The following is a 144179-nucleotide window of genomic DNA, read 5'->3' as shown; positions in this document are numbered from 1 at the left end:
CATGTAATTAACTAAATAATAAAACTAATCTAAAAATATTTATAGATAATGCAATGATAGTAACTGCTTGCTTTTGAGCCTGAAGACCTGAGCTTAAATCCACAATACCCTATAAATGCTGGATGTGATGGCTTGTGGCTGTAATCTCTGAACCATGAAGGCAGAGACACAAGGCTCTCTCAAGCTCGGGGGCTGGCTCACCTCGCTGAATTGGTCAGCTCCAGGTTCAGGAAGATACCTTGCCTCAAAAATTAAAAACCACGTCATCATGGATATTGCCAGCAAATGAATGGAACTTCAGAAATCCTGAGATAATCCAGTCTCAAAAAGACATGCATGTAATGTACTCACTTATAAGTGGATATTTGCCCTAAAATACAGATACCATATTATACTCCACAGACTCAAAGAATCTAAACAAGAAGGAAAGCTCAATTGAGGAACTTGAATCTGACTTAGAAGGGGAACTAAGTAATCGTAGGAGGCATTTGGAAGGAGGGAATCTGGAGGGAGGAGGCATGGGGAGGGAAAAAAGACACCTATGTGCACACTTACACAAACATCTAACAAGCAGAAACACTTTCCAAAAATACAATGTAATTGTCTGACTCAAACAATTTGTTCCACATATATGCTACCTATAAACTAAAACTTATTAACATAAACTACACGTCATTTAGTTTTCTGAACATACTATTAATTTTGTGTATACAGACATATATTGAAAGAAATGGTATGTTCACAAGGTCAATATACCAGCTCTAGTAAGCCCAGAAAATTCAAGGAATACACACACACACACACACACACACACACATATATATATATATATATAGATATAGATAGATAGATATAGATATAGATATAGATATAGATATAGATATAGATATAGATATAGATATAGATATAGATATAGATATAGATATAGATATATACACATATATATATTCTTTCTTTCTATCTTAGGAACATGGACCTCCATATTTGGTGTGTACGTGTGTGTGTGTGTGTGTGTGTGTGTGTGTGTGTGTGTATTAGTTAAATGCTTTTGTGAGATTTCTGATTGTGCAAACAAGTGGGTCTTTGTGTTTGTTTTTGTTTTGTGTGCCTTTTTATGATCTCTTCCTTCTATTTGTTTGCTTTGTCCTATTCTGATGTTTACTGTTTATTCTAACTTATGTTTTATTTTACTCTTGTCCCTTAGAAATCTGTTTGTTTCTAGTGAGAGAAGGAAAAGGAATGGATCCAGACGAGAAAGTAGGTAGAGAACTGGGAGGAGTGAAGAAAGAAAAATGCCAATCACTATATATTATAGAATAAAAGAGTTTATTTTCAATAAAATCAGAACATTTTCTTGTATTATATAAAAGATTTTTCTGGTGGAACAAGAATACTTTCCCCTGGATCAATAAATGAATATATGTGTAAGATTTATATACCTGTGTAGCATGTCTGCCTTCCCACTAGAAAAACAGGAATACTGAGAAACTTCTGCAGATGCTTACCCCAAAATAAATTGGAAAACCACAACCTGTATATTTAAATGTTACTGTGAAAAGATGAGCAGGGATTTCATGTCCAGTAAATAGTCTTCTAAACACCAAGAGCCTGTATGTGAGGAAAAATTACTTCCTAGCATATACATTCCTAATTGTAAAACTAATTTCACTAGCTATAATGACTGTCCAAAATTGTCAAGACAATAAAATGAGATGCCATAGTGGAAATAGGCTGTGACTTGCAGATCCCTACCTGCTTCTAGTGCTTACTCGTGTGCTTAAAACAGAATCCCTTTGGAGCACAGATTTATAGTTTTGTATCTGTTTAGCTCAGCTTTGTGCCTAGACATGTGGCATGTGATAGAGGATCTAGTCCACAGACTATGATATGGGGAAAATGGGATAATGAATTAATAAAATGATAGAGCATGTGAAATATAAATGGCCTTATATCAATCGAAGTCACCACAGGGGCTTCCCAGAAACAGCTGATCTTTAAAACTTCTCCACTAATGTAAGGGATTATAAATTTGTATCATGACAATAAATGTGATTCAGCAGACACTTGAAGGCAGAAGGTTGTATGCCTTATGTATTTAGAACTACATAGGTATATAGGTAAGTACATGGAACAACAATCAAAAGAAAAGAGGCCATGAATTTGAAAGAAGGCAATGGTGGTATGCATACGAGAGAGTTTACAGCAAGAACAGTAAGGGGGAAATGGTGCCATTGTATTATAATCTCAAAATAATAAAAATATAACTAATTAAAATGAGAAAGAAAGACTAGCAGGCTGCAGCACCGTGTGACTGGGCTGTCACCCAAAGAGGTCAAATGTGCCTGGTCAATTACCGAGTGCAGTAGTTCCTTAACAAGCTAAATGTGTTGAGCTTTTCATATTTTCAAATGCAGAATTGCTAGGAGAGTTATGGGATAATTTGCTTAACCGTTTGTTATGCACATGGAACAGCTGAAGCAAAGCATTTTCTCTGCATTTGCAAGCTGAGTGGATAAACTGATGCTTGCAAACTGATCATCAAAATGTCCTTCTCTAAGCTCTATTCATCAGCAGCAGGCACTTCTAAATGAGTCATAAACCTTACTACTCAGGCAAGAGCAGAGTGGCATATACTGAACTTGGGGGGGTGAGGGGTGGGAGAGGCATAACATCTGAATCCTTTACTTTCAAAAAAAAATGATTGTGGGTGTAAGTCATGCTCTTTTTAAAGTATCTGTAAACTCAGGTAACCCCTAGTATTCACTTGGACCCAGAACATGTCTAAATCTCACGTCTTCACACTGGAGGCAGAAAACAGAGAACCACACAGAGAGAGATTATATCACCATGAGTTAAGCAGCAGGATCTTTAGTCATAGAATTCTGACAAGGACTGAATAATGAGATATGACCTTGATTTGAAAACTTTGCGGAGGGCCCGGGAGCGGCAGGACCCCTGCGCCTGAGACACTGCCGGAACCTGAAGGAAACAGACCGGATAAACAGTTCTCTGCACCCAAATCCCGTGGGAGGGAGAGCTGGACCTTCAGAGAGGCGAACACGCCTGGGAAACCAGAAGAGTCTGCACTGGGTGCACATCCAGGCGCCAGAGGAAAACACCAAACGCCATCTGGAACCCTGGTGCACGGAGGCTCCTGGAAAGAGTGGCGCAGATCTTCCCGGTTGCTGCCACAGCGGAGAGGACTTAGGCAGTACCCCACGAGCAAACTTGAGCCTTGGAACTGCAGGTAGGACCAACTTTTCCCCTGCAAGAAACCTGCCTGGTGAACTCAGGACACACAGAGGCAAAATTCCTCTAAGGCCGGGCACTTCCTGTGTTTACCGGAAGTCCCACACCGGCGGATCCTGGACCGCAGTAGCTCTCTGCTCCCAAACCCCGTGGGAGAGAGACCTCACCGCCTGATCAGGTGGGCACTCCTGAGGCTGCAGAGCGGAGGAGACCACCAACACTGCCCACCCCTGCCCACATCCCTGGCCCAAGAGGCAACTGTATAAGGCCTCTGGGTTCCCGTAGGGGAGGGCCCGGGAGCGGCAGGACCCCTGCGCCTGAGACACTGCCGGAACCTGAAGGAAACAGACCGGATAAACAGTTCTCTGCACCCAAATCCCGTGGGAGGGAGAGCTGAACCTTCAGAGAGGCAAACACGCCTGGGAAACCAGAAGAGACTGCACTCTGTGCACATCCAGGCGCCAGAGGAAAACACCAAACGCCATCTGGAACCCTGGTGCACAGAGGCTCCTGGAAAGAGCGGCGCAGATCTTCCCGGTTGCTGCCACAGCGGAGAGGACTTAGGCAGTACCCCACGAGCAAACTTGAGCCTTGGAACCACAGGTAGGACCAATTTTTCCCCTGCAAGAAACCTGCCTGGTGAACTCAAGACACAGGCCCACAGGAACAGCTGAAGACCTGTAGACAGGAAAAACTACACGCCCGAAAGCAGAACACTCTGTCCCCATAACTGGCTGAAAGAAAACAGGAAAACAGGTCTACAGCACTCCTGACACACAGGTTATAGGACAGTCTAGCCACTGTCAGAAATAGCAGAACAAAGTAACACTAGAGATAATCTGATGGCGAGAGGCAAGCACAGGAACCCAAGCAACAGAAACCAAGACTACATGACATCATCGGAGCCCAATTCTCCCACCAAAGCAAACACGAAATATCCAAACACACCAGAAAAGCAAGATCTAGTTTCAAAATCATATTTGATCATGATGCTGGAGGACTTAAAGAAAGACATAAAGAACTCCCTTAGAGAACAAGTAGAAGCCTACAGAGAGGAATCGCAAAAATCCCTGAAAGAATTCCAGGAAAACACAATCAAACAGTTGAAGGAATTAAAAATGGAAATAGAAGCAATCAAGAAAGAACACATGGAAACAACCCTGGACATAGAAAATCAAAAGAAAAGACAAGGAGCTGTAGATACAAGCTTCACCAACAGAATTCAAGAGATGGAAGAGAGAATCTCAGGAGCAGAAGATTCCATAGAAATCATTGACTCAACTGTCAAAGATAATGTAAAGCGGAAAAAGCTACTGGTCCAAAACATACAGGAAATCCAGGACTCAATGAGAAGATCAAACCTAAGGATAATAGGTATAGAAGAGAGTGAAGACTCCCAGCTCAAAGGACCAGTAAATATCTTCAACAAAATCATAGAAGAAAACTTCCCTAACCTAAAAAAAGAGATACCCATAGGCATACAAGAAGCCTACAGAACTCCAAATAGATTGGACCAGAAAAGAAATACCTCCCGTCACATAATTGTCAAAACACCAAACGCACAAAATAAAGAAAGAATATTAAAAGCAGTAAGGGAAAAAGGTCAAGTAACATATAAAGGCAGACCTATCAGAATCACACCAGACTTTTCGCCAGAAACTATGAAGGCCAGAAGATCCTGGACAGATGTCATACAGACCCTAAGAGAACACAAATGCCAGCCCAGGTTACTGTATCCTGCAAAACTCTCAATTAACATAGATGGAGAAACCAAGATATTCTATAACAAAACCAAATTTACACAATATCTTTCTACAAGTCCAGCACTACAAAGGATAATAAAGGGTAAAGCCCAACATAAGGAGGCAAGCTATACCCTAGAAGCAAGAAACTAATCATCTAGGCAACAAAACAAAGAGAATGAAAGCACACAAACATAACCTCACTTCCAAATATGAATGTAATGGGAAGCAATAATCACTATTCCTTAATATCTCTCAATATCAATGGCCTCAACTCCCCAATAAAAAGACATAGATTAACAAACTGGATACGCAACGAGGACCCTGCATTCTGCTGCCTACAGGAAACACACCTCAGAGACAAAGACAGACATTACCTCAGAGTGAAAGGCTGGAAAACAATTTTCCAAGCAAATGGTCAGAAGAAGCAAGCTGGAGTAGCCATTCTAATATCAAATAAAATCAATTTTCAACTAAAAGTCATCAAAAAAGATAAGGAAGGACACTTCATATTCATCAAAGGAAAAATCCACCAAGATGAAGTCTCAATCCTAAATATCTATGCCCCAAATACAAGGGCACCTACATATGTAAAAGAAACCTTACTAAAGCTCAAAACACACATTGCACCTCACACAATAATAGTGGGAGATTTCAACACCCCACTCTCATCAATGGACAGATCATGGAAACAGAAATTAAACAGAGATGTAGACAGACTAAGAGAAGTCATGAGCCAAATGGACTTAACGGATATTTATAGAACATTCTATCCTAAAGCAAAAGGATATAACTTCTTCTCAGCTCCTCATGGTACTTTCTCCAAAATTGACCATATAATTGGTCAAAAAACGGGCCTCAACAGGTACAGAAAGATAGAAATAATCCCATGCGTGCTATCGGACCACCATGGCCTAAAACTGGTCTTCAATAACAATAAGGGAAGAATGCCCACATATACGTGGAAATTGAACAATGCTCTACTCAATGATAACCTGGTCAAGGAAGAAATAAAGAAAGAAATTAAAAACTTTTTAGAATTTAATGAAAATGAAGGTACAACATACCCAAACTTATGGGACACAATGAAAGCTGTGCTAAGAGGAAAACCCATAGCGCTGAGTGCCTGCAGAAAGAAACAGGAAAGAGCATATGTCAGCAGCTTGACAGCACACCTAAAAGCTCTAGAACAAAAAGAAGCAAATACACCCAGGAGGAGTAGAAGGCAGGAAATAATCAAACTCAGAGCTGAAATCATCCAAGTAGAAACAAAAAGGACCATAGAAAGAATCAACAGAACCAAAAGTTGGTTCTTTGAGAAAATCAACAAGATAGATAAACCCTTAGCCAGACTAACGAGAGGACACAGAGAGTGCGTCCAAATTAACAAAATCAGAAATGAAAAGGGAGACATAACTACAGATTCAGAGGAAATTCAAAAAATCATCAGATCTTACTATAAAAACCTATATTCAACAAAATTTGAAAATCTTCAGGAAATGGACAATTTCCTAGACAGATACCAGGTATCGAAGTTAAATCAGGAACAGATAAACCAGTTAAACAACCCCATAACTCCTAAGGAAATAGAAGCAGTCATTAAAGGTCTCCCAACCAAAAAGAGCGCAGGTACAGACGGGTTTAGTGCAGAATTCTATCAAACCTTCATAGAAGACCTTATACCAATATTATCCAAACTATTCCACAAAATTGAAACAGATGGAGCCCTACCGAATTCCTTCTATGAAGCCACAATTACTCTTATACCTAAACCACACAAAGACCCAACAAAGAAAGAGAACTTCAGACCAATTTCCCTTATGAATATCGACGCAAAAATACTCAATAAAATTCTGGCAAACCGAATTCAAGAGCACATCAAAACAATCATCCACCATGATCAAGTAGGCTTCATCCCAGGCATGCAGGGATGTTTTAATATAAGGAAAACCATCAACGTGATCCATCATATAAACAAACTGAAAGAACAGAACCACATGATCATTTCATTAGATGCTGAGAAAGCATTTGACAAAATTCAACACCCCTTCATGATAAAAGTCCTGGAAAGAATAGGTATTCAAGGCCCATACCTAAACATAGTAAAAGCCATATACAGCAAACCAGTTGCTAACATTAAACTAAATGGAGAGAAACTTGAAGCAATCCCACTAAAATCAGGGACTAGACAAGGCTGCCCACTCTCTCCCTACTTATTCAATATAGTTCTTGAAGTTCTAGCCAGAGCAATCAGACAACAAAAAGAGATCAAGGGGATACAGATCGGAAAAGAAGAGGTCAAAATATCACTATTTGCAGACGACATGATAGTATATTTAAGTGATCCCAAAAGTTCCACTAGAGAACTACTAAAGCTGATTAACAACTTCAGCAAAGTGGCTGGGTATAAAATTAACTCAAATAAATCAGTTGCCTTCCTCTATACAAAAGAGAAACAAGCCGAGAAAGAAATTAGGGAAACGACACCCTTCATAATAGACCCAAATAATATAAAGTACCTCGGTGTGACTTTAACCAAGCAAGTAAAAGATCTGTACAATAAGAACTTCAAGACACTGAGGAAAGAAATTGAAGAAGACCTCAGAAGATGGAAAGATCTCCCATGCTCATGGATTGGCAGGATTAATATAGTAAAAATGGCCATTTTACCAAAAGCAATCTACAGATTCAATGCAATCCCCATCAAAATACCAATCCAATTCTTCAAAGAGTTAGACAGAACAATTTGCAAATTCATCTGGAATAACAAAAAACCCAGGATAGCTAAAGCTATCCTCAACAATAAGAGGACTTCAGGGGGAATCACTATCCCTGAACTCAAGCAGTATTACAGAGCAATAGTGATAAAAACTGCATGGTATTGGTACAGAGACAGACAGATAGACCAATGGAATAGAATTGAAGACCCAGAAATGAACCCACACACCTATGGTCACTTGATTTTTGACAAAGGAGCCAAAACCATCCAATGGAAAAAAGATAGCATTTTCAGCAAATGGTGCTGGTTCAACTGGAGGTCAACATGTAGAAGAATGCAGATCGATCCATGCTTATTACTCTGTACAAAGCTTAAGTCCAAGTGGATCAAGGACCTCCACATCAAACCAGACACACTCAAACTAATAGAAGAAAAACTAGGGAAGCATCTGGAACACATGGGCACTGGAAAAAATTTCCTGAACAAAACACCAATGGCTTATGCTCTAAGATCAAGAATCGACAAATGGGATCTCATAAAACTGCAAAGCTTCTGTAAGGCAAAGGACACTGGTTAGGACAAAACGGCAACCAACAGATTGGGAAAAGATCTTTACCAATCCTATAACAGATAGAGGCCTTATATCCAAAATATACAAAGAACTCAAGAAGTTAGACCGCAGGGAAACAAATAACCCTATTAAAAAATGGGGTTCAGAGCTAAACAAAGAATTCACAGCTGAGGAATGCCGAATGGCTGAGAAACACCTAAAGAAATGTTCAACATCTTTAGTCATAAGGGAAATGCAAATCAAAACAACCCTGAGATTTCACCTCACACCAGTGAGAATGGCTAAGATCAAAATCTCAGGTGACAGCAGATGCTGGCGAGGATGTGGAGAAAGAGGAACACTCCTCCATTGTTGGTGGGATTGCAGACTGGTAAAACCATTCTGGAAATCAGTCTGGAGGTTCCTCAGAAAATTGGACATTGAACTGTCTGAGGATCCAGCCATACCTCTCTTGGGCATATACCCAAAAGATGCCTCAACATATAAAAGAGACACGTGCTCCACTATGTTCATCGCAGCCTTATTTATAATAGCCAGAAACTGGAAAGAACCCAGATGCCCTTCAACAGAGGAATGGATACAGAAAATGTGGTACATCTACACAATGGAATATTACTCAGCTATCAAAAACAACGAGTTTATGAAATTCGTAGGCAAATGGTTGGAACTGGAAAATATCATCCTGAGTGAGCTAACCCACTCACAGAAAGACATACATGGTATGCACTCATTGATAAGTGGCTATTAGCCCAAATGCTTGAATTACCCTAGATCCCTAGAACAAAGGAAACTCAAGACGGATGATCAAAATGTGAATGCTTCACTCCTTCTTTAAATGAGGAAAAAGAATACCCTTGGCAGGGAAGGGAGAGGCAAAGATTAAAACAGAGACTGAAGGAACACCCATTCAGAGCCTGCCCCACAGGTGGCCCATACATATACAGCCACCCAATTAGACAAGATGGATGAAGCAAAGAAGTGCAGACCGACAGGAGCCGGATGTAGATCGCTCCTGAGAGACACAGCCAGAATACAGCAAATACAGAGGCGAATGCCAGCAGCAAACCACTGAACTGAGAATAGGTCCCCCGTTGAAGGAATCAGAGAAAGAACTGGAAGAGCTTGAAGGTGCTCGAGACCCCAAAAGTACAACAATGTCAAGCAACCAGAGCTTCCAGGGACTAAGCCACTACCTAAAGACTATACATGGACTGACCCTGGACTCTGTCCCCATAGGTAGCAATGAATATCCTAGTAAGAGCACCAGTGGAAGGGGAAGCCCTGGGTCCTGCTAAGACTGAACCCCCAGTGAACTAGACTATGCGGGGAGGGTGGCAATGGGGGGAGGTTTGGGAGGGGAACACCCATAAGGAAGGGGAGGGGGGAGGGTGATGTTTGTCCGGAAACCGGGAAAGGGAATAACACTTGAAATGTATATAAGAAATACTCAAGTTAATAAAAAGAAAAAAAAAAAAGTTCAATCAAAAAAAAAAAAAAAAAAAGAAAACTTTGCATGTAAGCATGCATGTACGTGTGTGTGTGTGTGTGTGTGTGTGTGTGTGTGTGTGTGTGTGTGTGTGTTCTTGCAAATATGTACACATACACCGTGGGTCTCTTAACTTCTTCATGATACAAGGTTTGGTTTCCAGTCCTCTAGATTGTAACAAAGGGACTAACCTTGGGGCAATTTGGCAGCAGCTTTGCTGCATGATAATGAGAAGTTGAGAAGCACATACAAAACCTAATATTTATTTAAATAGCATCATGAATAAAAAAAACCTAGATAGATTGCAATATTCATCTCATGACAACAGAGTAGTTGAAATTGCTGTAAAACTGAAAAATAATGCATTTTAATTTTCATAACAGCTTGAAGCAAAATTGGATGTTTTAAAATTAAAACCATACAGGGCATTGCTGAGTAGGTCTTAATTCATATAGTGAGGCATTATTTGATCTAGTATTTTGTATTAAATCAAAGACATTAGCCCAAATATTTTATGTCATGGAAAAAAATCATGACAAGTTTTATAGCATTACCCCAGTTGTTATCAAACTCTATACTGTAGCAGGTATCATATCTTACATGGATGAGTTGTGCTCTATGGCTGATGGCCTGGAGATTTTTTGAGTCTATTTGTAGCAGAAATACAATACTGGTCTGCCTAAAGTGACTGCACCTGGGTGCTTGAGCTGGCCCCGATCAGGTAGTGACTTTAGGCTACTGAGCCTAAAATATAGCTGGAACAAAACGATGGGGCTACCTTGTCTCAAGAATACATTTTAATTGTACCATCCTACATTTTTTATGAAAGAATTTCAGAAATAGAAATATATTTTACTAGATAGATTTTATCTTTGTAAACCAAATATTGTGAGTTGACAGAAGGCCAATAAAGTTTTCCCAGGACTCGGTGATACCACATAGCATTTGACTTAAACTCCTTATAGACAACAAGTACCCAGTGGGTAATTAGCACAAATCATTCTATTGAAGTGATATTCTCTGTGTAAGTACGAAACAGTGTAAGTTAACAAAGGAAAACCTTCTTCACGAACAAAGAACTTTCAGGCCACCTAGGGATGCACGAGGCTGCTGCCATGCCTGTCGCTCATCTTTAGATCATGTTTGCCTGAGAAGCAAGATATTTTACCTTATTTCTGCATCTTCAGTCATTGGAATTTAAGTTTTAACTCTGGCACTCAGTAGATTACTAATTTTTAGTTATATTCAGCTTTTCTTGTTATAAGTTTCCATAACTTCATTAAAGAAATAATATTATTTGCCTTTTGGGGATTACCATGAGTTCTGTAAGTACAAGTCTTCACATGACAGTACAAGTCAAATCACACTGTACAAAACCTCATTCAAAAAGTAATCACGAGGTGAGCACTCCTGAGACTGCTGAGCCGAGGAGTCCACCAACACTGCCCACCCCTGCCCACATCCCTGGCCCAAGAGGAAACTGTATACGGCCTCTGGGTTCCCACAGAGGAGGGCCCAGTGGCAGGAGGACCACTGCGCCTGAGACACCGCCATAATCTGAAGGAACAGACCGGATAAACAGGTCTCTGTACCCAAATCCCGTGGGAGGGAGAGCTAAACCTTCAGAGAGGCAGACACGCCTGGGAAACCAGAAGAGACTGCACTCTGCACACATCCAGAGGCCAGAGGAAAACACAAAACGCCATCTGGAACCCTGGTGCACAGAAGCTCCCGGAAAGGCCCGCACAGATCTTCCTGGTTGCTCCCTCCTCAGAGAGCTCATAAGCAACACCCCACGAGCAAACCTAAGCCTCAGGACCACAGACATAAGACCAACTTTTCTGCTGCAAGTGACCTGCCTGGTGAACGCAAGACACAGGCCCACAGGAACAGCTAAAGACCTGTAGATAGGAAAAACTACACGCCCGAAAGCAGAACACTCTGTCCCCATAACTGGCTGAAAGAAAACAGGAAAACAGGTCTACAGCACTCCTAACACACAGGCTTATAGGACAGTCTAGCCACTGTCAGAAATAGCAGAACAAAGTAAAACTAGAGATAATCTGATGGTGAGAGGCAAGCTCAGGAACCCAAGCAACAGAAACCAAGACTATATGGCAACATCGGAGCCCAATTCTCCCACCAAAACAAACATGGAATATCCAAACACAACAGAAAAGCAAGATCTAGTTTCAAAACCATATTTGATCATGATGCTGGAGGACTTCAAGAAGGACGTGAAGAACTCACTTAGAGAACAAGTAGAAGTCTACAGAGAGGAATCACAAAAATCCCTGAAAGAATTCCAGGAAAACACAATCAAACAGTTGAAGGAATTAAAAATGGAAATAGAAGCAATCAAGAAAGAACACATGGAAACAACCCTGGATATAGAAAACCAAAAGAAGATACAAGGAGCTGTAGATACAAGCTTTCCCAACAGAATACAAGAGATGGAAGAGAGAATCTCAGGAGCAGAAGATTCCATAGAAATCACTGACTCAACTGTCAAAGATAATGTAAAGCAGAAAAAGCTACTGGTCCAAAACATACAGGAAATCCAGGACTCAATGAGAAGATCAAACCTAAGGATAATAGGTATAGAAGAGAGTGAAGACTCCCAGCTCAAAGGACCAGTAAATATCTTCAACAAAATCATAGAAGAAAACTTCCCTAACCTAAAAAAAGAGATACCCATAGGCATAAAAGAAGCCTACAGAACTCCAAATAGATTGGACCAGAAAAGAAACACCTCCCGTCACATAATAGTCAAAACACCAAACGCACAAAATAAAGAAAGAATATTAAAAGCAGTAAGGGAAAAAGGTCAAGTAACATATAAAGGCAGAACTATCAGAATCACACCAGACTTTTCGCCAGAAACTATGAAGGCCAGAAGATCCTGGACTGATGTCATACAGACCCTAAGAGAACACAAATGCCAGCCCAGGTTACTGTATCCTGCAAAACTCTCAATTAACATAGATGGAGAAACCAAGATATTCCATGATAAAACCAAATTTACACAATATCTTTCTACAAATCCAGCACTATAAAGGATAATAAATGGTAAAGCCCAACATAAGGAGGCAAGCTATACCCTAGAAGAAGCAAGAAACTAATCATCTTGGCAACAAAACAAAGAGAAGAAAAGCACACCAACATAAACTCACACCCAAATAGAAATATAACAGGAAGCAATAATCACTATTCCTTAATATCTCTCAACATCAATGGCCTCAACTCCCCAATAAAGAGACATAGATTAACAAACTGGATACGCAACGAGGACCCTGCATTCTGCTGCCTACAGGAAACACACCTCAGAGACAAAGACAGACACTACCTCAGAGTGAAAGGCTGGAAAACAACTTTCCAAGCAAATGGTCGGAAGAAGCAAGCTGGAGTAGCCATACTAATATCAAATAAAATCAATTTTCAACTAAAAGTCATCAAAAAAGATATGAAGGACACTTCATATTCATCAAAGGAAAAATCCACCAAGATGAACTCTCAATCCTAAATATCTATGCCCCAAATACAAGGGCACCTACATACATAAAAGAAACTTTATTAAAGCTCAAAACACACATTGCACCTCACACAATAATAGTAGGAGATTTCAACACCCCATTCTCATCAATGGACAGATCATGGAAACAGAAATTAAACAGAGACGTAGACAGAGTAAGAGAAGTCATGAGCCAAATGGACTTAATAGATATTTATAGAACATTCTATCCTAGAGCAAAAGGATATACCTTCTTCTCAGCTCCTCGTGGTACTTTCTCCAAAATTGACCATATAATTGGTCAAAAAACGGGCCTCAACATGTACAGAAAGATAGAAATAATCCCATGCGTGCTATCGGACCACCACGGCCTAAAACTGGTCTTCAATACCAATAAGGGACGAATGCCCACATATACGTGGAAATTGAACAATGCTCTACTGAATGATAACCTGGTCAAGGAAGAAATAAAGAAATAAATTAAAGACTTTTTAGAATTTAATGAAAATGAAGGTACAGCATACCCAAACTTATGGGACACGATGAAAGCTGTGCTAAGAGGAAAACTCATAGCGCTGAGTGCCTGGAGAAAGAAACAGGAAAGAGCATATGTCACCAGCTTGACAGCACACCCAAAAGCTCTAGAACAAAAAGAAGCAAATACACCCAGGAGGAGTAGAAGGCAGGAAATAATCAAACTCAGAGCTGAAATCAACCAAGTAGAAACAAAAAGGACCATAGAAAGAATCAACAGAGCCAAAAGTTGCTTCTTTGAGAAAATCAACAAGATAGATAAACCCTTAGCCAGACTAACGAGAGGACACAGAGAGTGTGTCCAAATTAACTAAATCAGAAATGAAAAGGGAGACATAACGACAGATTCAGAGGAAATTCAAAAAATAATCTGATCTTACTATAATAGCCTATATTCAACAAAACTTGAAAATCTGCAGGAAATGGACAATTTCCTAGACAGATACCAGGTACCGAAGTTAAATCAGGAACAGATAAACCAGTTAAACAACCCCATAACTCCTAAGGAAATAGAAGCAGTCATTAAAGGTCTCCCAACCAAAAAGAGCCCAGGTCCAGACAGGTTTAGTGCAGAATTCTATCAGACCTTCATAGAAGACCTCATACCAATATTATCCAAACTATTCCACAAAATTGAAACAGATGGAGCACTACCAAATTCCTTCTATGAAGCCACAATTACTCTTATACCTAAACCACACAAAGACCCAACAAAGAAAGAGAACTTCAGACCAATTTCCCTTATGGATATCGATGCAATAATACTCAATAAAATTCTGGCAAACCGAATCCAAGAGCACATCAAAACAATCATCCACCATGATCAAGTAGGCTTCATCCCAGGCATGCAGGGATGGTTTAATATAAAGAAAACCATCAATGTGATCCATTATATAAACAAACTGAAAGAACAAAACCACATGATCATTTCATTAGATGCTGAGAAAGCAATTGACAAAATTCAACACCCCTTCATGATAAAAGTGCTGGAAAGAATAGGAATTCAAGGCCCATACCAAAACATAATAAAAGCCATATACAGCAAACCAGTTGCTAACATTAAACTAAATGCAGAGAAACTTGAAGCAATCCCACTAAAATCAGGGAATAGACAAGGCTGCCCACTCTCTCCCTACTTATTCAATATAGTACTTGAAGTTCTAGCCAGAGCAATCAGACAACAAAAGGAGGTCAAGGGGATACAGATCGGGAAAAGAAGAAGTCAAAATATCACTATTTGCAGATGATATGACAGTATATTTAAGTGATTTCAAAAGTTCCACCAGAGAACTACTAAAGCTGATAAACAACTTCAGCAAAGTGGCTGAGTATAAAATTAACTCAAATAAATCAGTAGCCTTCCTCTACACAAAAGAGAAACAAGCCGAGAAAGAAATTAGGGAACGACACCCTTCATAATAGACCCAAATAATATAAAGTACCTCGGTGTGACTTTAACCAAGCAAGTAAAAGATTTGTACAATAAGAACTTCAAGACACTGAAGAAAGAAATTGAAGAAGACCTCAGAAGATGGAAAGATCTCCCATGCTCATGGATTGGCAGGATTAATATAGTAAAAATGGCCATTTTACCAAAAGCGATCTACAGATTCAATGCAATCCCCATCAAAATACCAATCCGATTCTTCAAGGAGTTAGACAGAACAATTTGCAAATTCATCTGGAATAACAAAAAACCCAGGATAGCTAAAACTATCCTCAACAATAAAAGGACTTCAGGGGGAATCACTATCCCTGAACTCAAGCAGTATTACAGAGCAATAATGATAAAAACTGCATGGTATTGGTACAGCGACAGACAGATAGACCAATGGAATAGAATTGAAGACCCAGAACTGAACCCACACACCTATGGTCACCTGATTTTTGACAAAGGAGCCAAAACCATCAAATGGAAAAAAGATAGCATTTTCAGCAAATGGTGCTGGTTCAACTGGAGGTCAACATGTAGAAGAATGCAGATCGATCCATGCTTATCACCCTGTACAAAGCTTAAGTCCAAGTGGATCAAGGACCTCCACATCAAACCAGACACACTCAAACTAATAGAAGAAAAACTAGGGAAGCATCTGGAACACATGGGCACTGGAAAAAAATTCCTGAACAAAACACCAATGGCTTATGCTCTAAGATCAAGAATCGACAAATGGGATCTCATAAAACTGCAAAGCTTCTGTAAGGCAAAGGACACTGTGGTTAGGACAAAACGGCAACCAACAGATTGGGAAAAGATCTTTACCAATCCTACAACAGATAGAGGCCTTATATCCAAAATATACAAAGAATTCAAGAATTTAGACCGCAGGGAGACAAATAACCCTATTAAAAAATGGGGTTCAGAGATAAACAAACAATTCACAGCTGAGGAATGCCGAATGGCAGAGAAACACCTAAAGAAATGTTCAACATCTTTAGTCATAAGGGAAATGCAAATCAAAACAACCCTGAGATTTCACCTCACACCAGTGAGAATGGCTAAGATCAAAAACTCAGGTGACAGCAGATGCTGGCGAGGATGCAGAGAAAGAGGAATACTCCTCCATTGTTGGTGGGGTTGCAGACTGGTACAACCATTCTGGAAATCAGTCTGGAGGTTCCTCAGAAAATTGGACATTGAACTGCCTGAGGATCCAGCTATACCTCTCTTGGGCCTATACCCAAAAGATGCCCCAACATATCAAAAAGACACGTGCTCCACTATGTTCATTGCAGCCTTATTTATTATAGCCAGAAGCTGGAAAGAACCCAGATGCCCTTCAACAGAGGAATGGATACAGAACATGTGGTACATCTACACAATGGAATATTACACAGCTATCAAAAACAATGACCTTATGAAATTCATAGGCAAATGGTCGGAACTGGAAAATATCATCCTGAGTGAGGTAACCCAATCACAGAAAAACACACATGGTATGCACTCATTGATAAGTGGCTATTAGCCCAAATGCTTGAATTACCCTAGATGCCTAGAACAAATGAAACTCAAGACAGATGATCAAAATGTGAATGCTTCACTCCTTCTTTAAAAGTCGAACAAGAATACCCTTGGCAGGGAATAGAGAGGCAATGATTGAAACAGACACAGAAGGAACACCCATTCAGAGCCTGCCCCACATGTGGCCCATACATATACAGCCACCCAATTAGAGAAGATGGATGAAGCAAACAAGTGCAGGCCGACAGGAGCCGGATGTAGATCGCTCCTGAGAGACACAGCCAGAATACTGCGAATGCCAGCAGCAAACCACTGAACTGAGAATAGGACCCCTATTGAAGGAATCAGAGAAAGAACTGGAAGAGCTTGAAGGGGCTCGAGACCCTATATGTACAACAATGCCAAGCAACCAGAGCTTCCAGGGACTAAGCCACTACCTAAAGACTATCCATGGACTGACCTTGGACTCTGACCTCATAGGTAGCAATGAATGTCCTAGTAAGAGCACCAGTGGAAGTGGAAGCCCTGGGTCCTGCTAAGACTGAACCCCCAGTGAACTAGACTGTTGGGGGGAGGGCGGCAATGGGGGGAGGGTGGGGAGGGGAACACCCATAAGGAAGGGGAGGGGGGAGGGGAATGTTTGCCCAGAAACAGGGAATGGGAATAACACTCGAAATGTATATAAGAAATACTCAAGTTAATAAAAAAAAAAAAAGTAATCACTAGTTTTTAAATTGTTGGTTACCCTTCACAAGAGACTTACTAATTTATTTCCTAAGCTGATGAATATAAACACCGATTGGCTTCCACAGAGTGGCTGTTGCCTGATCCGTTAGAGCACCTTTTCTGGATACTTAATCTTTAGGCACAGAAGTAGGAAAGCGTTAAGGTCTTTAGATCCACACACACTAGCGAGGTACGGCAAAGAGTTTGTCTCTATTTCTGGTTAATCAAATTGAAAGCAAAGAAAAGGAAATGCCAATGTTCAGAGAAGAAACATTTTAAAAGTGGCTAAAACTGCACAGAATTAACAGTCTGTAAATGGCAATTAATTTTTCTTCATTTTTGAGCAGTAACTTTGTTGAGTTGTTTCAAACAGGATCCACTGAAATTTTCCTTTCTCCATATGAAAATTTAAAAAAATGTGGTGAATATGTTAGCATTTCTGACTGGAAGGTGCTTTGTTAGCAATAACAGGTCTTCCTTTTAAAGATCTTGTGGTCTTTAAGATATAATGCACCAGTTCATTATTATCATTTTACTACATCATAGAGAGATGTTCAAAAGACACATTCACTTCAGATGATGTTTTGAAACACATTTAACTTCAGGTCAATAAATTTTTAGATTAAAGGGGATTATTTTATTCAAAAAGTAAAATAGAAGCAAAATTAACTTAGGCAAACTAAATTTGAATACAAATAAAAACAAAATATTTATAATATGCATCAAATAGGTTATATAAGCACAAGAAAATAATTCAAATACATTGTGAGATTTGACTATATAATTTCTAATGACAAATAGAATTTCAGAGAAATCTATTTAAATTACCAGATCTGTCATGATAGTATAAGAGTCTACATGATTCTAATTTATTTATTGTACATGCTTGAGTTGATTGAGCAAAACAATAAGATATATTGTGCCCAAACATACTATGAGAGAATGGGAAATAATTTGAGACCATATAAAGGAAAGATTAAATGATATGTTTAGAAATGATATAGAAAGTTTCCATGTGATCTCATGAAATCTTAAGGTAATAATGCTATTACAGCTTTTTCCCGTTTCTATCTGCATAGAAACAGTGACAATACACCATGCTCATCATTAAGAAGCACGCATGGGTCCAGTGCATAGCTTCTAGATGTCCATTCCTGTTTCAGGATCTGAGCACTGAGTAACACACTGGGCCAGAGAAAATACAAATAGATTTGTGCAGTCCTGCCTTTCCAAATTAGACTGTCTGTCATTTTCCACTTAGATTATAAGCTAGTGTTCTGCTTGTTTCTCTCCTTGCATTTTTCCTGTCTTGTTTCTACTCAGCAAAGTAAATTTATTAAGAGCAAGTACAATCCTGAATCACTATATCCCCCTCTTTCTGCTGGAGGAGTTAAAGTCAGAATCCTCTAAGTCTATGCAGAATCACTCTTCAGGGCTGGGGATTTAGCTCAGTGGTAGAGCGCTTACCTAGGAAGCGCAAGGCCCTGGGTTCGGTCCCCAGCTCCGAAAAAAAGAACCAAAAAAAAAAAAAAAAAAAGAATCACTCTTCAACCTTTCTCCTCTTGTTAAAATATCTGAAGCCACCTTGACCATCCAGGTTCTTCCTGAACTCAGCGTGAGCTTTGTCAACTCAGGTTCCTTTGTACATGCTGATCCCATCAACTCACAATAATTCAAATACATGGTGAGATGATTGTTTTGATTAAATATTTTCTAATGACAAATAGAATTTCAGAGAAATCTATTTAAATTTCCAGATCTGTCATAGTAGTATAATAGCTGAAATGGTTCTAAATTATTTACTGTATATGGTAGAGGTGATTGAGCAAAATCATGGATGCTTTTGTCTTTGGTCTATGTATCCATGTGGCTCCTTCCCTTCCTCCCTCACTTAACTCTCCTTACCTTGGTGAGTTCCTTTTCAGTTCCTCTCTACTTGACCCTTCACCCTGTCGTTATTTGGGGTTCTGTTGTTTTCTACTTCATTGTTTGTTTTCTCATATATTTAAGTTTATGTTCTCTCTGACACACTTGAATGCATATTCCATGATACAATTTGCTCATTGCTGAAGCTGAAGAGTTTAAATAAGGTTGGTACATTAATGATATTCATGAACTGTATCCTTGGGTAATGAAGACACACACACACACACACACATATATAATCATATAAATATATACATATATATATGATTGTAACTGAAAACATTGCTCAGAGCTTGACAAACAAGAATAGAACAAAAAAGAGACATAGTTGCAAATGAAGAAGCTGCATGCTCTCTGTGTACTGTTTTCACAGTGAAAATATTAATTTAAAATTGCTATCTTTTAAAGGCATGTTATCTCAAGTAGGTTAAAGTATTCCTCCTAACACCTTTTCTCACACTTACATCATCCTAAACCTCTTTGTTACATCCTAAATTCTTAAATGGCTTACAAATAGAAAATGTAAAGTTAACAGACCAATGACGTTGAATTGTTACAGGGAGTATCCAACCCAGAAGACAGGAAATAAAAGAAGCCTAACCCTACAAGCATGTCTGCATAGTTGAAGAAAGTCATCACACCAGAAGTAATGGTTTCTTATCTCATTGCTATTTTCTCTCTTTTCATGTGTCCAATAATAAATGTAACATTTTGAATAAAAAATTTGTGAGACTCTTGGTGAAATATTTTTAAAGAATATGAGAACATTTGCATTTACTGTTCAACTAATTATTTTTCCTTTCTTTAAGAAAAATTAAATGAAGTATGACTAATCTATTCTAAAGAGAGTTTCTACATCTGACTTCATTTCGTTGTGTGTGTGTGTGTGTGTGTGTGTGTGTGTGTGTGTGTGTGTGTGTTTGTGTCTGTATACATCTTCCTTTTTTGAGGACACAATCTGAAATAGACTAACAAAATCTCCCTGAATCCAGAAATGCACTGTTTAGTGTTTAATAAACAGAGATGAAATGCCTGGTTATAGCTCACTCAGAAGCTGTTGTGATGAGCCATCATTATGGTTTATTATTTACGTCCCAGAGAGCATCAAAGCCTGCCTGCTTCTCCAGAAGCCATCGGTCATGCACACAGAGCTTGGCTGTGTTGTGAGCAAACACCTGTGAGTCACCTCTCCACCTGTGAACTCTGCCAGCAAGAAATCCGGAGCTGCTCTTAAACATACACAAAGCCTCCCCTCTGGCAAAAGGCTGAAGACAAGTAGGTTGCAACGGCAGTTGTCTTAGATACATATGCACTTCACAGTACACTAACAACATTTTAATTGATGTCCTTCTCATATTATCCCCAAACTACTAATTAGTTATTTTCTCGGGGAATCAGAGAAGGAACTTGTAAAAAGAAGGCTGTAGGCCCTAGTTTTTGTTGCTGTGTAAAAATCTAAACCTTCATTATCGATGTCAACTACATCACAAGACCAATTCATAGAATAAATGTATGCTGCAAGTCTTCATATTGTGCTTGACATAGTATTGAGTTCATAGGTGATGCATGTCTTTAAAGAATGTTCAAAAATAAGTAGCTGGGATTTTGGTTCTGTGGTGCACTTGTGATCCAGCATGCATAATTCTCAGAATCCTTCCTCAGCAAGACAAAAGTAAAGGAATAAGACAAACTAATATTTAAAACCAAAGAATATGTAAAAATAAACTCATTTGGGCCTGTGAGATGTCTTAGTGTGTAAGTATGTATGTTAGCATACCCAGTGATCAGAATTTGCTCCCAGGACCTCCAGGGTGGAGACAGTTAACATCACAAGTGTCTAAACTGGTGAGCCATACTCGTGGGCACACAGCATTATAAATCAAGTTTACAAAAGTCTAATTTACATTGTAGAAAACTTTTCTAGATGGCTGGACTTGATTTTTCTCAAATTCTGTATTTGTATTCTTAAAAGGGATGCAGCCGTAATCAAGTTTGTGTTTTGTAATTCTAGCATCACAAAATAAATTTAGAGTGATCCTTTTTACTTTCAGCATTTCATGAGTTTGTGAGCGATGACTATTATTTCTGCCTAAACCTTGTCTTGAATTCACAAGCAACACTATCTTGGATTACATTTTTCTTCACAAGGAAGTTTTAATTACGAAAATTAAGTAAACATGACTCTCCATTTATTTAGATATTTAATTTAGATATTTAATTTCTCTTAGCAAATTTATGCCATTTTTTTCTGTGCAACTCTTGTACATATTTAATTAAGCCCATTTCTAAATAGTTTCATATGTCAGTTTTGAGACAGCACATTTATGTAGCATTTAAAGTCTTCTTTTCAATTGTTCTTTGTTGATATGGAGAAATGCAACTGATTTTTCCATGTCCAGTTTATATCCAGTGATATCTTAATACTTTGTTCATGGACTCGCAACCTTCACTGTACATTGTAATGTCATCTGTAAATAAAACATTCACTTACCTCAGTCTTTCCAAGTGCACTTACTGTTAGAGCTTATATTTTCCTTTTCCATTATGAAAATGTGGTCTCCAGCATGGGAACAAAGAGCAGTACTGGTGTGGTGAGCAAGCAAATTTGTGTTATTGACATGGTCACAGCCATCTCCAGGACCATAATGACTCAGGCCCATGGGATCGGCAAAGCCTTCCCAGGGTAAGGCTCAGAGGCTTGGCAAAGATTTCCTTCAGTCCAAGTATGAATGTTGACGCAGAAAATAATCTCTCCCATCCCCCAAATATGTGGCCTCAAGAAGGCTCTCCTACAGAAACATGCTTCACATTAGTTAACATGGCTTCCTTGTTCATCTGTGTATAATAACCCTTCCTGTTAGTGCTGCTGTATGCATTAAATGTGCCTCCCCGTTAACCTGTATATAATAAATGTTCTTAAGTTTCTGGGTACTCTGGCTTTTCCATGCAATAGCTCGGTTTACCAGAGCACAGCTTTTCTAGGCTCAAGAGTCTGTCATTTCTTTTTTTTTTTTTTTGTCTGTTCTTTCTTCGATTCAATATCACCTCTAGTCATGTTTCCAAAGCATGCAAACATAGGAGTGGGAATGAAAGTCTTCAACCTTTCAACCACTCTTAGAGTCATGGTATGTGATGTTAGATGAATGGGCTTGTAGGTTTCCTTGCCTATTTTGAAGGTACTCCTGACTATTTCTAGTCTCCTTGGAACTTTTATAAATTTTTATTGAGATTTTGCTAGATTACTTTTCTTTATCTACAGAGATTATTTTATGAATGTTTTCTCCTAATGTGATCAAATATTCTGATCACTTTTTCATGCTGTAACACAACTTTGCCTTTATTTTGTATCATATTTTTTTTCCTACACTGCTGGACTTGACTTTTCTGATAATTCATTCTTTAAGGATTTTGTTGTTGTTGTGTTAAGAAATGGTATGAATCTCTAATATTAAATTTTGTCATTTTCACACAACAAAACAATTTAGGAGCATCTTTCCTTAAGCATTACACAAGTTTGTGAGTGATGACTGCTAGTGTGTTTTAAACAGGCCTATAATTCACAAGCACAGCTATCTTGGATGGATGTGTCCTCATGAGGAAGGTGTGATTATAATATTAACTTCTTGGATAGTTATGCTACTACTAAAGTGTTTTCTCTCTACTTATGTTTTAAATATTGTAGCCCTCATGAAATCTATCCATTGCATCTTTTCCAACTTTGTTGGTCTAGTAGAATCTGCAGCAATATCTCCATGTTTGTGACTGAAATCAGTTATTCTTTTTCTATTTAGCTTGATGCTTTCTGCGTTATTATAAGAAGAAACACTTGATGTAACTAATTTCCTCCTCTGTTTTTCTCCTTCGATCATGGTCTGCTCTGTTATTACCTCATTCTCAGGTGTTACTGATTAGTTATCATTATTGCTATATTTACCTTTACTCTCTCCACTATTGCCTTTTGATTTGTTTTACTTAATTTGTTTCACATTTATTAATTTCCGTTGAAGTTTAGATGATCTTGCTTAGATTGCTTTCCTTTTCTTCTAAGGTAATCTGTTTAGTGGTATAATTTTCCAATGTGTACCAATGAAGTCGCATCATTACATTTTGTCATTCTCTTTCGTCAGCTTTGTAATATTTTCTAAATCTCATGTAATCTGTTGTCTTGTCAGTTCTCTTTGGTTGATATCTGCGGAGTTGAGTGTTTGTTCTATTCATTACTTGAGAAAAGAGTGTGGAATTTATACAGTTTATTTCTTAGGTAGGTTTTAAAGTTTCTCATTGTTTCTGCCCCTTTGTGTTGTTGTTAGCGATGGGATCTCCATTTGTACTACAAGTTAATCTTGACTTGAGATCACTTGCCTCAAACCCTTGTGCTGATATCCCAAGTAGGTGCCATTATGCCCAGCTTCTCTTCAGTTGTACTAGATTCCCTTTGTTTATATCAGACCACTTGGTGTCATTCATTCTACCTCAGCTTGTTGCCCTACTTGCATTTTAATTAGATCTTCAGAATCACTGGTCTTTTTCTCTGCAGTCCTTAAACTCTGCTACTCCTCCTTCTTCACATGCTCACTTAATGAGTTGTGTTTTGAACTCTTTAATTAAATTCAGGTAGAGTTTTCTTTCATAGTTAACTCTGCCTTCTTAGTGTTTTTTTCCACTGTGACTCTTTTAACATACTTATCATCGTTGTTTTAAAATCATTCTCTAATAATTTTAACATCTGTTATTTCCAGATCTCCATCCATTAACTAATTTTGTTCCTTGTAATGAGTCATACTTTCTAGTTATCTCATGATTTTTAATTGAATTCTGAAAGTTTAAAATTTACATTGGTGATTTTTTTTTAAAAAAAGAGCTTTTCTATTAATGATTTTAAATTCTACTTGGGTTGATAATTGAAATGCACTCAAGATGGATAAATGTTTCAAAGTAATATCTGAAAACTTAGAACTCCTAGAAAAAAAGATAAAGGTTCCTAGGGAATTATCTTGGCACCAAATTTTTGAGTATGACGCCATGAGGACAGCAACAATTCAAATATAAGCAGCTTGGACTTTGTCAGACTAAGAAGATTTTATTCTCAATGGAAAAAAATAATGAAATGAAATGAAATAGTGGTCCACAGAATGTAGAAAATATTTGCAAAGCATATGGATAAAGAGTTGACATCAACCCAACAGTTCTATAAATGTAAAAAAGAAAAAGAAAAAAGAAAACTTCTTAAAACATGAACGAATAACCTGGACAAACATGTTTCCAAGGACAAATAAATAGCCAGTGGTATTTGAAAGGTGCTTAACATCAGAAAAATACAAATTAAACAAAAATGATCTCACCTCACATCCCTTATTATTGCTATTATCAAAAAAATAAAGGATGAATATTGGTATAGAGAAAGGTAATGAGCTGTTTAAGGTACTGCGTCTAGTAAAGACACAACAGTGGACAAATGTTTCTCAAAACTTAAAAACAGCTCCTAAGTAAAATCTAAGGTTCAGCCTCTAAGCCATGGGCCATACAACAGGGAAAGTATTGATGTATCACACATCTCGCTATAGACCAGTGTTGTGTGACTTTTCCTGAAGAAAAATGGGCAAGCATCTATTTACCCTAGATAAGGTATCAATAAGAGACCAAATAAAGGAGCCCACCTAATGGTCCCTGAGTGAGTTTATCACGTTGGTTCCAGAAGTGTATGTAGTCAAAGATAGTTGAGCACCGAAAGATCCATCCCTCATGGGTGATGATTCTTAAAAGCTGCATGCAACTTACAGGCTGCCCTGTAAGTCAACTCTCCTCTTCCCAGCAAATCGAACTTTTAAATCTTGAACATTTCAACTACCCTTGACCTCCTCACTTTGTGGACATTCTGGGGGGAATGTTTCAATTTAGGGGAAATTGCTACAGAGCACTCCATAAGGTGATATGGCCCATGCTGGTGTAGCTATCTTAGTTTGTGTAACAGTATTGTAATGCTTGCACAATGATGTTACCAAACGGCTTATTCCTCAAAATGTCTTTGCTAAATCAACACGTTACTTACATTCCTCATCCTTTAGTGTGTTCCTTAAAGAAACAATGAGAAGAAAATTGGAAAAAATGCAGAACTATGATCATTTATTATACTTCTCTGCGAAATCACACCCTTCACATAGATGCTTAATGTCTGCAAAGAAGTTTTGATAAGTCTGGTCTACTCTACCCAGGTAATTCTGCTAAGACAGGTCATATGGCATTATCTGGAGCCTGGAATCTACCATAATTCTAATTGCTCATATGTGCGTCAGAGATCTCTATTTCAATACAGAGATGAACTAGAGATATGTTTAATGCACTGGTTTCCTTGTTGTCAATATAACAAAATGCAATAAATTTACTAATTCAAAATAGCAGATACTTATCATTTTATATTTTTAAAAATGAAATCAAGATGTTAAGAAGAATTTCCACTAGGAAGCACAAGGTCCCGGGTTCGATCCCCAGCCCCGAAAAAAAAAAAAGAATTTCCATTCTAGATGTTCTAGAATAAATTCACTCATTTCTTCCAGGTTCTAAACTACTGCTCCCTCTGTGGCCTCATAGATATTGTCTCTGCATCCTGTCTCTCTCATCATATGGCATTTTCTGTCATCCCTCTAGCTTCCTCTTATTAGGATAAGGTGTTTTATGGTGGGCTTACTCATAAAAACTAGAATAAATTTTCTATCACTGGAAGTTTAATCTCATGGGGGAAAGTTTTGGAATTTGTGAGTGAGTTTACGTAAATCATTAAGTATGACACTGGACTTGCATGGTTTTGCTTCAGCCTTCCAAGCTCCAGGATCACAGGTGTGCACTACAACATGTGGCTTGCAAAACCCTTGGGCTATATAAAAATTATGTATTTCAACAGTCTGAAGCTCAGCAACACAGGTATATTCAAAGATGCTATCATAACATCTAGTGATCTGTTTAATTAGTTGGCAAAAATCTACATACATGAATACGTTGTATTTCAAAGCAAACATAGTGAGATTTTATAAATTGGTCATGTAGACATTCTGACCAAAAACATAGTCTATAACTAATGGTTATCCACAGAAACAAATAACACAGAAAAAGAAAAGAATGATGCTTTCATTTGCAAAAGAAACATAGTAGAAATCTATGATAGTGAATTATGTCACATGGTGGTAAGTGTTGACAAGTCTGAACTTAGCAAGACAGCCAGCAGGTTGAAAACTTCAACACTAATCAGTATAGGTTTGAATCAAAAAAATATGGAAAAAGTTGTAACATGAAGAGTGTAACCAGCTATAAAATCATTTTAACATCTCAATTATTTAGAATCCTTGATAACATAACAACATTACTCTCAGTGTGGACTCTGCATTTTTACAAGGACAGCCTCTACTAAAATAAGTAGTAATAGAAGGATATGAACAATATACAATTTATAAGCATATGAAACTTTCAAAGACTAAAATAATTATTTAACAATATAGTTCATCTGAGTCAAGAGCTGAGTCAAGTTGGTAGGAGTCTTTCTTTAAAATGCAGTATACAATGGAACCGTAAATTTGGAATGACCAATATTTATTGATGATTTTTAGTGTTATAGACAGGTTTATATTATTTTATATGTCCAGAGGTGCTTACAAATACACACACATGGAGAGAGAGAGAGAGAGAGAGAGAGAGAGGTACTATTGTTAACATCATTTCTTAGATGTAGGAAATGAACTTTAGAAAGACAAAATGGCTTTGAAAATTTCAGAACTGATGTCAATATTAAAATTTATGACAAATATTATGACTCTAGATCTTACTTTATGCATATCATTCCATCTTTAAAGGTACATGCCCCTGACACTGTCCTTCCCTTTCCCCTAACCCACTGCACTCTGATTTAGAAAGGCTACTCATCATGGTGTCTGGATAATATCACATGGAACCCTAAAAAAACTATAAATTAATTATCATGTGTCTTAGTTAGAATGACCATGTTTTCTTTGTCTATACTCTATGCCAAAGAGAAGTATAGATCTTGAAGTGGAGCATGGTTGAGGATATATTAATAATTGCAATTACCACAACACATAGTTTCACCTGATTGGACTGAGCACGCCAATGTTCTACAAATTCTAAGGCTAATTATATGACATGCTTTAAGTGAAAATTAAAGTTGATTAAAGTGACAGCATCACTGCCTCAGAGAGAAGCTTTTAGGAGCTAAAGCCCTGTGTTAGGAATCTAGACCATGAGAATACTAGGACTCCTGTATCTTTGGCTCCTACTTGAATTTTGAAACCACAAATTTTAACCACATCTTAAATTCAAAACTGAAGCTTAATTTAGGTAAACATCACCAACACAGAGATAGACATACCAATACAAGATAACTAAGTGTGAATCATGGGTGTCAAGGTTATGTGTAGGAACAGGATTCTAACAAACCTGAATAATTCAAGTTTTATTTGAGATGCATATAAAATAAAGTATACTGAACTACAATGACTAAGAGAATGTGAAAAGATGGATAGTTATGGGGTTTTGAAGGAGTAGTAATTTTTAATTATAGCTTGACATAAATTGCAAAGAAGAATGAAAACATACGTTGAAAGTGAAGAAATTGGGAAGGAATTTATTGAACCAGATGCAGTAACTCTATGTTGTAATTCTAACATTTCTTCCTAGATATGAAGTCTGCTGCTAAGAGTGTTCCTAGAACAAAGCTGGTTCTTTGTGTGTGTGTGTAGATCACAGTTGAAGGTGGACGGGATGGTTTCCAGTGTTCTCTGCAGCTTGTTATTAATTTTATATTTTCTTTACTTTTAAATGCTCTTTTAGATTTATTTATTTTGTGAGTATTTTGCTGCATGTATGCATGTGCACTATGCATATACTATAAATAATTTGTATAAACTGACAAGACAAATACTCTCTCGGGAAAAATAAAGTACATAGTAATAGGAAAATAATGGCTATAAGTATAAGAGAATTCTACTTTTCGAGATTATAATACTATTACATCATTTCTCCCTTTCCTTTTCTCCCTACACTCACCTGCAGACCACTTACCTACCCCCTTACTTTTAAGTGAATGGCCTCTCTTTTCACTGCTTCATGCAATCAAATTTTCTTTTTGAAACAATTTTAATTGCTTGTGTTCATTGTATATTCTAAAATGATAATAAGGATATGTTCATATCAATGTATATGGTATATTGAGTTCCCTCTCTTCATATACCCTGCTTGCTCTGGTTTCTCCTCATCTAATAACCCTAAATATAGCTTTGCTTCCATTGACATATCATAACCACACATGACTGTAGAGATGTATATTAAAACTAGGACCTCTCAAATAGTAGAAAACATACACATGCCTCTCTGATGCTTATTTACTGCATTTAATAAGACTATCTTCATTTTCCTGAAACATTATACCTTCTCTATGGCAAAATTAACCACACCATTTAATAATAACAACAAAAAACCACTCTGTGTATAGACACATGACATATTTTCTTTATTTTTCTGCTGTTGAATTGCTGGATTGGGTATTTGTGATAGTTCCATTGACAATGGCCCCATGGACTCATAGCCAGTGGTGTTATTTGAAAGGATTAGGACATATGAGATTTCAGAACAATAAGCCAGGCCCGTTGTCTCACTCTCTCTTCCTGCTGCCTGCTGATCCAGATGGAGAACTCTTGGTTTCTTCTCCAGCACCATCTGCCTGCGTGATGTCACAGCATTGCCCCACTATTCTCCTTTCCTCCATTTTGGAATAGTAATATATTCTGTGCCATTGTAGTTTAAGTATGTGATCTGATGTTTTATTTTGATTTTACAGGTGGTTAAAGATACAAGATTTTTACGTGTATCAGAGACATGAACTGTGATCCTTTAAAAAGTGCTGCAACTTTTTATGGAACATGGGAATTGGGATTATGGGAACCTCTGAAGTTGTACTAAATGCAATTTGCATTCTCTTATGGTTACATTTGCCATAAATTTCCATTATGATATGATATATATGATATGTTATGATATGTTATATATAATATGATATGATATGTGATGTGATTTGAGAGCCAGAGAGTGGAATGTGGTGGCTTGGATGAAAATGACCCCCGTTATCTCATAAGGAGATAATTCTATCTCAAATGCATTATTTAAAAGAATTAGACATCTGGCCTTGTTGAAGTGGACATGGCCTTACCAGAGTAAATGTGTCACTGTCTTTGAGGTCTCTGAAGCTCAAGCCAGTCCCAGTGGCTCACTCTCTCCTCCTGCTACTTGCTGCTCCAGATAGAAAACTCTTGGCTCCTTCTCCAGCACCATGTCTGGCTGCATGCTGCCATGCTTCCTGCCATGATAATGGACGAAACCTCTGAACTTTAAGCTAGCCCAAAATAAGTGCTTTCTTTTATAAGAGTTTCCATGATATCCTCTTTACAGAAGCAGGAACTCTGACTAAAACCATCTCTGTCTATAACTTAGCTGTTTTGAATAGGGGCTGCTATATACACTAAGTTCAAGTATCTCTTGTATATGGATTCCTCAGAGAAAATATTCAGAAGTGGTAAAGCTCACTCACAGGAGGAGTCTGTCTAGTTCTTTTAGAGACTTCCACTCCGGTTTCTAAAATGTCTAGAATAATTTCCATTGCAGTATGCAAGTGCTCTTGTAGGTCTACATACCCAACAGCATTTGTTCTTATCTGCTTGCTTAATGAGTATTATTATGACTGGGGATTCAATTTCAACATGTTTTAACCTGCATTTCCATGTTGACTAATTAGAAGCACTAATTAGAAGTCCATGTTTACTTGCTGTATATATTTCATTTTTAAAAAAGTCTGTTCATTTAATCAGCCCACTTTAATTTCATTTTCTTGTTTTTATTTTGAGTTCTTTTTATAATCTAGATACTAATTCTTTGTTACAGGTAATATTAACAAAGACTTTCTTCCATTTTGTAGGTTGTCCCTTTTCAGAACTCTCTGCTGTTCAGAAGCTTTTTAATTTCATGAAATTCGGTTTGATAGAAGTTGAAATTATTTCATGAACAAAGACAGTTCTATTCAGAAAGTCCATGTCTATGGCTATGTAGTGAACTGCTTTTCCTCTAACAATATCAGATGTACAGGTCTTACGTTAAATGCATTCGGGAATGTGGAGTTTATTTGAGGTAAGGGCAAGAAGGAGATAATCACTCATTAGAGTACATATAGATATCCAGTTTTGTCAGCTCCATTCATTGAAAAGACCCCAATGTATGTTTTTGATGCATTTGTCAAAAATCAGGTAGCTTTGGCTACAAGGGCAGTCTGGGTACTCCATTCTGTTCTTCTGACCTACTTGTCTATTTTCTTCCAATAACATGATGCCAGTGTTGCTGTGGTTCTAGAATATAACTTAGAATCCAGGCATGGTGATACCCCAGCATAATTCTTACGCTCGTGATTTCCAACTACTGGGCATTCATGTGTGCAAGTAGCTTGTGCTTATTTGTATGCAGAGGCCAGAGATTGCTTCTGAGGGGCTTCTGGCTTGCTTCTACCTTACATATTGAGGACTTCAGATTCCTCTGACGTGGCTCGTCTAGGTAGTCAGCTTGCTCCCTTATCTCTGCCTTTAGAGTAAATAACCGGGCAGGCCACCACAGCCTCCTGCCATACACGTTGTTTTCTTTCTGTTGTTGTTAGTGTTGTTGCTCTGTCGTCATTTGACTTAACTTGAAGGTAATACTGACTTTGTCTTTGTACAGACAGTTTGGTAACCTTCTCTTCTATTTATGCAACAGTTTGAGAAATACCCATTCTTTAAAAGGTTTGTTAGGTTTCAGGAGTGGTCTGTCCGAGATCATGATTTTAAATGGCAGGTACTTTTTAATTATAATTACTGCTTTAGTAGTATTGCTTGCCTGACATAAATAAGCTTCAATGGGTTAAAGTTTGAATGTGGCTTACATTTAGAATTTTATCCTTTTAAAAAGATTATTCTGTATAGGGGGTGTATTATTTGAGGTGTGACTTAATGATTTCTCTGAATTTCAATGGTATCTAATGTAATAGTTCTCTATCTTTACCACAAATTGTATTAATCGTTTCTTCCCTCTATTAAATCTACTTTGTCTAAGGGATTTTCAATTCTATTTATCAAAGAAACAAATCTGTTTTGTTAAGTAGTTCCTCTCTCTCTCTCTCTCTCTCTCTCTCTCTCTCTCTCTCTCTCTCTGTGTGTGTGTGTGTGTGTGTGTGTGTACATGTGCATGTGTGTGTGTGTGTCTCTGTGTGAGTATGTTTTAGAGTGCCTATGTGTGTTTGTATGCATGCATCTATGTTTGTCTGTGTGTTGGTGTGTTATGGCATGTCATTAATGTTTACTTGAACTCAATTCTTTTTTCCAGCTATTGATTTAAGATTTAGTTTGTTTTTATATTTGTGAGGCATGAGTTACACCATAATTTACATGAGAATTCTCCTATCTCTTTAATATAGGTATTTTTAACTATAAAATTTCCTCCTAGGAAAATTTTTGTTATATTCCATAGATTTCAGTATCTGGTGCCTCATTTTTATTCGATTCTATAATATTTAAATTTTCCTTCTTGGTATCTTTGTTATCTCATTCAGCGTCCAATATTGAATTGTTTCATCTCCATGAGTTTATGCATTTTCTGTAGTTTCTCTTGCTGTGGATTTCTAGTTTTAGTTATTGTTATTTAGTTATTTAGTTCATTGGATCTACAATTTTACTTTACTGGGATGTTTTTCTGCTTCAAGAGTGGGAAATGGAAAACTGAACATTCTTACTACTACCATTCCTTTACATCTATTAGTATGTTTAATGAAGTTGGGAAAATCTGTTTTAAAGACATACGCTTAAAGTTACAAAGTCCTATTGGTGGATTGTTCCTGTGAATTATGTGAAATGACTTTCATGTCTTCTGATTATTTTTAGTTTGAAGTCTATTATTTGTGAGGACAGTAACATCTAACTGAATGAAATAATTGTGAAAATATGGTAGAAGCAGAATGATACACCTTTTAAGAACAGATCAATAGGACTATGTAATATTCATGATTCTGCTGTACATGTTGCAAGTTCTGGGCTCATTAAAAAGAAAGAGTAATCTATGTATCAACACATTTTAGTAGATAACCATTGTGCAGTTAACTTGTTATTTCCATCTTACTACCATAAGTTAAAATAAATTAGCCAAAGCTTGCAAACTTTCAGAAATTCTCTGTTTCATTGGCCAGAAGTAAAAGAGAATGGATATAAAATGCTAAAAAGTAAAATACGAAGAGTTTAAAATTCATTAAGGAAAATGCAAAGGATTCTATGATAATTTAAATAAAAAAGAGTTTTTGAGAAATGAGAGACATTATTAAAATCTTTTGGGAGTACATCATTAGTGAACTGAAATATGAAGAGATAGAAGGGTATATAAACAAAAATGAAGTTTGAAACTGATACAGAGAGCAAATTTAAAGTAGTCTTTGAGTTGAGAGTACTAAAAGTTAATGGAGTCATAAAAAGTTATAGTTATGAAGAAAAATATAGTATACAGGATGAAAGCCTGCATTTTATCACAGAATATATCAATCACTAATGTGCAAGAATATAATAATAAAACAACAAACTGTAAAACAAGAACGAGTACAACTCAAATCAAAAAAGATATAGAAACTTGTGTTTTCAACATATAATTTCTCACCATTAGAATAGGGCAGATCTAAAGGGCATAACCTGTTGAAGGAGAACAAGTAAATTTGGACAGTTGAGAGGAGCAAATGTTCACAACTGACCAGAGAACTACAACGATTAAAACTAAAAAACTCTGGTGATAACAGATGCTGGTAAGGATGTGGAGAAAGAGAAACACGCCTCCATTGTTGGTGGGATAGCAAGCTGGTACAACCATTCTGGAAATCAGTCTGGAGTTTCCTCAGAAAACTGGACATTGTACTACCTGACATTGTATACCTCTCCTGGGCATATAACCAAAAGAATGGCCAACATTCAACAAAGACACGTGCTCCACTATGTTCATAGCAGCCTTATTTATAATAGCCAGAAGCTGGAAACAACCCAGATGTCCCTCAACAAAGGAATGGATACAGAAAATATGGTACATTTACACAATGGAATATTACTCAGCTATCAAAAACAATGACTTCATGAAATTCATAGGCAAATGGATGGAAGTAGAAAAATATCATCCTGAGTCCTGAGTGAGGTAACCCAATCACAGAAAAAAAGAAAAACCACCACTCACCCACACATGGTAATGCACTCACTGATAAGTGGATATTAGACCAAAAGCTTGGATTAAAATTACTAAGATACAATACACAGACCTCATAAAACTCAAGAAAAAGAATGACCAAAGTGTGGATGCCCGGGCCATCTGGCCTGCTTATGCCTTTCTTTGCCTGAGCTAGGTGCTTTCCATTTCATGGGCCCTTGTTTCCAAATATCATAAGTGGGGGGTTTCCACCAGCCAAGAATACTGGAGACTTCCTGGTACCTTGCTTCTGAACAAGAATGAGTTTTACTCTATTGTTAGTTAGAAACTTCAAGAAATTGAAACTTATTTTAGGTAGGAAGTTTTTGGGAAATCAAAACTTATGCCATTGGTTTCTGATGTGATGTATGTTTATCATTACCCTTACTACCAGTTTGTGTTGTGTGATTTTTCTGCTTAAAAGCAAGTGCTTTTTGCTTGATTAAATGAGACTTGATCAGAATAATGTATGGTCTCCATTTCTCTTGCCTCTTGTCCCATCCATCCCACTCTCCTCTCCAGGGTCTCTGTTGATGTTCCCATGGGCTGGGACAAAGGGGAAACAAAAAAATATTCATAGGAAGAAATACAGAGACAAAGTTTAGAGCATAGACTGAAGGAATTGCCATCCAGAGCCTGCCCCACCTGGGGATCCAGCTCACATACAGCCACCAAACCCAGACAGTATTGCTGATGCCAAGAAGTGCATGCTGACAGGAGCGTGATATAACTGTCTCCTGAGAGGCTCTGCCAGAGCATGAAAATACAGAGGTGGATGCTCACAGCCAACCATTGAACTGAGAACAGGGTTCCCAATGGAGGAGTTAGAAGAAGGATTGGAGGAGCTGAACGCGTTTGCAACGCCATAAGAACAACACCACCAACTAAGCAGAGCTCCCAGGGACTCAACCACCCACAAAAGAATATACATGGACAGACCCATGGCTCCATGCATGAGATGGGTCCATGTAGAGGATGAGTTGTTGGGCATCAATGGAATGAGAAATTCTTGGTCCTGCCAAGACCCCACCCCAAGTGTAGGGGAATGTCAGGGCAGGGAGGCAGGAGAGGATGAGTGGTTGGGGGAACATCCTCATAGAATCAGCAGCAAAGCAGATGGGATAGGGTTTTTATGGATGGGAAACTGGGAAAGAGGATAACATTTGAAATAAAAATAAAAAATTCAATAAAATACCCAAAAACAAAACATTTTAAAAAAAACAGACAAAAATAGACTGCGACAGAAGCAAAAAAATGATGAGTTGATCCATAGTGCAGAAGAAATGATCCAAAATCTAATTCACATAAAAATAATCCATTAATATTTAACAAGTGAAATATAATAAATAAAAGAAGCTTTCAGCAAATGAGGATGAAGCAACTAGGCATCCTCATGTTAAAAAAACAAACAAAACAAAACAAAAACCAAAACAGGATATTATCTAGTCACAGAACTTCTATTTTCATAAAATTAGGTTCAATATATTTTAAAGTAAAATACAGAACTCTACAATTTTGAGGCAACAATACAGAAAGAATATTGAGACAATCTGAATCTTGTTTATGCTTTATCTTAACCATTTACTTATTTATTTGGAAAGAGAATATGAGGGAGGGTTGAGAGAGAGAGAGAGAGAGAGAGAGAGAGAGAGAGAGAGAGAGAATCCCTCTACGTGTTTCCAGGCATTCACATGCCACAGCACATATGTGCAGGTTAAAGGACAAATGTTTGGGAGTTGATTCTCTCCCCTCTGCTTTGTTGGGAAGCTGGCTTTCTCTTGTTCCTGTCCCCTTAGTTTTTACTCCACACTAACTTGACAGCCTCTGGACAAATCTCTTATCTCTAACTCCAGTCTTACTGCAGAGATGCTGGCAATTACAGATGTGTAATTGAGCCCACATCCAACTTTTCATGTGGGTTCTGGAATCAAATTCAAGTCATCAAACTTGTAAGAGAAGTTACTTGACTGTCTGAAACATTTTCCTAGTAATGCTTTCTCAGATAAAATATCCAAAGCTTACTCCAAAAGGGAAAGATTTAATATCTAGAACCTTATTAAAATGAACAATAGTATATACTCTAAAACATTGTCAAAGGAAAGCTAGACTGTGAAAAGAGAACAGAGTCCTCAAAAGATACATCACCAAAATAATAGATATGCATCAAGGGGCTTCTAGACAAATTAGCAGATGTGAATTAAAATATAATAAAAATGATAAGATACCACTACATATCCTCTAAAATGGCCAAAGTCTAGAACATTACATCTGCCAATAATGGAGAGGATGAGAAACACAGACTAGTGTCCACTGGTTATGGGAATGCAGCTGATACAGCTGCTTGGAAAAAAGTTAGTCATTTCTTAGAAAACCAGCCACATTCCTGTCAGGTAGCCCAACCATCGCACTGCCTGACCTGTGCTCAAACAACTTGAAAACATATGCCTATATCTAAACCTATCCTGATAAGTTCACAGAGGCTTTTAAATATATTTTCTCAACCTTGTAAGTTTGCCAGAATGCTCTTTCTTATGGTAAATAGATACGTGAGCCATTGTACACGTACAGAATGGAGTATTGTTACACACATGTATACTGGAGCTAAATATCCATGAAAGGACTTGATGAAAACTTTAAGCAAATCCAGTAAGCTAAAGAAAGAGAGATGGAAAGACTGAATGTTATGTAATTCTAACTTCACAGCAATCTGACAAACGCAAAGACCAGGGAAAGTAAACGCATTGAGCAGCAGGGTAGCTGTGGAAAGAGTAACAGGGAGATTTTCTGAGAGTGAAACTCTTCCATATACTACAGTAGTGGTGACAAGCTTATCACTGCACAGCATCAACGCTGCATTGCAATGTGACCCACAGAGGTTACAGGATTATTTGTTGATGGAGTGAGTGACTGTAACAAATGTGAAACTCTAGAGACAGACACTGGTACCAGAAGAAAGAACATGTGTGAGAGAGCAGATATATGGAACCTATCTTTGACTGCTGCTCAATTTTACTATGAATTAAAACTATTTAAAAACAAAATGTATTAACTACAATTCTAGAATGTGCTTTAAAGACTTTGTGTGTATATACATACACACAAAATCTTTAAAGAGACTTGCTGTCAATGCCTAGGAGACGGTATGCAGGAAATAGTTGATAAGGTTTGTGCTACTGAACAGGTCTCTCTGGCTATAGTGTGAAGACCCATTGGGAGAAGGTGACACATTGAGAGAAAGGAGTGCACAGATGGACAGAACGTTGCAGTTTTTTCAGTATAGTGGTGGCTGTGTCTTAGGGAAAATTGCCTTAGTGAAAGGAGTTAATACTTTGGTATTTAGATGTAGAGGTGGCAAGCTTTTGAGAAATTGAGCATCCTTATGCGGCACTCATTTGATGGGGCAGGCAAATTGATGATTGCTGCATCTGTAAGTACAGATACTGTGGCCCCATTTACATGTTAACAAAGTTCTGCCTACCAAGTACAGCATGAATTGCCTCTGTCATTAAGCAGAGATTGAATATCCACAATGAGGAAAATTTCTTCTGACTTTGTAAATGGCTACGGGTGTTATTTGAATTTGACAAAAGGATTCACAGATCATGTGGTTTGCTCTCTTTGTCATTGAGTCTGCAAGCTATTGAGCAATGTGGCCATTTATTCTGGAAGAAATAAGCACCCGACCAAATCAGAAGGCTGAGTAATGGCTCTCAGTAATATTCTCATCAGAACGCATTCTGGCATCAAGCTAAGTTCCCCAGACAAATTACCGAGTTTCACACATAAATTTTTCTTTTCCATATTCCTCCTAGCCAAAGCTTTATCCTAACTTACTTTAAATTTCTCTCCTGTTTTTCTTTTCTCCCATAAAATAAATGCCATTGCCTTCACCTCAGAGTGCCTTCTCCATTTTATTTTCTCATAACAAATTCCACTCAAGTCTCCAACAATGTATCTTGAACTGCAAATGAAGTTGGAAAAAATCACTTAGATGTTAAACTCTTTCAGAGAATTATCTCTCTTTTTCTTTCCACGTGGTTTTAAAACCTGCCATTATGCCTGGGCCATGACAGTATTTAGTAAATATTTGTTAAATAAATACATGAATGGATGAAAGAAACTTAGGTATAATTTGTCACACCTGTCCCCTCCAATTCATGATCATATGTGCTTTTTCCTGTCAATCATTTATTCATGCTCCCAGGCTTCTCTTCCCAGACATGACTCATGGTAATAATTAAATGATAAATTAGATAATGGCCTGATAAATTTTCTTATAATGTTTAAGGTCCCTAACTGCAAGGCTTATTGTGTCTCATCCACCACTAATCACTTGTAGTTAGTACATGACTGCAACACAAAAGTAAATTTTTGCAAATTAATAATGACATATAAAATACTTAGGTCAAATAAAGACTGCTTGATAAATGTTGGCTTGGCTGTGTCAGACTTACTCTGATATGATAGCTAAGGAAATGACAGTCCAGAGAATTCCAGGGACCTCTTTTTATAGCTGGGAAGAAGGCAGGGTCATGTTTCCATCTATGTCTCCTGATCCTGTGGCCTGTGCTTTGAAATGGAAACCATGCTACGCAGCACAATTTAAGACGTGATGTATTCATTTAAAGCACCAAAGATCACATTTTAGTAAGAGAAAGGGTCTGTAGTGGGAGATGAATCAATTCAGCCATATGGGAGAAAAAGAAAAAATATGGTTGAAACACTTCCTTTCACTTTGTGCAATACGGATTGTCACAGGAATCAAATTTGGCACCTACTATAAAGCAAAGAAAAAATGCTCACAATGGATGGAAAATACGACTTGCATGTTGTCTGTGCTGTTAAAATTCTGAAGAGGGTACCCGATGACTCAGAGACTGAGGGCATGATGTTTGATGATAAGCTTTTTATACATTTATCCCTAGGCAGCTAAGAGGAGGACCTGAAAAATTAAAGCCGACCTCAGACATAATGAATGCATTAAACACTGAAGTGCCAGGCAGAGGTCAGGCAGCTTCCTTGAAGGAAGTGGATATGTCTCAGGACACCCAGTCTCCAGACAGAGTCAGGGCAAGGAACTAGCCTGCTGGGCATAAAGCATTTTACATCTGTGCAGCTCTGTTGCTTCTCTTTGAGGTTCACTCCCAACTTGCCTTCAGCAGCATCCTAAATTCAGAACCAAAGCCTTAATGCGGCTAATCAGACCCATGGTCTAAGGGCAGCCGTTAGACTCTGCCTCTGACTGGTACCAGCATCTAACAATAACAAATGAGTAATGGAACTTATGGATGTGTAATTATGAGCTCTGACCCACTGTTCACATTCAAGACTAACTAGTTGTCACTTTCCCCGTGGCCCTGCAAAACAAGCTTCCACATAAACACTTTGCCTTCAGTTAGGTCCTTAGCACATACTTTCAGATCTCTGGGGAAATGTTAAAAAGATTGTAAAAAAGACAATGGGTCACACAGTACTCTTCTTGAAACCTCACTTTCTGGGGTTCATTTTACCTATGTATGCAGTTGATGAGGGACAACCATCTCAGGAGGCAGCCTTGATCCAGTGTTCAATACTAACAACAGTTGAAAACACTTGCAAGTAGAAACTGACGTCCCTGTAAATTCTGCCATGCTGGCTTCTGTGGCCATACAGAACTGCACGAATCCTTGACCTACCTTTATGCCACACTGAAGAAAATCTTGCATACTCCAAAAAGCACCAGCCTGGGAAGATGGTTCAATAGGTAGGTAGGAGCAGACAGGCAATGTGACACTGCAAATTCAACAGACCCTCCTCCATTTCTTTGCCTCCTCAGAATCAGAGGCAACCTAACTCTAGCAGTAGGATTGGCTAGTTGTTAATTGTTATAGCCTGTGACTTCTTTACCTAGCTAAAAGGAGGAAACCCCACTTTGCCTTATGAGATTAAATTTTCCTCTTAGCCCCTGAGAAGTAGTCTACAGTGCTAACATTTCTAATAAACTTCATATTCAGAGAATAATTCTTCCCAGCATTGTTCCCTTGAACCACCAAAACCTTTCCTAGAGTCATTTACATTCGACTACCAATGAAGACATCTTCATTACATGCTTTTCTGGCTAATACTATTGTTATGTCAGTCAGTCAATGGCAACAATTAGAATGCTTACAATTCATACAGTACTTAAAACTTGAAGAAGATTCACACTTTTCTGGGTTAAGCATTCTTATTTTTTAGTAATCCTCATAAGTTGAGACTCTGACCTTTTATTTATTCTTAAAGTACACAAAGACACTTTCAGTCTGGATCCTAAGCAATGAGAAAAATATAGTTTTTGTTTATATACATATATATATATGTATGGATATATTCGTAAGCATCCCATCCACGCTCTGATCTCTCTCTCTCTCTCTCTCTCTCTCTCTCTCTCTCTCTCTCTCTCTCTCTCTCTCTCTCTCCTCTCTCCTATGTTCCTATGTCCTTCATGGATATGTATCTATGGCAAACCAGGATATTTTGAATATTGTGTTTGACAGATATAAGCATAGCTCTTCTGCACTATTAGAATGTAATAAAACAAACAATGTTGCTCTTAGATTTAAGAGAGTTTATGTAAAGCACTTTGAATAATAAATTTGAAATGGAAAAAAATGAAAGGATGGAGTATAGAATGTTTAACTTTCAAAGGGGTGGCACCATTCTCTGGTCATGGGTCCAGAACTGTCTAAAGGGCAGAAAGCTAGGTGAGCACAGAACTGATCACTGCTCTCTGCTTTCTGACTCTGGATGCATGGTGACCAGCTGCTTTTAGCCCTGCTGGTTCAACTCCCCTTCTATAATGGACTGTATCCTTGAATTATGAGAGAAAATAAACCACTATCATTGAGTTGCTTTTGTCACAGAAACATGAAAAGAAATTAAGGCACCAGCAATATAAATTTTCTTAATATCCACAAACTACACTAAAATATAGTGAAAAAGACAGTGTGGGTAACCAAAGTTCAGACTAGTATTCTCAGGAGACTGATTCAATACCAGTATGAGCTACATATTAAAGGTCTAATCACAAAAAAAAATGATTAGAAGTTGAGTTGACATTAGACGTTCAATTAAAGTGAAAAACAAAAGAAGTAAAATAGCTCATCAGTGGATAAATTGTCAAGTAGACGACCTAAGTGTGATTTCCAGAACCTCCAAAATAAAAGGGAACTGACTGTACCAGTTGTCCTCACTGACAAGTTCTGTGTAGTTGGTAGCTGCTGGGAAAGGGAGACCAAGGTTTTCTCCAGTGAAGTAGCAGCAGACATATCAGGCCCTATGCCCAGTTAGTTGGCCAATACAAAGTGGATTGCATGAGTTTTTTTGTTCACTTTTAATTTTGTGTTTGTGTATTTTATCTTCATGGTTTTATTTCTGTTTCTTTGTCTGTTTCAATTTTCATTTTGGGATCCTTGTTGTCTTTCTTGATGACGTTTGCTGAGAGACGTATCATGAAGTTAGGAGAAGATGGAGATAGAGAGGATCTGGGAGAAGTTGAAAGACAGAAAAGAATATGAACAGAACATTTTGAATAAACAACAATTTTAAAATTTTTTTATAAGTTCAAATAGCATTTTCTCAAAACTTCATCCCTAAACACACTCTCTGCTCTGAGATGTTCCTTATTTTATTCCCAGTGTGAATTTTAAAAAGTTCTTATACATTTTCATTTATCCAACTTAGAATTAATGTGGGAACCATTCTCTGTTTTGTGTACAGCCCTGAGTACTGGAATATGCCTGAGTACGAAGAATGTGTACAGTAACGTAAGTCATGCGTGACTGGCAGGGTGAATTGGTGAATGAGAGAAAACCTTGCACCCACATTTGCCTGCACACTACATGCATAACCTGCTACTTCTTAGATTTGCCTTGGGCAGACATTATTCCTTTCAAAAGGAGAGAGCACAGTGCCACTCTTCCACATTATCTGGTATCACTGCTCGCATCTCGAATGTCTCATTGCTGCAAAAGACCTCATTTAATCCTCATAATACCTGTGGCTGTCATGTTGTTCCCCATCGTGGAGATGAGCAAAGTCACATACAGGGCATGCACTGAGATTTTTCTGCCCAAATCCCTTGCTCTTTCGTCCAAATGAGACTCTGAGCCTCTCAGTATCTGTGGTGCTGAAATGGAAGAAGTATAAACGTTAGAGGAACTCTAAACTCTTTTGACTTTATGTTTTTCTTTTCCTGCATTTTATTTCTATATGATTTCTGAGAGAAGAAGAGGGGCAAAGAGGCAGGTGTGTGTGTGTGTGTGTGTCTGTGTGTGTGTGTGTCTGTGTGTGTGTGTGTGTTTGTATCTGTGCCTGTGTGTGTGTCTCTGTGTCTGTGTGTGTAGAGAGAGAAAAAGAGACAGAGATGGACACAGAAAGGCAAAGGAAAGGACACAGACATACAAAATAAAGAGATTAGATTTTGTTTTCTAATGTTTTTTACCTTTGCTGTTAATCAACTAAACGTATGACAACTTCTCATATAATACTCAGTTTATAATCCTAACATTGAGTTTTGTACTTTCAGAAACTCTACAATCATATGGTGACATCTCCTTTATTTAGGTTGTGATTTTCCTTTTCATACATACATACACACACACACACATACACACATACGCATATACACATACACACACAAACAAACACACACGATGAACACATATGACTGGATTGTTTATTCTGTAGCAATCATTATTTATATAAGCAATCAGTATATTTGTATGTTGCTAAATTATATTTGCTTATAAGATATATAAAGCCATATATGTAGATAGATAGATGTAGATAGATAGATAGATAGATAGATAGATAGATAGATAGATAGATAGATAGATAGACAGATATACGTACACACACACAAATACATATATTTGCTTTAATTCACTTGTCCTGATGATCTACAATGTGAAAGTAGATGTCATTTGTTACTGTGAAAATTTTCTAGTTATAAATCTAACTTAACTTAGTAAGAATTATAGAACCTTAAAATTTGGAAAGAGCCTTAGAGGTCATTACATTGAAAAGCCAGCTGAATAAAACTTGCCCCAAGAGCTTGGTAAAAATATAGATATTACAACCCAGCCCATCAATTTAGATTTAGTAGATATGGAAAGAAACCAGAAATTAGTACTTTTATGAATGTCTCCAAGGTATTCTGATGCACAGCCAAACCCAAGAAGTCATGAAATATTGACTAGCAGTTTCCAAATGTTATTAAATCAGTAGGAGACTTTTTTATACTTTTCACTTAGAACAAGAATATATGAAACTAACAACAAACCTGTCCTAACTGATGGGAGGATGAAGGGGCTGTCAGAGACTCCTCCCTGGACCACCATGAGCACTGAGAAGTAGCATTTAAAAAGAACTCACACACAAGGCAAGTCCTCCCCAGTGCTAATAAAAGATGTTTGTTCTATTTATTAGTGACATTAAGGCCTCTCATTTATAAACAGGTTCACTTTTCAGATGGCTGATTATTCATTAGGTAGTAATATTTCATTCCCTGAGTTACTCTGGTAAGTTTCCCAACAAAATTGAAAAGTTCAATTGTATAAAACCAAAATTCTGTCTGATAAAAACACAACATTTGGGCTTTTATTTCAGTTTTGGTTTGTCCTATTCTAATTACCACCATTTTATACTTTCCTAAGACTACATTCTTCCCTGATAGACATAAAAGAAGTAATATTTAGAATGTGTAATGTTTTTCAAGAAATCCTGTAGTACAACCAACTTAAGCTTATCCCAAACTAGCTTACAAATATATGAGACTCAGACTATGGTTATTTTGTTCAGCTTTGGCAATATCTGTGTGTGGGGGGTAACCCTAATCTACTCTTCTAACTGCTAGCCTGGCTACCTACCAAGCACAATACCCCAGATACTTGCTGTTTCTCCTGGTCGTATGCTTATGATCCATCTCTCCTCGTGATGGCTTCCTGCTCTCTCTCTCTCTCTCTCTCTCTCTCTCTCTCTCTCTCTCTCTCTCTCTCTCTCCTATTCTTTTTCTATCCTCTTTCTCCTCCAACATGGTCACTCCAAATCCACCTACCTCTATTCCCTTAAGTAATTGACTGTGGCCAGTTTTATTTAACCAATATTTTTTATTAGATATATTTCTTTACTTACATTTCAAATGTTATTCCCTTTCCCAGTTTCCTGTCCATAAGCTCCCACCTCTCACCCTCCTCCATATGGGTGTTCCCACCATCATCCCCCTTACTGCCCCCACATTCCCCTGCACTGAAGGTCCAACCTTGGCAGGACCAAGGGCTTCCCCTTCTACTGGTGTCCCAACAAGGCTATTCTATACTACATATGCAGTTAGAGCCCTGGGTCAGTCCATTTACAGTTTTTCAGTAGTGGGTTAGTCCCTGGAAGCTCTGGTTGGTTGGCATTGTTGTTCTTATGGGGTTGCAAGCTCCTTCAAATCTTCCAATCCTTCCTCTAATTTCCCCCCACAAGGGGCTCTGTTCTCAGTTCAGTGGTTTGCTGCTAGCGTTGAACTCTGTATTGGACATAATCTAGATGTGTCTCTCAGGAAAGAACTATATCCAGTCACTTTCAGCATGCATATTTTAGCTTACTTAAACTTATCTAGTACTGGTGTATATATATGCCAATGTGGGGCAGACTCTGAATGACAATTCCTTCAGTCTCTGCTCTAAACTTTGCTTCCATATCCCCTCCTATGGATATTTTTCCCCTTTAAGAAGGAGTGGGAGCATCTGCATTTTGGTCATCCTTCTTCTTGAGCTTCCTGTAGTTTGTGGATTGCATCTTGGGTAATTAGAAGTTTGGGCTAATATCGACTTATCAATGAGTACATACCAAGTATGTTTTACTGTGATTGGGTTACCTCACTCAGGATGATATTTTCCAGTTCATTTCATTTGCCTATGATTTCCATTAAGTCATTGTTTTTTGATAGCTGAGTAGTACACCATTGTGTAGATGTACCACATATTTTGAATCCATTCATCTATTGAAGAGCATCTGGGTTCTATCCAGCTTCTGGCTATTACAAATAAGGCTGCTATGAAGACAGTGGAGCACGTGTCTTTGTAGTATGTTGGAACATCCTTTGGGTATATGCCCAGGAGAGGTATAGCTGGGTCCTCAGGTAATGGAATGTCGAATTTTCTGAGGAACCTCCAGACTGATTTCCAGAATGGTTGTACCAGTCTGCAATCCCACCAAAAATGGAGGAGTGTTCCTCTTTCTCCACATCCTCACCAGCATCTGCTGTCACCTGAGTTTTTATCTTAGCCATTCTGATTAGTGTGAGGTGGAATCTCAGGGTTGTTTTGATTTGAATTTCCCTGATGACCAAGGATGTTGGACATTTCTTTAGGTGCTTTTTGGCCTTTCAATAATCCTCAGCTGAGAATGTTTTGTTTAGCTCTGTACCCATATTTTTAATAGGGTTATTTGGCTTGCTGGAGTCTTCATGAGTTCTTTGGATGTTTTGGATATTTTCCCTCTACCAGACATAGGATTGGCAAATATCTTTTCCCAATCTGTTGGCTGTCGTTTTGTCCTAATGACAGTATCCTTTGCTGAAGCTTTGCAGTTTTGAGATCCCATTTGTCAATTAATGATCTTAGAGCATAAGCCATTAGTGTTTTGTTAAGGAAATTTTCCCCAATGCCCATGTGTTCGAGACTCTTTCCCAGTTTTTCTTCTGTTTGAGTGTATCTGGTTTGATGTGAAGGTCCTTGATCCACTTGGACTTAAGCTTTGTACATGGTGATAAGAATGAATCAATTTGCATTCTTCTACATGCTGACCTCCAGTTGAACCAGCAACATTTGTTGAAAATACTATCGATGGTTTTAGCTCAAGTGACCCTAGGTGTGTGGGTTCATTTCTGGGTCTTCAGTTCTGTTCCACTAATCTATCTGCCTGTCTCTGGGCCAATACCATACAGTTTTTATCCCCCCAGAAATTCTTTTATTGTTGAGTATAGTTTTAGCTATCCTGAGTTTTTTGTTATTCCAAATGAATTTGCAAGTTGCTCTTTCTATCTGTATAAAGAACTGAGTAGGAATTTTGATGGGGATTGCATTGAATCTGTAGATTGCTTTGGGCAAAATGGCCATCTTTACTATATTAATCCTACCAATCCATGAGCATGGGATATCTTTCCATCTTCTGAGATCTTCCTCAATTTCTTTCTTCAGAGACTTGAAGTTCTTGTCATATAGATCTTTCACTTGCTTGGTTAAAGTCACACCAAAATATTTTATATTTTTTAGGATATTTTACATTATTCAGGACTATTGTGAAGGGTGTCATTCCCTTAATTTCCTTCTCAGCCTGTTTATCCTTTGAGTAGAGGAAGGCTACTGATATGTTTGAATTAATTTTATACACTGACACTTTGCTTAAGTTGTTTATTAGGTTAAGTAGTTCTCTGGTGGAACTTTTGGGGTCACTTAAGTACACTATCATATCATCTGCAAATAGTGATATTTTTATTTCTTCCCCTCCAATTTATATCCCTTTGACCTCCTTTCACTCTCTGATTGCTCTGGCTAGGACTTCTGGTTTGATGTGGAGGTCCTTGATCCACTTGGACTTAAGCTTTATACATGGTGATAAGAATGAATCAATTTGCATGATCATGATACTTGATCATGATGGATGCTCATTTTGATGTGTTTTTAATTCTATTTACAAGAATTTCATTGAGTATTTTTGTGTCAATATTCATAAAGGAAATTGGTCTGAAATTTTCTTTCTTGGTTGGGTCTTTGTGTGGTTTCAGTATAAGAGAAATTGTGGCTTCATAGAAGGAACTTGGTAGTGCTCCATCTGTTTCTATTTCATGGAATAGTTTGGATAGTATTGGTATGAGGTCTTCTATGAAGGTCTGATAGAATTCTGCACTAAACTCATCTGGTTCTTGGCTCTTTTGGTTGGGAAACTTTTAATAAGTGCTTCTATTTCTTTAGCAGTAAAGGGTTCTTTAGATGGTTTATTTGTTCCTGATTTGACTTTGGTAACTTTTATCTGTCTAGAAAATTGTGCATTTCCTTCAGATTTTCCAGTTTTGTTGAATATAGGCTTTTGTAGTAGGATCTAATGAGTTTTTTTTATTTCTTCAGATTCTGGTGTTATGTCTCCTTTTCATTTTCAATTTTGTTAATTTGGATACACTCTCTGTGACCTCTGGTTAGTCTGGCTAAGGGTTTATTTATCTTGTTGATTTTCTCAAAGTACTAGCTCCTGGTTTTGTCGATTCTTTGTATTGTCCTTTTCATTTCTACTTGGTTGATTTCAGTCCTGATTTCTATTATTTCCTGCCTTCTCCTCCTCTTGGGTTTATTTATTTCTTTTTGTTCTAGAGCTTTTAGGTGTGCTGTCATGCTGCTAACATATGCTCTCTCCTGTTTCTTTTGCAGACACTCAGAGCTATGAGTTTTCATCTTTGTACCACTATCATTCTGACCCATATATTTGAGAATGTTGTATCTTAATTTTCATTAAATTCTAAGAAGTCTTTAACTTCTTTATTTCTTCCTTGACCAAGCTGTCATTGAGTAGAGCATTGTTCCAATTCCATGTATATGTGGGCTTTCTGTCATTATTTTTGTTCTTGAAGACCAATCTTAGTCCGTGGTGTTCTGATAGGATGCATGGGATTATTTCTATCTTCCTGTATCTTTTGAGGCCCGTTTTGTGACAGATTATATGGTCAGTTATGGAGAAGGTACCACGAGGTGCTGAGAACAAGGTATACCCTTTTGTTTAGGATGGAATAGTCTATAAATATCTGTTAAATCCAGTTGGTTCATAACTTCTGTTAGTTTCTCTGTCTCTGTTTAATTTCTGTTTCTATGATCTGTCCATTGATGAGAGTGGGGTGTTGAAATCTCCTACTATAATTGTGTGAGTTGAAATGTGTCCTTTGAGCTTTAATAAGGTTTCTTCTATGAATGTAGGTGCCCTTGCATTTGGAGCGTAGATACTTAGGATTGAGAGTTCACCTTGGTGGATTTTTCCTTTGATGAATATAAAGTGTCCTTCATTATCTTTTTTAGTGACTTTTGGTAGAAAGTCAATTTTATTTGACAATTTTGATGGCAACTCCAGCTTGTTTCTTCAGGCCATTTGCTTGGAAAGTTGTTTCCCAGACATTTACTCTGAGGTAGTGTCTATCTTTGTCTCTGAGGTGTATTTCCTGCATGCAGCAAAATGCTGAGTCCTCTTTACATATCAAGTCTGTTAGTCTATGTCTTTTTATTGGGGAATTGAGTCGGTTGATGTTGAGAGATATTAAGGAATACTGATTGTTGCTTCCCGTTATTTTTGTTGTTAAAGGTGGAATTATGTTTGTGTGTCTCTCTTTTGGTTTCATTGCACAGAAATTATATTCTTCCTTTCTGAATGGTGTAGTTTCTCTCCTTATGTTGGAGTTTTTCATCTATTAGCCTTTGTAGGGCTGGGTTTGTAGAAAGATATTGTATAAATTTGATTTTGTGATGGAATATCTTGGTTTCTCCATCTATGTTAATTGAGAGTTTTGCTGGATAGAGTTACTTGGGCTGGCATTTGTGTTCTCTTAGGGTCTGTATGGCATCTGTCCAGGATCTTCTGGCTTTCATAGCCTCTGGTGAGAAGTCTGGTGTAATTCTTATAGGTCTGCCTTTATATGTCATTTGACCTTTCCCTTTACTGCTTTTAATACTCTTTGTTTTGTGCATTTGGTATTCTAACTATTATGTGATGACAGGAATTTCTCTTCTGGTCCAATCTATTTGGGATTCTGTAGGCTTCTTGTATGTTTATGGGCATCTCTTTTTTTAGATTAGGGAAGTTTTCTTCTATAATTCTGTTGAATATATTTACCTTTAAGTTGCAAGTCTTCACTTTCTTCTGTTCTTATGATCTTTAGGTTTGATCTTCTCATTGTGTCCTGGATTTCCTGTATGTTTTGGGTTAGGAGTTTTTGCATTTTACATTGTCTTTGACAGTTGTGTCAATGTTTTGTATGGTATCTTCTGTCCCTGAGAATCTCTCTTCTATCTCTTGTATTCTGTTGCTGATGCTTGTATCTACAGCTCCTTATCTCTTCCTTAAGTTTTCTATACCCAGGGTGCTTTCTTTATTGTTTCTATTTCCATTTTCAATTCCTTCACCTGTTTGGTTGTGTTTTCCTGTAATTCTTTCAGGGATTTTGTTTGTTTGTTTGTTTGTTTCCTCTCTAAGGGCTTCTACTTGTTTACTTGTGTTTTCTTGCATTTCTTTAAAAGAGTTCTTTGTGTCTTTCTTAAAGTCCTTCATGATTATCAAAAAATGTGATTTTTAAATCTAAATCTTGCTTTTCCAGTGTGTTTGGATATCCAGTATGTTTTTTTTTTGTTTGGGGAAATGGGCTCTGATGATGCCAAGTAGTCTTGGTTTTTGTTGCTTAGATTCCTGCACTTGCCTCTAGCCACTGGGTTCTCTCTGGTGTTTGCTTGTCTTACTGTTTGTGAGAGTGACTTGACCCTGCTGTAGGCCTCTGTGTCAGCACTCCTGTAGAACTGTTTTCCTGTTCTCTTTCAGCCTTTTCTGAGAACATGTACTCTGATTTTAGGTGTGTTGGTGCTCCTAGAGACTGTCTTCCAGCTCCAGGTTTGGGCAGGAATCAAAGGGTCCTGCCCGTGATTGCGACTAGGTCCTTGCACCCATGGGGCACAGTTGGCACTAGGCAATTTCCTCTTGGGTCTGGACTGTGGGGAGAGGGTAGTCTCCTCTGACTTCTCAGGACTGTCCACACTTCTTAGGGTCCAGTTTTCTCTCCCACAGAATTTGGGTGCAGGAGCTGTTTGGCCGGTTCAGTTCGGTCCTGTGCACAGACCAGAACCGTGGGTACCAGCGGCTGACTGTTCCTATATTCCTGTGTCCAGAGGCACTGTGCAGTTTCCCCTTGGACCAGGGATGTGAGCAGAGGTGGCAGTCTGTCCTGCGGTCTCAGGAGGTCTGCACTTCTGGGTGTTCAGCTCTTTTCTCCATGAGATTTGGGTGCAGTGAACTGTGGTTAACCAATATTTTTAAATCAAGGAAGGTTTACACACCATAAAAGCTTATGAACATAAAAAGTCACAAGGTCTTGACTTTCAGGTATAGAATTTAGCATTGCAGTACATAGCAACAGACCAAACCTCAACAAAACCCCATTTAAATTATAAAATAATAAAAAAATCTCTTTGACAACAAATTAAAAAGGAAATTATTTACTTGTATTATCTCTTGATGGATTCGATCAATGAGTTTAAAATCCTGTGTATTATATAGGATTTGCAAAATGTGCTAGAGTACATTATTATTAAAATTTGAAAAATTTCAAATTATTATATATTTTTATTTGATCATTAAAGTCTTTAAAGGAAAGAAGAAAAATAAAATATCTGAAAGTCAATATGATTCCCCTGAACCACAGGAAAATCTAAGTTTTGTGTGTCCCTTGACAGTAGTTCTCAAGAGCATAAACAGGATTATATCAAGAACTTTCTGGCTAAACTGTCTGGCCACAATAACTATCTTCTGGTTCAGTGAGAGACTCAAAATAACTGCTATTATTATGTTATAGACGAATTCAAAAAAGAAAGCTTGAGGTAAACCTCTGGCCTTCACAAGGCAACATGGGCAAGTGAGTACACACACACACACACACACACACACACACACACACACACCAGAAAGGGGGAATATCATATACAAATATCCCTATTAACCAAGGATTCATCAGACGTTTGCCAAAAATATTGTTTTATAAATGGTGTGGATAAAAATAACCTTCATATGTATGGTTGTGTGAATGTTAACCCCTGCCGCCATAGCCTAATATATTTAAATACCTAGTCACCAGTTTGAAATATTGAGGAAAAATTAGGATTGTGTGGCCTTGTCAAAGGATCAATGTGTGAGCTTTCAATTGTTTCTTTAGTCTGCCATCATGGACACAAAAACTGAAACTAGAATCACCTTTAAACCATTTCTTTTATAGATTGCATTAGTTATAGTGGTCATAGTGTTTTATCACAGCAGTAGAAAAGTAACTAAGATAGAAGTTGGAACCAGGAAGTGGACTCTTGATGATAAAGACCTAACTATGCTATATTTTTGGAGTAATATGGAAACTGCATTAGGAAAGTAGTTAAACCCTTGTAGCAGAGCTTAATGAGCCATCCTAGTAGAGTCTTAGAAGACTGTAGTGCTGAGAGGGACGCAGACTGTGAAGGTCCCGCTCAAGACATTTCAGGGGGGAAAGCATTAGCAACTGAGCTATAGACCATTCTTGTCATACTTTGATAAAGAATGTGGCTGATTTCTGCCCTTGTCATTGAAATTTGCCTGAGGGTAAATTTAACAGTAATGGAATATTATCTTTGGTGGAAGAAACTTTGAGATAGCCTAGAATTGACTCTTGCCATGTGTCAATCACTCTTATGCTCATCTACAATGAAAAAGACCAAATGAAACAAATGGAGTTCAAAAATACAGTTTAAAGAGAAAAAATAAAAGAGAACAAACACATCAAAAATTTTAAAGTTGAAGCCAAGGCTTATGCTGAAGGAGGTACAAGGATTAAGAGAGGCCTAATATGATCTAAAAGGAATACAGGATTAAGACCTTAACACCTTACCCAAATGTTAACTTCCCAAAACAGTGCCACCAACTGGAGATGAAGTTCAAATGGATGAGTTTATCATGTACATTCCATATTAAAACCATAAAGCCACTGACTAGTAGCATTGTAAGCAAATACTAGAGAATCAGTCTAAGTATAACACTATGGTCACTGAATAGGTAATGCCTTCCATGACAAGAGAAGAAAATAGGAATTAAATATTGTTGCTCCTATCAGATTTTGTGAATAGTAAATTTAAACATTGATTATTTGACAGTAATAAACAGAAATATATAAATAGATGACAGATGGATAGGGCATAGACATTTTAGGTGATAGATAGATAGATAGATAGATAGATAGATAGATAGATAGATAGATAATAGATTCATACATAGATGATAGATAATGATGGATATAGTTAGAATAGATTACAGACAGATGGTAGATAAATGATAGATACATAGATACATAAATATGTAGTAGAGAGATAAATAATAGAAAGATGATAGATAAAACGATAGATAATAGATGATATAGATATATAGATAGAGATAGAGAGAAAGATAGAGAGATAGATATTCTATATAAAGTTCTTGCCTATAAGAATAGGGAGATTGTAGATAGGTGAAGTAGGGGAGAAATTTACGGGAAAGACATCATATCCTGAAAGAATTCAGGAGAAGAATGTGAAAGAAAGACCAACCTGGACAAGGACTGACATGTGAACAACTATCCTTCAGTACTTTGCCAGGCTAGCACAGCTTGCTCAGGAATTTCTGTCCATCTCAGTGGACACTGAACATTGTTCTCCAATCTATCCAGATTGTAAGATGATATTACAGAGGTGTAAACTTTTTAATTATATTTTTTCAAACCCAAGACTGCAGCTAAGGGAGGAAAATCAATTTTTTAAATGTGAAAATGGATAAAAACTCTTGTGAAAGCTTACTTTCTTACAACCTAACCTAAAAAGTATAAGGCTAGAGAATACATTTGAAATGAGAGTTAAAGGATTAATCAGGAATGGGGGTATGGGAGAGTGGAGTAGGGGTGAACTGACTAAAACTAAAGAGCTGTGAAAACCCTTATGGAAACCCACAAATTAACATATTTTCAAAACAACTTCAAATAAAGAATTGAAACCAAATTTCTATGCATGGATAGACAGGTTGCTTCCAGAAAACATAGAGGAAAATGAAGGTCATAGCACAAGGCATGATTATTTCCTATGAATTTTTGGTCAGAAAAGTCTAAGGGAGGTACAAAAGAACACAGGCTAATGCCATTACCTCTCCTTATTCACCAAAGCTACATGGTGAGCCTCTATTGCTGAAGACAGCACAATTAGACTTCAGAAAATTGAGAAATCAATAACAAATCAATCAGGCTGATGGGAAGTGAATACATCAATGTGGTTACTCAAAGCTGTACTTGCATGCTGCAATAAAGGCCTGCTGCATAAGAAGTTCCTCTGGTCTAATAATGGCCTGACTAACACAGTGAACCTTCTTCTTTCTAGTTGTGGTGAGAACTCCTCCATGGGAGGGAATTTCATAGTTGGTACTATCATCCTTTGCAAAAGCCCATGGTTGGAGAGGTCATAGGTCATAAGGTAGAAGCTAGTGTTATTTTGAAACTTACCCACGCTGCCAAATTCACTTGTAAATATTTACGTTCTTATTCATAAACTTTGGCTGTTTTTAAGATTGTAGACAGAAAAGCTGCTTTCAAGGTTAGCAGAGGTTAGCAGAGTGATATGTAACTTGTCAGACACTAAGAACAAAAGACAAGCTATCCAGCCCCAAGAAGAATCACCACCGAGGCTCAGAGAACACAATGTAAAAGGGAACCGGAATAATGTATGAACCAAGAGGACAGGGCCCAGTGCTGTCTTCCAGACATGGCATAGCTATTGCACTCATGAACTCACCGCTGCTATGCTTACCTTTATGAGACTTGGACAAGATTAAGCCACTCAAATTCTTGTGTAGACAATATTCTCCCAGGCTCTTCCCCTATTGGAGAAATATTGGCAGCAGAGAGTTGCATATGAAAGACAATCATTCTTTTATGAGGATATGGCAACTTGTAGGATTCAGGTACTCCAGTTACTACCCAAACACATGGACCTTTGAGCAGCAATAACTGGACCTATTGAAAGAGAAAGAGATGGAAAGAAATTTGGAAGCAGGGCATAAGGAGGAAGACATGGCAGGTGTTGGAGGAAGGGAATGTTAGATAGATACAATTATATTTTCTTATATGAAATTTCAAAAATTAAAAAATGTATACTTTTTAGCTTTGAATTCTTTCATATTCTGTATATTTGGTACTCTTATAGAAAAAATATGTAGAATAGTTTGTGATTAAATATCATTTCCTGTTATGTTAATATACACACTCAGAAGTCTGTGAATTATTCTCATCTACCTTTAATTATATTTAAAATGCATGGATATGTGTTTGTCCTTATGAGATTATGTAATGTGTATGAAGAGGTAGAAGTAACTATGTGCACAGATGCTAGAAGTGGGCACCAGGTCCATTGTAGTTGGCACTGCAAGTGTTTGCTAGATGCCCAGTTTGATATATGGATGTGTGGAACTAGATGCTGTTCTCAGGATGGCACAACCAGGTATTTGTAACTCCTGAGTCCCTTCTCCACTCTTGCCATCTATTTTTAAATAAACACTTCTGGGATGTTTTGGATGTGTTTATGTACATTGTAATGTCTGGTGTTTTTACATACTAGAAATAAATCCAATAAAAACAATAAAATCATTATGTGATGAAAAAACTGAGTTTTTTAAATTTAATTTTGATGCAGAAATCTACCACCTTGGTCTTAAAAACACTGAATGATATTTTTGTGGAAAGATGTTTAGAGAGAGGAAGTTTCAAATTTGGTTCATAACTTCAACCCAGTAAAGATCCAAAGGTAGTTTTATGTAACTTTCAAGTTTAATTTGAAGAAAACTTTAGTAGCACCAAGCATTTGGAGCAGAAAACTACTTCAAAGGCAGTGAATTCAGGGCAGCCTCTCTGCTCTTGGGGACACTGCCCACCAGCTTTCTTCTCATATCTACCTTACTAACTCATCCACCTGACTCTCCTGAGATTAATTAGCCAAGACCTTGCATTAGGTCAGATTAGCCATAAGAGAGAGAGAAGGTCTGGTAGCCTTTAAAGAAGCAATCAAATTGTCTACAAGTGTCCAGATTTTAAAGTTTCCATGTAAATGTAAAGAAAGCTGGGGACTCGGTGGGTGAAAGGTGAGAAGAGAAAAAGAGCAGGAGAAGAAGAAAGAAGAAAAAATTAAGCAAACCTAACATAAGCATATTTCACTTGTATGGATATTCATGTTTAATTTCATATCAACTGCAATCAAATTCAAGATTTCTGTCATCCATTAAAGAATTAAGTAGTTTTACTTTTATTTTTGTCTTCATTGACCCTTAAATATATACTTTCTGTGGTTATAGCATTTCTTTGAGAACAGGTATTAGTAATGTTAGTATTCAATATAAAAATTATACACTCTGGTGATTTTCATGCTTTGAAAATTAGTTGCTAAATATTGTCTAATTGAAACAATGTGTATCCAATGGTCTTTTAAACTTCAAGAATGAAGATTTTCTTTTTAATTTTTTGTATTATTTTGTTATTTTACAAATAGAAGCATCCTGTCTGTGTGTACATCTGTACATCACATGTACATCTGGTGTCTGAGAAGTGCAGAACTAGATTCACAGAAGTATGTAAGTTATCACATGAATGCTAGGATTCAAACTCAGGTCCTCTGAATGAGCAGTGTTCTTAACCTCTGAGTCATCACTCCAGCCCCACTTTCAAAAGGCACTTTTTGCATGTGAGATTTCCTTCTTACATGAACTTGCTTTGTAGTCTTCTGACGATGTCAAAAAGATTCAGTGTAACAGAAACTGGGAGGAAACCAAGAAACTGCAGCAATGACTACAGCTTTCCTTCTGAGCAAACTTCCAGCTAAGTAGTCTGTTGATGATATTGGAAAATAAAACTGTGAAAAGAAAAAATAAGTTATAAGTAAAATATTTTACATAAGGAATCCAAGTGAAGGCCAGGAAGGAGGAAACCTTGTTCTGTCTTCCATGGTTCCTGAAGGGCTTGTGTTACTACTGTGTTAAAAGAAACCAGAAGTCCTTGCCCATGGGATGGGTCCCAATTTTGTCCAGTTTTTTGGTTGGTCATACCCTCAGTCTCTAACCCATACTTGTTCTTGAATTTCTTGTTGACAGAAGAAATTTTTGGCTGGAAATTTTGTGGGAGGGTTGGTGTCCTTATCCTTCCACTGGGGGTCCTGCCTGGCAACAGGAGGACTCTTTAGGTACCATACCTCATTGTTATTTGTCTTCACTATGGTTACCTGCATTGACTCCTGGGAGCCTCCACCATCCTAAATCTCTTCCATGTCCTTGAGGTGATCTCCACGACCTGCCAGCTGCAGATTTCCACTCATTCTCCTTGCCCTCTTGACCTCTCTTCTGTCTCTCCCCACACTTGATCTTTACAGCCCCCATCCTCCCATTCCCTTCTCTGTCCCTTCTCCCACCCATTTTCCTCCCTTCATCTGCCTCCTCTGACTATTTTATTCCTCTTTCTAAGTGAGATTCAAGCATCTTCCTTCCTTCTTGTTTAGTTTCTTTGGGTCTGTGGAGTTGGAGAATGTATTATGGGTATGCTGTACTTCATGGCTACATACCATGCATGTTTGTTTGGGTCTTGGTTGCTTCACAATCCCTGATACTATTAATGATATGCTGTTATGCTTGCCAGACAGGAGCCTAACATAACTGTCTGCTGAAAGGCTCCATATAGTGGCTGACAAACAGATGTAGAGACGCACAGCCTAACATCGGAGAGAGCTCAGGGACTCTTATGGCCCAGTTAGGGGAAAGACTGAGGGTCCCAAAGGAGATAGGAATTCCAAAGGAAGACCAACAGTGTCAGCTAACCTGGACTCTTGTGGCCTCTCAGAGACTGAGCCACCAACTAAATAGCATACACAAGCTGGACCAAGGCCCCTGGCACATATGTAGCAGATGCGTGGCTCAGTCTTCATGTGGGTCCCCCAACAACTAAAGTTGTTGCCTGTCTGTGAATTCTGTTCCCTCACTGGGCTACCTTGGCTGGCCTTAGTGTGATTGGATGCAACATGCCCTGAAGAGATTTGATCTGCCAGGGTAGAGGGCACCTTCTCGGAGTAGAAAAGAATAGGGAAGGTAGAGGGGTTATATATGGGAGACTGGGAGGAGGGGAAGATATCCGGATATAAAATGAATGAATGAATGAATTAATTAATTAATTAATTAATCAAGAAAAAATTGTTGGATTTTAAAGTAACATTGTCATTAGAGTATAACAAAACTTAGTTTTCAATGAATAAGTAATATCATGCTTATTGGAATTTATACCTAAATGCATTAAATATTTGTATCTTAGATTGTTTTTTTTTTCTTTTGTTTGTTCTTTTTTTCCAGAGCTGAGGACCGAACCCAGGGCCTTGCGCTTGCTAGGCAAGCACTCTACCACTGAGCTAAATCCCCAACCCTAGATTGTTTTTAATATAATATTTTGTATTACATTTGTACATATGTCTATGATCATATATGGGTTGATGTATATGAAAGAGAGACAGAGAAAAACATGAAGTTTTTCCGTTTATAGTGTTGTTCAGTGTGATATTGAGATTAGGTCTCTCTTATTTGTGTGGAGGTCACTGACTTAGGTGGGACTGACTAGTCTCCTTACCTCAAGAATCTGACTGCCTTTCCTCCCCAGCTCTAGGATTATAGGCTACCATGCATTGGTCTGGTTAATATCTTTCCTCAGCTTTAATCTTTACTTTTTGTAATGTTTTAGAAATGCCTTCAAGGAATTTTGTTATGCTTTGCTGTTTTAATAGATGGCTTTATTTTTTATATTCAATATGAAATGTTAATCTCATTGTCAACTTTGTATTTTCCTCAGAACCCACAGTGTAAAGCATGAGTCCAAAACCATTACTCACAGAGTAGTCACTTGATCAGCTTTAAGCACAATGCCTTAGTATCTAGAGTACATAGTGTACCAATCTAGTGAAAAAACTCCATGAACTATTTCTTTTCAAGCATAGAGAATTAGCCAAATGTACTTAAAAGCATTAAAGGAACAAAAATCAGCCGGTAACACTGACAATAAGAACACTGAGTAAGCGAAGCATCAAGCCTTAGATCATGACCAAATTAAGTAAGGAGCTTTTGCTCTGGCCAGGGACCAGGTTTTAGTTTTGACTTTTCTTTTACTTTTGATTCTCTTGCTGTGAAGAGACACCATGGCAAAGCCAACAGTTATCCAAGAAAGCATTTAATTGTGGGCTTGCTTACAACTGTAGAGGGTTGGTCAATTTATCATCATGGTGGAAGGCATGGGAGCAGGCTGGTAGTCACGGCATTGGAGAAGTGGCTGAGAGTTTTATATCCTGATCTAAAGGCAGAAGGGAGAGAGAGAGAGGGAGAGGGAGAGGGAGAGGGAATAAGGGAAGAGAAGAGAGAAGGGGAAGGAAAGAGGACTAAGCCTGCAAATATATGAATGTATGGGGGGTATTTTCATACAAACCATCTCCATTGATTTGTTTTTTCGAGTAAATTCTCTATTTGGGCAAGATCTGGAAGCAGACTGTAATATGTATGGCACTTATGATCCACTGTGGGAAGTTTTTTTTAACATCATCTGGCTCAAATATGGTTTATGTTTGAACTAATTATTTGAGTTTTAAATATTTTACTTGCTTAGACTTAATCACTCTTAATCATTTAAAAAACTTGTTGCTTTCTGATATTTCTGGAATCTTTCCATTGTGCAACCTGAAGCATTGTTTTGTTATTTCCATTGGGGGCTATTGTATACTCTCATTTATGTAGCTATGAGAGTAGAAATTTGGATTGTAAGATTTAATTAAGACAAGAGTCATCTTACACAATATTTGGCAGCATTCTTTCCCTAAATGATGCTTTCGTCTAATTGCTTCATAAAGCAGTGAGTATTGTAGGCTAGTTTGTTGAAAGATGAACAGAATTTTCATCAAAGGCCTTGAAACTAACTCTGTGCTTGAATCTTTTTTTTTCTAATGCTTTGGAAATTTGTTATGTAAGGTTTAATATTTTATTAACAGTATGATTTCTTCTTCCAACACAAAAATTAAGCTTATGGCTTACAGTGAGTTTTCATTTATAGGGTATTAGAGAAGGAATAATAGATGTATGTGAGGATTTCCTTTCATTAAGTTTCCCACTTTAAGTCTATCTTGAGATATGGAACCAAATATGCAAGAGTCAAATGAATAGTAGTCACAAACTTATGAATTTTGTAGAGTCATTCACTCCATCCATACAAAGTCACAAGGAAAAGTTTCCAGTCATTTTTCCTGTACCCATAAACACACACATACATACATACATTCACATAGAAACACACAGAGAGATGCACATATACACATATAGACATAGATACACAGAGACACACATAGGTAAGTACAAACACATGTGTGAGTATTCATGCATGCACACACACACATATGCATGTATATGCACACGCATGTGCATGCTCACATGTGTATACACACAAACACACACCATACACACACACAAACACACACACACACACACACACACACACACACACACACACATACTCCAAAGCCTTTTAAAAGACAAGATATTCAATGGTAATGTAACACTCATAACATAATTTGAAGTACAGTGTTATACAAAAACTATAGATGTAAGGAAGTGAAACCCCAGTGATGAGTCTCCAGCCCAGGCTAAATTGTCATGTTGGCTCCTTTATTTTACTTTATTCTGCATCTAATATGAGAGCACACTGAGATCTACCACTGGGAATTACCTATTTAATCATTGAAAATACATGAAAGTGGCCAAATGCTGAAGTTGTTAAGTTCAATACTCAACACACTTTTATTAACTCAGTGTGTTAGCCAAGGAGCATAGAGCCAGCAACTCCTGGGAGACTCTAAGACAGTCAACAGGATGAATAGAAATTGACTAATGAAAGCAGCTACAAGTTGGTAAGAAGCCCAAGTTTTAGAAGAATTAAAAAAAAAACTTTCAAATCTGCTATTATAAATTTTGCTTTTTATCTGATTTTAGTTTAAGTCATAAGGCCTTTGTGTTTTTTCTTTCTATTTATGAGAACCTTACTTCCTCCATTGAAATATTTGACTGTACCATTTTAAAAGTAGAACTTTTAAAAGTGCCTATCTGAAAGTCTTAAGATGCACATCTTTAAACAAAATGCTGATACTATATAAATCCATTATTATGTCTTATGTATGGAATGTCTGTTTTTTTCCCAAAATCCATGTTGTTCCTCTAACAGCCAATATGATAATATTTACCCATGGAAGCTTTGGGAGATAAGAATGGACTCCATGTTATATTTCCTATCACTAAAATGAAATAACAAAAATGATATTGTACAAACATTTTACTTGAGATTAAAACTGTCAATCTTGGAGGAAACCTTCTTAACACATAGGATGTTAGAATGAAGGTAAAAAAACAGAATGATAGATAGATAGAGTAGATAGATATTCCAGCCTATGGAAAAAGTTTTAGCTTGGGAAATATACAACTTGAAGGCTTCAGGAAGTTCCTAAAACTCATTAACTTCATTGGGCTTCTCCTTTGCTAAGAATATAACAGCAGTAATTACAGCTGGGATACATTTTCAGAAAAGCTGAGATTGCTAGTATGACTGAGACCATTGAGGCACCTGGAAATAATAGAAACCAGTAGAGCTATTTGGAAGTGGCTCAGTCCAACTGAGACATGCATAAAGGACACTGTCCAGCCTGTTCTGATGAATGTTGTGCAGTGTGCTCCAGGTTAACAGTTTTCATGAGCTGTCACTCATGCTGGAGTAATATTTTGTGATGCAGCTATCTTTGACTCATCTCTGCTCCTGTGAGTCTTTATCCTTATGTGTTTTATTCTCATTAGCTCACCAAGAGAAACTGGGACGGTATCCTTACTTAGGTCTATCATCAGTTCCCTATCTGTGTGAGTAGATGTTTGTTCATGTCTCCCCAGTAGTAGTGTCTAACACTACAGATGTCTAACTTATTGGCAAATATTACTACTACTTTGTTTCATGAGCTATGAACCAAGAGTTTTAGCACACATACACACACGCACACACACGCACACACACACACACACACACACACACACACAGAGCTGATTATTTTACTATGAAAAGTCAAATTGACCTTATGTGCCTCTGTGTGACCTTAAGCAAATTGACATTTCTTAACCTACTTCTGCAATGGAAATATGAGGAGGTTAAACCAACCCATTTTGACTAGGTGAAGTCATAAATGAAAACCAGCAAGGGTTTCCTGGTGTGGCTGGCAAGTGATGAAGACTGCATTAAGGCCAGATAGCTCATCCTTTCTCAATGACATCCTAAGAAGTCATAGCTCCTTGGTGTTAAAAGCAAATAATACTAGTCTATTATTCTCCTGCTTGGGCAAGAAATTTGTACGTTCACTTTCCTATTCCTGCCAACATTTCACTGAATATTAATAAATACTTTGCTTTTTATGATGTCAAGAAGAAGCATTTCACCATTTAAATAGATCTTCTGGAATGTATTATCCTTATATGAGAATGTTATTACCCTCTAAAATCTGGTTCTTTTCCAAGGGCCTTGAAACAAAACTCTAAACCTGTCTGAATAATATACAAATAACTCAGTGTAGTAATTTTTGTGAGCACAATATATGCTGGAAAAACATATTTTGGTTGCTGATGAGAATTTAATCACATCTAAGGTAGGTGTCCTCAAAAAACCAAGACCAGTGGGAAAAAAGACTCAAAGAAACATCTTAGAGTATAATGGCTGCTTAGATAGGCATAACTCTAAGACACAGTATCATTGATAGAAAAAAAACATCGGGCTGTGATTCATGACACAAATAGTAAATGGTTTTTGTCAGTCTATAAAAACAAACAAGCAGGAGAGGTGTTCACTGTTCTTTGAACCTTATAGTTTGCTTCAAGAAACAATATGTTTAATATAAAATAAATTACTCTTTAGAGGAACTGATATATGTAACATAACTTCCGATTATAATCTTCTGTTCCAGGAGGAGCAATACAAGATGCCACAATGCAATGAGCCATTTTATTAATGAATTAGATCTATTTATTACTGTATTACTCCTACCTAATAGTCATATTGATAATAATGATGACCTCTTTATTATAGTCTCTTTTCCTGTTGTTGTGATAAAAACACTCTGGCAAAGGCAACTTACAGGAGAAAGAACTTGTGTTAGCTCACAGTTCAAGGTATAAACCATTATGTTGTGGAATTCATGGCAGTAGGAACTTGAAGCAAGTTCTCTGCTGTTGAAGAACAGCAATGCATGCTGCTTCTCAGATTCCTCTCTTACACTATCCAGACCCGCCCTCCCAGGAAATGGTGTGACCCACAATGGGACCCTTTTTCTTGCATCATAACAAAATCAAGATAATCCTAGGCTCGCTCAGACCCTGTTTCCCAGGTGAAGCTAGATTCTGTCAAATTGACATTCATCATTAACTGTTACCTACCCCTCACATATGTACTATGGGTACATTCCATTTCCCATCTGTCTAGTAGCTGTCATTCTTCATTTGGTTCCAGACAAAGAACCTGTAAGTCAGACTAACCCAACAATTTGTTAAGTTAATTCATGTTTCACGAGAATGAGAAGAGAATATCAACAATACTAAGACTTCTTTCTCAAAAGTTCGGAACATGAGAAACAGAAACTCGTTTCTACCCTCCAGATGCCTCACTCAGTTATCGCACTGGCTCCCACAGTCCTTGTTCTTGACTACTTAAAAAATAAGTTCACATTCTCATTTGCATTAATTAACATTCCAAGAACTCTAACAAATTCTGTTCACAAGCTCTGTTTATACTACATTTTTTTCTTCATTACATTTTTAGTTATGAAAGTCAAATATGTTCATTATAGGTTACTGAAAACTATAGACAGATATTAAGGGAAAAATTAAGCTATCATCTCTAAAGCCAGAAATAACCAGCGCTTATAACCCTTTAGCCAATTTTCCCCTTTGGTGTAAGCATTGCTTTAATAGGAAATGCATTGCTTAAATGAATATTATGCTACATTATTATTTTGATAGTAAAAAGTGGGATACTTTTTATTTATTCAGTATGTACATAACTAGTATGTTTCTTTTAAATTCTCATGCATCTTCCTTAATATTAAGAACTTATATAACTATGGTGTATGGTTTTAAACTAGCAATGAACTTACTTATCATGCAAGTTTCATTGCCCTCAGATCTTACCAATTTGACACCAGTATTGCTTTTCTGCTGTAAAATAAAACCAGAGGCCCACAGTGCATGTGTTCCCCATGCTTCTCTCTTGTCTGCTCTGTGATGCCATTTTTGTCTGTCCTTTTTTTTTTCCATTGAGTTACCATTGTTGAAGACTACTGAATTCAATTGACTGATACACAGTTTGCCCTTCTCTAATTCTCTCTAGTGATAAGTTCCCCTCTCAACCACAGTGTTAGGAAAAATATTGCAATCCAATGAGTTATCACCAGAGAAATTCACCTTGGTCTTGTGGTCAAAGTAGACTACATCAACTTTTATTTGATCTTCATTCCATATGTCTTATATAAAAGTTAGTCATTCAATCTAGCCTATGCTCAGAAAATGCTGGATTGACTCATACTTCCTAGAGTAAAGGGAGCTATGTGATATATATATTTCTAATAATAGAAAATTACAAAATTTTCTCTGATTGACTTGCTATTGATTTACTTAACAACATTATAGATTCACAAATGGTGATTATTTGAGTAATATTGTGTTAATTATTTTGTGGTTTACAGTGATCAGTTTGTCCACCAAGCTCTGCTCACATTGGCTGTGTGAGCTTTTGAAATGCCCTATTATCATTTATGATGACATTACTATTGTTCTGAGAACATCTCCTTACTTTCTTCCAGAGTTCATACTTGTTACCCAGCCCAAGACAAGCCATTCTTCCAAGGAGTCTGATTCCTTTTATTGGGAAATAATGTTAGAAAACAATATCTGAGACCTTCTTCATATAGTCCTTCACATGGAAGAAAAATATTTGATAACTCAATAAATTATTGCACTTTAGTGCAAAAGAACAGAAAATGGAAAAGTACTTTAGTCCACTTGCCCTCTAATGGAAACCTCTTCTCTTCTCTTCTTTTTGTTTTTTCATTTAGATTCTGCATAGTACCACATACTTGTGAGCCAAGCCTTCAAAGACAAAGTCTGAATTCATATTTTGGCTCTACCATATGGATGAGTTAAATTTTTGGTATCTCAAGTCTATTTACCACCTGTATAGGCAGATAGGAATATAAGACTCCTATACTAGACAGAACATTGAGACATTTTCAATAAGTGTTCACAAAGCTAATGGATTTATACTTAGTGCTTAGTAATATTATCATTACTAATTTGAAATTTTTAATGAAGGTCAATACTGAAGAGGTAAGACACAGTAGTAATCAATTCATCCTGGAGTCAGACTTATGAGAAAGATATTCACTTATTTTTGTTTATAAGACAAAGACTATTTTAAGTAAAATATTTCAAATTATCAGTTATTAAACTAAATTTACTTTAATAGACACAGTTTAATCTATAAATTATACTCAGTGTTTATAATCAATTTTTCATAAAAAAATTTATGAACAAAAGAAACATAGAAGTTTCAGGACAGTGAAATTCCTCACAATTCTGTGATAACTATAGATAGTTTCATTAAAATTTTGTGCAATAGAATGTAGAGCACCAACAGTTCATTTTGATATAGCTTATGTATTATGGGTGAGGAGGATGGGTCAATATCTACCCATTAATTTTAACAAGTACATCACTGTAATTGAAAACATTGATAATAATGGAAACTGTATTTCTACAGAACTCGGCCGGGTTGTAGAAAAGCTCTTTATCTTCTCACAATTTTGTTGCAAATTGGTAAAAGAATTAATGAAATAAAGTCTATTAATCGCTGTACATGTGTAGTGGCATCTTTAAAATGCATACTTTCTTTTACAATACATGAAGACTACTTTACACAGCAAAACATTGAAGGAAGCATTCTCTGACTGTGAACTTGGGACTTTTTGCATAATTTGTCTTAAACATACCAAAAGTGACATTATTTAACTGTTAAAACTAAATTTTATGAGAAAAATTTGTGCTGAAAGCTTTGGAATAAAAACATTCCTTTGGGGAATGACTCTGTCAAAAATCAGCTACATTGTATCTCTGGTTGTCAAACTGGTCTTTATCTGATGCATCTCTCCAAACATCCACCCAACACAAAGAAATATAGAGAACTAGAAAATGCTGAGAGTGAGACAAATAGTTCTTTTCAGGGAAGAGCCCTCTGATTGGTTATCCAACAGTCAGCCAGCTAGCTCTGACAATATAGATACTAGAAACAATATTGCGTAAACATGGATTATTTATGTATTTTGAATAAACACACACATACACAAATGAATATAGTTAAGTCACGATAAATAATAAACAAATGATGTGATGCGGGGCACCAGGCAGTACACCATGCTGTTGCTCTCTGTTCCTAGTGGTCTCTCCACCTTGATGGCTAGCCCACGATAGCACCTGCTACCCTCTGCAGCTGCCCTCTTGTGGCTCTCTGCTGTGAACTCTGACCTCTCTGCTATGAACTCTGTTCACAATCCCAACGTCCTGGTAAAATCAAAACTCAAAGAGCTTATAATTTTTCAGTTAGATTTATACAGTAAATTCCCAGTCAACAAAACATCCATACAATAAACTCAGAGTCAATTGATATTGATATAAACTGCCCACCTAGATAAGACAAATGTCCTGTAATCATCTCTTATATGATATCCATAGCTACCTGTGGCTAATTAAAGCCACACGGGGGGGGGGGGGGTGGACCATCCTTCTCCTCCTCTATCTTCTCTTCTTCTCTCTTCTCTTCCTCTCTCACACTTTTAAAAACTCTGTCCCCACCTTTCTTTTTCACTGCCCAATCACAGGTCTTGCCTTACCTTGCCTGCCCTCACCTGCACATAGATATCAATCCACATTTTCATGAGATTTTTGTCATTTTTCATCTAATTCTTTTATGGGCTCAACTAATGTAAACTTTATCAAACCCATAGTCATGTTTCAAAAATATCCAACATAAGATTTATTTGGAGAAAGTGTTTTGGATTCTCACAACTTGCAAATAAATTCTTCACAAAAGTCTATCTTTGGAAGAGCAACACAGTTCTGTGTAAAACAGCAGAGAATGTTGTCTGATCTCATCCTTCACACACAGCTAAAAACAGGCAGGAGAGGACAACTTGGATTTTATTAGATTCACCATTTTGATAATATCATTTAATGTGAAACTTCAATCTACAACAAATATCTGGATCAAAAACAACACTGTGAAGAAAAGAGTGAATTTCTCAAGTCTCATATTTCTAATATAAATTGCATCCAAAAGCCTTTACACTTTGTTTCTGATGTTTCTAGATATCAGAACACAGATATATGTAGCATTTATGAATTATCCAGTTTGTATTGAAGTAGTCAATGATTTTCAAATGTGTATCTCCTGTAGATATTCTTATGTTTTATAGAACACATTAAGTTCTTTAGAAAATCTTTGAAATTTGTAATTATTACTGAAATGTGTTCAATCTATGAAAAGTTACTGATGAGATTTTTTTCTGGTCACCTAACATGTGTGCAGTGGCTATATAAATCATATCACTTTCTTTTGTGGTAAGGTTTGTATATGGTTTAATTTTATACCCTCAAAGGTCCATGTGATTGAAGAGTTGTTCCTGTAAAAAGTAATGGAAAGTTCTGTGCAACCTTCCAGAAGTGGAGATCTCACCAGAGAGTAATGAAAGAACTGTCTGTCCATTCTGCTCCTGGCTTGAAATATAACTGCACATTGCTCTCCACTCTAATTTGACAAAGTGAAAGGGGAAACCCTGTTACAGACCCATGGTGGCTCTTCCTGGCTGTCAGCTTGACTACATCTGAAATTAACTACAATTGAAAGATGGACGGCACACCTGTGAACCAGATCTGGAGGCTGGAGTACAGAGGCTTTTGATCTGGATCTTGACATGGGATAACACACTGTTTTGAATATCTTGAAGTGTAGTGGCCATAAAAAGCTTAGGCCAAGGCAAAGATAATATTCACTTTTAATCCCAGGAAAAAGAGGCAAGCAGATCTCTTGAGTTCAAGGCCAGCCTGGGACAGAACAAATTCCAGATCCAGCTAGGGTATTACAAACCTTTAATCTGAGCCATACCTTCTGCTGAAGGCCTACATAAGGACAATGGAAGAAGGCCTTCTTCATCACCTGCTTGCACCTACTTGCCAGCTTCTCAGTTAGAGCCTACTTCTGCAGGATTCCAGCTTATATAAAAGACCAGCTGAAACAACTAGCCTCGTGGGACTGAGCAACTATTAGAATCTTGGACTTCCTATTCATAGCTGCCCATTGTTGGGTTATTTGGACTAGAGACTATAAGTCATTCCAATAATTTCCTTTACTATATGGAGATATTCCATAAATTCTGTGACTCTAGAAAACCCTAATACAAGACTCTACACTATTCCATTTGAATCCCCAAAATGGAACTATGAAAAGTTATTTCTTTAGTCCTCAATAACACACATTAGACATTTCGTTAGAGTAATAAAAGCTGACTGATGCATTTTGTATAAATGATTCTATATAGTATATTGTCAGTTTTAAAGGTGACATGGATCAGCAGGTAAAATTACTTAGATAAACTGTAGGGACTCCAGATCGATACCTGGAAAGCAATAGTGAAAGAACTGATTCCCATGAGTTGTCCTTTTACATACATGTGTGTGCTTACACACACACACACACACACAGAGAGAGAGAGAGAGAGAGAGAGAGAGAGAGAGAGAGACCCACTCTAGAACCATAAACGTGTAATTAGCCCTACATAAAATTAACAGCGGCTGAGAGAGAAAGAATTAATCTTCTTTGGGATGAGTTATTTGATTTGTTGATGAAGTGGCGAGCCCTATGATTATGTACATGCAGTTAACACTGAATGCACACAGCATGCTGTATTTATATTTCAAGTGATTTAAATGTATATGTAACTATGGTTAAAAGGAGGGAGAAGATACCTTGGGAGACAGTGGATGGCACAAATGTAGAAGGGATAAGAAGAAAGAAAGTGAAAAAAGAAATGAGTAAATTATGGTTAAATTAAAACATAAAAATTTAAAAACACACAAGTATGTAATAACAGAGGGAATCAATATTTGTATATGATAGAATGTTGAAATTAGTTTTCATGTATAACCTAGTATTGCATAAGTGACTTTATAAGAAGAATTTGTATTCATTCACTCAATAAATATTTACTTTGAGCCTAACACATGACAGGCACAGTTCTTCACCAATGACGTACACATCTAAAATTCCTGCTCCTGAAATTATTATAACATTAAAAAATGACACAAAGTTCTGTAATAACAAGTATTATAAACTGAAAGACATGCTGAAACCAAGTGCATTAAACACAGTACTTTTCTCATATTTTGGGGAATATAATTCCAAAGTCAAATGTTTTTTTTGCTGTTTTGTTTTTTATCATTTATTATTTAGAGAGCTATAAAGATGACTCTGCCCTATGCCTTTCCTGTAGTTTCTATGGATTTTTGGCCATTTTGTTGTTCCTTGGTTTGAATAGAATTCACTTTAACCTTTGCTTAAATCTCCATCTAGTGTTCTTACCATATGCATATCTACATTGAACTTTTCTTTGTTCACAGTTTATATTTTCCTTTTCTTTTCTTTCTTTCTTTCTTTCTTTCTTTCTTTCTTTCGTTTGTTTGTTTGTTTGTTTGTTTACTTACTGACAGCAGTTCTCTTTTGGAGTCCAGACTGTGCTAAAACTTGGTTGGTTAGGTTTCATTATCTAAGGCCTGATATTACAGATGTGTACTACAATGCTGGGAAATATTTTCTTGTTTTATAATGACAGTAGCAATAAGATTAGAAGTATGTATTACTCCAATATGATTTGCCTCAGCTGACTAAGTCTTGCTTTTGACTTATGTCACATGCTAAAAAAAATAATAACTAGAATATCAGCCTTGTAACTGCAGTTCAAGTGGATCTAATACCTCTGGCACACTCATGTGCACACAGAGACAAACAAACAAACACACACATCTACACACACACCATACATATGCACAAATAAAAATAGCAAAAATGAGTTTTTAAATAATGCATTGTATAGTACAGAAAGGTAGCAAGCAGATACCCAAGAAAGATCCCTCCAGGAAAAAGGGAATGCTGTAAGGTCGTATGGGGAGACTGAACATGGAGTCTGAAAAAAGCATACATCAGTTGCGTTGCAGTGACATATGTGACAGAGAGAGAAGTAGAAGAACTCAGAATCAGTGCTTAGCCAGTTCATGGAATGCTCCATGGGGCAGTGTAACCTTTGCTCCTGTACTGAGTGAAATGGATATCCAACACAAAGGTAGACAGTGCCACCCTCTTCAGTTCTACAATGGTAATTCCTGCTTCTGTAGGAGAAGGGGCTTTGGTAAATAATACCAAAGAGGGAAAACAAACTAGGGGAGTATTTCTACAATCTGGGTACAGGATGGCAAGACCTAAATGTAGGGTAACAGAGAAGATGCATGAGAAAAACCTTAAAGGTTGGTATTTATATTTGTAGTGAAGGCAAGATTTTCTGCCAAAGTAGAATTCCATTTAAAGAAAAAAGTCAAACTCAGAAACATACAAAGGTTTATGATTATGAGGCTGGAAAGGATTTACTGGTGACCCAGTGAGACAAAATTAATGGCAAAGTGAACTTGCAGCATAACCTTTGTTGTAAATATGCTCTAAAATATTTCATGGTGTTTTCCGACTGTTGACAGTTGTGTTCATTTGTAATATTTCTTCTAATATGGGTTTCAAGAGTAACTTGTTTTAACAACTATATTACAGCACAAGTGATAGAATGTCAACTTCAGTAGTAGGCTGAAGAAGGATTGATATTATTCTAAGACTTGTTTTCTGATTCTTTTCCATTCTCTTTTTTCCTTGAGAAATTATCTAGGACGGAATGAACTACCCTGTGAGAGATTAAGGTAGCATAGAACTGAGAAAGAACTATATCCCAGAACCTGTGAGATACTAAGGCTGTTGTGTTACTGTTTCTTCTTGATTTACATATCTTTCCAGGAGATAAGAGGGAGGTTCACATTGTTTATACAACTCATTAGAAAATTATCTAATAAAACTCAGAAGGCAACTCTTCAAGATTCTTGAAAAAGTAAATAATTGATAGGGAAAGGGACATTCTTTGATAGTGTTGACTGCATCTTGTATAGGAATGCATGTTTGATGAGTTATGACCAATGTTGGTTGTCTGGTGACAGTTGCCTTTCAGTCATCTATATTCCTAAAAGTGAACCCAATACATTTTTTGGTTTAACAACTGTACGTGGGTAGAATCATTTGCTTGTCATCAATGTCCTATTTGTGGTGAATAGGCATATGCTCATGTCTCTCATGAAAACAAGTCAATATGATTGGTACCCAAACTAAAACAGACAGAACCTTAGTTTGATTTGGGGGGAATCACAACATAACCTCTGACACAGATAATAAGATAAATAACTGAAGGTATGTTGGAACATAGTCAAAGGAATGATGTCCCATGATGAACAATGCCTTGGGGAACTGTAAGAGAGGCTGCAGAAATGTGGAAGAAGACCTTTTACCTCAGGTACATTTTGTTCTCTGGATTGTTCTTGGATATGATTTTCATTCTTCCTATGTTAAACATTTATATGTAACTTATAAGACATGTTTATTCTTTTTGAAGGTCAGAACATAACTGTAGAACCCAGTCTGATCAGAGTACCCTGATTCTGGATATGGCCTTCTGCCTTGCACTTCTGAGTTTATTATCTCAGTTTCACAAGGCACTGTGCTGCCATGGGTCATGCTTTTGACTATATTCTAACAAAGGTAGAGTACCTGTGGATCTAACCATGATACAGTTGCATTTTCCAGTGTATGATGGGTTAATATTGTTCTTTTCTATTGTAGTAGTAGTTGGGTGCCACTTCTATAGGTAATAAGATGTACAATCAAAGGTAAAATATCTATGGATGAAGGATCCTTCTGGGGAGTCTCAGGGTAGCTTGTCTTCTTGATATCCATGAAAGGGATAATAAGTTAAAGAAGATATTACAGACCCAAGAAGTAGCACAAAAGGGCTGGGCTTTCTCCTGTCACTCAAAGGTAAATATGGAAAGATTTAGCAAGATTTCAGAAGAAATAAATAACAGAAAATCAAATAGATTTATGAGTCTCTGGAGGGCTTTAAAGTAGTTCACCAAAGGTGTGAAAGAATTACAGAGCAGTTTATGGAAACAGATTAAGCTTGTCTTAGTCGTGGCCTATACACATTCCTTCCATGCAATAATATATAAATGAAATGGAGAGTGTCTATGGCCACTGCCTCTTCATTAAACACTTCTGGCTACTTAAGCCTGCTGGGATGAGCTTTGCAGTGATTCAGGTACATTTAAGACACGCATACTCTGAAACAAGTACCAATCAAAACATGTGTTGCCTGTGCTGGCTAGTCCTATGTCAAGTTGACAAAAGTTAGAGTCACCTGAAAGGAGATGACCTCAATTGAGAAAAATGCTTCCATAAGACCTGGACATAGAACATTTTTTTATATTATCAATTGATGGGGAGGACCCAGCTCATTCTGGATGGTGCCATGCCTGAACTGGTGGCCCTGGGTTCTGTGAGAAAGCAAACTAAGGTGCTATACTTTGCCTAGGCAGCACAGTAGAGCTGGCCTTGTTGTTGTGAACTTGGGAAAGCTGGCTTCCAGGGACGTAGGTGTGGGGGAATTGGTCCTACTCCTCACTGACCATGGAGCAGTGTGGTTAAGGTAGAGTAGACACAGCTCTTTATAGAAGGCTGGAGAGCCTTGCCCCTCACCTGGGCAGAGCAGATAAGCTGGCCCAGGTAGCACTGATGCAGGATAGCTAGCAAACTGACCAACTCAGCTATTACTTAGGTCCAAAACCAGAGATTTAATTAACCCACCCAAACATCTTCCCATCTGTGAACTGCTGGAGCCCATGAAGGGACCAGTCCTGCACAACTAAACCTGTAGGATCTCCATGACATAGGACAGCAATAGAATAATTACAAGGAGTCCATGAGGATCCAGTATTGATTATGTAGCAGAAGCCTGAGTCCTCAAATCAGTCCAATGATCCATTGCAAGTAAAGCTGTCTGAACAGATAGGTATACCACGTGACACATCACGAGGCATTGTAGCTTCTAAGGTGAGATAGAGTTTTTTTGTGGGTTTTGTTGTTGTTATTCTTGTTGTTTTTATTCAAATTCTTGTATGTTTGTTTTTTATTTTTATTTTTGCTTTTATTTTCTTTCCAAGGGAGGCTGCAAGGCAGAGGGCAAATATGAAGGAAGATAATTTGGACTGCTGTACATGATGTAAAATTTATAAAGAATCAATAAAAAATTTAAAAACAGACAAAAAGAAACAATTCCACTGAGGAAATCATGGAGAGCAAGTCAGTAAGCAACACTCATTCATGGCCTCTGCATCAGTTCCTGCCCCAGACTCCAGTACTTTTTGAGTTCCTGTCCTTATTAACCATGGGGAATTATAAGCCAAATAAACTCAACTGGCTTTGCTTTGTGATCATGGTGTTTCACTGCAACAGTAGAAACCCTAACTAAGACTTACATGTGAAAGTAGTCATTGCTTTGATCAGTTACCAGTTTCCTTTCAGAGATATAAACATAAGTTTACACACAGAAAAATCATTCAAAAGAGTGTCAGGTTGAAAACCCGTAAAAGAAAATTAGACATTGAAGTGACTCTTCTCCAGTCAAATTTATGGATGAGAAAGCAAAACTGTCCCAAAATTTGGTTACAGTTAACTTCACGACTTGCTCTTTGCCAAGGAGCACAGATCAGAAATCAAAATATAGTAATATTTTGTGGATGAAAATATGTTATTCTTATATATTTGGTTGTGAGTCTAGCCTTTAACGGCTGAGCCATCTCTCCAGCCCATGATCAAAAGTAGCGCATGCATTGGCCGGGAATCGAACGCGGGCCTAAAATAAGTTATTCTATGGTGCTGGTTCAACTGGAGGTCAGCATGTAGAAGACTGCAGATCGATCCATGCTTATCACCCTGTACAAAGATTAAATCCAAGTGGATCAAGGACCTCCACATCAAACCAGATACACAAAAAACTGAGAGAAGAAAAAGTGGGGAAGAATCTCGAACACATGGGCACTGGAGAAAATTTCCTGAACAAAACACCAATGGCTTACGCTCTAAGATCAAGAGTTGACAAGTGGGATCTCATAAAACTACTAAGCTTCTGTAAGGCAAAGGACACTGTTGTTAGGACAAAACAACAACCAACAGATTGGGAAAAGATCTTTACCAATTCTGCAACTGATAGAGGGCTTATATCCAAAATATACAAAGAAATCACAAAGTTAGACTGCAGGGAGACAAATAACCCTATTAAAAAATGGGGTTCAGAGCTAAACAAAGAATTTACAGCTGAGGAATGTCGAATGGGTGAGAAGCACCTAAAGAAATGTTCAAATCTTTAGTCATAAGGGAAATGCAAATCAAAACAACCCAGACATTCCACCTCACACCATCAGAATGGCTAAGATCAAAAATTTTGGCGACAGCAGATGCTGGCGAGGATGTGAGAAAGAGGAACACTCATCCATTGTTGGTGGGGTTGCACACTGGTACAACCATTCTGGAAATCAGTCTGGAGGTTCCTCAGAAAATTGGACATTGAACTACCTGAGGGCCCAGCTATACTTCTCTTGGGCATATACCCAAAAGATGCCCCAATATATAAAAAAGACACATGCTCCACTATGTCCATAGCAGCCTTATTTATAATAGCCAGAACCTGGAAAGAATCCAGATGCCCTTCAACAGAGGAATGGATACAGAAAATGTGGTGCATCTACACAATGGAGTACTACTCAGCTATCAAAAACAATGACTTTATGAAATTCATAGGCAAATGGAGGGAACTAGAAAATATCATCCTCAGTGAGGTAACCCAATCACAGAAAAACACACATGGTATGCACTCATTGATAAGTGGATGTTAGCCCAAATGCTCGAATTACCCTAGATGCACAGAAGACATGAAACTCAAGAAGGATGACCAAAATGTGAATGCTTCACTACTTCATTAAAAGGGAAACACGAATACCCTTGGTAGGGGATAGGGAGGCAAAGTTTAGAACACAGGCTGAAGGAACGCCCATTCAGAGCCTGACCCACATGTGACCCATGCATATACAGCCACCAAAGTAGATAAGATGGATGAAGAAAAGAAGTGCAGGCTGACAGGAACCGGATGTAGATCTCTCCTGAGAGACACAGCCGGAATACAACAAATACATAGGCGAATGCCAGCAGCAATCCACTGAACTGAGAACGGGACACGCGTTGAAGAAATCAGAGAAAGAGCTGAAAGAGCTGAAGGGGCTTGAGACCCCATATGAACAACAATGCCAACCAACCAGAGCTTCCAGGGACTAAGCCACTACCCAAAGACTATACCTGGACTGACCCTGGGCTCCAACTGCATAGATAGCAATGAATAGCCTAGTAAGGACACTAGTGGAAGGGGAAGCCCTTGGTCCTGCCAAGGCTGGACCCTCAGTGAGCGGGATTCTTGGAGGGGAGGGCGGTAATGGGGGTAGGATGAGGAACACCAATATAGAAGGGGAGGGAGAGGGGTTAGAGTGATGTTGGCCTGGAAACTGAGAAAGGGAATAACATTTGAAATGTAAATAAGAAATACCCAATATAATAAAGATGGGGAAAAAAAGAAAAAAATTAAGAAAATTTAAAATCCAAAAAAGTATGTTATTCTATCCTTTATTATGAAAAAGTTATAATTTTAAAAACAAAAACCATATACCACAATTAAACATATCTAAAACATTTGTTGTTATGAATCATTTTATTCATTATGATTTGTTATGCAGAAATAGATGGGTAAAACAATCTTTAAAACTTATAAATAATTTAAGAAAAAATAAAAGGTCCAAGAATTTTCTTTGATTTTTTTGTGATTCATTACTAATATTCTGTGCAAAAAATAGCATTATTGTTCTATGCATGAGCTGTGACTCCAGATCAGGAATGGAGAAATCACAGGATTCTCCAAAGTGCAATGAAAAAATACTCACTTCATTGCTATAAATAAGATTTAGGTTTTTGCAATATTTAATTTACTTTTAAAAACTTTTTGTATAGTAGAAAACATTTGATTAATAGTATCAAGTTTTCAGACTTCCAGTCTACTCCAACAGCAGCAATCCCCAGAGCAGTGGGTGTGACACCCAACCCACAGTTTTGCCTGCTTTCCAAGAGCCTGGATCTATATGACACACACAGATAAGGAACCCACCCATCTACCCAAAACACTTTGCCACCAGAGACCCCAACAAGCTTAGCAGCTTTGGGCTCTGCCATGAAGATTGGACTTCCATCTTCCTTCCAGTCCACACCTGAACCAGCGGAATTCACAGAACAGGAAAGATGATGCTCCTCTCCATGGCTCTGCCAGCATCCCAAGAGGCCTCTAACGTAACACACAGGAGGGCTGCTCAAACCGAAGACACACAGCCTTACCTGATTTCCAGGTAGCCTGTTCCAACAAGGAATTTTCAGGCCAACCAATACCAGAGACAACCAGAAGGGCCAAAACCATGACTGTGACAATAAATCTCATTTCCTGAAGATAACAGAGGTGCTTAAAGAGGATATAAATAATTCCCTTAAATACAGGAAAGCAAAATAAAACAGGTAGAAGCCCTGAAAGAGGAAACAAATAAGTGCCTTAAGTAAGCCCAGGAAAATACAGTCAAATGGATAAAGGAAATGAATAACTGTGACCTAAAAGTAGAAATACAAGCATTAAAGAAAACACAAATGGATGTAAACCTGGAGTGAGAAAACCTAGGAAAAAGGACAAGAATTAAAGATTCAAGCATCACCAATAGAATACAAGAGATAGATGAGGGAATCTCAGGGGAAAAAGATATCATACAAGAAATAGATTCATTGAACAAAGAAAATGCCAAATGTTCCTAAATCTAAGCAATGAAGAAATGTGGGACACCTTAAAAAGACCAAACATAAGAATAATAAGAATAGAAGAAGGTGAAGATTCCCAGTTCAAGGGGCCAGAAAATATCTTCAACAAAATCACAGAAGAAATCTTCCCTAACCTAAAAAAGAGATGTCTATAAACATAGAAAAAGCTGGTAGAACACCAAATAGATTGGAAAAGAAAATCTCATCACATAACAATCAAAACACTGCATAGACAGAACAAAGAAAGAATATTAAGGGAAAAAGGCCAAGTAACATATAAATGAAGATCTATAAGAATGACACCCTTCTTCTCAAAAGAGACCCTAAAAGCCAGAAGAGGCAGGACAGAAGTCTTGCAAACCCTAAAGGGTTCACAGATGTCAGTCCAGACTATTAAACTCATCAAAATTCTCAATAGCCATAGATGAGAAAAATCAAAATATTTCATGACAAACCAAATTTAAACAATATCTTTCTGTGAATCCAGCCCTACAGAGGATACTAAAGGGAATACTCCAACAAAAGTAGGATAACTCCACCCAAGGAAACATAAGAAGTTAATCATCTCACAGCAAACCCAAAAAGAAGAGACCTAGAATCACACACACACACACACACACACACACACACACACACACACACACACACAGAGAGAGAGAGAGAGAGAGAGAGGTGGGGGGATTTCAGGATTTCACTTCCAACAATAAAATAACAGGAACTAGCAATCACTGGTCAGTAATATCTCTCAATATCAATGGATTCAATGAAAAGATGTGGGCTAAGAGTCTGGATACATAGACAGTATCTATCATTCTGCTCCATACAAGAAACACACTTCAGCAGCAAAGATAGACAGCAGCTTAGAGTAAAGAGCTGGAAAACATTTTCTAAGTAAACAGATCCCCCAAAAAAGAGGAGTAGAAATTCTAATATCTAATAAAATAGACTTCAATCAAAAGTTATCAAAAGAGATGGGGAAGAACACTTCATATTCATCAAAAGAAAAATCAACAAAGATGATGTCTCGATTTTGAATATCTGAGCCCCAAATGCAAGGGCACCTGCATTTGTAAAAGAAACTAAAGCTCAAAACACACATTTCACCCCACACTGTAATATTGGGAGACTTCAACACACCCCACTCTCACCAATGGACAGGTCATTGAAACAGAAACTAAACAGAGAAACAATAAAACTAACAGAAGTGGATTTAACCAAATGGATTTAAACGATATCTACAGAACTCTTTTACCGAAAAAAACAAGAGAATAAACATTCTTTTCAGCACCTCTGGAAACCTTACTCAAAATTGACTATGTATAATCACAAAACAGACATCAAAAAATACAAGAAAATTGAAATAACCCCTTGCAGTCCATCAGATTTCTGTGAACTGGTACTGAACTTCAAAAAACAACAGAAATTACAGAAACGCCACAAACTCATGGAAACTAAACAACTGTCTACTCACTAATAATTTAATCAGGGAAGAAATAAAAAATAAATAAATTAAAGACTCCCTAGAATTCAGTGAAAGTAAAGACACAATATACCCAAACTTATGGGACACAATGAAAACAGTGCTAAAAGGAAATTTCATAGCACTAAGTGCCTTCATAAAGAAAGTGGAAAAATCGCATACCTTAACAGCACACCTGAAAACTCTAGAACAAAAGGAAGTAAACACACCTAAGAGGAGTTGATGGCAGGAAATAGTCAAACTCTGGGCTGAAATCAACCAGTTAGATACAAAGAGAACAATACAAAGAATCAACAAAATCAAGAGCTGGTTCTTTGAGAAAATAAAAAAGATAGATAAACCTTTAGCTAAACTAACTAAAAGACACAGAAACAGTATTCACATTAACAAAATCAGACATAAAAAAGCGAGCTATAACAACAGAAACTGAGGAAATAAAAAAAATCATTAGATCTTACTTCAAAAGCCTAAGCTCCACAAAAATGGAATATCTGAACAAAATCGATAAATTTCTAGACATATACCATAAAACAAAGTTAAATCAAGATCTTGTAAACTACCTTAACAGTCCCGTAACCCTAAGGAAGTATAAGCAGTCATTAAAAGTCTCCCAACCCAAAAAAGGCCCAGGTTGTAGTACAGAATTCTACCATACTACAAAGCACAGCTAATACCAATACTCCTCAAATTATTTCACAAAATAGAAACAGAAGGAATACTATATAAATCATTCTATGAAGGCACAGTCACCTTGATTCCTAAACTATACAAAGACTCAACAAAGAAAGAGAACTTCAGGCCAATTTCACTTATGAACATAGATGCAAAAATTCTTGGGGAATGTCAGGGCAGGGAGGCAGGAAGGGGTGGATGGGTGGGTGGGAGAAACACCCTCATAGAAGCAGGGGGAGGTGGGATGGGATAGGGTGTTTATGGACAGGAAACCAGGAAAGGGGATAACATTTGAAATGTAAATAAAAAAATCAAATAGACGAAAGAAAGAAAAAGAAAGAAAGAAGGAAAGAAAGAAAGAAAGAAAGAAAGAAAGAAAGAAAGAAAGAAAGAAAAAAGAAAGAAGGAAGGAAGGAAGGAAGGAAGGAAAGAAAGAAAGAAAGAAAGAAAGAAAGAAAGAAAGAAAGAAAGAAAGAAAGAAAGAATTCTCAATAAAATTCAGTGAGGTAAATAAGACCCAGAAGGACATTTCTGGTATGTATTCTCTAATAAGCTGATATTAGCTTAAAAAAAAAAGTCTAGAATACCCATAATACAATCCACGTAATTCAAAAAGTTTAACAAGTCAAAGGGTTCAAGTGAGAATGCTTCAGTCCCACTCCGGAGGTAGAAGAAAGCAATCAGAGAACAGGGACTGAGTGATCTAGGTGGGAAAGGGAACAGGGAGGGAAGAGTGGAACATGATCCCCTCTTGGGTGGGGGACACAAGACTGAAGCCCTGAAGGCCAGCAGAAAGAATGCAAGCAGGCAACCTCTGGAGGTAGGAGGTGGGGTAGGGGACCCTCCAGAATGTGCCTGAGGTCTGGGAGGTGGGAAACTCTCAGGAGTGAAAGGGAGGGACCTTAGATAAAATGCCCTACAGTGGGGAGAGGGAACTTGTAGAGCCCACCTCCAGTAGAAAGACAGGGCATCAAGTGAGGGATGGGGTTGCCATTCCACAGCCAAAAATTCTGACCCATAATTATAACTGTCTGAAAAAATTGCAGGTCCAAAAATGGAGAAGAACCTGGGGAAAAGGAGGTTCAGCAACAGGCCCAAAATGGAATCCAGCTCAAGGGGAGACATAAATAACTCCCTTAACAAAATACTGGACAACACAGGTAAACAAGTAGAAGCACTTAAAGAGGAAACACAAAAATTCCTTACAGAATTAAAGGAAAAAACAACCAAACAGGTGAAGGAATTGAACAAATCTGTAAAGGGTCTAAAAATGGAAATAGAAACAATAACATGAAAACTACAGAGGCAAATGCTAGCAGCGAACCATTGAACTGAGAATAGGGTCCCCATTTGAGGAGTTAGAGAAACGAATGAAGGAGCTAAAGGAGCATGCAAACTTATAAGAACAACAATACCAACCAACCAGAACTCCCAGGGACTAAACCACTACCCAAAGAGTACACACGGACAGACCCATGGCTCCAGCTGCATATGTAGTAGAGGATGGCTTTGTTGGGCACCAATGGGAGGAAAATCCCTTGGTCTTGCCAAGGCTGGACGCCCAGTGTAAGGGAATGTCAAGGCGAGTGGGGGGGGTAGTTGGGGAGTAGAAGCAGGAACACTCTCATAGAAGAAGAGGGAGGAGGGATGGGATAGGGGACTTATGGTGGGTAAACCAGTAAAGGGAATGACATTTGAAATGTAAATAAAAAATATCCAATAAAAAAGGAAATGTGAAAGAGAAAAAATAACTTAAAATTATCACTGATACCTGTCAATAAAATTTTTGAAATATTCTATTAAAATATAAAGATGTTATATAAAAGAGAAAATTATATATGTTGATGTTTATTTACCATAACAAATGAGAAATTATAAAATATTCTTACTAGGTATTGACATATAACACAATAGATTAATTTCTATAACTATTTTAACCTATTTTCCTTTTATACTCAAAGTATATTTTTTACTTCTTTGTCTTGATTCATTATTATTTGTTTTGAAGAAACAAGATAACTTATTTTAATATTAAATCGAACACCAGATTAATTCACTGTTGGCATAAAAATTCTAATCATTCTACAAGAAAGAAAAAATACAATTGAAAAATATTGTACATCAATTAAATTTTATGTGTTCATAATAATTGGATTCATAATCCTAATTCTTGGCACTTGCTGAGTATGGCCAGGGCTAAGTAATGGGCATTTTTCTAGTGGGTTTGGAAGATTATGTACTCTTACAATAATCCCACCAGTAAGATGACTTAATTATTTTCCTATTATAGATGAAAAAATGGAATTAAAAGAAATTATCTAATTCTGACTAATGTAAAACAATTGGCATGTGGGCAATCCAGGGTATTCCCTTGAAAGGAAACCACAGCTGAATAATTAACTAGACAGACTAGAGATGGATCGATGGGCACTGACATCCCCAAGACAGCTCTATGTTGACACCTTAAGTAGCATGAAGAATTTCATTGATATTTTAGGGACCTTAATTGAGACATATTTTGGGAGCATAATTCCAGGATTCATGGCTTCAACATCCAACAATAACCAAAACATGAAACAGAGTTGGAGTATTATTAAAAATAAGAAGAAAGGCATCAAGATAAAGAAGCAAAACACACCCGAGAACATGAAAGTGGGTTTCACCAAGTAGAGTTTACTAAAAGATATTTTACAGAGGCGGATGCTCACAGCCAACCACTGGACTGACAGGGTCCTCAATGAGAAAGGACCGAAGTAGCTGAAGGGGTCTGTAACCCCATTTAAAGAACAATATCAACCAACCAGACACCCCAGAACTCCCAGGGACTAAACCACCAACCAAAGAGTACACATAGAACAACCGGTGGCCCCAGCCTCATGTATAGCAGAGGATGGCCTTGTAGGGCATCAATGGGAGGAGAGGCCCTTGGTCCTGTGAAGTCTTAGTGCACCAGTGAGGGGAATGCCAGGATTGGGAGGAGGAAGGAAGAGAGTGGGTAGGTGAGAGGGAGAACACTCTCATAGAAGCAGGGGGAGGGCAGATGGGATAGGGGGTTTCAGGAGGGGAAATCAGGGAATAGTATAACATTTGAAATGTAAATAAAGAAAATATCCGCTCTTCCTATTGCTCTTGTTCTCTCTTGCTCCTCCCTCTTTCCCCTTTGTCTCTTGCCATTCCCCTCCCCACTTCTCTCCTCATGCTCATGGCTGGCCTCTACTCCTCTCTTCTACTCTACTCTCTCGTCACTCTCCCTTGTCTCATGTCCTCTCATTAAACCTCTCTGTGTGGAAAGAAAGAAAGAAAGAAAGAAAGAAAGAAAGAAAGAAAGAAAGAAAGAAAGAAAGAAAGAAGGAAGGAAGGAAGGAAGGAAGGAAGGAAGGAAGGAAGGAAGGAAAGAAAGAAAGAAAGAAAGAAAGAAAGAAAGAAAGAAAGAAAGAAAGAAAGGACGGAAGAAAATATCCAACAAAAGAGAAGAAAAAATAGATCTTAAACACAAGGTATAAGGGTAGGAAAGTACTCACGAAATGTAATTCATGCCCAAGTATTTATCTCTTCATGGCAATATCACAATTAATTGTTTTAGCATTAGTTGCAAATCTCCAAATGTTGGTAAGAAACGTTTGTGTGCTCTTCACCCTCATTTAATAACTAAGATTATAGCGTAGTTCTGGAGATACTTTGGATGGCATTAAAATCTGTTAAGGTAAAACCAAATACCATTAGAATTGTACAGAGGATGTCTGGTAATATTTCTAGAAAATTCCTGGTTTTCAGGAGAGAAGGAAGAAAAACCACGCATTAAGTAGTTGTTAACTATGCTGAAATTCTTGATTCTCACTTGTAAAGAGGCTTTAACCAAACTCTATCCTGACGGCCTCCTTCCTCCTTGATTTCCCTGTAACTTTCAAAGCCTGACTATCATTATAGGTGGTCAGATCAGAGGGAAATGGTATAATGTGTCTGTACTAAGACATCAATGGTCATGGAAACTACTTAGAATTATGAAAGAGTAAAACTATAGTTATTCTATTCAGCAGCCTAAAATGAGCAATTATACATGGTTCAAATATTCTGCCAATCATTGTATGTCTATAATCATTACATTATGTAAATTCTCCACACTTTAAGAATGATCATCACTGCTAATATGCAGGATTCATGACATTACCACCTGGGAAAGTCTGGATAAGGAATCTTACTTGAAGCTCTGATCTATACAAGGCATCATGTTTTATTCTGCATATCGTTATTGTTAGTTTTTATCTTTGTTTAACATTGTGATGTGTATATGCTGATAAACATTGTGCTAAATTAAAATTCTATTCCTCAGGCACTGACAACTATAAGAATAAAGATTACAGAAGGGGAGAGATATCTCAGTGCTCTTGTATTTAGCTGCTACAGGAGTGTTTATTCTTTACCTTGAGTTTTATAGCACTTATCTGAGCACTTAGCATATATTATGATTTATAAGAATGTTTAGTGGCTTGTGGTTAATTCAAAATTATATAAGGATTATAAAAGATATATACACATGGCTCGGTGGGTATGAGATCTACTGCTTTTTCAGGGACCTAAGTTCCTAGCACTCACATCAGTGACTCATGAATGAAACTTAGTTCTAGAATGCACGTGTTCTAAATTCACACAGACACACACACACACACACACACACACACACACACATAAAATAAATTACAACCCTTAGTATCGTTTTCTACATTTATCTTACATTTCATTGCATCTTCACAAAGATCTCCTCTGTACCATGAACTTCTTTCATAGTAGTAGAGTTATATGGAAGATTCCCATGACTCCTGTACCCACCAGTTCTCTCTATACCTTTCAGAGCATTACTCAAATGATTACTATTATTTCAAATAATCTTCCTAAGATCTACCTCTCAAAGCTACCAGCTCTTTAAAACTTCGCTTGGATTCTATTGGGCCATGGACAACTTGTCAATGACATAACACCCACAAGGATTTGGAGAATAACTCATGACTTATGTAAATTTAGCTAAGAAAGATAAATGTGAATGAAAATATGGCATCTATATTATAAAGGCTAAATATTATAAAGCCTCTACAAATTTATTTTCTACAGATTCTCTCAGTATCATTCTATTTCCAAAAATTATTATATATAAGATTGACCAGCATTCACTTAGAATATAATAAAGCTGAGAAGACTGAAACAAATAATAGAAACTTACAGGAATTAAAAATTAGGAAGACAGAGGTATTTAGAGTTGAGCAGAGATAAAAGTTTCTTAAGAGTGAATAACGTAGGAATTCCAAGTTTTTCATTAACTGATTATTTGTTGTCCATCCCCATCACAGTTTCCTCTCCCTCCTCTCTTCCCAGTCCCTCCATCTCAACTCACCTCACTTGATGTGCCCCTCCCTTTCTCCTCAGAGAAGGGGAGGCCTACTATGGATATCGACCTACCTTTCTATATCAAGTTTCAGTAAGAGGATGCACATCTTCTCCTATTGAAGCTAGACTAGTCAGTCCAATTAGGGAAAAGGGACTGTAAGGCAAGCAGCATAGTCATAGACAGCCCCTGCTCTAGTTGTTAGGAGTCCCACATGAAGACCAAGTTGCATATCTGTTACATATGGGTAGGGGATGTAGGTCCATTCCATGTATGCTATTTGGATCAGTCTCCGTGAGTCCCTGTGGGCCAAGGTTAGTTTTCTCTGTCGGTTTTCTTGTGCTGTCCTTGACCTCTGGCTACTTCAACCCTTTCTCCTCTTCCACAATATTCCCCATGTTCCACCTATGGTTTGGCTGTAGGTCTCTACTGTTTCCAGTAGCTTCTGGGGTAAGCTTCTCAGAAGACAGTTATGCTGGGCTCCTGTCTGCAAGAATAACAGAATATCATTAATAGAGTCAGGGGTTGGCTCTCTCTCTCTCTCGTGGGCTGAGTCTCAAATTCGGCCAGTACTTGGTTAGCCATTTCCTCAATTTCTGCTCCATCTTTATCCCTGCACATCTTGAAGGCAGAACGAATTGTGGGTCAAAAGTTTCATAGCTGAGTTGATGTCCCCATCACCCCATTAGAAGGCTTGCCTGGTTATAGGAGGCAGCCAGTTCAAGTTCCATATCCCCTGTTGCTAGGAGTCTTAGCAACACCACATAGATTCCTGGAAGGTTCCCTTGTTCTGAGTTTATAGGTCATCCCAGAGATGCCCTCTCCTATTTTCAGAAAATCCAATTTTTATGTTTTCATTTTGTTTAGGTATGTCCATCCAAATTCTTATTGAATATGGATTCATCTGCTATTGTTATTGAAATTCCTCTAGCCATTTAATTTGTTAGTTTCTCGAAGTAAGTTATTTGCAAGGATTTGAAAGAGAAATAACTGTGGTGAACAGCATTAAGGAAGAGAGAAAAGAAAAATCACAGCCAATAGTAGGAAACTTTCAACTAACTAAATTGTACATAAGGTGAGAAAGAAATTAACTTTAAAGAAGAACAAACCTACTTGAAGGCAGCACTATCCTAAGAAATCAGAGGAGATGCAACTGACAATGGTCTTCCAATTTGAGCTTGGAAAGAGTAGGGAAAAGTAGAGAAGTATCTAATAATTACAATGAAACCAGATGTTCAAGTCCACCTTTAGAACTAGGACACACAACAATATACTTGGGGCAGATACTCCAACAAACAAAACTGCAATAAGGAGGGTTTTTGTTTGTTTGTTTTGTTTGTTATTGCCAGAGAATAAGCTCCAGAGCTCTAGTTCTCTTTTGCAGATACATGAGGGGAAAGAGTGTCAGCAGAGGAAAACTTGGTTTTGTAAGATTTTGGAAGGTTGCTTTCTAAAATAAGGTTTACACATCTTGACTTTCAGTTAGTCAGATCAGAAGTTGCAAGCCTCTGGACCTATTGACACTTGTTGCTTAACAGCAGGATTAAGTTAAGGATTAATTGTTGGGGCTTCTTTCTTTCTCAGAAGCCTAGCCTCACATTTGTCAAATGAGGTAGAGATTTGGAGCAAAAAGCAGAGCCAGGAGAAGAGAGACATGCTAGGTGAAGGAAAAACTTTTACACAAACAAATATTCATAAACACATGTACATACATATATCCATTTATGCACACACAGTTATACACCTTCATACATTCGTACTGGGTTTAGCTACTTATATTTACACACACACACATGAATCCAAACTTACATGTACATATGGAATAAAACCCCAAGGGACAGTGCAGAAGAACTCACCTATTGTGGATGAAAAATGAAGTCCAATTTTTATTGCATAGAGAAAAATAAAAGATCCTTCCTTTTTATTGCTAAATGAATTAAACCCATGTCTGTAAGGAAAAAGCCTTGTCCTCTTTAGTAAGATTAAGTGAGTCTTGATATTAAGACATGTATCATCCCATGGTAAGGAAATAATTGCCAGCTTTTTCTGCTTTCCCTATGACTTCTTGGTCTCATCTCTCTCTCACGCTTTGTTATATTTTACTATACCTTAATTTCTAATTCTCTTTCTACATTCTGCATTCTGCTCTCAGCTTCTGCCCTAATGATACCACTCCTAGTATTTAGTACCTTTTTTAGAAGAATAGATCATATTTTATAAGCATCATTTTTAAAATATAGTTCACTAAAAGTTCAAACAAAAATTCAAATCATAAATTGAATAAGAAGTTCACAACAGAGATGTTTACATGTGTTTACATTAAGACTTGTTATTTAGCTAGATATTCATTATCTGTCACTAGCTCCATAGGTTCATTGAGAGTTTAAAACTACAATTTTCATGTCTAAATTAGCATTGAAGTTTTGTATGGATAAACCCTATCAATATTTTATCTTCTATCCTTGCACCTACAATAAATCATTCCTTTTTATGACCTTTGGCTACTTGTTTTACAGCTTTGAGAAATGTATTCTATGTTGTAAATGCCTGCTTTCTATCTCAGAAGCAATTAACTCATGACACATGAATCCTGGCAGAGTACTGATTGCTATTTTCATATCAAAGAGGACATTAATAACAGTCCTATTATAAAGAACTTAATATTTATTAGTATAATTTTAGGAATTCTTATAAAATTATCATTAGTAATTAAGAAATCATCTGTCTATATAGCATTACTACAAGGGAATAAGTGATGGAGTGGGGAAGCTAGCAGATGGGGGCCAGAGAAGAGAGACATTTGAAATGTAAATAAATAAAATAATAAAAGAAAAATAAATACTTTTTAAAAGGAAGGGGAAGACAGTACATCTTCATTGATCTGCAGAAATCTGCCCAATAGAGTCGGCTAATGCCCAGGGATTATAATATTAATTTTAAAAGGACAGAAAAGGCATATCAGCTACAGAAATTAATCCTGAGATTTGTCCCTTGGGCCCTGCCTCCAAAGACTCATTCATTTTAGTTCCATGATGAAACATCTCAGGAAGATCACCTGCTAGCCGTTAGCCTTTCCTAGATGGCTCTTGACATTTTATAACTATGTAACACATTCTAAAAGCAAATAAATCAGAAATGGCTACTCAATGATATCTTCCATGTAAGGAAAGTGTGTGTGTGTGTGTGTGTGTGTGTGTGTGTGTGTGTGTGTGTGTGTGTGTGTGTTTCATTGTTGGTTATAGTTTAACTTTGTTGAATGGAAAAGAAAATAAAACATTTCTCAAAAGAGTCGGGAGGGATATGCACCTATCTTGTGGAGTGAAGAATTACAAAGGTATGGTTGAGAAGTGTGGAGTGGTCTCTGGAGAAACAAACTAGAAGCAGATGCAGTTCCCAGAGTTTTAAGACCCCCTAAGTTATGAATTACTTAACATAGTGATAAGTTAGTAATTATATTTCACACAAGCAAGGTTTTCATCCTCCATTCTAACTTATAATTGGTATAGTGGTGGCCATAAGACTTTATTGCATGATGTTTGTGAGCAACAACTAATACAAGTAATGCAGTAAAGATGAGCATTATTCACACATCATCTGGAAATTCATATTGTTAAATAATCCCTTGCCTCATGTAACCATCTCTGTTTCATGTTCCTATTTATTCCTTTAAACCACTTAAGGACCTCCCATCTGGCCACATACTTATTCCCTAACCTCCACTGCTATTCCAACTGAAACATGCAAATCTGAGAGTACAAAGATAATATCTATAACAGAGAAAAACATGACATTTGTCTTTCTGGGTTTACATCATATCACTCAGAATGAATGGTCCCACCTCTACCCATTTATCAGTAAATTTCATAATATTTTTTCTTAACATCTGGAAAATATTCTGTTGTGTAAATATACCATATTTTTAAGCATTGGAGGGTAGGATAGAGGAGGGATTATGGGAAAGTATAAGCTAACATTAAAGACCTTTTAAAAAGTCCTGTGAAAACCTACTCTCATACATGCTTCCTAATTTATATATATATATATATATATATATATATATATATATATATACATACATACATATAAAAGCAGAGACTAAATGGAAGCATCCTATAAAAGGGAGAGAATGACTACACTAGACATTACAAACTAACAAGTAAAACGATTAGTGTCAGGAATGGGTTATTTCCTCAGTAGTTATTAGCCAGTGAGATTTGACTAAAAATTACAGACTAGTTCAAGTGTTCTTGATTATATTCCAGAATTTTACAGCAAAGCCTTATTGCTGAAGACACCACAGAATTGAGTCATAGACCAAAGGGGAATCAAGCTTGTATTTACATGTAACCTTCCCTATACTGTTTAACTTTCATAGTATTGGAGGGCGCTTTAAAGCTACTGAAAGAGAAAGCAGATCACCAATCTTAGATAACTATAGGCTTGTGAGCTACACTAGTGATTGGCCTGGCAAGACTTGACCAAGGATATATAGTGGCCTGAATGTTAAAGTAATACATTTACCAGACATTTTTTGATTGGATTTAATGCCTATTCTACAAAATGGAACCATTTTCAGGGTCCTAAACTTGTGATTGTGCGGCCTGTGAGCTCTAGGAGAACTACCACTAGTGTTGTGATAAATGGGATAGTAGTAAACTGAGTGGTAATAACTTACCATTATACTCATAGGCTAGTGAACCTTCCAACTTTGATCAGTGTCTTCATTCTGAAATAGGTGGCAGTTAACACACAGACCTACAACTGGTAAAGGTGCAGAGAATATAATACAGAATAATTGTTAACCTTATAGGACATCTGCATTACCTCTGTTTCCCCAAAGCTTGGAAATTATTTGAAAGAGGGGAGCAAAAAGATTGCAAAAACCAGGGATGGTGGATGACTTTATTGAACACAGTTGTACAGATGACGGCGTGTGCAAGAGGTACTCAAATACAACCAGACAAAAGCCATTCATGGAGATGGGATGTGGGCACCAAGGCCAGCCCCAAATAAAATGCTTTGAGCAACTCATCATAGCTGCTGGAAGATGGAGAATCAGTTGTCTTTAAGAGAATTGCTCCTGTGAAGTCAATTCTGTTCCAGTGGGAGACTGCCTATCCAGGAATATACGTGAAACACAATTTGGACTTGATGGGTTAAAGAATAAAGAAAGCAGACACAAAATTGGGCAGGTAAGGAGGAGGATGAATATGAAGATGCTGGGGAAAGGGGTGAACATGATTAAAATACATGACACAGGATAACTAGTAAACATTATGAAACAATAATTTATAAACTGTACTGAGTGGGTAGAAAAACACAAGGGAGATTCATAGTGGGAAGAAAAGAAAATATTACCAGGAAAGGTGGGAATTTTGCTTCAGCATTGAAATCAAAAGCTGTTCAAGCTATATCACTGTGTTAGCAAATTCATCCCCTTTTGAGGACTTGTGTATCTGTTATCTTTCTCCCTTTATCATAAACAACTTTGCTTAAAGAACAAATGCTCTGCTGAACACTGACACAGTTGCCGTGAGCAGCTTCATAATGTGGTTTTTATGCCACATTTGCAGAGGGTAACGTTTTCACAGTCTTAAATTTATAATGTTCAAAACTGTTATTTTTATATTTATCTGTTGTCACAGAAAATAAAGCTGGTTAAGGCTGTAATCAATAAGGTATAGGTGTCTGACCCATAATGAATTAAGCCAGTTTTCAGGTTGAAAGCTTCTTAGCCCAACAGTACAAATCACTATACACTATTATATTTTTGAGAATATGGGTTTAGGATCTATACAAGTAAAGGGTATTTGTTCAATACAGATCCTCACCTTAAAGTGCATTTAATAAAGAGATGCTGCATTAGGTAATCACCCAGAATTCAATTCAGAGAAACATTAACTGAACATTTGAAAATAGTTTCTTTATGCAGTGGACAAGATAATACAAAGGAGAAAGATTTGTTTTCTGCCCTGAAATTCCATATTTCACAAAAGCAATGAGGATTCCTGCATAAATAAAAATCAAGTCAATAGATTACAAGAATGGACTGAAATTTTTCTCGCAACAATGAAGGTAGAGTAGAGGACATTGTTTCTATAACCTGGACAAAGATCATGTGTAGTCTAGTTGAAAAAGAAGAGGGCTCCATAAAGCTTCTAAAGAAAATTGGTATATGTTTGAAGAATACATTTTCTAAGTAGTTATCTTTTTTTTTCCTAAATCATGACTGTTCTGTACCTGATATTTATCTCACTGGAATAAAAATCATCGATTTTCACAAAACCCAAACTGTTTTGCAGTTATAAAATAGTTAAACTATTATTACCTCATTAATACTACATTGTCACCAACATTAAGGCACCAGGAAGATGGCGAAAGCCATGTTAATTATGATAACCTTGACCTTGGGGAGGGAACAAGAGCAGGATACTGGAAGCAGAGAATGCAAAGCAACAGATAATTAACTATCACAGTTGACTCTCTGTCCTGACCACACTCCTGAGCAGTAGCTTGGCACTGTCCAGTTACCTCTGTATCAGAGGACCTTGGATGTTGAGCATCATCTTCTGGGTACCATGGCTCTATGTAAAAACTATAGCCTATATGTGATTTCCTGTCATCACTGTTGCAACTGTTATTTGTTCCATTTTAATACCTCCATCTACAGCCCTTGAATACCTCAAACTTGGGGTCCCCCTGCCTTGGCTTCCTAAGTGCTATACAAATAAATGTGTGTTCCTATGAGGTTTTAAACACAAAAACAGACAGAGATTATCACCTATATCTCAAAGCATTTGGGTCACCTCAAAGAAGAACACTGATTGGAATAGGGTAGATAGGATATATATATATATATATATATATATATATATATATATATATATATATATATATATATGCACCAAATCATAAACAGAGTTTCCAAAGTCAAATTCATTCTCAACGATGAAATTACTCATAGCCATGAATAAATACACAAAAAATAAGCCCAAACCAGAGCAGATAACAAAGAATGAAAAACACATCAAATTAAATATAGTTGGTATATTGTAGATATAATCGATATAATTGCTAATCGATATAACATACGTAGATGATTGATTTCAAATCCTTCTCACATAACTACTTCTAGGAGGAAATATAGTGCTTGAGGGAGGTGATCAACTTGCAGATGGTCAAGGGCTTTTTCTGGGTAGTAACACAGTCAATTACTAAATGGTAACCAGAAATTGAAATAAAGCTTCCCAGCCTGTACAATCTGTCCTAGAGAATATCTTTGATATTCAGAATATTAAGACTAATATGCAGAAAGAAATTCAGTCATGGTAATGATAAAAGGAAGATAGTTTTAAAGGGGCAAGGAAAAATGCAAAAAAAAATACCAAAAAGTAGAACAATTGATAACTAAACCACCAACTAAAGAATACACATGGGGAACCCATGGCTCCAGCTAGATATGTAGCAGAGGATGGCCTTAGCGGGAATCCATGGGAGGGGAGGTCCTTGGTCCTGTGGAGGCTCAATGACCCCGGGTAGGGGAATGCTAGGGTGCTCAGGCAGGAGTGGGTGGGCATGTGGGGGAAGACCCCCAGAGGCAGGGGAAGGGCCGGAGAGGGACTATGGGGGGCTTGTGGAGGGGAAACTGGGAAGGAAGATAACATTTGAACTGTAAATGAATACAATAACTAATAAAAAATGAAAAATAAAAATAGTGAACGTCACAAAACCTTATTTCATTGAGTCGTCACAGATATCTTCTAACAGTTGAAGAAATCATCCTAGTGTTGAAACTGAATAATAAATACAGCACCTTAAAAATACGTGACTGCTAAGACAAACAAAAGCGTGAGGGAGCCAACACACCTTGACCTCCAACTCCTCAGCTTCCCTGCCTCTGGGAGAGAAGACCCAACTGATCGTGATCGGGCAGCACAAGGGAGGCAGCAGCCGCACACAGAAGCACTAAATAATGGATATCATCAGGAGCCCTGCTAGAGCCCGGGAAACTGCAGCGGCGAGTTTTCAGGAACCTTAAGGGTCTGTGGCAAGCAGGAGGAAGCTAGAGGAGAAATTGGTAATAAATCTTTCAGTACTCTGAACTGGGATACCTGATAAGAACTTCACCCATTTTCGCGGAAGAGTATTATTTCTCTTGCCAAAATATTCTCCTCCTATTCAATGCATTAATAAACCAGGTCCAATCTGAGAAAAGAGACCGATAGGATTCCATTTAAAAACTTTTGCCTGTTTAACTCTAGCTTGTGAATCAGCACACATTAATCGACAGAACTTTTTTTTGGTGGGGGAAGGGAGTTTTCAGAACACTTTGCAAATGGTTGAACGGAGAGCTGTTATTGATTATAAGCATCCCTTACGTGAATGGAGCAGTGCTGAGGTGGCGTTCCTGTCTACAACAGGATGCAGTTCGCGGTGCTACGGTTCCATCTCCCATCAAGCCTTCAGCTCACTGTGCCTGTGCCGCTGTTATCTGCACATGCTGACACGTGTAATCTAGCGTTCTCACTTTGCCACAGCTGGAGCAACTGCTTGACAATTTGATGACGGTTTCCTGTCAGCTCACTCACAGAGAATTTCTGCAAGCTTTCAGCCATTGTGAAATATTTTGATTTCTAAATGATAGTGATCCACGAGCCCAAATACATATCTACCGGATATTGACGTTCGATCACCGATTAAGATTTGCATAAAGAAAGGATCTTGAGTGGTTTTTGAATAGATATGTATCTTGTACGTGTTAGATAGGAAGGTTGGGCTAAAGGATCTACGGGGGGGTGGGGGGCATAGGCTATGACAAAAGAGTCACGTGCTCGATAGCTTGGTGGAGATAATTGAATTACTGCTCTACTTGTCTAATATATGATACTCGTGCATGGTGGTCACTCAGAAACACTCTTCTGCATTCCAAAAGCTAAAGGTTCTTGGGAACATGTGGGAATCTTACAGGAAATGGGAGTGAATGATGAACTTTCATCATTTGGAAGACTAGTTATCTCTGATTTATGCATCACACGTGTGTATATAAATGATCCATCCTCAATCGCTAAAGGTCATTTCTACATGTGAGGCTTTTTGCTCTTTCCTATAACATGGAATGAGGCTTTTTCAGTGTATGAGTATGCTTGGCCCTTTTTGCCCTCTAATAGAGATGTGAAATAGGATTTGTGTTGAATTATTGACCTTACCCCAGGAAATGAGAATGTGCCAAGAAAGAACTCCACATTCTTTTTTGTTGCTGCAAAAATCAGTCATTCAAATAGTTAGTCCCAGCATTTTAGGCCCGTCTACATAATGGTAGTTCTCTCACAGAATAATAGAAAACCGAAATTATTTCCACAAATGAACAAGATAAAAATGAGTATAAGATCTGACTGAAAAATCATGAACTTATAAATGGAGGGAAATGTTCTAAAATGAAAACCTATTACTATAGCCCTGGAGCTAAAGGTAATTTATAGGTAGGCCAGTAAAGCATGTGTACCTCAGTAACATGATCAATCATTTTACCTGGAGTCTAGCCACTAAGCAGTGCAGTACTCTAGCATGACTCTAGAAACTTTTTCAAGCTGCTGTTAGTCAAATAGCGTTTAATGACTTTGACATCGAGATAATGTCCAGCACTATATAAATCTGTGCCACAGCCTGTGTCTCTTCTTCTTCAAGACTCACTGTACCCGCAGGCATGCTGACATTATTTATATTTTAATGAAGGAAACAAATGGTCACACCTAGCCTTGGAAATCATAAGGTGCTGGTCACTGAAATGCACTATCAACAACTTTATAAACAACTTCACAATTTGCACACAGTGAAATCATAATTTTTCATTAAAGACTCTTGAACTTTTAAAACCACAACCTCACAGGAACCAGAATGTAAAGAACAGGGCACTAAGCTCACCTTTCCTTGCTACTCCATTCCACGTGTCCTTTGAGTCATCCCTCGTCAACAATTGTATTCCCATAGTCTTGTCTTTCCCAAAATGGCACACGAACAGAATTGGCCAGTAGATAGACTGTGCATTCGAGATACCTACCTACGGTACTGCAAACTTATCTAAGTGCACATTGAATTCTTAAAATCATGTTATGCTATTCTCAAAAGTGGCATCACTTTCACATTCCTGCAAACAGGGTGCAGGAGTTTGGTCGTTTGTTGTTATTTAATTTTCACCCTTAATTTATTTTTTTCTCTCTCATACAATACATTCTGACCTCAGTTTCACCTCTCTCCCCTCGTCTCTTCCTCAGAATCATGACTCCTCCATTTCCCTTCAGTAAAGAACACTCCTCCCAGTGATACCATCCCAACACAGCATAACAGAATACAAAAAAAAAAAAACACAAAAAAAATAATCAAGCCAAACCAAATAAAAGCAAAACAAAACAAAACAAAAACAAAAACACCAACCTAGGTACAAATCCTCTTATCAGTAAGAAAAAGGGCCCCAAGGGCAGATGGAAAAGTTAGAGAGAACTCCACTTCCACTGTTCAGCGTCCTATACAAACACCAAGCTAATCGATATAACATACGCAGAGGACCTAGCACAGACCCATGCATGCTCTCTGACTGCTACTTTAGTCTCTGTGAGCTTCTGTAAGTCCTGCTTACTTATTTGATTCTGTGAGCCATGTTCTACTGGCTATATTTGAACTCTTTGGCTACTACAGTCCTTCCTCCCCATCTTTTGCCAGGCTTCCCTGAGCTCTAGGTGGAGGAACCCAATGAAGATCTCCAATTTTAGCGCCCTCTCCCTCTCCCTCTCCCTCTCCCTCTCCCTCTCCCTCTCCCTCTCCCTCTCCCTCTCCCTCTCCCTCTCCCTCTCCCTCTCCCTCTCCCTCTCCCTCTCCCTCTCCCTCTCCCTCTACCTCTACCTCTACCTCTACCCCTCCCTCCCCTCTCCTTCCTCTCCCCCCTCTCTCCCCCTCTCATCCTCTCCCTCTTTCACTGTGGGTCTTTGAATCAGTGCAGTAATTTTAATGTCTCCATTTCTTATAGAACTTGAAACCATTAGTTTGGTGGGTTTTTTAAAAAGCTTCTCATAGTGAACTTTGAGGTATTGAAAATGTTATGCCTCTTGTCAACTGCTTACAATTTGGTTCAGTGTCTGTTCAAACCCTTTGCTCACTTGAAAACTTGTGTTGATGGTTATGAAAGTTTTTAACATAAGTTGCATGCCAGGCCTCTCTCTTTATGAAACTGAAATAATTTCAATCAGTTCATTGTAGTACTTTTAATAGTACTAGGCATAGAATAAAAGTCTCTATTTCAATAAAAATTTACTTATCAATCTTTTTCATTTATACATCATATCTTTAGTTTAAAAGCTGAGAAATCTCTGCTTAGGCCAATGTCAAAATTTTTCCATCTAAAGGGTAATCATAACATAATTTCAAATACATTTAATATTGATGCAAGTTTAGTGAAATTGGACACTAACAATAGGAGACAACTTATTTAAAAATTAAGAAGAATACTAAAAACCTCCAGTATTGTACATATTTATGAATTTGAGAATCATGATCTACTCTATAAATTATATAACAAATCATACCAATGTGATAGCCATTTATTGATTAATTTATCAAGAATTTATGGATAGCTCTGCTATGCTCCAATTACTCTGTTTAATGGTTAAAATGTGTTTATTCCTGGAAGAGAGAGATTAGAAGGGTGAGAAACAACAGGAATCTTTGTTCCCATTTGTGCAGTGCCTACCCGGGCAGCATCTGTCTGATGTCATTACTTTGGAACTATGGAGTGTATGGCAGGATCCCAATCTCCAATGGAAAGTTTGCATGATAACCAGATGTTTATTTCTCAAAATAACAGAAGCTACCTCTTTTCCTTCCTGTGTCAAGCAGCTGGGTGTATGGAGGGAAAAACTCTGTTTTCTACCCTTGCAAATGTGAAGTCTGTTCAGTGATTAGAGGTTCTAATTACAGAAGGACACAAACTCAAGAGTTTAGCAAACAAACAAAACAAAACCCCTCTCTTAAAGATGCTAACACAGCAGAGCATGGTGTCTCCTGCCTTTATTACTAGCACTTGGGAAGCAGAGGGATCTCATGAATTCGATGTCAGCCTGGTCTACAAAGTGAGTTTTGGGACAGCCAGGGCTATTACAGAGAAAAAAATTATTCTAATAAAACTAAAGAGAGATAAGGAGGAAGTTAAGAAAATGATGTATAAATGAAAGATTATCTATCAGTATGAAGAAAGACACCCTGAAAATAAATCAAAGGCAATTCTGGGATGCGAAAGGAGCAATGAAGGAGAAACACCCACTAGCCTGTTCAAGCAGACAGAGAAAAGGATCAATAATGTGACAGAGCAAACAATGAAACAAGGTCCCCTGGAAGAAGGAAACAGAAAGAGCTGACTGAAGAAACTCGAGTAAAGCCTAAGGTACCTACATGATCAAGACTTTACACATGGGTCTATGAACATGTTGTGGTATTTCCTAAAGTAAGAGAGGGAATGGAAGAGAGGAAGATGAACTAATGAAAGAAAAGTGAATAATTCCAAACTTTGATTTCAAAAAATTTATATTAGCATCCAATATATTTAGCAAACCCTAAAATGAACTCAAACAGATCCATATGAAGTCACATTGTAATCAGACATCCTAGCTCATTCTCAGAGGCCAGAATCTTCCTGAGAAGAATAACATTAAAGACTGATTTTCCTATGGAAACATTCATGTAAGAATACTCCATAAAATATTAACTCCATATAAATATTATTGAACTCCATTAAGGTGAGGGGCAACATTTCATAAAATTTCAAAATAATTTCATGATAAAAATGTCAACCAGTGAGGAATAAGTGAAGCTACCCAATATTAAGAAAAGGCAAACACAAGATGCCTACAGCCAACATCGCACTGAGTGTTGAGAGATTGAGGGCTTCCTCTCTTTGTTTACTAACAAGGCAAGGATGACAATTTTGCCACTTCCTTTCAACATGTGCCTAAAGTGGTAGCCACATGAGTTAGAAAATAATAAGTAAATTTTAAAAACACAAATTGGAAAAGAGAAAATAAAATCCTGAATGCTCAGATATGATATAGTCTTAGATATGGAAAACTCTTCAAAAGACACACAGAAAAAGCCTGTTTATTTTAAGAAATGAATACGTAAGACAGCCCTATACAAAGTTACCAAAGTTAGTAGCATGAAAAAAGATCAAATCTTCAGAAATTAACTGAGGAGGCAGAAAATTTGAACATTGTATAATATTTCTGGAATAAATTAAAGAAAGCATAAATACAAGATCACATACCTTCATCATTTTCTAACAGCTCCACTAACTGGTGGAGTCATTCAAATATATGAGCCTCTGGAGGGGCATTCTCATTCAAATCATTTGAGCAGAATTTTGGCATCGTGTGAGCTTTTTGGAAGAGGCGTATGACTGTGGTTAGTGTTTGAGCTTTCAGAAGTTCATAGTATTCCTACTTAGTTCTCTTTGCCTCTTGACTGCTATCTCAGGATGTGAGACATCTTGCTCCAACATCATGTCTATCTGCCTTTTGCCAAGCTCCTCCCATGATTGTAAATGGTCTACCCCCAATACAATATTTCTGCTACTAAAAAATGAAAGTATAACTAAATGAAAATATCTTTCATGTTTCTAGTTGAAAATCTTAATATTGTTAAGGTGCTAATATCTTCCAAAGTAGTCTCCTATTTCAAACCAATCCCACCTAAATCCCAAGGTCATCTTTTCCAAAGGTAGAGAGAACATACTATAAAAATTGTTTCTAACGTCTAGGGACCTCAATGATCAAACTAATCCTGTAAAACAGAAACTCAAAAGGCCATAACATTCAAATTTACTGATTTGAAAATCTGGTGCAAAGCTAGAGTATTTGAAATCAATATGATACTGGATAGACCCATAAACCATTCTATTCTAATGCAATACTCTAATAGAATTGAAAAGAATACATAAGAAAACTCATAACAAAGTTAGGCAAAATTGAATGGTTTTTCACTGGGGTACAAAGATCAATTAAGGAGGAATTGACAGGTTTTACAAAATGACTGAGGAAACTGGATATCCACATAGTAAAAAGAACATTAATTCAAATACTACAAATAGTTTTTAATGCAAGCTGATTCAAAGAAATGAATGTAAAATGTATAACTATACAATTAATTGAGATAATAAGTCAGGGTAAAGAAAGAACATATGAGCAAGAGCCATCAGTTAGAGGACATGACAATGCAGTCACAGGGGAAATGTTGGACTTTTACACTTGATACTACACTTGATCTTAGCCAAAAGGCCGAGAAGCGATGAAATGTTGGACTTTTAAATTGTCTGTTAATATGCAACAAGTAAAAATCAATAAAAAGTAGATGATATCTCTGATAAAGTAAACACATTAAGATGTTTCCAAGGAATTCTGAAATTCATCAATAATTGTAGATGTAAGTCAGAAAAAAAGATTTGAATATGCATTTGTCAGAAGATGCTAAAAAGGCCAGCAAGAAAATGAAAGATGCTCAACATTACATCATTAAGAAAATGCAAAGTGGAACTGTGATGTAATTAATTCCTATCATACTGGATGCTATAAAAATATTATAAAATAGAGTAGCAAGGGTGCGGTACGTCTTTCAATACAGCATATGGTGGACATGCAGCATGCTGTAGCTGTGAGTGGGAAACGGACCCAGGAATCCTCAACAAGACATTACCACTTACCCAAGAACATTTACTCCAAAGAACCAACAGCTAGGTCTCAAAGAGATATTTGTATATTAGAGTTCACGGTAGCATCATCATCCACATACCCGAAAGGTGGAAACTAATTGTGCATGAAGGCATAAGCAGGTATGTGAAGTGTAAAATATATATATACATATGCTCTCCCTTCAAGAGGAGGATACCCTGAATATCCAGTATGCATGAACCTGGAGGAAAGCCAAAGGGAGAATTAATCTTTAGTAAGCATTGAGTTCCTCTTTTTTCATAATAAAAAAGAATGGATGAGACAGACGCTGGTGCAGTTACTCTACAACTTGAGTGTATTTAGTACTTAACTACATATTTTTTACAAAGTCACTGAAGACAACTTTAAGCATTTTACTAAAATAATGGTTAGAATGTGGCTGGTCCTTTCCTTAAAGAATCTAGCATTACAGTAAAGGACATAGAAAAAAAATGCAGCAGGGTGTTCTGAACAGGGAAGATGTTGACCAGTTACACAAAGAGCCCTCACAACACCTTGTGTAAAAAGGAAATTGGGCAGGTCACACAGGCATTCAGCTTAGTGGAGGACAACATTATAATTATGCAAGTAACTTTCTTATTGCCAACTTTCTAAGTGCTGTGAAAGATACTTATAGTAAGTGAAGAGAATATGTAAAACAAACAAACAAAAAAAGACATCACTTATCCCAGAGTCTAAGGGATGACTTCCCTAAGACGCTAATTTGAAAACAGGAAGCTGACAATTATCAAAACTATATTTTGATTGATTGTGATTTTCTGTAGCAGTCTCTATCTGCCAGGGAGAGAGGTTTCTGAGAGAAGGTGTTTGAGAAAGACTTGAAGTCAAATTGTGGGTCCAAGCTGGCAGCCTAGGTTCTGCTGAGATGGCTATTCAGACTGTTGGCTCTCAATCTCTCTCTCTCTCTCTCTCTCTCTCTCTCTCTCTCTCTCTCTCTCTCTCTCTCTCTCTCTCTCTGTGTGTGTGTGTGTGTGTTTGTGTGTGTGTGTGTCTGCGCGCGCGCGTGTGTGTGTGTATTCATATGTGTTCTGTTCTGCTCTAGACAGCTTTTTCTTGCTATTCTAAGAACTCTCTGGTTGAGACAGCTCTCTCTCCTCGTAAAAAATTGTAAAAAGCTATGTGTTTTCTGACCAAGTCAGAAAAAGTTGCTATAAAAAAAAATCGGATCTTACAACCTAGTCATAAATTCTGTTAGAAAAGATTGTTGAAGAGCTGTTTTCACTCTCCAAAGATCTCCAGACATTCCAGCTGTCTCTAGAATAAATTCTAAAGAATTGCCATCACTCACCTCATGTAGACCAAAAGTACAGGTTTTTATTTACATATAAATTCAGTCATTTACTTCAGGTTTCCCTTTGAATATCTCTTGAATCAGCTCCCCATGAACCCAGCCACTTAGTTCTTAGGAAAAGGCAAACACACATTTTTCTTTTAACATATCAAAATAATTTAGATATCTTCCTGCCTCCATTAAACACAGACTATAAACTAGCTGGGTGGAACCCTATCCTGAAATTATCATTTCTACCATACCTTGGCCTAGACTAGCTGTGTCCCAGGCTGAACTTGAACCCTGGAATCTACCTGTTTTTGTTTCTCCCTGTCTTTTTAGCTCTCTGACAAGCTGGTTCATAGTTTAGATGTCTTTGTTCTTTTAAATTCATGAAACCTCTCATAATTCATACTGCCTCTATATTTTCACATTGTTGAGAAATTATACATTTGTATACTCATGTTTTCAGAGTTCTTTTGCACAGCCTTAGGAGACGTCCTGAAGGTCCTAGAATTTACCATTTTGCTGAGACATAGCCACAGCGCTGATTCCTGGACTTGTGCTGTCTGATTATCATGTATTCATTAATGTTAGCAGGGAGGATATTCCATAGAAGGAAAGAGTCCTCCACTGCTAATACTGGTTCCAGAAAATATGTATATTATCACACAAACAAGCCTTACACCCACTGCAGCCATCCAACCTCATGGAGGCTCACATAGGGACCATGTACCAGGGAAAGGAACCATGTTACTCTATCCCCACCAAGGCCACACCTGGATCGGCATCTATGGCTATAAGCAATGAAGACCACACTTATCTGGGAGCATAAGGCAATTGTTTATATATTGTTGTTAGGAATTATATTGGTTTAGTGAGTTAGTGGTCTTAGATTTCCATCCAATAACCTTGACTTCACTACCACAGAGCATCCAAGTCCAGTCACAGTGGGTATATCCCAAAACACTTCTGCAGCTCCCATTCAGGGAACTCCATGAAGGAGAGGGCAGAAAGATTATAAAAGCCAAAATAGATTATGAGATTTTTGTCTCCAACTAATAACAGAAGCTACTATCCTAAAGTCTCACCAACACAACCTCACAAATATTACCAAAAAAGATAACAAAAATGGACATGTCGAAATAGAAGGGGAAAAGCCCAGGAAGCCTCAACCCTCACAAAAAAAAATCTACAAGCAAGGATAAAACCTGAGATTAGAAGTAGTCTTTGTCAAGGGAAAACAAACCATTTGGTTGTCCACTGACAATTGATCAGACCTGAAAACATACACAGAATGACATTATATGAACTGAAAGTATTGTATTTAGGAATATATGCACATATATGTGCATATGATGACTATTAGTGAAAAAAGACAGAATTTGAAGGAGAATGAGGAGAAATATATTGGAAAGATTGGGGGAAGAAACAGGATCAATTTTGTAATTACATAATCTCAAAAATTGAATAAATAAATTTACTTAAAACTAAAAAATATAGAAAATCTAGAACCTGTCAGAGCTTATTTACTTGCTCTAGAAAACCAACATAATGTGATGGTATATGAGAAGTACCACACTTTAGCTCTGGAGTAAGGAAGGGAAAACATTCTGGGATCATGCAAACGACCTAGGAAATTCTTCAGAGAAATTTTTAGGACTGAACTCCAACAATCTCCCAAGGTCCCTTGATGGACCCAAAGTGAGGATGAGACTTTGTGTGAGATCTTATTTCCATTAAGGTGAATCCATTTGGCTGCTAGGGAAGGCTGCAGATGGACTCCCAAAGTGGATTAAACCTGATATGCATTCTTTCCAAAAAATAAAGTAGAAAGAAATAGCAAAAAGAAATACACAAAACCCACAGTAAGACAACTCTTATTCACATGGTTTCAAATGCTGTGGTCTGCTTGTTAGACCACTAGCTTACCACTAGTCAAAAGAACTTACGATGTCTTCCCAGAGAGTTACTGAATGCTTCTTCTGCATTTTGGCCAGACATAGACTTGATTAATCAAACATCTCTCAAGGCTTTTCTTCAATCCTCTATATTTCAACTCAAAAGTTATAAAACAAAGAATGTTCATGAGTCACTTTTGTTTTAGGAAACGCACCTTAGCTTATAGGCACAGTTTCATAGAGCTATAAAACTTGATTGTATTTTGGAGATGGCCCATTTCTGGTCTAGTTTGCTTTCAACTGCCAGCAAAACTACCATGACTACAAGCAATTTGGGGAAATAAAGGGTTTATTTGGATTACAGATTATGGTCCGTCCTGCATGTAGGAAATTCACAAGAGGACCTTATCACAGAAAAGAGAAATAAAACCAAAGAACTCGGGGCTCCCATTGGAGGAATTACAGAAAGGATTGAAGGAGCTGAAGCTTGCAACCCCATAAAAACAACAGCACCAACCAACAAGATCTCCCAGGGACTAAACCACGACCAAAAGACTATACTTGGACAGACCCATGGCTCCAGCTGCATAGGTAGCAGAGGATGGCCTTGTTGGGCACCAATGAGAGAAGAAGCCCTTGGTCCTGCCAAGGCTGGACCCCCCCCCCTAAAATAGGGAATGTCAGGGCAGGGAGGTAGGAAAAGGTAGGTGGATGGGTAGAAGAACACCCTCATAGAGGAAGGGGGAGGGAGGATGTGATAGAGGATTTATGGACAGGAAACTAGGAAAGAGGATAACCTTTGAAATTTAAATAAAAAATCCAATAAATAAAAAAATAACAAACAAACAAACAAAGAACTCTGTTCAGTGGCTTGTTCCAAGGCTCAAGCTTAAAAATGCCAGTCCCATTAGTTCCCATGGATCGCACCACCCACAGTGGACTGGGCCCTCCTATATCAACCAGCAATCAAGAAGATGCCCCCCATGAACATGCCCACAGGCCAATCTAATGAAGGCAATTCTTTAATTGAGATTCCTTCATCCTAGATATATTTAGGTTTACGTCAAGTTAAGAAAAACCATGATAATATTGTTATATAAACTTTTAGAATTTTTTATGCTACTGTTCTCTACCTTCTTTGGTTGGTAACATTACCAAAACTTCAAATACAAGGAAAATAAATTTAAAATATTTTCTTGTATGCAACATGCATATTGTAAAATATGATTGTGTATATGCTTGTGTATAATATACAGTTCTGTGTTTCAATATGGCTATGTGAAAAAGTTTAGACAGTAGATGCATTTTTTTTGTTTCCTAACAGGTCATTTAATCTGACTATCACGTCATGTATGACTCATGACAGAAATCTGTGAGTAAAATGGACTTCTAAAAACTGCATGAGAATAGAAAATAATCAGAAAATAAGTATCACCTGCTAGACACATACAGACATTTTCTTGAATGACTCCCTAAACAATGTAGCAAAATTATTTATATAGAATTTATAATGTATTGGGTATAAGTAACCTAGAAAGAATTTAATGAATAAAAGAGCACATCAGTTAAATGGTTGTTTTATATACCATTTGACGTCATTCTTTGAAAACTTCCATTATGACTTTGGCAGTGATTACAATCATTTGCATCCCTACAGTATATAAAGTTCCCATTTGTTCATTTTCTCACAAAAATTTATTCCTATTTCTTCTCCTGAAGACTGATATTATGGCAGGATGAACTGGAACTTCAATGTCTTTGATTTGCATTTCTCAAATACCTAAAGGGACAGAGTATTTTTCTACTTGTTTTGGGCAATTATATTTTCTCTTCAAGCGTTCTCTCTTCATTTTATCAGAATATTTCTTTATTGGAGTGTTTATTTTCTTTATATTTTCTTAGTTCTTTATATATTCTAGATATGAATCTTCTACCAGATTCATAACTTGAAAAGATTTTTGCAATTCTGTGTACTTAACAACTAACATGTTTAAAGCCATGGATGTCCATTAACCAATATCTACAGAGCTTTCTTATCCCAATGACTATTCATTTGCAAACTCATTAATATTATAGCAATGTAACAAATCACTGGGATTTAGGTAGAAATATAAATGTCAGAATTCATTCAGTGCAAATTTGATGATGCAAATGTATTTTTAATTTTTATTTTTTTATTTTTTGGTTAATTTTGGCATTTTGCTGAATCATGAAAATTTAATTTTTAGTTTATATGAATGTATGTGCCTGCATTCTTCCTTTCTGTCAACCAGTGACTAGTACTTTTTCCTACTTACTATTTCATTAGGAGTTATTATAAAATGAAAACTTACATTGTTCTTTGTGAACTGATAATTCTAGATTACCAATCTATACATATGCAAACTCTGTATGATGGTTTTGTTTAGAAAAAGAAAGCCTTTAGCTGAAAAATTCAAGATTTTCAAAAAAATCAGGAGTCGTTTCCTAGGGTGCAACTCTGGGAGAGAAAATTGGCTTGCTAGCAATATAGTCACTGGCAGAAAATTATCTGACATTGATGTATAGCATTGATGGTATGGCACCCCAGAGTCATGGCTTAAAGGCTGAACTCTTACTTCCCTACCCTTTCTATACCAGAACTAACTGATCATTTCTGTAATCATCCATGGACTGCAGAAACCACCAGGCCGTAAGCCCAGGAAGATAGATAATGCCTCTCATGATGGCTAGGGATACCTTCTTTAGTAAAGTGGTATTCTTTTTAGGAAGATAAATCAAGGGTGTCTCCCACAACTTTTAAACCTCAAATCATGAAGGATGTTTACACATTTTACTTCCCACATTTACATTTAACATATAATAAGGTGAAAATATCCAAACTCATTTCAGGCTTAAAAGGCAAAAAGCTGTCGTGCAAATTGCCTGCCTTTTGTAAAATTGGTTTTCCTGAGAACATGTTTTAGAACTAAATGTAAAACATTCAATTAAAACACTTACTTGTGTGGGGGGAACATTTACTTGTATAAACATTTTACAGAAATCCAGTAATCAGACTATTGGAGAAGAAACATGAAAGATAAAATGTATATAAAGACAGGAAAGTATCCATGAGCCTGTAACAAGGCCTATTAAAGATCTATGATGAGCAGTATTAGTCAAATTTGTACAACTCAGGGGATTGCAGTAAATATCATATAATCATTGCTCTGTTGAACGACTGAAGCAAAATGGGAAGTTTTTGCACATAGGCTATTCAAGGGTATTAAGCTTGAAATAGTGGTGACTCCATGTTAGTGTCAAGGTCATGGCAGAGAGATGCACATGTGCCACCCCAGCAACAATACAGAACACATTTCCCATCCCTGGTCTTATAGCCATCTCCAGAGAATGGGTGTTTAATGACTGTTTCACCTTACACGTATTTAATAAGGTTTTAAAATTATTATTTCCAGGCTTCATGCAAGAACATTTGAACAAATGCTTAGATTTTAATTACACAAGTTCAGAGATCTATGTTAAGTTTCTTTCCTAATCTTTAGAGATATATGATGCTGGTGGATTTCAAAAGTACAAACTAATCTGCACAGTTGGGGTGCTATGTGCCATCCAAAGATCATGAAATTAATGAGGTCAACTTGAAAGAGGCTACATTTTCTTGAACTGGTTGGATTTGAGAAAAAATAACTGATTTCATGTATTCTTAAAACATTTTTATTAGTTATTTAATTTTATGATACTGGTCTAAAGGTTAGTTGAAATATAACTCTCTGTGTGTCCCTCCTCCTCTCCCTCCCTCCCTTTCTCCTTGCTCCATCCTCTCCTTCCTTCCCTTCCTCCAATTCTCAAAACCTATTTTTAATTTTAATTCTTTCCTCATATATTACATTCTGACTACAGTTTCCCTCTGTCCATTTCTCCAAGTCATTCCCCCATGTTACCACTGCCCCAGGTCAACTCTTGTTCTATTTTCCTTTAAAAAAAATAGTAGGTCCCCCTGCAAGGCATACCTACCCAACATAGCCTAAGGAGATCTAGTAAGTCTAGGCATAAACCCTCACATCAGGACTGGACAAGGCAACCAGCAACCCATTAGAAAGAAAAGAGTATTAAGTATAGGCAAAAGAGTCAGAGGTACCTTCTCTCCCATTGTTGGAAGTCCCACAAAACCACCAAGCTACATAATCACATGGTATATACAGAGGACTGAGCTCAGACCCATACCGAGTCCACATTTGTTGCTTCAATTTCTGTGAGACTTAGAAGCCCTGCTTAGTTGATCTTATGGTTTGTGTTGCCTCAACTCCCCTGGCTCCTGCAACCCTTCCACTCCTGTTGTAGGGTTCCCTTGGTTCTGCCTAGTATTTGCCTATGGGTCTCTGCATCTGCCCCCATCTATTCCTTGAAGGCAACCTTCTGATGACAATTGGGGTAGGCACTGATCTCTGCTATAACAGGAAATCATTAGGAATGATTTCATTAACTTTTTTTGTCAGTTGTGTTTGGTTCTATCCTGGGTCTCTGGGTTGTCCTGCTTCCAGTTCCTGACTATGCAAGCAATGCCAACCATGCGATCCCTCTCATGGAATAGGCCACAAGTTGGACCAGTCATGAGTTTGCCATGCACACAGTGTGGGTGCTACCGTTGCCCCAGCACATCCTGAAGGCAGAACAGATCATTGGATGAGTTTTGTGTCTGAGTTGATGTCCCAGGCCCACAGCCAAAAGTTTTGCCTGGTTTTAGAAGATGGCAGGTTCAGGGTCCACATCACACCTTACTTCACTATGATCACTCTTTTAGATTTCAGGAGTATAGATCCCAGTAAGTTTCCACTGCACTAGGTTTTGACATTACCCCTGCCCCCCAAACACTCCCAATTCCAGTCATTTTTCCCAGTACCTTAATCTACTTATCTTTCTCACCCACTGCCTGATCTCTTATTGCCATCCCCACCCACCCTGAGATCACCCACAAAAACTATTCTATTTCCTCTTCCCAGAGCGATCCATGCATACCCTCTTCAGCCCTCTTGTTGCTATTTAGTGTCTCTGGGTCTCTGGATTGTAACATGATTGCTCTTTATTTAATGGCTAAAGTCCACTTATAAGTGAGTACATTCCATGTTTGTTTTTCTGGGTCTAGGTTTCCTCACTCAGGATTATTTTCTTCTACTTTCATGCATTTGCCTGTGAATTTCATGATGACATCACTTTTACCAGTTGAGTAATACTCCATTGTATACATGTATGACATTGTCTTTATCCTTCAGTTGAGGAACATCTAGGTTGTTTACAATTTCTACCTATTGTGAATAAAACCTCAGTGAACATGATTGAGCAAGTGTCCTTGTCTTAGAATGGAGCACCCTTTGGGTATTTTCCCAAAGAATGGTATAGTTGGGTCTCGGGGTAGATCAATATGATATTTTCTGAGAAAATTGATTTTTATAGTGGCTATACAAGTACAGTCATCAGTACTGAAGAAGTGTTCCCCTTGTTGCACATACTTGCCAGCCTAAGCTTTGCCTGTGTTTTTGATTTTAGCCATTCTGACAGATGTACAATGAAATCTCAAAGCAGTTTTCATTTGCATGTCCCTGTTGGCTAAGAAGGTCAAAGATTTCTTTAAGTCTTTCTCAACAATTTGAGATTCCTTTGTTGAGAATTCTCTGTTCAGATCTGTACCACATTTTTAATTGTGTTATTTGGTTTGTTGATGTTCAATTTCTTGAGTGCTTTATATGTTTTAGATATTAGATGTCTGTCAGATGTGGGATTGGTGAAACTCTTTTCCCATTCTGTAGGTTGCCATTTTGTTCTATTGATGGTGTCCTTTGCCTTTATTACCATATCTGTGTAGTATAGCTGTAAATAAGAAATGGCAATACCCCTGATATATATATATATATATATATATATATATATATATATATATATATATATATATATATATACACATATATATGTGTGTGTGTGTATACAATTATATACACATAACATTATAATTTACTGGGTATTTTGTTTTATCATATAAAGTTGGATATTTTTCAAAGTCTGTAAAGAATTATGTTTGAAATTTGATGTGGATTGAATCAAATCTGTAGATGCTTCTAGTCTCAATAACATTGTTACATTTTTATTAATCACTTTATTTATTTACATTTCAAATGTTATCCTCCCTCCCATTTCCCCTATCTACAAATTCCCCACCCCTTACCCATTCCCCTTTGCCTCTAAGAGGGTACTCACCTATCAAGCCTCCAAAGGACCAAACACATATCTTCCCACTAAGGTCAGACAAGGCAGTTCTTTGCTACATATGTATCAAAAGCCATGGACCAGCCCATGTGTGCTCTTTGGCTGGTGACTTAGTCCCTGGGAACTCTGAGGGGTCCAGTTAGTTGATACTTTGATCTCCCTATAGAGCTGTAATCCCCTTCAGCTCCTTCAGTCCTTCCTCTAATTTCAGACCAATTTCACTTATGAAAATTGATGGAAAAATACTCAATGAAATAATCACAAACTGAACCCAAGAACACATCAAAATGATCATTCAACATGATCAACATAATCATGGAATAAGCTTCATTCCAGGGATGCAGGAATGTTTCAGTATACAGAAATCCATCCACATAATCTACTATATAAACAAACTCAAAGGAAAAAAATCACATAATCATCTCATTAGATGCTGAAAGACCTTTGACAAAATATAACACACTTTCATGTTAAATGTCTTGGATAGATCAAGAATTCAAAGCACATACCTAAACATAATAAAAGCAATACACATCAAACCAACAGCCAAAATCATATTAAACTGACATAAACTTGAAGCAATCCCACTAAAATCAGCGGCTTATTCTCTCTCTACAAATATGGAAGAATCATCACGTCTGATGGTTTGTATTCTTACTGAGTAGATTGATGGAAGGTATGGGCAAATTGTTTGTAAGAATGAGATGTTTTGAAATTGCCATTGAAGACAAGGGATGAAACAGCTGACACTTCATTAATAAAACCAAGTCTCTTATGTATAAACTTGGATTATATAAATTATCTTGAATTTTGTATCTGAGGTTACTTGAGAAATTGGAGAGGAGGGAAGCTGGAACTATAAAATCCATGAGCCCTGATTCGAATAAGACATCAATTAGTCAAATAAGATTGAATATGTAGTCTTCAAATGCAAGAATCAAATTAAATCTTCTCAGAAAATAAAGCTTTCTCGACTTCTCTTCAGTACTAAATCTCAGTTTCACACTAGTTTCCTTTTAATCATCTACTGCCATTCCTAGCAAAGGAAACTGAGACTTCTGAGAATTAAGATTTCACTGCAAATTCTTTGGCTCCATCTTGTTTCACCTTCGTTCTGAATATGACATCTTTGAAGCCCATTCTTTCTTGCCTTCATAAATTGTTTTCATTGACTCTTAGAGCAACTGCCATTTCTTTTTTAATTATTTTCCTGCTCCATTGCAAATGTTGACATATTCCACTGTTGGGATTTGAAAAATTTTCCTGTTCCCCATAAAATTTCAAATGTTCATACCATACATTCAGTATTTCGTTGTATATCCTTCCCAAATGTACAACTAAAAAGGTAGGAAAATTCCAACACAATTCTTCACTGATATGGAAAGAAGAATTCTCAACTTCATATAGAAAACCAAAACAAAACAAAACAAAACAAAACAAAACAGGATAGCAAAAACAATTCTCAGCAATAAAAGAACTTCTCAGGGAAACAGCATCCTTGACCTCAAACTGTACTGTAAAGCAATAGTAATAAAAACCACATGGTAACGGTATACATACAGACAAGTGGATCAATGGAATAGAATTGAATCAGTCTGGCAGTTCCTCAGGAAATTGGACATGATACTACCTGAGGATCCAGCTATACCACTCTTGGGCATATACCCAAAAGAGGCTCCAACGTATAACAAGGACACATGCTCAACTATGTTCGTAGCAGTCTTATTTATAATAGCCAAAAGCAGAAAGAACCCAGATGTCCCTCAACAGAGGAATGGATATAGAAGATGTACACTCCATATACACAATACAGTACTACTCAGTCATTAAAAACGATTACTTCATGAAATTCTTAGGCAAATGGATAAAACTAGTAAATATCATCCTGATTGAGGTAACCCAATCACAAAAGAACACACATGGTATGTACTCACTGATAAGTCAATATTTTGAAAAAAAGCTCTGAATACTCATGATACAACTTACAGACCATATGAAGCTCAAGAAGAAGAAAGGCCAAAGTGTGGATGCTTCAAGCATACTTAGAAGGGGGAACAAAATAATCATAGGAGGTAGAAGGTAGGAGGGACTTGAAAGGAAAAGAGGAGGGGGAGAGGAAAAAAGGGGGACAGGATCCGGTGTGGGAGGAGATAGGGGAAATGTACAGAGGGTCAGGAATTTCAACATTGGTGTGTAGCAGTGGGGGATGGGAAACTGGAGGTAACTATCAGAAAGTCCCAGATGCCAAGAAAGTAGAGGTCGCCAGGACCCAAAAGGGATGAGTTTAGCTGAAATGCCCCACTAAGGGGAGCAGGAACCTGTAGAGACCATATCCAGACGTTTGACATGGCCCCTGGTTGGGAGATGGAGCCACCTATCCTTCTCAAAAATTTAAGCCAGAATTGTTCCTATCTAAAGGAAATATAGAAACAAAGAGGAGAGCAGAGACTGAATTAAAGGCTATCCAGAAACTGCCCCACCTGGGGATCCATCCCATATGCAGCCACCAAACCCAGTAACTATTGCTGATGCCCCGAAGTACTTGCTGACAGGAGCCTGATATGTACATCTCCTGAGAGGCTCTGCTAGAGCCTTACCTATATAGATGCCAACCATCGGACTGAGGATTGAGACCCCAATGAAGGAGTTAGGGGAATGACTAAAGGAGCTAAAGGGGTTGGCAACCCAATAAGAACAACAATACCAACCACCCAAAGCTCCCAGAGCTCCCAGGGACTAAACAGCCAACCAAACAATACACTTGGAGGGACCCATGGCTCCAGCTGTGTATGTAGCAGGCCTTATCTGGCATCACTGGGAGCAGAGGCTCTTGGTCCTGTGAAGTCTTGATACTCCAGCAGAGAAGAATGCTAAGCGGTGAGGAAGGAGCGGGTAGGTGGATGGGGGCGCACTCTCATAGAATCAGGTAGGAGGGGGTGGGATAGGGGGTTTTGGGAGGGGGAAACCAGAAAGTTGATAACATTTGAAATGTAAATAAATAAAATAACTATCAAAATATTTTTAAAAAAACAACAAAAAAGAAAAATACACACACACACACACACACACACACACACACACACACACACACACACCCATACCGCACCTTATTTTTATATGCCTTAATCAACTCAACGGCTGAACCACTTCCAAACTTCTGCTTTGCTGACTCTGTCCCTCTGATACTCCTAAGTTATTTCTTACTAAACTTATTTACTAAAATATCACTTACTATATTCTGTCTTTACTACAGTAGACCCAATTCTGGGGAGAGAGGCTGGGCCCCGCTCTGCTCTGACTCTTACATGATTACGTGTGCTCATTTTGCAACTCTCAAGTCCAGGCCTTCTGCTTCCTTGGCATGGTGGTTCTCAATCCTTCTTGCCAGTTCCCATGCCCCGGAAATCTAAAGTCTTGCCTGTCTACTGCCAGGTCAAGTTGGCTAGCAACTTTATTTACTAATTAGAACTAACCGGCAGCAGAGACTCACGGCATCTTACCTGCGGGATTCTCTTTTAAAAATTTTTGGGAACCCAATTAACATAATACAAGCGTTGAATCAAATCCACAACAGATATATTCAAGATATGCTGTGTACGTGCATGAAGATTTCAAAGAACTATTGAAAACTACTAATCAAGTTTTTAAAAAAGGGTTGGACAGGGTCTAAAACTAGTGATATCAGACTAGTAACAAGATAAATTTAATGACTCTGACAGAAGTTCAGGGAAAAAAAGAAACAACCACAAATTGTTGACAGCTTAGAATTGTGTGGGAAGGGACTAACTTAAGTGTTAATAGCTACTGGTCCATTTAAAATATTCAGCAATTACTGAGTATTAATAAAAGTAATAATTTGAAAGGGGCAACAATTTCTTCACTAATGCTGTACATTGGGGTGTCTGTATGTGTGTGTGTGTGTGTGTGTGTGTGTGTGTGTGTGTGTGTGTACAAACTTTCACTGTTTGATGTAAACAATGATAATTAGATTTTAAGCATCTTCCAATATGATTTGAGGAAAATGGCAAAAGTTTAAAATAAATATATGCACCAAATAGATAAACAAGAAATACTAGAGTTCAAAAGAAGGGCTGGAAAAATTATAAGATTGATCACCTTACAAATGAAAACCAATGTTTTAGAAGACTTTTTTTTTCCTACAGTTATCCTATCGCACAGAGCAAAATTAAGTATGTAAGTGGCAGGAATCTGTGCTTGAGAAAAGAGAGCTACTGCTAAATCTGGAGTCTGGAAATGGGGAAACAGGAAATCTCCAAGACAGGGTGAATGTGGACAGTGGGTACAAAACAATGTGAAAAATCCCTTCAGTTTTCCTGCCTGCATCTAGCAGCATCCCAGGACTGTCTCTTCAAACTGAACAATCCCGTTTCCTTCCTACATATTTGAGAAATAGAGATGACATTCTCCTGCTGTTTTCCACACCTCCATTGTGGGCTTAAAGAAAATCATGATTAAAAAGAAAAGGTCAAACCGTGATGGAAACAAATAGAAAGTAAAACAACACTCTAAATCTCCCAGGCTAGGAATAACCGTCATTAATTTTAGAAAATTTAATTTAAGTCATTTCTTTTGACTGAACATGGCTGAAGATTGTAAGGATGGAAAGGTCAATGCTAGAAAACTTGTCTGAACAGCCTATTGGAATACTTCTTGGTGATTAGATGCACACAAATAAAAATGCTTTAAATGAGGATATTGGAAGAAAGCAATCACACCATATAAATTATTTTATCATGAATATTAATTAAATTTGTGTTTGGAATTGAGAATAAAACTGAGAAATAAAATGAGAACTAATGACATAGGGGTTTCAGTACACAGTAGTTCCTGAAACAGCTCAATTATTTTAATAAAGATGCCAAAAATATTTTAAAAGTTGTAATCTTCCATCAACTGCAAGTTGATTTTAAGTTATACATATGTGGCTGCATGTGGAGGTTGGGGGGTATGGGTATGTGTATGTTTATATAAAGCATAAATGTCAAGTAGAGATATCAGTGAGTAAGGAGATAGGGAAGGGAGAAGAGATGATAACGAGGAACAAATATGAGCACAGTATTTGGTGAACATGTAAGGAAATGTCATGAAAAACTTTTTATAGATAAATGCCAGTAATAAATAAATGTTTATTTCTTTTTACAGTATCTAAGATCTTTCTGCCAATTACTTTCTATATGTACAATACACCAAGATTAGATCTAGAAGCATGGACCATGGTGTCTCCCTAGGGTGACTATAACAACATGATTCCTGGCCTGGATTTGTTTTGCAAAGTTTCTGGTGAGACATATACTTGTTAACTTACATTATTCCAGTGCTTTTACATGATTCTTTGATAAAGAAATTAGTCATGATTTCTACCAAGGTACACATTGACGGTTCTGTATTGTTATTTATAGAGATGCAAGCTGTCTATTGAACCATAAATACAGCCTTCCTCTTAATAGGGATATTTGAATACTGTTTCTTTCCCCTTTGCCTCAGTGTTCTCTTCTGCAGAAACATTCGATATGCATGAGTTACATTCACATGCCAGCATCCTAGTGTTGCCCCTTTGATGCTTCCACTTAATCGTGTATATTTTCTCCACTGTGCTCACTATACATGTAACTATATTTTTAGTCATTTTCTATCTAAAGTTCCTTTAACGTAGCTTCATTTCCAATACATGTTATTCATCCGTTTCATCTTCTCTGAGTACTAGCAGCCTGCTTGGAGTTTTCAGGTACTTGTGACATATAAATAGATATTATTTAAACTATTAAATTTCTTTTCTGTTGTGTTTGAAAACAGGAAATTATTGATTTTTTTTCTGTGTTTAAAGAAACTACACTTTCACATAGCATGTGTTTCTTAGCTATCCTTTAAGACTTGAGATTAATTTCTTTATTTTTTCCACTTAATATTTGCTTCTGTCTAGTTTTTCTTTAAATATAAATAGTACTACCTACCTGCTGAAAACTGAGGGAGGAGAAAGAGCTACAAATAAGAATTTTAGAGACCTAATTTGTGATCGCAACACCCTCATTCCAAATGAATTGCACCCGTTTCCCTGAACTCAGGCCTGTCGTTAGTGTTGAGGTAAAGTCTTAGGGTTTTACTGCTGTGAACAGACACCATGACCAAGGCAACTCTTATAAGGACAACAGTTACTCGGGGCTGGCTTGCAGGTTCAGAGTTTCAGTCCATCAACATCAAGGTGGTAGCACGGCACCATCCAGGGTGGCATGATGCAGGAGAAGCTGAGAGTTCTACATTTTCATCTAAAGCCAGTAGGAGAAGACAGGCTTCCAGGCAGCTAGGAATAGGGTCTTAAAGCCCACATCCACAGTGACACACTTCCTCCAACAAGGCTATCCCTATTCCAACAAGGTCAGACCTCCAAATAGTGCTACTCCCTATACCGAGCATATTCAAACCGCCACAGGGAATCATTGTGCCTCATAAGAAATCAACCTAGCTTAAATCTCCCTGGCCACTTCTCCCCAGGCAGAAGTTAGAACTCTTATCAATAACAACAGGGAGCATCCATTTGATTCCCACACTGGTGCTAGCTTCCCTACCACTTCATGCTATTAGCAATCTACATAGAGCCTGTTCTTTTCAGCAAACTCTGCACCCCTTGGAACCTGTCAATATTAATCAAAGAACCATTGTATATGACTTTCCAGACTATAACATTCCTTTTCAGAAAATCTATACCCATTAATGTTCAGGGAGGCGTGCACCATCTCTCAGCATCCTGCCCTGTTTGGTTCCTGATTTCATTTCACTTGGTGGAAGTGCAAATAGTTCATAGTTTGACATTATACTTAGTTCTTTGTTTCCTTTTACCTCAAGTTATGATGCCTTCATTTCAAGGTTTCTTACCACTATTTTTGATAGATTAAAAAAGGGGGGAAGATAAAACTGCCTCCACTCGGCAGTCGGAAAGCTGAAGTTCACTTGTACACATTTGAAAAGGGATTTGATAATGTAACAAGTTGATAATGATGCAAGGATGACATTCTGTTGTTTCCTAAAACAGGTTCAGACTTTGAAAACACAAGGACACACACACACACACACACACACACACACACACACACACACACACACATATGCAGGCACATATACCCGCACACACTTCCAAAAAAAAGAAAAGTCAGCTTTGAAATTGATCCATCCCTTTCTGGTGAATTTAGAAAAGCAGTGAGAAAGATTGTCCCAAGCATATACAGAATTAACCTGTTATCATTAAAAAGTAGAAGAATTTTAGATGGATTATTTCTAAAGTGATACTTGTGAATACTGAAAGCCATGAACTCTCTCATCTATTTGATTTTAAGTACCTGCCCTAACACTATCTACTTCTTGTTATAATAAGAAAAAGAAAGTTTCTACCTGAAAGATTTTTATCCCCTACAAGCCATTTTCTCCCTCAGCCTGACCCAGCGGTGAAGTCAAAATGACAAATCTATGACATCATAATCATTTTTTTTCCTCTAGGAACAAACTGTGAAGCCATTAACACAGGATGGTGACTTCACTGCAGGATCAAACAGAGCAGCTGGCTAGAGAGAAAAGAGGGAGCATTCTTATTTAAACACACATAGATCTTCAATAATAACCAGGGAAATCCAGAAAATTACTGTCAGAGTAAATTGCATTTTGTATAAATGCCAACTCATTTCAAGTCTGCCCCAGCATGATCATCCTTCTTATATAGTGTTGCTGCCCTTTTCTCCTAAGGGACCTTTGGCAGAGTCTACTTCTATGTTTCATGTATCATTAAAATGACTTAAACGAGTAGGAATAAGGCATACCTGGCATTTATTTTTAATTATTTGCATAAATAAGATGGTGTTCTTATTTTGTACCTACTGGTGCTCAGAAAATATGTTTTTTCAAGTGGATTTCACGCTCATGTTTGTATCAAGCCACGAACAGGTGAGATCAGTGCATTGATTAGCTTAGCAGGGCAAAACATATATATCTATATTCAGTCTATGTGACATCTTTTGAAAACAGAGTGGTTTCCAATAATTATTGTTTGCATCACTGTTTTATGTATACTGTCTCTAGGAGGTTTCAAGGGTAATGGCCTCTGCTTTAGAATCAGGTTAACATACATGAAAAAATTCCATTAATCCAGCAAGGGCACATGAAGAATGCCAAATGAGCAATGCATAGGGCACACACTGAGTTCAGAAGAGCACATCGTGCCTGTGAAGGCTGTAGGAACTGAGAGCTTAGTCCAATATGAAATTCCAATTGTTGTCCTTATATCTGTGATGTCCTTAGCTACTAAATAGGTAAAACTGATACTACCCTCCCGGATGGATGCAAACAGGAAATGAATAGTGAGTGAAAAGCACTTAAGGAACTGCCTTCAATAGACACAAGAACAAAAATGAGCAGCAGTTTTCTAATAATATTAATGAAATTAGACTTCAGGATTTTAAGTAAAATAATTTAGAAGGCAAAAATCTAGGACAAGGTAATTATTCTGAGAATTCTCAAAAGAGATGATTGAATGAACCTATGCAGTAGATTTGGAGAATATGATTAAATTAGTTTACTGGAAGGAAGGTGTCAAAGAAAGAAGAGGGGAAAAAATAGGCTTAAAGAAATATACTGTGACGAAATTGAAAAACATGTAACTCAAGCTACTTTTAGAAGTTTAATTATATTTTTCATGTATTCAACAATACGTATTGAAAAAGTGTTCATCAGAGAGTCATCTAAAAAATGAAAAAAGAGAAATAATGAGGTAGAAAATTTTCTATGTCTCTGGAACTTATACTGAGCCAAGAAAGGAGAATTGTGGCACAGGACAAGAATATAATATGGTGCAATTTGTACCTTGGAATGGTTGATTACCTAGTCATAATAAAATGAAATAAACACATGGAGAGTAGCGGATTCTTCTACCATTCTACTGCAGTGACCCAGGGATGATGCGAAACAATGGAGTATCAGGCAGGAGGTAGTGATATTAGTGGGAAGTAAGTGTTAATTTGAAAAAGATGAAAGAAAGAACTCATGGTAATTAGAAATTGATTGCACAAATGCTGAAGTTCAGAAGAGATTCTTTTCTGATCTTAATAGAATATTCAAGAAAAAATTAGAAGACAAATTCTCTGAGTAGTTTGTGAACTTCTTTCTTTCCATACTTCTTTAACTTCCTAGTTTCTTAACAATGATGACTAGAGATGTAAATAGGTAAAACATCTAAATACACCAAAAGAAAAGCAATGTATAGAAAACAACCAGAGCTTCCAGGGACTAAACCACTACCCAAAGAGTACACATGAACTGACCCAGGGCTCCAACTGCATATGTAGCAGAGGATGGCCTTGTTGGGCACCAATGGAAGGGGAAGCCCTTGGTTCTGACAATGATGGACCCCCCAGTGTGAGGGAACATCAGGGGGCAGAAAGGGAGGGTAAATGGGGAGAGGAACCCCCTTACTGGGGAGGGGGAAGGAGTAGGGGGCTTATGTTCAGGAAACAGGGAAAGGGAATAACATTTGAAATGTAAATAAAAAAATCTAATAAAAGAAAAATAAAAAAAAAGAAAATGACCACATCCTAGGATCTACTATAGATGGATGAAAATGAAACAGAAAACGAACCAGAAAAAAAAAGTAAAATACACTGCAAATTATTGTATTGTCATAGGTCAGTTAGGAAGAGTTTCTGATGGAAAATGTGGTCACATGTTCTAAGTGAAACAAAACACCGAAAAACAAAACAACAAGCAAAAAAGAAAACAAAAGCAAAAAAACAAACAACCAAGTGGATCAAACCGGAACAATTCAAGTTGACTACTGAAGAAGTAAGATGGAGCCATTTAGGTGAGAGATCTCATGAAACTTTAGAAAAAGCTGCTTCACTGCAGGACGTGGTAGCCCGAGAGAGACCATAGCCTTCAATACCTTTAATCTTAATACAGAAAAGTCCGAGTGCTTTGATAGTCACACAGATGATTAGCTATTCTTTTTTTTCCACTTTCAAATGTAATTCCAACCAACTGTTTAAGAAGCACCTGCTTTTGATTGCTGGCAAACTGACTAAATAATAAATGGCTCCAAGGAGAGCCACCAACTCCATGCGTGATGGGAGGAACATTTGTTAATGCTGTCCAAAAATGCATTTTCGTTACAGTTGCATCATGTGGCTAAATTTATTTTAATTTATTCAAGATTCTGTAAGGGACTGGAATTATGTTTAAAGTAAAAATTAGATGAACATTTCAACCATCTCTGCGGTGACACTACCTCATTTGTACAGGATTATAGAAGGATTTCCCTTCTTGTAATACACAGATTTATGGATAAGTTCCTCTATTACCAGAATTCATTTTTTTTCTTAAAGACGACAGAACCCTACAGCTGTCAATCAGCAATAGGGGTAGTTTTCTTTTGTTAAAAAAAATCACTCTTCAGGGTGTTCCTTTGTAAAATACCAGAGATAAATAAAAATAAATGCATATCTGCAACCAGTCGCTGTGAGACTGTCAAATATTCAGACAGAGATAGATAGATAGATAGATAGATAGATAGATAGATAGATAGATAGATAGATAGATAGATAGATTAGATAGATAGGTAGATAGACAAATATAAATATAGATAAATAGACATATAATCATATATATATGCATATATATCATACACACATTTGACTTAATGAATTAATGTATACAGTTCTGGGGTATTTATGTCTACCAAGGTAAGATCAGAAATCCTTTTTACTGTCATTATCCTTTCAAACCATATCATCATAAAACACATTCAGATGACTTTGTAAGATCTGCATACTCACTCAATACTGTCAGTAGCACTATTTCTGAAAAGCCCTTCAGAGCTTCAGACTTAATGATGAAGAATCAGAGAAGTTGAAAGATAATCTGTCTATCAATTTACTGAAGACTCCAAGCTCTAGAAATCTTTAAGCAATAAACATCTGTGTATTCCATGTTCTGTAGAACAGGCTGAAATTTGCAATTTTCTTTGAGTTTGATATCATAGCAATGAGAAGTTCTAGATTGATTGCCACCACCTATACACGATACCTTTCTTCACTTCCTCTAATGGAAGGACCTAGTTAATATTTAGCAAATTCCACAACTCGTTTATGTCTTGATCACAGAATCATGTTAACATCAATGTTCTAAAAGAAATGTGTTGCCCTCAGTTATTGGTGACCTTTTAAGAATAAGAGTTATCACGAGTATCCATATAGATATGAATTTTGAAAAAGAAATATCAAAAAGCACGTGGTATCTCATCTATAGTTCAAAGCCAATCATGAATAATAACAGCTCAGTAAAAATATAAAATAAATAAGTTCATCTCTACAAAATAACTCATTCTCCATCTGTTTCTGATCCACTTTCTGTGACAACTGTGGAAGTTCACTGTCTACATGAAATTGTAGAAACAAGCCAACAAGACTTAAAATCAGAAGATTATTGACTTAAGCTCAAAGTAAACTAAGATGTCAAAATGAACAGAAAGCATTGATGAAGTCTCCTTCCTAAAGGGATGTGCTAGCTGCCCAGCTGATCTGTTCACTATCCAAGCCATGTTGGCTCCTTACAGCCTATATTCATGCTGAAGTGTCCGGATAACAAAGCAGGAAACAATAATTTCATGACTTCAATTTCCCTTGGGTATTTTAAAGAAATAGAATTTGTGTGTGCACAAGGAAGCAGGAAGAGATGAGATCCAAGAACTTCCTGGTAAGGTAACAAGCACGAATGAATGAGGAAAAGGGAAAGGATGAGTGAGACTGATCAAAGGGTGAAGTAGATGTGAGTTGAGTCCTGTCAGCCTCGCTGTATAGATAAATGGTGGTCAAATATCAGAGTAAACTCAAAATATGAGAGGTTATTTAGAATTTAGATGTGGTCGGAGATATATTACTGTGTATAAGCTTCTATCTGTTGATCTCTTTCTTTCTGCTCTCTCTCTGCCTCTGTCTACCTCTCTCTGTCCCTCTGTCTCTATGTGTTTCTATCTCTCTCTGTCTCTATGTCTCAGTTTTTCTGTGTCTGTCTCTATGTATCTGTCTCTCTCTGTGTCTCTGTCTCTCTGTGTGTCTCTGTCTCTCTCTGTCTCTCTGTCTCTCTGTCTCCCTCATTCTCTTTCTCTCCATCTATGTCTCTCTCCATCTCAAACAAAATTAGGACTCTTGGACATACGGACACAGAAAGAACTGATTATAAGGGTAAACTATACGTTAAATACTCTTGGAAGCATAATTCTGCATGTGGAAACCTTTTGTGTAATTTCTTTTTTTTTTTTTTTGTTCTTTTTTTTTTTCGGAGCTGGGGACCGAAGTGTAATTTCTTTTGATGACATCATTGCTTCACAACCCTATTGCCCCATTAATTGCTTTTGAAAGTTTATGTATTGCTAATGTCTGGGGAGGTTATTGAGACCCTTTTAGTGTTTCCCAAGAGACACTGAAAGCCAGCATCTCAAGATTAACAACCAGATATGTAGATCAGGCCACACTTTCTGCACAGTTGTGTCTTGGAAGGCAATTAATGGAGCCACTCACTACGGGTCCTTTCAAAGGTCTTCATGCTGCTTTCAAACGTTAGACATATTATAAAGGAATAAAAATGTTATTGAAAGCAAAGCTCCACCTCTTCTATATACTTTCATCAGAAAGTGCTACCCACATTTAGAATAGTTCTTCCCATATTAACCATTGTAATCAAGACAATCCCACACAGACATACCCATAGGCCAATTGTAAGTAAAAAAGAGGAAGGGGCATCTGGGGGCCAGATCATGGGGTGCAATGAGCTCTAATACCCTGGGCACAAGAATAAACAAAGCCCACCAGTAGAGTGGGGGAATGAGATGGCAGTAGGATTTCATTGTAATATTTCTAATTGGAAGGGGGTACTAAGGAAGAACTTGGATAAAATCTGTTATTGTGACTTATTTATGATTTATTTGTAAATTAAAAAACTCACAACTTTTCTAACTTGTGGTCAGCTTCAGCTTGCTGGTGATGACTAAGCAAATCACAGTTACATGCACCACAGTAGATCAGTGAATTCTAAACAACGTAGAAGCATCCATGAATAATGATTAGGATAAGATACCCAGAAATGCCTATTTAATAAGACTTCTGTCTAACAAGTAAAAGAAATGGAAGCTATGCTTACCTCTATAAATTCTTCTCAATCACAATATCGCAATACTTAGCCATATCATTAATTAATAACATGAGTTGCCTGTGAGCTACTTTTGGAGTTTGCTATCAAGTGCAATAGTTGACCTTGAATATCTCAAATATTCTCATCTACGAAGTGCCAAGTATAAATGTGCTGCTGATTGTAAGTGAATCTGGCAGATAAGGGAGCTATATTTTTGTTTGTATATGTAAATTTCTGAAAATATCAATATTTATGCCGTTTTTATAAGATAACTTTATTTGAGTGGGTACTGAATTTGATTTATATGAAAGCCCCATACTTGGTCAGAAATTTAATACATTCAGCTCAACATTTACTCTTTGATAGAAGTAACAAGGAATGCGTTATGAAATAGAGCTTGCTAACTGCCTTATCATTAAATTGAAATCATACATAGCCTTTTCTAAAAAATGTTATGGATCTATGAGCTATGATATAAAATCTAAGATCTGAAAAATCTAATTGTATTTGTGGGTATGTAGTTCTTTTTTATTATTATTTTGAATGCGCGTAAGGCTTTAAGGTAATGAGCTTCACAATTTCTCTGTAGCTTGCTACCTGCTGTGTAAAACAGCTCCTCCATTTATTTAAAATGTCTAAAGTGATGTGAATACTAACCGTTAATCACGTGTATTAGCACAGATACTCAACTGAAATGCCTAAAGTAAAGCAAGTAGGGAGAGCAGCACTGAGCAAAATGCAAGAGAAGAAAATGAGAGTAAAAACCTGCCATTGTTCAGAACCTTCAAGGGTTTGGGAGGAAGAGCTGAGTTTTTCCAGATAGCTAAGATGTTGTCCTGTCAGTAATACAAAAAAAAAAAATCGTAATTGTCTCAAACTTAGTACCTGATGTAGTCATGTGGGCTAAAGGAAATAGAAGAAAGGAAGTGCCAGTCATTTATTTCTATACTGATAGCTCTTAATTTTTTTCCACTTTTTTCTAAAATTTTTTTCTTTATTAACTTGAGTATTTCTTATTTTTATTTCGATTAATATTCCCCTTCCCGGTTTCCGGGCCAACATCCCCCTAAGCCCTTCCCCTCCCCTTCTATATGGGTGTTCCCCTCCCCATCCTCCCCCCGTTACTGCCCTCCCTCCAACAATCACTACTGATGAACATTGGTATCTTGCCTGCATGTATGTCTGTATGAGGCTGTCAGATCCCTGGAACAAGAGTTACAGACAGTTGTGAGCTGCCATGGAAGTGCTTGAAATTATTGAACCTGGGTCCTCTGAAAGAACAGTCAGTGCTCTTAACCACTGAGCCATCTCTCCAGCCCATCAATAGCATTTATTGAAGTATAATATGGATGAAAAAACTAGAAATTTTAATTATATAAATTGATTAATGTTTAGAATTGTTACCTATAACAAAATATGCAATATTTTTGCCTATCCACAAATATTCTTGGCCAATCAGTTTTTATTGTAGTCCCCCCAACTATGAACTCATTTTTTAATTCTTGGACTTTGATAATATTGGAATCATATAGTATACATATACATACAGGTATGTATTTACATGTATGCATATATATAGTTACATTTGTTCCATTTTCTGTTTTCACCTTTTACATATATAATAGTAGTATTTTGCTTTTGGTTTCATTTCACTGTCTAACAGCATCCCTCTGTGTGACTATACACAGGCTGCTATAGCATTTTTCTATTGATGGACATTAATGCCATTTCCTTTGTGATGCTGTTCTGATTCAAGTTAATATACACTCTAATATAATCCTTCTTGTGGTCATATACATTTTCTTCTCTTACTTAAATTAGGAATCCAGTATCTGTGCCAAACTTAACACATAATTTTATAAAACACTGTCAACATGTTTTCTAAAACACTAGTAACCTTTTTATTCCTATTAGCCATATGAGAAATGTTTTAAAATTGATTATAAAGAGGGAAACTATGAATTCAGTATCACTATTCCTTCTAATTTTTTCAATAAATCATAAATTCTAGTTTTTAAGTGACTATTAAAGATATTTAAATATTACTGTTTAAATTAAATGACCATATGTAGCACAATATATTTGCTACCCAGATGTCCCTATAAGCAACCAGTCTGATAATTGTGGCATGTTACATACTTCTCTTAACTTCTTTTATTTTTAATTTTTTATTACATATATTTCTTTACTTACATTTCTTTTTTTTAATTTTGTAATTATATTTATGTACAGAAAACTTAAGTGTACATTTAACCCAGTTTAGTGGCGAGTCCTTTAGCCTTTGCCTTTTCCAGCTTGGCAATGCGAGCCACAGACTTAGGACCAAGGATGTTGCCTTCCCAGTGGCAGTGGATCTCGTCATATCTGTCATTATAGCTTCCACCAGCTTAGCCAGAGCACCCTTGTCTTCCGAGTTAACATGTGTGAAAGCAACAGTGGTACATGTCTTCCTGTGAACCAGGTGCCCTAGCCTGGCCTTGCCCTTGATGATGCAGTAGGGCACCCCCATCATTCGACAAAGGACAGGCAGGAAAACCACCAGCTCAATGGGGTCTACATCATGGGCAATCACCACCAGCTGAGCCTTCTTGTTCTACAACAAGGTGGTTACTGTACTGACCCCTGCTCAGAGGACAGGTAGTCTCTTTGTTGGGACATCCCCTTTGCCAGCAGCTTTCTTCTCAGTGCAGGCCAGAAGCCTCTGCTTCTTCTCCTGCTTTGTCTCTGGCCTGTACTTGTGGGCAAGCTTAAGCAGCTAAGTCACTGTTTGCCTGTCCAGGGCCTGGGTGAACTGGTTGATGGCAGGAGGTACTTTGAGTCGCTTATAGAGGATGGCTCTTCGCTGCTGCAGCCTGGTGTAGCTGGGCCATTTGACAAAGCCTGTGAAATCTCTTTTGGGCTGGATGTCCTGCCCAATGCCGAAGTTCTTAGGCCTCTTCTCAAACAAAGGATTGACCACCTTTTTGGTCTCCTGTTTCTTGACCATGGTGGGGACCGGGGCCACCTTCTTCCCCTTGGCCTTCTTTCCTTTGGGCATCTTGCTCGGCTGGAGAAGAGAGAAAGAAGAGGGAATTGTGGGTGATAAGTAAGCAGCCACAGAGATCACGAGAGCCTCTTTACTTACATTTCAAATGTTATTCCCCTTCACTGTTTCCTGTCCATAAGTCCCCCATTCCCTCTTTCCCCCCCCTCCCCCATATGGGTATTCTACCTATACATCCCCTTATTGCCCCTCCCAATATTCCCCTGCACTGGGGGTCTAATCTTGGCAGGACCAAGTGCTTCCCCTTCCACTGGTGCCCCAACAAGGCTATTCTCTGCTACATATGCAGTTGGAGCCCCGGGTCAGTACATGTATAGTCTTTCTGTAGTGGTTTAGTCCCTGGAAGTTCTGGTTGGTTGGCATTGCTGTTCATATGGGGTTGCAACTCTTTCAATACTTCCTCTAATTCCCTCCAAGGGGATCCTGTTCTTAGTTCGGTGGTTTGCTGCTAGCATTGGCCTCTGTATTGGACATGCTCTGGATGTGTCTCTCAGGACAGATCTATACTCGGTCCCTTTCAGCATGCATTTTCTAGCTTCATCAATCTTATCTAGTTTTGGTGGCTGTATATATATGGGCCACATGTGGGTCAGGCTCTGAATGGCCATTCCTTGAGTCTAAACTTTGTTTCCATATCCTCTCCTATGGATATTTCCCCCCTTTTTAGACGGAGTGAGAGCATCCGCATTTTGGTCATCCTTCTTCTTGAGCTTCTTGTGGTCTGTGGATTGCATCTTGGGTAATTCGAACTTTTTGGCTAATATCCATTTATCAATGAGTGCATACCAAGTGTGTTTTTCTGTGATTGAGTAACCTCACTTAGGATGATATTTTTTAGTTCATTCCATTTGTCCATGAATCATGAAGACATTGTTTTTGATAGCTGAGTAGTACTCCATTTTGTAGATGGACCACAATTTTTTAATCCATTCCTCTGTTGAAGGGCATCTGGGTTCTTTCCAGCTTCTGGCTATTATAAATAAGGCTGCTATGAACATAGTGGAGCATGTGTCTTTGTTCTATGTTGGAGCACCTTTTGGGTATACGCCCAGGAGAGGTATAGGTGGGTCCTCAGTTAGTTAAATGTCCAATTTTCTGAGGAACCTCCAGACTGATTTCCAGAGTGGTTGGACCAGTTTGCAATCCCACCAACAATGGAGGAGTGTTCCTCTTTCTCCACATTCTCGACAGCATCTGCTGTCACCTGAGTTTTTTATCTTAGCCATTCTGATTGGTGTGAGGTACAATCTCAGGGTTGTTTTGATTTGCATTTCCCTACATATTCAATATAGTACTCAAATTCCTAGCCAGAGCAATCAGACAGCAAAAGGAGGTCAAAAGGATACAAATTGGAAGGGAAGAAATCAAAATATCACTATTTGCAGATGATAGGATAGTGTACTTAAGTGACCCCAAAAGTTCCACCAGAGAACTACTTAACCTGATAAAAAACTTTAGCAAAATGTTGGGGTATAAAATTAACTCAAACAGATCAGTAGCCTTCTTCTACTCAAAGGATAAACAGGCTGAGAAAGAAATTAAGGAAATGACACCCTTCACAATAGTCCCAAATAATATAAAATATCTTGGTGTGACTTTAACCAAGCAAATGAAAGATCTGTATGACAAGAACTTCAAGTCTCTGAAGAAAGAAATTGAGGAAGATCTCAGAAGATGAAAAGATCTTCCATGCTCATGCATTGGCAGGATTAATATAGTAAAGATGGCCATTTTGCCAAAAGCAATCTACAGATTCAATGCAATCCTCATCAAAATTCCTACTCAATTCTTTATACAGATAGAAAGAGCAATTTGCAGATTCATTTGGAATAACAAAAAACCCAAGATAGAGAAAACTACACTCAACAATAAAAGAACTTCTAGGGCAATCACCATCCCTGACTTCAAGCAGTATTACAGAGCAATAGTGATAAAAACTGCATGGTATTGGTACAGAGACAAACAGATAGACCAGTGGAACAGAATTGAAGACCCAGAAATGAACCCACACACCTATGGTCACTTGATCTTTGACAAATAAGCTAAAACCATTCAATGGAAGACAGATAGCATTTTCAGCAAATGGTGCTGGTTCAACTGGAGGTCAACATGTATAAGAATGCAAATCGATCCATTCTTATCACCATATACAAAGCTTAAGTCCAAGTGGATCAAGGACCTACACATCAAACCAGATACACTCAAACTAATAGAAGAAAAAGTAGGGAAGAGTCTCAAATACATTGGCACTGGGGAAAATTTCCTGAACAAAACACCAATGGCTTATGCTCTAAGATCAAGAATCAACAAATGGGACCTCATAAAACTGCAAAGCTTTGTAAAGCAAAAGATACTGTCATTAGGACAAAATGGCAACCAACAGATTGGGAAAAGATTTTTACCAATCCTACATCAGATAGAGGGCTAATATCTAAAATATACAAAGAACTCAAGAAGTTAGACTCCAGAGAGCCAAATCACCCTATTAAATAATGAGGTACAGAGCTAAACAAAACATTCTCGGCTGAAGATTATTGAATGGCAAAAAAAGCACCTAAAGAAATCCTCAACATCCTTAATCATCAGGGAAATGCAATTCTCCTAACTTCTTAAATGAAGAAATATTTAAAATTTTATTTGCTTCTTGATAACTCAGATTAGTGATGTATATTAATTATAAGTTACTGCTAAGAATTTGCAAGCCATTGGACTATACAGCAAAAGGTCTCCCTCAACACAATTCCTTCCTTGGGAATCAATTTGTTGTATCAATTCTGGTTTCTCTAAATTTTTTGTCTCATTTATTGTCATGAAGACAACAGGTGTCTACTCCACAGATATAGTCATTTTTCTCATTTCTTCTAACTCTTCTTTCTAGTATCTTTACAAGCATCTAAATATTATCTTTTTCTTAAAGAACTATGGAGAAAAAGGGGATGGCTGAAGTAAAAGTGGTGAGTGGAATGGTAACCTAGTGAGCAGAGCAGGAGTTATGAAGACACGTATTTTATGACATTGGTCTGTCTGCCTATTTATTTTCTACAATTGGAACACATTCCATAAAGGCAATTACCAAGAAAGCTAAAATTTTCAACAGCTAAAATACAGTCTTTATCAATTAGGAGTTTCTCCAGGCAAAGAGAGACAGAAGAGATATTACTAAAATGTAATTTCTTCCAGGAAAAAAAGAAAATCTTTCCTACCAGCGTTTGTCTTCCTCTACATAACAGAATTGTATCTCCTGGTATTTATTATGAATATTTTATAATTAAAGATGATATAAACACTGGTATTCAAATAATTCTTGAATTCAGTCTAAGTATGCTTTCAAGTTCTATAATAGAAACAGGAAACAAAAAACAATTATCAGGGAGTAATGAATTTATTTTAGAATTTATCTGTAACCAGGGAAAGCCCATTACTCGAGCAGGAACATGGAGGCAGGAACTGAAGCACAGACCATGTATGAACAGTGCTTACTGGCTGACTGGTTGTCCATGGCTTACTCAGTGTGCTTGGTCACATAACAGATGCCTTTGAGGTCCATTTGTGTTGATAGCCATGCTTGCAGTATATTTATGAGTAGGTGGTACTACAAAAGTTAGTTTAACTCACCACTTGTAGAGCTTAGAAAGAACAGTTAGCTTTCAACTGAGGAGAAGAGTCCATTCAGTCATATGTCTTGACCAACTATAAAATCCAGTCTCCTTGAATATAGTGTCTTCATACTTAATCTCGTTGAATTTTACTGGTCTTCATTTTTGATTAAATAAAATATAACAGATAAAGCAGGCCCATTGTTTGGAAGGTCAGTTCCTACTGACAGGGTTTTATGAATCCAAATTGGGTTCAAGAGGCTTTGACTGGAACCTGGTCAGAGTGTAGATGGGATCCCTCCATTCATTTAGCCTTCTTTGTTTCTATAATATGATAGAGACTGTCCTAGCTTCCTACAAATCAGATATGAGTAAGAAACATGTTTATAATGCCCTAAGGATTTAACAGCCTCATCTCTCCAAAAGTGTGATAGTGGTTAATTTTTAATTGTTAAATTAGCACTAGCTAAAATTACCTGAAAAGTAATTTCTAAGTGTCTCAGCGTGTGCTAATCTTAAGTTGGCCTATGGAGATATATATATATATATATATATATATATATATATATACATATATATATATATATATATATATGCAGTTATCTTGACTCAGTAAGAGGACCTGTCCTGACTATGGGCTGTACCATTTTATGTGTTGGGCCCTGAAATGCAAGAGTGAAAAAACAAACAAACAAACAAACAAACAAACAAACAAAAGAATAAAGCCAAAAAACTAAGTGAGTATCAGCAGAAGTAAGCAGGCAACTTGGGAGCATTCATTTTCTCTTTTCCCTTGACTTACAGCATTACATGAGTAGCTACTTGGATATCCTCATATAGCTTTTCCCCAGTGGTAGACTGTAACCTGGGATTGCAACTAAGATAATGTAGCCCCCCTTATTATGTTTCTTTTGAAGATATTTTATCACAAAAACAGAAACAAAATGAAAAGATTGGAAGCCATTTTTTTCTTGAAGACAGATTAAAATACAAAATATACAAAAAATTATTACAAACATAAACAAGAAAGATGGAAAATAATGAGAGTGAACGGGTAAAATGGGCACTGGACCAAAATGATGGCTAAGGTGGACAGTGTAGGGGGATGGAGAAAAAAATTAACTAATTCTATGTGAATGGTTCATCAGCTAAAATACTGATCATGTATGCAAGAGGCCCAGAATACTAATCTCTAGAATTCACAAAAACGTTGAGTAAACAAGGTGGCCTACATGAAATCCCAACTTTTACTTTTCATTTTTATTGCATATTTTCTTTATCTACATTTCAAATATTATCCCCCTTCCCAGTTTCCCCTCCAGAAACCACCTATTCCAAACCCCCACCCCCTGCCTCCATGAAGGTGTTCCCCCACCCACCACCCCACTCCCTCCTACCTCCCTGCCCTGGCATTCAAGTATAACTAGGTCATCGAACCTTCACAAGACTAAGGGCCTGTCCTCCCATTGATGACTGAGAAGGTCATCCTTTGCTACATATGCAGTTGGAAACATGGCTCGCTCCCTGTGTACTCTTTGGTTGGTGGTTTAGTCCCTGGGAGCTCTGGGGTATCTAGTTGATTGATATTGTTGTTCTTCCTATGAGGTTGCAAACCCCCTAAGCTACAAAAATAATCCCAACTTCTGAAAGCCAAGACTAGCTAGTTAGACTACTCATATTGACAAGCTCTAGGCTTGACTGAGAGGCCCCACTTTAAAGAATTAGATGGAAGAACAGTGAGGAGAGTCTTAACACCAGCTATCAACTTCTCCATGAGTGAGCACACAAGGACACTCTCAACCCTGAACACATTTGTACCCACACATTTGCAAGCATGCAAACTCACAACACATGTACACATACAAACACACAGATAAGTAAATAAATATAAAATTAAAACACGTGGTTATACAATAGTGAAGCAGAGTTCAAGATGTTAAATTTAGGCACCCACCCTTGCTTATCAGAGTGTCTAGTGAAACTTCCCCTGATTTCTTAAAGTCAGGAACACTCACTTGATTATCTACATAAGCCTTCAAATTGTTGCCATTGGTTAAAATGGTTGAGTGAGACCAGAGATAACGATAAGTAATGGAATCAGATAAAATGTTGCTTGCAAGGGGAGAGCACAGAGTTGAGTTCCATCACGTACAAACATCAGAATTTGGGTCTGGACATGCACAGGAACCTAGAAAGCAGGACGGTTTCAGCCCATTCTCTGTCCAAAGACTCTGCCCTTATTAGGATTTGTCTTTGAGGTTGTTTCACTCAATGACAATATGTTTTGACTAAGTGTTCAGTCTTAGGGCTAATTAAGCATATTTAAGCATATCAAGAGCTTTCAGTTTGATCAGGAGTTATTTTAGTGATTTAGAGAAACCCCACTGTGAGAAGATACAGCTCTTTCCTCTAGTCTTAAACAGGGCCCTATTAAATCCTCTTAGCTGAAGTCCTGAGGAAACTGTATGTGAGCAATGTAATAAGAACATTTTGCTACCGTTTCACTAGGAGATTAATAGGTTCTCCGTGGGTGTTCAAGTCTTCAAATGCATTGCATTTTTATACAGAGAACGATTCATAGTCATTGCTTTCCTCCTTGAGGATAGAGCAGACAAAAAACATAGGGCAAGAATTGACACATACTGTTTAATAGTGTCTGAATGGAACAATTCCTTAGAGAAGCAACTGATAATTGTTGAAACATATTGTAGAAATTTGTTTCTCCAGAGGGAGCAAATTTCTGCCCTGTAGAGTGACTCTCCTGAAGTATTCTGATACATTGACAACTGTCATACAAAAATTTTAATCCTATGGGTCTATCATGCATTCTGGCAACTCTGTCCTGCTGGGTGTAAAAAGCACTTCTGTCCATTAAACTGGACATGCTCTCCTCAGAACATACCACTTTTCTTTCTTACCATTACATGATTCCTTGCCAGTTTCCTGCCTGACCTTATAGTCAGCTGTATTTTCAATGACCATCAAGTTGTCCTTCTGAAGTATTCATGGTATAATCCATTTTTACCTCTGAAGTGTCAAAAAGATATAAATTCCTGTCTTCCATTTTGACTAAATGCAGAAAACAATGTAGTGACGTGTGTGAAATTTTTCTGTCTCGAAAACAGTCATCTAAGAAGAAAATGAGCAGCTTGAAGCAAACAGCTTCATACAGGCCCAAAATCTCTGGTAACTCCCTTTGAAATATTCATCTTAAGAACATGCAGTGTGTTCTTGAAACAGCACATGGTTTAGAAAATATTTTAGCCATTCTCACCCTCATGCAAAGTGTGGCAGGCAAATTAATATGCAACAAAATCAAGGAACTCCTCAAGGTCAGGTCTTCTTAGGCTTTACAGCATCCTCTAGATCTAATTAGATAATTTTATCTAATGGAAAAAAAGGTTGTCAATAAATAATTATTTGGGGGAAATAATAGCTCCATGCTAGGAAAAGCAAAATCACTATCATCGAAACCCCAGATATCCAGAGAAACTATACTTCTATCACTATTTCAAAGCCCCTTGTGTCAGAGAAGGAATGTAGAAATGCAGTATTGCCTGGACGTTGTCGATACTGCATCCTATAAGACAGAATGACACCAGGTTATGAAAAGAATAGTCATCATGGCCAATAGAACTTCAGATGAGGGAAACATTTTCTTTGAGATTTTCATGAGAAATCATGCTGTTAAAGTGTTTTCAAAATTATAATCAGATAAATAATCATAATACAAAAAAGCAGAAAGATGTCTTGAACTGATATTTCTTGCAGTCATTTTAGTTTAGCTAATATCTTGGTTCCATTTCCTATGGCTGTGGTAAAATGACTTGATAAAAGCAACTTTAAATAAGAAGGCATTGATCAGCTTTCATTCTGGGTTGCAAGTCTTTTATTGGGAAAAATTTTGGCATAAACTTGAATAAATTACTTCCACAGTCAAGAGCAGTGAGAGAGTGACTATATACATGCTTACAACTCAGCTTTTACAGAGTGGGTTGGGTCTTCCTGAATCAGTTAATGTTATAAAGAAAATCCTCCACAGATATCCTCTAATACCACTTGTTCTTGACTAGTGGTTCTCATCCAGTGAGTCACAACCCCTTTGGAAAGCCTCTATCTCCAAATTTCTTTATATTATGGTCCATAACAGTAGCAAAATTATAGTCATAAAGTGGCAACAAAAATAATTTTTATGGCATCAGGGTCATTCCAAAGTGAAGAACTATATTAAGGGGTCACATAATTACGTAGGTTGAGAACCACTAATCTAGATAATGATTAGTAAGATTCTCTTCCCATGTGATCTAGATTCTAACAAACTGGCAAAACTATCCATCACTTCAACAAAATAAAAGGTTTTATCTTAACATCTTCATACATGGGTTTCATTGTACTCTTCCCTCATGGGTTCCCCTTTCAAACTGCCTGCCCACTCCCCTTGCTTTTAGAGCTGTCCCCTTCTTGCCTTCCAGTCAGTATTCAAATTGCTTTTTATTTCTCTAATTCAGCATTTCTCAACCCTTGGGTCACAATTCCTATGGAAAACATTTATCTCAAAGATTATTACATAAGAAAAATTATGGTTCTAATAGAGCAATGAAAATAATGTTATGGTTGGAGTCATCACAACTTGAGGAATTTTATTAAAGGGTCACATCATTAGGAAAATTGAGAATCACTGCTTAACTCTTCATAAGTTTTAATTTCATAGCTTTTGAACAGAGTTGTGCTGTGGTTTATTAAAATATTTTTTCATGCCATCATGGCGGTGACTATGTATAAGATACCAGATGCCTTTGGAATTTTGTTGGTTGATGATTTTCTTTTGGGTAAGTGTTGTATTTCTATCTGTGCAGGTATACGTGTGTGTGTGTATATATATGAGGTGGGGCACCCATGACTGTGTGTACAAATGCTTGGAAGTCCAAAAGATAATCACACTTATCACCATTCAGGCATCCTGGTCTCTTTAACTTACTAAATTTGTCCTTTCACATATATACATATGTGTAATTCATTCTAATTACTCTCAACCCCCAATCTCTCTTACCTCTTTGCTACTCCTGGCAATGCCCCTCTTCTGCCCAAGATTCTTCTCATAGTCTCTTTCTGTTTGTTTTGGGAACCACAGAGTTTAACCGCAGGTATCTGTGTGGTCATGGGTTTAGACCAATCATTTGGATCTTGAGGAGCTTACCAGTGGGTAAAAAACACAGAAGGCAATTACTGCCTGTCTCATCTCACAGGCCATCCATAGTCAAGGAGCTCCTCCCTAGATCCAAGCTTGACTTTTGATAGGGCCAGATTTTTTTTAGGCTTAGTGTAGGTAATTGCAGATGCTGAGACTATGGTTGCAATGGCTGTGCCGTGCCCAAGACAGTATTTGGTGAGCTTCTCCATATCTTCCTGCCTTTTCATTTTTTCCAGACCCTCTTGCTCAAGATTTTCTTAGGCAAAGAAGAAGTATATATTATTTTCAGGATTGAGTACTCTACAATGCCTTATCCCCAATACCTTGGAGAGCCAGACCATTCATTACAAAGTACATTCCTCTAAGACTGAGTAGCATTTTTTTTTATGTGTGTATAAGCATAAGTAATTTGAAGGCACTATGCTAATACTTTTAAAGAGCAGTAATAAGATCTCTCCTCCCTAGAGCCTATCACCTCTCTATTTGGGGGCTTTTGATCAGGAGTATAGTGTAGTTATGAATTCTATGCTGTAAATAAAAGCCTCAAATCCAATGATAAAATGGTTAGTTGTCAGCATAAGTTATGTTACTATTACACTAGTGAGCATATCGTGACTAGTAACTTGGTGCTATAGTTCATCAGGTTCACAGCTGTTGAATAAGGTTGGTGAATTTTCTCCCACAATGCCCTTCAGAGCAAAATGCAGCACTGTGGAGGAAGCTAGCCAGCAAGAAGGAAGGTCCCAGCTTAGGTCTCACTTATTACTCTATAACTTGCAACCAAAGTATATGTTGTTTTCAACAATAGGGTTTTATCATGTAGTTCTGGTAGGCAAAAAAGAAATGGTCAAAGTCAGTATTGTTTGTGGGGGTGCTCCAGAGTCCCTCTGTCCCACAACTCATAAGAAGCTATCCCCCACCGAGCACTGGGACTTCCATTTAATACTCCATACCTTCTAAAAGCAGCTTTTTTTTCAGCTATGCCAGGTATCTACCTTCTAACTTGTTTATTTTATTTTACTTATTTGTTTGTTTGTGTGTTTCTTTGTTTATTGTTTGTTCAGGAAGCAATTTATTGTTGCTCCATGTATAAGAACTTTTACAGGTGATGAAGCCTTTAAAGCAATTCCCACTTGGCCTAACTGTGCTTCTAAATAGAGGTCTTCGTAAGCATCAATGATTGCTTCTCAGTTCTCTGCAATTTGAGCAACCATCTCATCCATGATTAATGGGTCAGTCTTAACACCAACTTTCAATACTTGGCCTTGACTTGGGAGGGTCTATAAGCACTGTCATTAACGCAAAGAGAACAGCTTCATCTAAAGGAGAAGATGTGGTCACCATGCAACTCATTTTTCCAGGGTAAACACTCATGGTGAAAAGGCAGAGATGACTCCCTGGTTGCTTAGGGGACCATCTTCAGCTAGTAAATTCACCTTTATCTTATTGTGATGTCATTCGGGGATTTCACTTTGATGCAGTGCTTAATGTGAGAACTCAGAAGAGTAAGAGACACCTTGGCATCCTTCAGGAGTTGTCTTAGTAGCAACCATTACTTTCTATTTGGTCTAACTTATTCTGTATAGATGCAGCAGAAAAAAAGCAAACTGGTACAGCGACCTTCAGTGCCATATTTCTAAACAGGGGGCCTCATAAGCTTGGCAAAGGGCCTGACAACAGATGTACTGAAGCTCTGCATGTGTTGGGACAGACTGGACACTGCTGGGGTGGCCATCTTTTCCTAAATTATAATTTTTAGTAGTAGGTCTTCATGTAAGTGTCTTCTGTACTTCCTAGTTTTTAATTTCATGAGTTTGTAGTAATAAATAATACCAGCAACTTCCATTAAATAAGTTAAACAAACATAAATATCTGCTCACCATTTTCCATTGATATAGGTTCACTTGATTTTAAGTTTTGAAATAAGTTTTGAATATTTTTTATTTTATTTAATTTTTTTACACCCCAGATCTTATCCCCATCTCGGCCCACCCACTAACTGTTCTATGTCCCATACCTCCTCTTCCCCCTACCCAAGTCTGCACAAGAATGTCCCCCCACCCCCCACCCCATCCCCACCCACCAGACCTCCCCACTCCCTGAGGCATCCAGTCTCTTAAGAGTTAGGTGCATCTTCTCTGACAGAACCCAGACCCAGCAGTCCTCTGTTGTATATGTGTTGGGGGTCTCATCTCAGCTGGTGTATGCCTGGTTGGTGATCCGGAGAGATCTCAGGGGTCCAGGTTAATTTAGACTGGTGGTGCTCCTACTGAGAGGTCCTCCTTCTCAGTTTCTTCCAGCTTTTACCTAATTCAACCACATGAGTCAGCAGCTTCTGTCCCTTGGTTGGGTGTAAATATCTACATCTGACTTTTTCAGCTGCTCGTTGGATCTTTCAGAGGGCGGTCATGATAGGTCCCTTTTGTGAGCACTCAATAGCCTTAATAATAATGCCAGGCCTTGGGGCCAACTCTTGAGCTGGATGCCAATTTGGGTCTGTCACTGGACCTCCTTCTCCTCAGGCTCTTCTACATCTTTATCCCGGTGGTTCTTTCAGACAGAAAAAATTATGGGTCAGAGTTTTTGACTGTGGTATGGCAACCCTATCCGTCACTTGATGCCCTGTCTTTCTGCTGGAGGTAAGTTCTACAAGACTCTCAGAACTCAAAGGGAGGGACCTTAGATTAAAAGCCCTACAGTGGGGAGAGGGAACTTGTATTTTTAAATAAACCTCTTTCTTTTATATGTTTTTGCATTTGCTGCATATGACTGTATATATATATATATATATATATATATATATATATATATATATGTAATTTTTAGTGCACAGGTACACATAGCTATGTGCCCACATTCATGCGGAGCCGTAAAATTACCAGTAGGTGCTTTCACTATTTTTCACCATCTGTATTGAAGGATAGTATCTCTGAGTACAGTAACTCAGCTACTATAGCTAGCAATCTTACCTCAGGAAGCCCACAGTTCAGCTCCAGAGTCCTAAGACAGTTATATAAAAACCTACTTATAAGTCAATTAAAATATAATTTAGGAAAAGGATTATAGTTGGGATAGCATTCCCAACCAGTATTCATGTGAGTATGAGGACTTGAACTCCAGTCCTCACGCTTCGACTACAAGTCTTTCTATCCAATGAGAAACATACCCAGCCACCCACATAATTCTTATTAAGACTAAAATGTATACTTTCCACGTGAAGATATTATATCTCAGTTTGCATGTTAAACTGTCTTAAATGCTGAAGATGAATAAAAATCCCAAAGGATTATACACAGTGAAGAAGTACAGAAGCCTGGTTTCTTCCTTAATAGAACATGTAACCTACGTTTCAACCAGGACTCCCAAATTCTTTGCTTGTCTTCACTGGACTGCTTTTGGAAAGTTCTAGAAGCTGGAGCAGGCCACCTAATTGAAATACTAAGATAATTGTTAATTCAATCCTATGTGCACACCTGGCTATAGGGAAAGTAGCAATGCCCCATGTTCTTTGCTTTAGGAGCAGTAGGTCTGTAAGGAGGACATTCTTGTGCACAAGATGAACAGGACACCCTGGAGCCATTCCAACACACTCCCAACTCAAGAAGACCAGGATCATGGATACGGTGAGGAATGCAAAGCTATTCAGTGCATATACTGGTACTTTATGATATATTCCGGGCACTCCAGTGGCCTGCTCAGCTTCTATCATGCATGTCATATGACCAGAGATTACAGTGTGATTGAGCTAGGAAGGATCTAGCATTTACGGTTATCAGAAGGTATTCATACCAGTGAGCTAGAAAAATCTCATTTGTCATGTCTTTCCTAGGATTCTTTTAACCTGTCCTAAATTACTTGGTACCATGTGTAGACAGTAAAAGTGCCAGTTAAAGAGACATAGTGTAGAAAGGAGGGACAAGAGAAGAGAGTAAACTCCTATAGTATGAGAAGCAGAGGTCTGAGAAGCCATTTAGGTACTAGCTATAAAGGATTTAGAGTGAAAATACCAAAATTATTTTAGATTAGTACTCTTGGGCATCCCTAGTCAATTTAAAAGAGTAAAGTTTCAAGTTTAGTAACATTTGACAAGATCATTTGGTTTAATTGATAATGATTTTCATAAATAAAAATCAAAGGGTGTTAACAATTTCAAGGTGTCCTGACTGGCAATTACATTCCATTGATCGTTATAAGCCACTGTTAGTACATTGTCTTTAAGCAACTTTAGATTATCAATAATATATAGAAGTATAATTTCCAGTTTATCACTATTTATATATAATTATAAGACTAATTTCTATGTAACTTTAAGATAAGACTCAAATGTACGTTTGATAACTCCTGAATATACTGGCTAAAATAGCTGATCGGTTATAGATTTTTTTAATGATACATTCCATGTGTTTAATCTGGTGGTGGGATTTCAAATTCATGTCTTTGGTCTCGATTTCCCTGCGAGGTAACCAATTTAAGTGAAATAAAGCGATTTTTAATGGAATAGACTGTTCAAATGACCCTATTTCCTGAAGAGGGCATTTTCATGAATATTTATTTAATCTCTTTTACTTTTCTCAGGTTTTATTTTAAATTATGTTCACCACTATAACCTCAGGAGTTGAAAAATCTATTTTTTCCATGAAGGCTCTGAATAATAAACATGTACCTGTTGCATAAGTTTCTAAAAGGTCCTATAACTTGCTGATAAAATATTCATCTGCTTCTGTCCCACCACAAATAACAGATATTCCTCTCTTTTCCTTTAAACATTTAAAGAGGGATATAAAAAAAACAGCATACACAGAAATGATCTAACAGAGAGCTAAAACCACATAACTTTAATCCTCACAAATGCAAACTTGATATGCAGGAAAAATGAAGTGAGGATTACACAAACACAGAATTCAAAATGTGTTTCCCCAAAATTCAAGAGTATATTCAGTCTGCATAGAAAGCTTGAGCCCGTCTATGTTTTTAATAATGGGCAAAACTAACTCACTTAAATTTTTTCTCCTTTCTGAGTGTTTTAACCAGAAAAATTACAGCACTTTTTAATATCTTAATTTGTATTTTGAACTACTGAAAATAGCCAGTGAACAAGTTTGGCCTGTGAGATATGTGAATCTTCATCAAAGATCAAGATTACTTGAATTAATTAGAAAGAAAAAACTGTTCCTAAGAAACATTCTATTCTGATGTTTGTGTGGTTTCTGAGTCCTAACAAAAAAAAAGAGCGATTCCTGCAGAATACTCCTACTCCTTGCATTCATGCTTAGAATCACAACTAACTTGTCCTCTCCAGAAACAATGGTAAAACTGATTTTTGAGAGCAGACTATGTGCAGTGACCAGGAGGCTAACCCCAGTGTTAACACTGGAACTACTCCAAGCTTTAAAGCAAACTGGGCAAACCTGTCAAATACCAGCACATTGTTTGAGGCCTGCTATCTTACTCATGTTTCATTTTCTTATTTCCATGCTTTCCCTCTAGAGACTGAATGAAATATCATAACTCATGGGACATGAGAGATGCTCCAGGCAGTTGGCTCTCTCTCCCACTTTCATCATCTTTCCCACCATCCAGAGTTTATTATTCTGTGTAAGTACCGACGGCTTGAGATGTAGGTCCTTATAGTAAATAATCCATCGCCATTTTAAATGTTAGAGTTAGGAAACTCAAACTCGCATCTTTGAGACATTGTCTAATGTGTGTGTGTGTGTGTGTGTGTGTGTGTGTGTGTGTGTGTGTGTGTGTGTGTAAGAGACAGAAATATACCTATTTTCCTTATCAGTAAGCTGAGAAAAAAAGTGGGCCCCATAGAGCTGGAATAAAAATCAACTTAGGCAATACACATGAAAATGGTGGGGCCACCATAATCATGTATACGGCATGCTAATTCTATGTTAACAGGTAAATATCTCCTACGGCCTCCCTAGAACATTCAACAGAATAAATAAGAACAAAAACAAATATTAAGAACCAAAAATAGAAATGACTATCTTGATCCAGTTACAGAATTTATATAATGCTTTTTCCAGAAAACCAGATGTTGAAAGAACAGTACGAAGGCTAATCCATTAATGTCCAAACCCAGAATCAGATTGTTTACTCTCTCTCTCTCTCTCTCTCTCTCTCTCTCTCTCTCTCTCTATCTCTATCTCTATCTCTATCTCCTCCTTGATTTTTGTTTAGCGTTTTGATAAAGGCCAAAGGTATTAAGCACATGTTAGACTTTTCTATTACCTTCAAAAGAACAAAAACACAGCGAGAGCTGAGCTTATTTTTTTTTTCATGGGTATAAAAGCACAATATAACTGATTTAGCCCTGCATGGGGAAAGTCCTGAGGCTTTTAGTTAACTGTCAATTCAATATAGTCTTACTCTGTGAAACATCTACAAATAGTACCAATAACAGCCAACACCAATGACAATAGCAATACAATCATATCTCTGGATGCCTCAGTTATCTTGAGAAAGCAAGCATTTTCGTACAAAAGCAGAGCCGATAGTCACTCTTGTGACCGATTATCTTGCAATAACAGCAGCTAAACTTTACAATATCAGTCAATTACAGGAATCGTCTTCAGGCTTCTGGGATAGAGGGAAGGAAGCTGGTAGGGTACAGCTTGTGCAAGCTAACTGCTTACAAGCTAAAGCAAGGAACGTGTAGATTCTTTAAGCACAAATGTGAAGACATTTGAAACACAATGCTAACCATAAAACATAATGAGGATCATCACAGGCCTGTTTTAAATGAGAAAGATGAGTGGTGTATGAAATAAAGCATTATGTGAATGAAGAATAATTAGTTTAAGAACTGAATAAAGAAGGCAGTGAAGGGAACTGATGTCATAGACATGGGCAGAGGCAGTTTAGGACATATTTGAAAACCAGGTGGAACAGGTAGATCTGTCAACATGGCAGCTCCACGATCTACTCTCAGAAGTACTTTCTAACTTTTTCTCCAGAATGATTGTGAGTGCTGTCTTGGGGCCAAGCAGAGTAGAAGACTCTAGGGACACAAATCTTCATGATTTATGTCTCTCTGATCATTCCAGTTCTTATACCGAACTACCTTAATAAGCCCTCCCTCTCCTCTGACCTAGATTGATCTATCAGGCTAAGAAATACTTACCTGACATGTGTTTTCCTTCCACCTCTTCCTTTCCACTCCCTTCCATTACCTTTCCCTCTCCACTACCCTCCCCACCCTTGCTGCCCCTGCCACCCCTGCTTCCTCCTCTCACTCCCCGGCTTTTCCATCCCCTCTCCCTTCTTCTTAGACCCAAGACTAACCATCTGGAACAAGTCCTCCATCTATAGCCACAGCCTCACTTCTTTCTTACCTGATGTACTGTATGTCTCTAAGTCTATAGTTTGCTCGAGTGACTGAATGATTTATCTTTTTCTTAAGGAATGTTTTTCTAAGGTTTTCCACAGCCTGAAAAATAAAATCCACATAACTGACTCTGCCTCCTGACACTTTGTCTCTGTATACTTCTAGAGCACCTCTGCCCTTATTACACTTCAGACACATGCCTTCAAAAATGGCATCATTTGCATTAAAACCAGCAGTTCTATGAGACCCTTCTCTTCCCAAGGGTTGTTCTATCGCCCACCCTATTTCATGACTTCTTTTCAATATTCAATGGACAATTTAGCCATCTCTTCTTATGCTCAAATTCAATATTTCTTTAAATTGATTTAACAACATACTGTATGCCTTCAATTACTATCCTTACTGCACTACCACTATTCCTTGTTAACCCAAGTTCCTGTCGGTCTCAAGATTATGGCCATTCTAGCAGCTGAAGTTGCTCCTGTCAGTCTCAAGATCATGGCCATTCCAGCGGCTGAAGTTATCTTTATATCTATCCAGCTGCCTCTCATATATCACAGACTATCTTAGGCATAGCAAGTACTTTAGAACGAGGTGTGTGTGTGTGTGTGTGTGTGTGTGTGTGTGTGTGTGTGTGTGTGTGCGCGCACGCGCGCGCGCGTGTGTGTGTGTGTGTGTGTGTGTGTGTGTGTGTGTGTGTGTGTATGAGATGAATCTAAGTCCTCAAATATGATAGGAAATCATTCAATCTCTGTGTTAAACCCACAGTCTGATAACAATTTTGGAAAAAAACAATAAAGATTTCTATTCTGGTACAGTTGAATCCTGTTTTTCAACTATAGATGATCTGATCTTATTTGTCTTCCCGGTTTATTATAAAACCTCTGAGGTGAAGGAATGTATTCTATAGTCCTTATATGCCTGTGACTTGCAGGTTGGTTTTAATGTGGTAGAAACTGAGTACATTTCTGCTAAGTGAATAAATGACTAAAAGTTCTGGTTCCACACAATGACATCCCCAGAAACTCTATGCAGTGGTTAAGTTACCTGATGCTTTGGTAAATCATACATGAACCTTGTTGTATAAAATATAAGTGGGCATAATTCGGAGTGATTCATATTACAAATGTCTCCCTCTACTCTAAACAGTTCAGCCTAGCAAGACCCTTCCCTGCAGTTTTAAATGTCTCCGAAACCACTCTTTACAGTGAAACTTGATTAGTTTCCTATTTTATTCGTTGGGCTAAGACAGTGTTCCCTGTAGGATGGTTCCTATAAGTACACTGGGGCCAGAAGCATGGAGTCTATTCCTACAGAAACTTCACATTTCAAAGTGCGTGAGTCACAAAGCACCAGGACAAAAGAATAAAGACTGTCTCACTCATGCTGACCCCAAAGCCTCACTCCCTGTAATGTACCAAAAGCTAAAGTCACCCTCAGCAGAGTCATAACCATTGCTGTTCTCCAGGATGTCTATTTTAGGATCTGAACATATTTCAATTACCCTAGAAAAATTTATAAAAATAAATAAAAGTTGCAAGCCTTAGGAACTCTCAACATAAAGGTCCCTCTTTAGTCTCTAGATCTAACACATTTTTGACATAACTTAGTAATGCATGGCCTCTTTAGCACATTTTTGACAGTATTTAGTAATGCACGGCCCCTTTGCAGGGACAGAATTGATCCCTGAGGGAACACAAAGCTTATGCTGAGAAGAAGATATACCTACTGTTGATGTTTGTCCACATATAGAGAAATGCAGCTGATGCTCAACGAAATGCAGACTAATGGATCGAATAAATAAATAAATAAATAAATAAACAAACAAATATAATTTATTCACAATTCCATATAAAGTGATGTGGAATTTTCTTTTAAGACCCACCATTTATAATACTCACTTCTAAAATAGCCCTATTTTATGAGTATATATATATTTATACTAAGGCCAACTTTAAGAACTTTGTGTGTGAGATTCATTTATACATCAGTCAGACAAACTTTGCCTAACAAAGGCAGTTTTACTCCCTTTTTTTAGTTGAAGAAATTGTAAGGAGAACTGCTTTGATATTGAGAAATGGATGAACTTCAAACTTTGTATCTAGTTAAGTAAGGGGAACATCACTAGAATTCACTCCTCACAAGTAAAGGAAGGATCAGGAGTTCAAGGCAAGACTCCTTTAACTAGATAGTGAGTTTGGGATCTGTCTGAAATGCAGGAAACCCTGTCTTAACTAAAAACAGAGAAGGGGAAAAGCATGTATCACATATTGAGTAACTGAGAATACTTCACATTCATTGTAGGAGTCAATATTCTCTTAATTCCATGCAAATAGTAGAAATGGTATCCATTTACTTCAACAAGAAGGCAATCTATTCACTTGATATTAAGATAGAGAACCCACAAAAAAAAAAGATAGAGAACCCACAGGTTTTAAGGAAGAGGTGGGTAAAAACACTGGTCCTTTAGCAGGTGTAGGTCAGAAATAGGCTATGGGATACCAACATCACTACATACTATAAACCAAGAGATCGGCTTTGTGTTCCCACACTCAAAACCTAAAATTACAGTGTTTATTGACCTCTTCCAGCATGCTTGCATTAAAAATAAAGATTTCTGTTTCACAGAAACATTACATCTAAAATTAACAGAAGTAAGGGTAAGGTATTTGGCATATACAAAACCAGCAAGGTATTTATAGTGAGCATCTGATGGGAATTTTTAAAAATTAATTAGAAAAACAGAAATCCCAATAGCATTAAAAAAAAAACTACGTAAGTAAGCAACAAATATTTCAAAAAAAGGAAAAACTCCACGGTGGGGCAGTATAACAAGAAAAGCTATGGCCTTCCAATAATCAAAGAAATTAAATTATGTAGAAGGGAAAGCCTTGAAAGAACTGCGGCCACCAACTGTGGGGAGGGATTTCATCCATGAGCAGCTGAGTGGCTGATGGGAAGGAGACAAGGGCAAGATTTCAGAGGTTGCCTTTCAGAATCACGGATTCCCAGGGTTGGCTTGGGAATCTCAGATGATAACAGTGGGAGAAACAAGCAACCACATGGACCCAAAGAACCCGCATCTCTGCTTTATTCAAAGACACTGTCCTGGGAGAAGCCTCCAGAGTCTCGACGCCCGCCCAGGCCTGAGAAGTGGGGTCTACAGTGTTTGTTTAAGACTGGAAAACCAGCAAATTCACCCGCGTTGGGCCCCTTGATCCATGACAGAGCTTGGCCTAGAGTGGCTTGCCTGTCCTATTTTTGTACACTTCTTCCCACTCACTGTCCCAATCCTCTGTGCAAATTCCACCACAATGCACGGTATCGTTCTCAGCTGAAATCAGGTCCCCAGGTGTCAATGTATCCGGTTGAAATCAGTTTCCATTTCTGCCCAATCTGGAAAGGATTGACTCTTGGGCCTTTGGCTAGTTTGGATGGGTTTGGCAAGTTAGCACCATTCCTGTCCAGGTTAGTCTTCATATTATTGTATGAATGTCATCTCCAGGATGCAGAGGACAGCTCTGCCTCAGTGGCTACCGGATGTGCTGAGAAGTGATAAGCACTGCAGTGTGTCTCTGTGGGTTCTCATTGGGGACAGGAGCCATATTCAGAAAACATTGCCCTGGACTGCAGAGTCCTAGGCCCTTCACTGTGTGCCTTGCTGGACCAGGAAAGAGGGGAGAAGCCAAGACCATCCTTGATGCCTCTCTTGGTACAAGGAGTGAGAAGCTGAGACAGAAGTGTCTCTGCAGTCCATCAGTCCTCACACACAGGAAGCAGAGCACCATACTTCAAAGCTGACTTCCATAGCCCATGCTGGGGAGGTCTCCTGAGACGTCCTAAGACAATTTGGTAGTTGGGAGGTGGGGGGGGTTTAAGCTAGTCAGAGAATGAGGTAGCACCAGGGCCAGGCAAATTTAGAAAAGACATGGTGTAAAGAATTGCCTATGCATGGCTTTTCAAGAGTCAGTGACAACCATGATTAATCCCTTTAGCAACACTTCGAGAGACATACACTAAGTGAGAACACCAGAGTCCCAACATTTTGACTTCATAAAACAAATCCTTAATTGTCTAGGCTTTCAGCAGTAGCTCCACCTTTGCCTATTTGTCAGAAGCCTTTGAAGTATATTTTTATTTAAAGCCAAGCCCAGAATGATAATATATGACAATAATCTTTGGACATGGAAGGCCATGTCAGAAGGAGTGAGAGTTTGAGGACATCCTGCACATGGTAGTAAGACCTGTCTCAAAAGAACACAAAAAAGGCTGCGATGTAACTCCTCAGTAACCATCGCATTCTTATTCACATGCATGGTTTCATTTTTCACTAATTGTTATTGCATGTACATGCATATGTATGTATATATGTATGAATATGCATGTAATATATATGTATTACATAGACTATTAAGTATCTGA

At 37.5% G+C, this 144179-nt stretch overlaps 1 long non-coding RNA gene and 2 pseudogenes across 2 annotated transcripts; all 3 read right to left on the bottom strand.

The window, feature by feature from the left end:
* Positions 1–40682: 40682 nt before the first annotated feature.
* LOC108350092 (uncharacterized) lies at positions 40683–114874 on the bottom strand. 2 transcript variants are annotated; one of them, XR_010064010.1, is made up of 7 exons: positions 114814–114874; positions 83311–83723; positions 81381–81554; positions 55243–55392; positions 53302–53507; positions 41724–41855; positions 40683–41211 (listed from the first exon to the last, which is right to left on the bottom strand). It is a non-coding gene; the product is annotated as an uncharacterized LOC108350092 (long non-coding RNA). The 2 variants fall into 2 exon arrangements; XR_001836877.3 differs by lacking the exon at positions 114814–114874 and having other exon boundaries at positions 83311–84025.
* On the bottom strand, positions 97503–97563 carry Rnu2-7 (RNA, U2 small nuclear 7; annotated as a pseudogene).
* A 7966-nt stretch (positions 114875–122840) lies between the features above and the next one.
* On the bottom strand, positions 122841–123634 carry LOC108350283 (60S ribosomal protein L7a pseudogene; annotated as a pseudogene).
* Between the last annotated feature and the right edge of the window lie 20545 nt (positions 123635–144179).

This window comes from Rattus norvegicus, chromosome 2 (assembly GCF_036323735.1).
Source record: "Rattus norvegicus strain BN/NHsdMcwi chromosome 2, GRCr8, whole genome shotgun sequence".
NCBI classification, from domain to species: Eukaryota; Metazoa; Chordata; class Mammalia; order Rodentia; family Muridae; genus Rattus; species Rattus norvegicus.
The sequence above is the reverse complement of the archived record's forward strand: the minus strand, read 5'-3'. Positions and strand labels throughout refer to the sequence as shown.